Source organism: Ammospiza nelsoni, chromosome Z (assembly GCF_027579445.1).
Source record: "Ammospiza nelsoni isolate bAmmNel1 chromosome Z, bAmmNel1.pri, whole genome shotgun sequence".
Lineage (NCBI taxonomy): Eukaryota > Metazoa > Chordata > Aves > Passeriformes > Passerellidae > Ammospiza > Ammospiza nelsoni.
The window spans coordinates 77919352-78029539 of record NC_080669.1 but is presented as its reverse complement, the minus strand read 5'-3'; the positions used below and the strand labels follow the sequence as shown (position 1 = coordinate 78029539).

At 40.0% G+C, this 110188-nt stretch overlaps 2 protein-coding genes and 1 non-coding gene across 4 annotated transcripts; all 3 read right to left on the bottom strand.

Moving 5' to 3' along the window:
- Positions 1-14257: 14257 nt before the first annotated feature.
- On the bottom strand, positions 14258-47328 carry MTMR12 (myotubularin related protein 12). The gene is made up of 16 exons (XM_059492884.1): positions 47173-47328; positions 39367-39421; positions 38068-38204; positions 36250-36322; positions 34969-35099; positions 34245-34338; positions 31695-31818; positions 30469-30544; positions 27422-27528; positions 25143-25267; positions 22526-22604; positions 20856-20926; positions 19783-19955; positions 18925-19092; positions 17946-18107; positions 14258-16971 (listed from the first exon to the last, which is right to left on the bottom strand). Exons 1-16 carry the CDS (start codon positions 47326-47328, stop codon positions 16396-16398), a joined length of 2307 nt encoding a protein of 768 aa, XP_059348867.1. The 3' UTR covers positions 14258-16395.
- Positions 47329-58862: 11534 nt separating this feature from the next.
- Positions 58863-105660, bottom strand: ZFR (zinc finger RNA binding protein). Of its 2 annotated transcripts, none has more exons than XM_059492050.1 (20): positions 105563-105660; positions 105274-105358; positions 87210-87492; positions 85636-85780; positions 84605-84823; positions 83181-83431; positions 81579-81770; positions 79171-79471; positions 78056-78249; positions 76665-76784; positions 76003-76148; positions 75477-75639; positions 73717-73922; positions 73356-73506; positions 72022-72163; positions 67069-67166; positions 66153-66248; positions 62130-62241; positions 61937-62034; positions 58863-61234 (listed from the first exon to the last, which is right to left on the bottom strand). In XM_059492050.1, exons 1-20 carry the CDS (start codon positions 105597-105599, stop codon positions 61055-61057), a joined length of 3219 nt encoding a protein of 1072 aa, XP_059348033.1. In that variant the 5' UTR covers positions 105600-105660; the 3' UTR covers positions 58863-61054. The 2 variants fall into 2 exon arrangements, with proteins under 2 accessions (XP_059348033.1, XP_059348034.1); XM_059492051.1 differs by having other exon boundaries at positions 79183-79471.
- On the bottom strand, positions 90083-90220 carry LOC132087152 (small nucleolar RNA SNORA66). The gene has a single exon (XR_009420466.1). It is a non-coding gene; the product is annotated as a small nucleolar RNA SNORA66 (small nucleolar RNA).
- Positions 105661-110188: the final 4528 nt, after the last annotated feature.

The window sequence follows — 110188 nt, the reverse complement described above, 5'->3', positions numbered from 1 at the left end:
TCATGGTATTAACTTTTTCCTGTTCTTTGGAAAAACAAGGTTTATTGAGAGCCATATTTAGAGATCAAAAAGAGGTTCCAAAAAGATATTTCAAAAACCTGTATGCAAGCTATCCTGTCTGCTGATACAAATTACTTAGCTGTAGTGCTGCTGTTTAATTTTTTTTTCATGTACTGTTACTGGAAAGAATTTAATCTTTGTCAAGCCTGATAATATTTACCTATTCTCCCAGAATGTAAAGCTATCTGTTAAACATTTTCTGACAGGAATGTTAACAATTCTTACATTTCACTTTCGTGATATCATTGGTATAATTTGCCTTGTGCCTACATTCAATTCACCTTCAAGCACGACTTACATTTTCTCTAACTCCTATCTTAAAGCAATTTTATCATCTCCATTTTTATCAATAGAATGCACTGTTTGGGCTGTTACACTTATTTTCACTTTCCCACTAGATTACTGTGGCATTTAAGTACATTTTCATTTTGTCCTGATTGCATTTTAAAGGTTAACTAATGGAACGTTCATTTTCAGCTTTTTTTTTTTTTTTGTCTTTTTTTTTTTCCTTTCCTGGAGGGCCTCAAAGGACTCATCATTACTTCAGTTTTGTGAAAATCAGTATTTTAAAATAGTTGGTCTAATAGTTCTTAAAAAGTCGCTAATCGTATTATTGATTTGCCCTTTTTTCTGTATTTTGTTACAAAAGCTAACAAATTAGGATCACTAATGGGTTAATAATTTTTGGTTGATCAATTTAGTTTTTATTATGTTGATGTGTCCAGTGAAGTTCCTTATACTTAACAGTCACTTTTTTCACCTAGAAAATCAGATGTTTGCAGAAATTGAATAGTGTCATTTCAAACAAATGCAAAGGCATGAATCTGAGAGTCTTACTTTCTGCTGTGCTAGTTGCAGTTGCCACGATTTGCTTCTCCATGGGAGCAGGGATTACCTCAGTGATGTCAGCAGGAAAAGTGAGTGGAAAACTGATTCCAAGTGTGTATTGGGACAGCAGGTCCCAAAAAAGTAACTTTATTTAACACCTGAGCTCACATTCTCATAACTACAAGCAAATGTTTCACAACTTGAATGTCAGGAGCATGACACACAGCTGGTTGAAGCGAGAAATTGCAGACACCTCAGCTTAACAGATGTGCCAGGCTCTGGAGCTTCAGATGCAAAGGGTGAATCCTACTGCTCCCACCACAGTACTATCACGAGACATAGGTGGGCAGATTTTCTCCTGAAGAACAGTTAGATTAATAGGATGTGCATGTTTTGAAGCTGACAGCAAGAAAACGGGAGTTGTTTTCCAGAAGAAGGCTGCTGACTCTGTTATGGCTCTACTATCCAGCAGTTTCACCAGTCAAGCTTGTTTACATTCCTGTCTGTATCTTCCATTCCCTCCCAGTGAAAGTTTGACACTCCCACTTAGGCCAGTAAAAGCAAGTGTCAGGTGGAGCCATGGCCTGAATCCATGTGAGGATCTGACTTAAAAACAACAGCCAAGAAAAAGGCCATGTTCCCCTGTATGGTTTCAGGGATCTATTGACAGGACAGTCTCATATATAGGCACAGGATCATTGCTGAAGGAGCACTGTGCTGGAGTACAGGTATGGAAACCCAAGGACCAGGACCAAATGTGATAGGAATTCCTTAAGGCCAAAAAGTCTTCAATATCATGCTGATTACAGGCATGCTTCTTGAGTGCTAGACTAGATGTTAATGCTAGCAAATCATTGGAAACAAACTGTTGTCAGAGATTTGTTGTACCCAATATTATCAGTGTGATCTCCAAGAACAGGATTTTCACTGCCAAGAAGAATCAAGATGCTGAAAGGTACAGAGTGATGAAAGAAGGAGATCAAAGAGATAAGAGACAAGACAAGTGAGCAGGCTTGTATGTGATACTGTATGTGGGAAGAAACCAGAGTCAATGGTCAGCTGACCATAGAAGTTGTGTCTGGAACAGAGTGATCATGTAATATGTCTCTTTCAGTTTCAGCTGCACCTGTTTTACTTTTGCTCTTGTTTTCATTACTAAATAAATCCTTCAGTAGCCAGGGTGGACCACCTGGGCTTTTCTTCTTGGTTTTAGGAATGGGTTTTCCAACGCTAACAGCAAATTATTCTAAGTAAAAAACCACTTACTTACAGTTTCAAGCTGTACAACAAACTCTAATTTCACTTTAAATGCCCAACTGCCTGGAAGTTGTTTAAATTGTTAATTTATAAAGTCAAAATTTGCCAGTGTAACTTTTCCAATACCCATTTTTTATGTTTCTCCCTTAGGATGATTCAAGGACAATGTTCTAGGCTTCTCAGAAATTTGTGTATGTAATTACTACTTTCAGCAGCATAAATGCCAGTATTGAACACTGATCTCATATAAAATCAGATACAGCCACTTAGTAATAAAATTTATCTTCAAAGAACTTTGAGTCAAAAACCAGCACATGCTGCTTTTAGGTTTTTTATCTGTAATTACAATAACTTGTGGATTTTTAGAAAAAGAATGACTGGCATTTTAGGAAGACCAAGGCAGAAATGAGAACGTGCTGTGTGCATTTGCTCGTTTAAAAAGCATACTTTTATTTTGAGTATTTCCAGATACTCTAATTTTCTTATCTCTAGGAGAGTTGAAATGATTGCTAGTTCCTGAAATCTTTGTATTGTAATAGCATCTTCCTTCTTGTATCTGAGTGAAATTCTTTGGAAGCAAGGATCTGTACTGGTTATTTTACTATTACAATTACAGTAGTGAAATCATAATGACAAAATTATTAGTCAAAGTGCTGCTTTTAATTGAGAAGTCTTTTCATTTCTACACAGGGGTCGTGTTCAACCAGCATTCCTAGGAAAAATGTGCAGTTTTCTTGACATGTTCATTGTGAAAAATGAGTCCTATGAAACCTTCACCAAAACTGTCTTTGGTATTTCGGGAAAATTTAAAATGTTTAATGCAGTGAATTTTTTACAAGTTCAGCTTCAAAAAATCTTTACTTCACATCCTAATGCAACAAATGCTTTACTATCTGCTCCTTGCAATGTAGAAAAATACTCATCAACTGATTAAAAAATACATCAAGCCAGATGGCGCAAAGAAAATGTTTCCACGGAGTTGTAATTTACAAGATAAATAGTGATTAGAGCAGTATTCATGTTGTCTAAATAGAGAGTACTTGTGTGTGCGTAGAATAAATGTCGAATGCTCTTGGTAGGTTTACACCCTCTGGTTATGACCAAAGACCTATGCAGAGAGAGTCAAACAATGAGTGGTAATTTTAGAACTGTAAATATGAGGCAAACAGAGCCATGGGGTCAGTGAGGGAGAACAGTAGAGATTCCAGGAACTAGTAGTCACATTAACTCAGAAAAGGGGCGTGAGCAGCTGGGAAATAGAGAAAAAATCTAGAAGCATTTGGTTGCAGCCATCTCTGAGCCTCTATAAAAGTTGTTGTAAGGGAGATAAGGCTGCATTTCCAAGTTACCTTTCTCCTGAGAAATCAGCCAAGTGCATTGCACTCTCTGTGCTGCTCCTGGCAGAGGTAGCACACCCTGCTTGTGTGGGGTGGTTTGTACTCCTGATGGCAGACAGGAGGTTGTGATCACAGGGAATGCCAGAAGGTTTTTAAGTCTGGCACAGATGTCAGTACCTTCTGTAGTACCTTCTACCCAGGGAGCAGAAAACACTGATAAACATTTGTAGATTAAGTAACACTGGCAGCTCTGGAAGTGTGTCTAATTAGTTTGCTGAAGTTAGCTTTGAAAACGTGGGAGAATAAAATCCAAGTCAAGTCCTAGGGAGCACTCTGTCTCGCCCTCTTGCTGTGAACTGCCTCACATGGTTGACTATGAGAATGGGAGAAAATTCCAGATGTTTTTTGGAGGGGATGTACTTGCCCTTAGCTGGGGAAGTTCAGAAGTGAGGCTCAGCATCAGAGTACCCCACAGCACTGTCACCTTCCTGTGCTGACTGTAATCCAGGTGCCTCTGCTGACTGCAAGGTAGAGAGCTTCAGAGTATTATCCTGTGAACTGATACCCAAAGGATTAAAACAAGTCAAATATGGATTGATATTTTGGGGGGGTTAATTCTGCGCTGCATCATATCTATCTTCTGTACTGTAAAATGGTTTTATTGCTATATCACTGTATGGGATGGCTTTTAAAGCAATTTCACTGGCAAGCACTTAACCATCTATGCAAATACATAAATCTGCTGCAAAAGAGCTGCTATTCAAACAGAAATATTCATAGGGGATCTGCAAAGAATTTTTTAAGTGAATCTAGACTGCAGACCACATTCCTAATTAAAATTGGCCTGATAATTTGAATGGTTGGAACAAGGCTGTTTAGGACAATAACTACATAATAGAGATTCATGAGCATTTTAGCATTGTTTCTAAGGTTAGACAGTTATTAAAAATTTATTGCTGTCCAGTGGAATAAGTACATTTTCATAAGTCCTGATTGCATTTAAGAGTTTATTAATGAGCTACAAATGTGTAAGGACTCCTGCTATGTACTAATATAGCACCAAACATAAGGCTACATTTACAGAACTAAGTAAAGATCACATTATCACAGGATATTCTGTGTTGGAAGGGACCCACAAGGACCATCAAGTGAATGGCCCACATGGAGATTAAACCCACAACCTTGGCATTATTAGCACCATGCTCTAACCAACTGAGCTCATCTCAGGATTGAGAAGTACAATATTTAACTATGAGACACAGGGTGAGGCAATTCTAGAATGTCTCCTGTTTTTTTAAATTAGCGTTTGTAGCTATCACGGTGAATTCAATTAGAGCAGAAACCTGACTAGTAGTCAGAAAACTCAGAAAAAAAATGTGGTTTTACCATCAGCCTTGTACCTCCATAGAATGCTCATGTTTCTGCTTGTTAGTGTGTTTCTTCTTCTCTCCCTGAAAACTAGATTGAGAAAGAAGATAGAGAACTGGAAACTTCACTGTTGAAGGCAAAGAGAGCCAAAACAACACCAGAAATACACAACAAAGCTGGAAAGGTTACAGGACTCTTTTTCTAGGGATGCTGGTACGGGGAAGGAGGACTCTCCATCCAGAAGCCTCGCTGGCTGCAGAGTGAGCTGGCAGCTTGGTGCATTTCCCTGCATGCCAGACATGCAGCAGCACTGAGCCTGACAAAAACAGTCTTGAAAAACTTGGCAAGAGAGTGGTTCCCCAAAACTCTTTTTTGTATCTGGGGTGAAAAGGAAAGGAAGTGTGAAAAAGTGCTTGCATCACTTGTTCAGTTTGGTGCACTGGTGTCACACGGAGGGCCATTTACTTCTGGATCATTATATTTATTTTTTTCTAAAGGCACTAAGTTCTTGCAAATGTTACCTTGATCTGGCCAGAAGAAGCTTTCCTTTGCTCTTGAATCCACTTACATTAAAACTCCAAGCCAGAACAATGGTATCTGTGCCTCAGAGCCTCAGGCTTAAAGCAGCAGCAGCGTGTGGCAGGTCACCCTCAGATCACTTTCCTGTGCAGCTTCAGGGCTGGCTACACAGCACACAGCCTCCCAAAAATCTGCCTCCCGCAGCTCCTGGGGCAGTGGGATGCTCACAGCAATAAGCTACATCAGTGAAGCCAGGATTAGACCTTCAGGGCTCTAATGACTTCCCCAGGGAGGAGAGATGGAAAAGGATTGCAGCTAAATTATCGCTGGTTGCAAATTAAGATGGAAGTTGGAAACAAAATCTTAGTGGAGAAACTCAGCTGATAACTGGTAATAAAAATACATCCAGCAGCCTAAAAAGGTGGCCCTGGTGTGGTGCAGGAACCTCCAAATAACAGGAATGCATCCGTGAGGGAGGCCCTTGGCTGCAGCAGAGAAGTGAGAAGAGCTGCACAGTGTATCAGTGTTTTCACCTGCATAGACAGTAAATCAAGATCTCTGCCTGGTTTACAAGGCATCTTTGGAAGAAAAAGTTTATATATATATATACCTTTCTGCTCTTGCTGAGGTACAACAAATGACATCTGAGCTTTCCATATTTAACACAGACTATGTCACACTGATGAGTCAGCCATCTGCATCAAGGTGTCCTACTTTGGTATGTATGGCCTTTTCTCACTAAGTGCTTTCCCTAATATTTACTTAGGTACCCAGCTTAATTCTCTTTGCTAAGGGATAAAACAGTGGTTTTAATTAACATCTGTTTACTACACAGTTAAGCCCTTCAGAAAGGAAATTTTAGAAAACTGCAACCCAAGCAACAAATGCAGAAGCAGAATAAATACATGAGCAGAAGACACAAGCTTTTACTGGCCTTAATGGTCAAAACACAACTGTGGCTGAAACCCAGCAAGGTGATCTCCCACTGCTCAGAGCAAGAGAGCAGGACCAGACATTATGCCAAAGCAAAGAAGACACTCCTTATCCTGGAAGCCTGGTCCCACTCTGAAACATAGCTCTGCAAAAAAAACCCCAAAACCAAACACTCCCAAGCCCAAAATTAGAAGTTTCCCCCTTCTTTAAATCAAATATATTCTGTTTCCCTCTGTGCAAACTCAGCCTGGAACTGGAGAACCAGCTTGGCCTGTTTTGTTTATCAGTCATAAACATCCTGCAGCCAAAACCTAAGCATTACTCACATCTGCATGACCCTAAAGTTATAATTTGGCCTCAGATATGAATGTCATGTTTGGATATGTGTTTGTTCATCGTTATTAACACAAGGTTAATACAAAGTGCTAAGTGTTTCTGACATCCTGCTTTATGACTATTTCTGATGTTTGCAAGGCCATGTTGCTCTTAGCTATACTACTGCATCGGAAGTAAAACTTCAGTAAATGGTTTTTATGAAGCTGTGCTTGAAGCAGACTGTAGCAGGAACTTCATTTTGCCATTAACATGAGGAAATATAGCAGAGAATATGAAGGACCAAGACTGTTCAGGGAAGAAGATTACATTTTTACCACTTTCCTTTGGTTTGTTTTGGAAAGATGATGTTGCACAGAAATTTGAAAATACATTTTCTGATAAAACTATTTCAAAGTAGAATTTTCCTATGACTCTTTATCACAGCTGACAAAAGTTTAAAAAATCAAGATTCCTAATTCTCCTTCATCTGCCAGTTTCCCTTCTGCAGGAAGACTGGGCAGTTGGCCAGCTCAGTGTCCAATAGCTTATTTCAGTTAGGAATAAAGCTTCTTTGATGCAGTTTGGTTTATTTACAAAAATGTAAGAAGCCCTGCTGCTTTGAGCACAGGATAAATCAAACAGCTGGGTACAGCTTCTTTAACACAGCTCTTTGAGCCAGCACCTGACCCAAGCACCATTTTGCAAGGCTTCTCCTCTACCAGTTCTCCACAGAGCAGTCCTTCTCCTCATGCTCCTCACTGCCATCAGATACATCTCAAAAACCTGATGGAACTGGCCCACCAAAGTGGCCATTGAGTGGTGGCACAGCTACTGCCTGCCCCATATGAGGCAGACTGCTTAGGCTGCCACAGTCATCAGTGAGGATTGGCCCAGGGAGACCTTCAGGGAGGTGTGGGAGATCTGAATCAGTGGGTGATTCTCACTGAGCGAGCTCATCCTGCAAGTGTGGCTGCCCCTACTGCCAGACCAAAAGTTAAACAAATTGAACAAATAGTAGAGACACATGAAATACATGGTCAACACCTCTCAAATTCAGCTGTTGGAATCCAAAACACAGGGAATTCTCAGAACTTTGAGCCAGTAAGCTAAAGCTTAGAATTAAGCACAGGATTTGATTTGAGACCTTGGAAAAGGATTCCAAACTTAGGTACTAGAAGCAAGAATGTGGATTTATGGTTTGAAGCAGAGACATGTTGAATTAAGGAGAAGAAGGTTTAGAATTTTGGAGTTTAGGATATAGAAAAAATAGAAGTAGTTACAAAGGTAAACAAGAAGTTCAGAATGCAGTACTGTAGGTTTGTGTATTATACATGATTGACTAAGAATGAGTCTGTAAGACGAAATATTGAAGCATTGGGTCAAAAACATAAATATCCTTTTTAACAGCGTTTTATTGGTCAATAAAACCTTAAAATGTCTTACAACTAGGGGTCTTTTGACCTTCTGAGCCATACAGTAAGAATGTGGGCCAAACTTACCCTTCCTATGTAAAAGATAAAAAAATTAAATCACTTCATCTAAAAAACTCAGAAATCTCTAACTCATTCAAAATTCTGTCAAAAGTCTCCATACTCAGCCATACCTAAAGGGACTGAAAATCCTGCTATAATGGTTTTCAAAAAGCTCACACAGTTGAAGAGATGCTGTTAATTGAGAGATGCAGTTGTGTTTAAGTGTTTGTGGTGGGTTGGCCTTGGCTGGACACCAGGTGCCTGCCAAGGCCACTTTCTCACTCCTCTCCTCAACAGGGCAGGGGTAGAACATAAAATTAAAGGTTCATGGGTTGAGATAAGGACAGTGAGAGGTTGCTCACCAGTTACCACCACAGGTGATAGTAAATGGGTGAATACCCACAGATGTTAATTTAACTTACTGCCAATTAAATCAGAGTTGATCAACAAGAAGTAAGAATAAATCTTAAAAAGGCCTCATCCTTTTTAAGAAGTGCATGCCCCCTTCTTTTCCAAGGCTCAGCTCCATTCATGGTTTCCCTGCCTCCACTCCCCCCATGACACAAGGGGACAAGGAATTGAGGATGAAATCAGTTCATCACATTTTGTCCCTGCTGCTCCTTTATCACTGGGAGGACTCCTCAGACTCTTCCACTGCTCCAGTGTGGCATTCCTTCCAGTGAGACAGCGCTCCATAGACTTCTCCAAGGTGAGTCCTTCCCAGAGATTGCTGGAACATTCTTCATGGAATATTCCAGCAAGGGTCTTTCCACAGGGTACAGTCCCTCAGGATCAGGCTGCTCCACTGTGGGCCCACACTGGGGTAACAGCTCCTGCCAGGAGCCTGCTCCAGTGAGGGGCTGCTCTCTGCACAGGCCACAGCTCCTGCCAGGAGCCTGCTCCAGTGAGGGGCTGCTCTCTGCACAGGCCACAGCTCCTGCCAGGAGCCTGCTCCAGTGAGGGGCTGCTCTCTGCACAGGCCACAGCTCCTGCCAGGAGCCTGCTCCAGCACGGGCTTCCCATGGGGTCCCAGCCTCCTTCAGGCACACCCAGCTGCTCTGCTGTGGCTCCTCCGGGGGCTGCAGGGGAATCTCTGCTCCCCCCTGGGCCTGCAGGGGCACAGCCAGCCCAGTGTGTCTTTTCCCTCACCTATCCATGGAAAGAGTTAATACTTCTTTCCTTTCTTCAGTTCAGGTGTATAAAGAATTCCTTTTCAGTCTTATGATTACATTTATCTTTTTTCAACTCTAGTTTGGCAAGCTCAGGTGTTATTTTACTGACTAAATGTAACTTTTCAAAAGAAATTTCTTGGCAGGGAACAGCCATTTACAATGCTCCCTTAACAAATGCAAAGATGTCAGTCAACTTTTCCCTCCTCCATGTGTTGGAGATGGGGAGACATTTTCCTTCTGAGGCTGGAGCTGGAAGGCAGCAAGCTGTATATTAATAACTGAGAGGGAAAACCTCCAAGGAGGAGAAGGATGTCCATCAACCTAGACAGAATATTAACGTCAGCAACCAGCACAAGAAGGGCTATTACTACTTTAATAAGACCCAAAGATTATTTTAAAAGTTTATGTTCAGTCATTTCCTGCTACCTAAATCATTCTGGACCCCTGGTAATTGTATTTCACCTGTTTCTAGCATTCATTATTGCCTGCAGAACTCCGGACATTTGCTATATTCATGCAGCCTCTACTTAATTCCAAGTCACTGAGTAATGGTTTTACTATTACTGTATTTCTTTTCCCTAACTTGCCCTTTTCATCATAATTTCTCCCAGACAGCTATTCAGCTGCAATTTGAATCATAAAAAGGACCATTGCTTTCAGAACAACATTAGGCAGATAAATTTTCATGGAAAATTAGAGAAAGTACTAAATCCTACACCTGAGAGAGATAATGGGCAGATTATAGACAGAGCAGATCACCTCCATTAAACCTAAATACAAATGAGAAGTAAATAAGTGAAATATGCTAAAGGACTGTGGGGGAGTAACCAGTCAGCTCACCTATGTGTGGCTGTAGCTTTGAAGAGAACAGCAGGAACGCACCAGGAATCCAAAACCACCTTCTGAGCAATGGCTGTTTTTAGATTACAAGTCAGAACACAATATTTGCTTTTCAGCAGCTGCCCTCAATCACTGCTTGCTCGCAGCCCAGGCAGCAAAATGGTATTTAAGACTCTGCCAGCCCAACCAAAGCACAGCCCAAGGAACTACAGGCCTGAAGAGCATCAGAACATGTTTGATGGCCATAAGCTGAGTCCACTGGGTTTGCTCACCTTACTTAGAGGTCAGATCCAAAGCAGCTGTACTTTAAATCATCCTGTAAGGCTTCAACAGGCAACCTCAAAACACAGCTGGTTTGGATTGTGCTTCTTTCTTCCCTGTCTTTTTGTTTTCCCTCAGAAGTGTTACATAGTTGGAGTTGGCCATGCGTGCTGTTTACAGCATTTCAGCTTGCTGCACATTAGAGGGATAATTCCCAGGATTTATCTCTTTTCCAGCAGCACAGCAGCTGGAGAGTGACTTCTCCAGCACCTGTGGTTCCACCTTTCACCTCATCTGCTCTGACTGGGGGCTGCCAAACCAGAGGGGCATCCTCAAACAATCTGCTCCCTCCAATTGTTTCTCCCTGCATCCCCACGAGGTGATTTGGATCAACAAACTGATCTGATGGAAAGCTAATCCACAAAAGAAAAACACTGATTTCCATAAAATCTGCTGGCAAGCAGAAGTGTGAGGGCACTGCTGGGCAGTGATTAGCAGGACTCCCTCTGGCAGCTCCTTGCATTTGCTGCAGATCGGGTGTAACCCAATCCCAAACCTGCTGGGAGAACAGACCATTGTTCTGCTGTCACTTGTGCAGGCACCATCACAACAAAGCCCTGAATTTACAGCAGATATGCTGCACTAGAAAGCACATTTTGGGATTTTCACCCTGCTTTTTCTTTGGTGCAGTTTTTGTTTGTGAAATAGTGCTGTGCAGGAGGATTTTACTCACTCTAAATAATAACAATAATAAAATAATAATAATAAAATAAAAATACAAATTCCCAAACAACCATGTTCTGTATTGGCAGTGAAGTAAGAGACCTTGTACTTTGAGAACTGCTTAAGTCATCTGTAGCACTTCTCATCTGGCTTTCAAATATTCCCACCACCTCCTGCAAAAGGAGAAACTAAGTGCAGCTGGTGGGTATAAAACCAGTATTTTCCAAAGTTAAATGAACAACTATCAGAAAAGGAAGAAATATTTTCTAATGGTGAATCCACAGTGGAAAGTCTGGGATGGGAAATTGGAAAATAGAGGAAGTGGCTTGTAGGAAACTAACTGGGTTCATGTGTACAGTGAACTCAAAGAGGGTGGTGAGGAACATTCTGTTTTCATTTATGAATTGGGGTCAGAGTGAGAGTGGAAATATATTCTTGCATCACCAAAACATAAAGCAAGGGCACTTACACCCTCTACATGAAATTAGCATCTCTGTCATCACATTCATGCATAAACATACTTTCAATTAACGTCTCTAAAACAAAAGGAAATTAGTCCCACTGATTGCAAAGTGAGCCCATGGAGTTCTGACTTTTAAAAGTCTTAAGAAGACTTGAAGGTTTACACTCTATTAACAAAACTGTACATTATTTCTAGTAGCGTTAGCGGTTCTTAACTGGAAATTTTCTTCAAATAGCAATAAGGTTTGTAAGTTTCAGAACTTGTAGAAATATCAGCTGGTTTCCAGGCAATTCAGTGGCTCCATAGACTGAATTTTGGCTTCTACAGTACAATGAAAATTTTATTTCGGGACCCAGAAACAGACAAAATGCAAGATTTAAAAAAAGTTGCTTTAAGAGAAAACTGGGATATCTGACTAGACTGTAAATGAGCAGATTTTCCTATTTGAGAAAAGCATTGCTTTCAGCCTGAGAACTTCAGATTTGGATCAAGCCTGAGCTGCAGGTACAGAGGTTTCTGTTGCATTCTCCTACCCTGATTTCCTTACTAACAACACTAGGCATCTAATCAATGTTCCGTCCATCACCTGCTTTGAAAACCAGTAAATAATTTTGATGGCATTTAACAAAAAATTATTTTATAAGTTGGTAGATTCCAACAGGCAATCTGGAGGCTATGTGGCCAGGTCATGAGCGTTACCTGGCTGCCCAGAACCGGAGTCACAGCTTTTGAATTGTCCAGCAAGTCAGCAGTGGTGACAAACCTATAAACTGCTGGAACAGCGCATGACTTAGGAACAGGGAGGAGATGGATGGAGACCAAAGATGTTCCGGCATGCGCAAGGGCAGGAAATGTCAGAGGAAAGAACAAAATTGAGTGGTCTGGCCATTAAGTCAAGACCACAGGAAATCAGTCTTGCTAGGTCTGCAAAATTTTTCATGAGAACAATTTACAAGTGCATTTCCTAGGCATGTCTTATTCACCTACTTTAAGCATCAAGGTATAGCATTAAGGTAAGTGCCTATTTGTTTTACTGGGTTGCTACATGAAAACCAGGGAAAACAAATGCTTGCTGAAAGCAGAGAAACATGCTACGATCGAACACCAGCATTTACTGTTCTACAGGGCTCCACAGCAGCCAAACCAGGGCAGCACTGAGCATCCACTGCCCATCCAAACACTTGCCAAGATAGTAGCAGTCTCTATTACATCTTCTCAGCCTCCACAGCATTTTTAAAGCTGTGACCACCCAAGCAGAGGGAGCCCTCTGGGGCTCAGAACTGTGTGTAAATGTCTAGGCATGCCCTGCTAACACAGGCTGAAGAACCATTGCCTTTGTACTCAACATGGCGGTACCCTCCTCGTGTAACTGCCTCTCCAGCTCAAGTATCAGCTCTCCTTATCTTCTGTGTCCACTCCTCTCCAAGTTAACTCTATTATCCCACCAAGTTCTGTCATCCTGCAAATGCTGGCAAAAAGCATTTGTCACATTGACTTTATTACAAATCAAGAAAAAGGAAGCAAGATCCTAAGAAGGGTTTTGCCCCATCCACTCCTCACCCTCTCCAATTTACCCTGGAAGAGCATGTATAGTGCTGTACACAGAATGCTTTTTTCAGACTTAGATAAGCTCACTACTCAAATCTCCTTCCTATCCCAGAAAATGAAGTCCTTCACACAATTTTTAGAGATTTATGCAAAACCTAGCTCTTTGTGAAGGAGCACCCAGCCGTAAATACTGCATGAGGTCTCCAGGTAGTTTAGAATGAAGGTGACCTCTGCTGTGACAAAACTAATCCATTGTAAGAAACCATCATCAGAAAGTATTCACCTGCCTCTGGAATAAGTTAGGCTTCTGTGCTTCAGGCACAAATGGAAAAACCTTTGGCTGGAGCAAAAAATCAGGAGGGCAAGCTGGCTGTAAACACCTTAATGAAGCACAAGTTTGCATTCCTTTATGCTGCACATCAATAGCTGAGCCTTTTCAATAGTGAATGCAGCCCTAAATCAAAGCCAAGCGGTCAAAGTACAATTGCTGCTCCTCAGCAGCTGTGGGTGAGGCAGAGGCACACCTTGTGGTACAACATGACCCGCAGCTATTGCTGCGTGGGGCTTCAAGAACAAAGCTGGCACAGTCCTGTAATGTTCATGGGGTTTTAATGTGTGATTTGCACTAGTGCTGCCTTTGACCAGGGGCTAGCAATTTCTAGTGTCTTGAAAAAAGTGGAATTTTAAAATCACAAGTACAAGCTGTACTCCAGAGCTTACTGTGGCCACCTTAGTCCCCATCAAACACAGATCTGGTTTGAGAAATACCCCCCTGTGGAAACTCCAAGTGGCTTAGTGTAACAATGCAAGAACAAATTTCACCCTGGATGTGGGGGAAGTATATTGCTAAGACAATAACACTAAGCAATTATATTGCTAAGGAACAAACACTCTTTAATACCCCCCCCAATACACACACTCAGCAGCCAATTTCTAGATCACCTTTAACTTCCCACAGCCATCCTGCTTCACTGCACTGAACTGTCCTCTCTCCTGCACTGGGGGCATCAGAAGTACAGCCAGATCAAAACTGGACAACTTCCCCATAACAGTCTGTAAAAATCAGGATATAACCAGAAAAGCTTTGCAGATTGTGAAGTCTGCTGTGATTTAGTGCATCACTTGAAATGTGGACCTTAAACATACATTCTTATCTCACGATGAATAGTTCAAAGTATATTTTATTGACACTCTTCAAATAGCCTGGAGAAAAGTAACAATATTTAATCAAAAGAAGGAAAAAGAAGAAAGAAACCTGAAAAACTGCTAGCTTGCATTCAGTGTTAAAACTTGGAGGTAAAAACAAAAGCCTGGAGTAAAAATACGAAGTATATTTCCAATCCTTCAGTGCAGAAAACCAGCAACAATGGTATTTACTCTACATTAGAAGTGTTTCCATGTTCAATTCCAGATATATACGTCTCTTCTATATATATTTCTGATAACTTATGTACAAATAAGATGTCCAACATCTGTTCTTTAATACAAGTATGTAATCTTTGTAACTGAAACATTACAATAGTTTGATCAAAAGTATAGAAAATCATTTTAATTTTTTTTTTTATGGCAGTGTTTAAAAAACTCCACCCTTGAACCCAAATGACCTTAGAAGGACAAGTGTTTCTTCACTGTAATAATACACTGCTCATTCAACATGCAAAGTGTTATTGCATACATGAGTCACATGAATTACAACTAAGTCTGAAGAAAATGTGCTGTACAGCCCATCCTAGCAAGTGCTAGCTGTAAATATCACAGAAGAAAGCATAGTACTACTGTACTTTTAAATAAAACACTACGAACTCAAGTATTGTCCTCACACTAAGACTTTAAGGCAATTAAGAGCTGGAAAGCTTCAGTTTGGCATAGCTGCATCAAGCTCTCCCCCCTTTCCCAGTTATGAGAATTTGTTTTCAGAGGGCTGCTGATGAATTGTTGCTATACATTAAAACAACTCAGTATGAAGTGATAAGTCAGTAACAAAAGTTTAATATCCCCAAGTTTCACTGAGCTGATCAAATTTAAGCAACAGTTTATCCACCAGCCAAGTTTTCCAGCATGGATTTCTAAATTGTTATGAGAACAGAGAAAATATTCAATGTGTAACCTCTCAGTGTAACTGATTTTACGACTTCAATCCATTCTTGGGGTATTACAGAATTTAAGGGTTAAAAACAGATCTGACAGTCAAATAATATTCAGCTTTACAAAGGATAATTATTTGCAGTAAAAATTTGTATAAACATACACACAGTAGATCCAAGTCAACAGGCATTTCTTTATGGCTTCTTTCACTGAGGTACTGTTATTACATCCAGCAACAGGACACGAGTGTTCTATAAACACCACATTCATAAGCTGTACCAACTCATGACAAGTGGTAACAGACTGCAAATCCTGCTTCACTGCAGGACTACAGGAAAAGTGTCTTCCCTCTATGTGGAGAGTCTCAGTGCAAGCTACAGAAAGCCTTAAAGGCAACGGGCATCAGTGGGGGAAAAGTTCCAATGAAAGTCTCCCTCTACTTAAAAGGAGAAAACATACTCATGGCAAATTGAAATCTCATTCGTTAAAATTAAGAGCAAACATAAAATTCCAAGGCAGCAAGGGCATGTAGCACAGCAGCCATACATTAAGACTTGAAATGTGTCATTAAGCTCTTGCATCTGACCCTTGAGCTAAGTGCATGCACAGGCTCAGAGCAGCCAACCTGTGACCACGACACCACAAAGACCAACACTGACAAAGGGGAAGGGGCAAGCACACGACTTCTGTTGATCCAACAGCAGACAGAAAAGCCCTGGTGACCACAAGAGTATTCCTCAGCTGTCAAAAGCTGACTTGTGAGTGCACAGTTAGTTGTATCTTTCACTGTTTACATGTGGGGGGAATTTGCAAATCACAGTACTCCACTCCCAGTACGGGGAAAGAGATGTTAAGATAGCATGCTTGTTGCCATATGCATTTATCATTCTACCTTTACAGCAGAAAGTATTCTTTTGCTGTTTTTCTTTTGTTTTTCTTAATAGAGTGGCCATGTTGTTACTACGGCCAACACTCCCATTTGAATTACACCTATGCTAAAAATATGGTTCTGCAATAAATATTGTTAGAGTGAAATGCAAGTTCAAAACATGCTTAGTTAATTACAGCAACTAGGTCTTTCCAATCAAGGATTTTTAACCCCACAAACCCATTAAACAGTTTGCAGATGCTCAAGTTCCTATATGAAGATACAGCACAACATTTAAAACTCAGTGCTTAGCCACATACAATCCACACGGTAATCTATATACATGTCATAACATATCCCCACTTAGGTCAACAAATTCATCATCCCTCTTGACCAAGTCATCTTCATCTTCCAAGTCTTTCCAGGTGCTAGTGGGTAAAGCTGGTTTGACAGACTGTCTCTGCAGTAAAGCAAATGGAAACAAGGATGACAAACGGGCAGAATTCCTCAGCAAGGGAACAGAATGTACGTCTCCAGAAACAGCCTGACTGTGTTCTTCATCCATTTTTACCTGCAGGCTTTGCACTTCCTCCATCAAGTCCAAAATCCTGGCAGCTGTAGCTATTGTTCCACCACCATGGAGCTGGGCCTCAGGAATCCATCGTAGGTAACGCTGTGCCCAGACTTTGATTTCGGGGCCGTCGATGCGTGGCAGCAGAAGACCGTGGTAGTCGACAGGTTTGCTATGCCAGCTATCATAAAACTCCCTGAAGCTGTTAGGGGGCTCATCTGAAGAATTTATGAACTTGCCAATTCTTTTACCCAGAATGTTTTTAAAAAAAAGATCTGTTTCCTCCCTGAAAAATCCTCTCTTCGTGGAAGGCTTTGCCTGTGTCAGTGGCAAAGAAAGTTGCCGTTGATGCTTTGAGAGGGGAAAAAAGGCAAAATACTCAGATAAATATTAATGCAATGGGACTTCAGAAAGCAGTTTTAAGAGGAAGAAAAACAAAGTTGTATTCAGGAACCTCTCGCAAGCAATAGTCACTTGAGCTATATAGAGAAGCAGTGGTTTGTTTAAGTTGTTATTTTTCAATACATCAAATACTTTACAGAGCATACTGAGTGTTGCCACCTTCCTTCCCTGCTAACCAAAAGTAACACCAATAAAGCAATTGTCTTTGAAAAAGCCAAGCCCTTTGCTTACATTTAAGTATTGCTAGTGTCCATGTTTAGTTTAAGCTAGTTAAAAATCAGAGAGCACTTTATTTATAGGTTTTTATCCAGTGGTCCCTCACTGCATCTCAGATAAACGCTGTAGATCATACTGGCAGTGTCTCACATGAGAATGCCTTATACAGGACAGAATTTACCAATGAATTGCAATTCAAAGAGGCTACTCCAAGAATTTCTCCCTGAGTTTGAGCTACGTGCCAGTAATGAGGTGGTCCACCCATAATCCTCCATACTCCAGTCAGTTTTTTTGCTGTTGTTGATCCCCCTCCCTCTCCAAGTGCACACACACACTCCAGTTAAAATTAGGGAGGCAATCACAAACTTATGTATTTCAGTCAGGTACTCCATGGAACAACTAAATTAACTCCCTTCAAACACATCATTGCAACTCACCTGAATATTAAATCTCATGGCTTACCAATAGACTTGCATAGAAGTATGAAGGTAAAGAATCCCTAACTTCATGGCTATGAACTATAAAAGAGTTATTTACAATTCTGGTGCATGCAAACTGGGTTCTTAAATCCATGTGGGTCTGAGGTATACGTGTATTTTGTCAATTTAAAAAAGTCTGCACCGATACTTTCACTGTGAGAACATTTGAAATAAGATGGGCAAAATATTTCTAGAACTGAAAACACAGTTTAGCAGCACATATCTTACTTTGAACCGTGAAGTCTTCCGTTGACTTCTATCTGGTTTTGGTTTCTCTGCATAAAGAGGGTTGTTCAGGAAAGCCAGGGCCTTGGGGTCAAACTGCACAGACCAGTCCCATACAGTAAGGAATCTGAAAGGACCACTTTGTGTCTTGATGCTTTCCCCACTCTGCCAAAACAAACAGGTCACATTTAATACTGCCAGAAGGGAATTCTGACTAAGTCAAGGTGAAATAAAGAAACTGTCTTTTTAGAAAAAAGGCCACAGAGTTGCAACAACACTTTCGCTTTCTATGTGTTCAATAACTGAACAACAACAGTGCAATCAGACTTTCACAGATGAAAATAAAGTTAAATATTCTCAGAAAAAAAAGATATTTTGAAACTTGGACAAGAGACAGACAGTTGGATTCCTCAAACACAGGCAGCACATTACAATTCCAAACAGCAGAAGTTGGAACTGCAGTCGTGCAGTGCTACTCATCTCGATTTTGCGATCAACAATTTATTTGTATGAAAGACAGTAATCTTCACTTTTTCCTTTAGTCTCTGTGCAGCCTTGCAGAGGATACTCCTATTGCTCCCAGCTTCTTAGGCTAGAGAAGAGCATGAACCAAATATAAATCAACATTCAGGAGATGTTCATTTTGGAATACAACAGAATATACTATACAAGAATCTCATAGATAACTTATTCTGCTGACAGCTGCATATTCCTTGTAGGTTAAGGAGCTCCAATTTCACTGAAGGGCACTAAACATGAAACTGCAACTACATATTACAGGTAATGTATTCCTTCTGTCATCATAAACTCCTAAGTCCTGAACTTGCCTCCCTATTGCCAAAATTGCATTGTTCACCCTTCAAGGCAGTTCAATAAGTAAGGAAAATGGTGCTGTTGGGAATTAGCTTTTTTTGAGTGTTCCTTGTTTGTTGGTCAAATTCATTCTCCAACACACTGCATCCACAAAATACCAAACCCTTACCTTATTAGTGTCTCTTTGATGTTGAGAATTGAAGAAGAAAGTGCTAAAAATAGGCACATAGAGGCTGTCTGACAAGACAGTTAAGTAAGTTTCAGTGAACTCAAATGCTGGAGGATACTGTTGTACCAGCTGCCAAACACAATTTAGCAGGAGCAGAAAAACAGGAGCCTAAGTAAACAAAATATTTCATCAGTTTCAGAAAAAGTTAAAATTGTTCCACCATGCAAACTATGTGTTTTATAGAATTGAGTGTCTCCAAATACAAATCTTAAGGCAAGAAGCCTGATTAACTACAGAACTGCTGCATGTACATTTGGCTGAAATTTGAAGAAGCATTATCTGAGCTATCCTTGGCCAATTATTGACAGAAGAGATGAGCACCTTCTACTCTGAATTTAAAGGTTGCCACTATGCAGTCTTCTAAAGGTGGCAAAGCAAAACTAGTTTATATAAATTCTTGATCAGAATTAGTCAGTTGACACCTATTACTTCCATTTGAATAGCAATGTAATCTAGTCCCAAAGCAAGATAGTAAAAAGTTGACCTCCATATGTGACAGGAATAGGCTTGAGTTATTTCTATGGATGCTACTACCATTTAACACAGTTTCCAGGGGCACAGGATACATGACTTTCAAAAGACTCCAAGACTGGGAAATTTTTCATTTGTTCTCTTTAATAATAAAGCCATTGCTGACCTCTAAACAGCAAAAACAGTGACACTGTACAAACATCAACCCACAAAACAAAAGAGAAGATCCTCAGAGTAACTGGAACTTCTGGACTAACAGGTAAATCCCTCTTCATGCTGAGTAAGCTTATAAATAATAAGTAAGGAAAGCAATTTAAAAAAATATACCTCCTCTTTCTCACTTTTGTGTAAGTGGTTACAGCGATCCAAGAAGCTATGTCCTCCAATCACCCACTCCTTCTGAATAAGGCTCTGAAACCCTGACTTTGTTCTGCTGTATGAATCCATCATCACTTGAACCAGACTCGAGATTACACAGCACAGATCAGTAGCACTCTCTTCTACAAAGGAGAACAGAAACCACATTCTATACTAAGCCATTCCTCAAACATTATGTAAGAAAGCAAAGCATTGCCATGTTCACATAAACAAAATTGTATTTCAGGATCAGAGCAGCACAGACATTTTTGCAAGTCAGAGAGAAGTTAATCCATGATTCCAAATTTAAGGTTACTTACATGCTTATCCTGGGAAAATACTTTGACAATAAAACTGCAAGCCCCAACCCTTCCTACTGCAACTTGCCTGTGCCCTTCAGTCTCCCACAAGCACACACTGCCCCTCAGCCCAGCCATTTGTCCTTACCCTTCCTACCCTCCACACCTCTTTTCACAAGGTGTGAAACTGCCTCCTCATGCAACATACAGTCTTCACCTTTCCAAAAGGTGCCTTCAGAAAACCTCTTGCCTGTGTTAGGTTTCTCAAATGGCAATATGTGTGAAAAACTCAACTGAATTATCAATCCAGGAGTCAATTAATGGTTAACTTGAGATTTGGTTTTACATGTGATTACTCAGTCTAGGAAAATAAACTGCTCAACATGTTTACAGTAAGTATATTATTCCATGTATTTTTAATAAAGAGTCTGCAGAATATCCAACATGTATCTAGAAAATATAAAGGTTATTTTTAAAAGTTTTCATATTAGTGGTCCTTTGTGTGGATATGGTTCCCATGCCCCTTAAAGTACAGCAAAGGGCCTAAAAGACCTTAAATAAAATAAACTGGGAAACAGGAATGTTACCTCTTCTTTATGCATGACTCTCCTGCCAATTTATCAGCAGCTTTTTCATTCATACCCTGGAACTGTGCTTGCTATTTTCTTTAACTACAGGAAGCTTAATTTACTTCAAAATTAATTTAAATAAATCAATATATAGATTATCTCATTAAATTCTTACCTATAAGGAGAACATTTGTATGCTGTATTTCCAGACACTCAGCAACTTCTATGGCTTTCTTCAAGACCTTCCTGTTTTGGTACAGGAAAAGTTGAGTGAAGTTTCTTATATTAGTTTCCCCTAGACAGGGTTAGAATGCCATACTTGAAATTCCACTAGTTCCTTAAAATGCAAAACCCATGCTCAGTTTGTGTAAACTAAGAACTGCTCAGCTTCAAGAACATTTTATCTGGCCATTAACCATGCATTTTCAGTTGCTATGATACACTACTTTATTCTGGATCAACAGCAGCCATCACACACTGAAGTATTACAATTCCTAAGAACCAGATCTTTTTCCTGGAAAGAGCCAATATCGCCACATTTATGTTTTAACATACTACATTCTACATTTCTTCCAAAATCTGCTTTCAAGTGAGAGAGGAAGGATGAACAATCAGCTCTTGTAAAGACTCAGACAAAAGTAATACAGAGAACATTATTACACAAGGAAGACTGAGTGGAATTACAGATCACATAAAACGAGATATAACATCTAGATCTAAATTTTCATAAAGTTAGTTATTCTTAGCAAAAGCCCGCAAACAAATTGGGATTCTTGCAATATCTTAGGTCACTAATAGAAGCTGACAGTTTATTTCTTAAGTTTGGAACTGTCAGATTCTTCTTTGTTCTATCATCTAGAGCATGTGACAAAGTATTCCTACTAACTACAAAAGCCAAGAACAGGCTGATCCAGGAACGAACTGGATCCAAGTACAGAAATGACCAGTCTCAAAACAACCTAAGGATAGGAACCCAGCCTGGCTTTTACTTTAAACTACCTGTGATCTTCATTATGTCAATGAATTTCTCAACATGTATGATCTTCACTAGAACCTTTCAATAAACATATTTAAATTCTGGATTAACAAGTTAATAATTATCAATATTTATGGATTGTTATTAAGACCAGAGGGACTGGAGCCAACAGCAGAAGCACTCCATGGTAATTAGCTGATTACAGAATAAACTGACAGACAAAAGAGTCAGCACAAAGCAATACTGAAAACAAAACTCCTCAACATTCCACTACAACAAGCCTCAAGCTAGCCAACGCCATTCCAACACTTACTCACTGTGGACTGCTGAAAGAAGAAAAGAGAACTTAAGGAACAATCAGCACAAAATGGGGACAAAACTGAGAAGAAAAGTTCTTTTATAAATCTTTGGTGGACTAACATCTTGAACACTGCACCACATCTCATCCGAAAGGACATTACAGAAGTAGAGAGTATAGAGAAGAATGGCAAGGCCAGTCAGAGACATAGAATAGTTTCACACAAGAAACAAACAGGATTATTGAGTTTGGAAAGAAGATGATAATGCAGGATGGAAATTACTGGATCTGTATTTTTAACTGGCTCTCTGGAAGAATTGTAATTGAAATGATCTCCTACTTCTCATATCCTTTAAAGTAGAACACTTAACATAAGTCTGCACTGTTAAAAACATGTCTCGAGTTGCAGAAATAAGATATATAAATGGGACCATAAATGGGGCCATAAGCCTGTCCTAATTTCTTTTCCTACTGGCAGTAAAGAATTCCGTTTCAAGAAACTAGCTAGAAAACCCACTACAAATGCAATTACCAACAGTTTGAAACACAGAAAGCTGAAGATACAGCAAACCTGATTATTTCTAGCCAGTTTGTGCTCTCCAGTAATGAAAACCATTTCACATCAGTTGCCCAGAAGTCCGTACTGTTATCTGCAAAAAAAAAAGAAAAACAAAAATTGGCTTGCTTATACATACACAATGATAATTAACAGTTATCCATTGAATATTCCTTCAGTTATGAACAGTATAAAGTAACCAATACTAAGGAGTCAGCAAATTTCAATCACTATTAAAGCTGACACCTTATAACTAAATAAGGAAGTGAAGTAGTCCTACAAACACCCAGCAGAGTTTTACAGCACCACAGCCTTTTAGAAAAAATAAGTTGGAGGTTCATGGCACGCAAACCAGGTAAATAAATCTGCTGACAAAATGGAAAAGGAATAAAAAAGTTTAATCAGAGATGATGATCTACATAAAGCTTAACGTAAAGACACTGTATTTGAAAATCATTACCATCAGAACCAGAGATACCAATGAGTTTTAAAAGTAGGTTATAAAAATTTATGGAATGTAAGACTACCTGAAAAATGTTTTAAACAGCTTTTGCTGCAACTAAAAAAATGCATTAAAATACATAAACAGGGAGGCCAAGTTCAATACCACAAAGTCATTAAACGCCTATGACTAGGACTTTTGTAGGTTTTTTCAAATGCCACCTAAGTGTCCATTGCTTTTATTTCTATCAAAGCCAGTCAACAAATATTGGAAAGCTTTCACAAGCTGATATAATCAATTAAAACCAGAATATATTACATTTCCTGCATGAGACAAAGCTTAAAGCACAAGACCTAGAACAGTTCTACTAGTGAGAAACCAGATAGACAAAATTCCCTCCTTCCCCATCCTTTCCAGAACAGCTTCAATTCCACAAGTTTCTGTGTAACTGCCCACCTCCCAGAGTCTCTCCAAACACTTCTAGTGTTCGATTCCAGCACATTTACACACTACCGTCTCTGCTGGATCTTGTACCTACGCCTCAAATGCACAGACATACACGTGTTTTATTCCTGTAGCTGTGCTGCCTCCATGCAGCAGAGCTACACGAGCAGAACCTCATCCTGCTCATTGCCCAATTTAAACCCCTCTCCCAACTTCTTTCACCCTGGCCATAGAAACTAGTTCTCCACAAAAGCTCTGTTGCATTAGACATAGTTTTCACCAAATCCCATCACTCTCACAGTAAAGAAATTTTCCCCAATACCTGATCCAAAGCTGCCCATTTTCCCTTGTCCTGTCATTTCATGCTCTCATCTAAAGTCCCTCTCCAGTTCGCTTGTAGCCCCTATAGGAACTGGAAGGTTTCATAAGGTCTCCCTGGAGCCTTCTCTTCTCCAGGCTGAACAATCCTAATTCTGTCAGCCTTTCCTTGCAGCAGAGCTGCTCCATCCCTCTGATCACCTTGGTGGCTCCTCTGTGCTGGCTCCAGCAGGTCCCTGTGGTTCCTGTGCTGGGAGCCCAGGGCTGGATGCAGTGCTCCAGGTGGGTCTCAGCAGAGCAGAGCAGAGGGGCAGAATCCCCTCCCTGCCCTGCTGCCCACGGGGCTCTGGGTGCAGCCCAGGACACGTTTGGCTCTCTGGGCTGGGAGTGCCATGGCCAGGACAAGCTGCCTATACCATATTAACAAGGCATGTACAGGATAAAAGTAATGGTTCGTATGTTCAGACTTTAAAATATGGTAATAAGGTAATAAATTTATCTAAGATCTAAGTACTTCTGCAAAAGCTGAATGTTTCTCTCAGACTGAAAGTGCATAGTGCTATACTCAGTGAGGTCCAGTCTACTGTCAAACCTTATTTAAAAAGCTGCAAGAACACTTACTAGATGGCAGTTTCAACACATTCCCTTTTGCATTAATATAAGACAAAGATGCAATTACATCATTGAAATACACAGTATTTCATGACACAGGTTAAATGACTAAATTTAAGCTTAGGTTTTTTTTCTACAGAGGATGACTTGCCAGAAATCACATTAAAAAGTAATTATTTTTAGCTCTTAAGATTCACCGTCAATTTGACAGTGTATTCTAGACAAAACCTTCAGTGTGAAACTCAAATACCTTATATTAGAAGTCGAGTGGAGCTTTTTTCATCTCAAGAGGTGGGGTCAAAGTGTTTCATGACAGCAAAATAGTTGGAAAGTCTCAGAAGAAAGAAGTCAGAAAGCCAAGATCATACTTTCACATGGCTCCCATTTGATTGCTTTCTAAAGGACAGAATTTAAGCAGCTTCATATGTTTTGAGATGTGACTAGTGTCTAACAAAACCAAGGGCAAAAATTAATTAGCAGTATCTACTCTTGACAGAGCCCAAAGGCTAAAAGTTTGGCCACAGAAGACTGAAAATCTTCCCCACAAACTTCATTCCAGTTAGTGTAATCCAACTAACACATAAGACTTCACTCCTTCAAAAGTAATTTTCAGATACTGTGACAGCTTAGCAAGAGGTGGTTAAGTCAAAGAACTACAAACCTTCATTCACATCCCAGACATAAGCACAGTCTTCAGTTACATATTTTAAAACCTGCTTTTAACCACCCTCAAAATGAAGGCACCAATCAAGAAAATTACTGCACTCAGGAGTCACAGCACATCATTGTTATGCTTTGCTTTAAAGTCTGACTTACCTATCAAAAACAGCTGTTTGAATCTTGTGTATGCAGTCTGGATATCTTGCAGAGATGGAAGGCTGCTTGACAAGTCATCCATCCTCAGGAGCTCATAGGGAGGTTTGCTAATTGTCTTATAGATTCTAAATCAAACCATCAAGAGATTAAAGCTTTCTGCTTCACAAGTCAAATAATGCATCAACTATTATCTGAAGACAAAGTTAATAGGCATGATTTCTCAAAGAGCTGTAATACCAGAAGATAGACACTCTGGAAAGCTAGTGACCTTCCTGCATTTCTAAGTACCAATTGGAAGCTTGCCTACAGGCTTATAACACTATTTGATGCTCTTAACCATGACACCAATAAAATTAAACTTGTGCCTATTTGTGCCGTTATAAATATTACAAGCACTACTTGATTTTTACTACTGTTTCTTTAGTATTTTCTTCACTAGACACAGCAAAATCACTTTACTAGGAGGCCGCTACAGCTGTATCCTAAAAGAAGAGATGGATAGAAACACCCAAAACTCGCAACAGAAGCTGATAGTTTCTCTTGACTTTTGCCAGCTAGATTCTGATGCCAAGCTGCTAGGTCTTCTAATGAAACACACAAGCAAAGGAAATTATTTGGGTTCAAACAAGACAATGTATCTTGCATTTCCCTATATATCTACAGATTTTTTTGCCTTGAAGGAGAGGAAAAAATACCAGGGCCAGATGATGCTTTGGCTTGGACCCACAGCATTCCCTCTCATTCAGGTTCCAGAGCTCAGATGAACATCAATGTAGTAACTACATCTGCTGTCACACTGCTCTATTATCAAGACCTGGGAAAAGTTGCTCTAACTCATATTTCAGAAGTGAGGTCTTGTGGGCAGTTTTCCAGGCAGGACAGAGTGCTTTGCTTCCTGCAAGCTATAGCACAGAAAACTAGTTTAGGTGAGAACTACAGGAGTCCACATCAGAAACATGAGTTACCAGACCAACTGGAAGATGCATCAGATCAGGGAAGTGAGGGAGAGCAATTGCTGGCCAAATACAGTACTTTTTCTAAATGACACAGCAAATAACTTAGGCTGCAAGATCAGGCTCTGAACAGCTTTTTTAAAATTGCTTTTTTAAAATTGATAAATTGCTAATTGTAAACATCTGCTCTGTGCCTGAGTTAGGACTATTACTGTAATGGCACTTGAACACACCCTGATGGCCAATTTGTAGATATATTTTAGACTCCAGTGATTAAAACACCAGTACAGCACAGCAAAGAAAAACAGCAATACTGCCCCAATTTGAAGTGGCCACAGAGAAGGGATCAAAACATCAGGGGATACCTTGTTACAGCTTACTGCTAGTTTTATTTACTTTCACATCAGAAAATAGCACTAAAAGACAGTTCTAAGTCCTATAATCTTTCCCATTTCAGGGTAGAAATATTAGAGAACCTGCAGGAAGGGCCACAACTCTTTCCTATGCAAGTATAATTAATTTTATAAACAAAGTAAGTTTTTAGAGCCCAATCAAGCTGTTTTCTGTTCGTTCTGTGTGATTAACAGGTCTCCATCTATGAGGAGCAAGGAGCCAATGTTCAATGTACAGATTGTACCTATGAGTCTGATCTAACAGATGGCTGCTGAGAGAGATGTTCTGTCTCAGACAAACAACAGTTAAAAAAGCACCAAAATTAAAGGGCAAAAAGTCATTGCCATAACAGACACTGAGCTCCTTCCCTTGAGTTAGACTTGTCATTTTTTAAACTGCTGAACTAAGTCAGTTCACTACCCCATGTGAAAAAGTGCTGTCTGCCTTCACACCTGAAAGCTGCAGTGGTGAATTGCTCAGGCTGCCTCAGACATTTTAGGACACCTTATCTCAAGTTATTTAAGAACATGAACATAGCTCTCAGAAGGTGGCAGAGTCTTACAAACTCAGTTTGTAAATGCACGTTTACAGGCAGAGTCTACATTTCTCTTACTTGCAAAACAATTAAGCCATTAAACCCTACAAGCTCTGCTACTGCTTTACCTAAAAAATACACCACAGGTAGTACAGATTCCTCAGAAATATATGTGTATGCAGCTCCACAGAAAAGCCCTTCGGTGAAGTTCCAACCCTGCACAAGTGATCAATGCCATTGGGTCGAGGGCTTTAACACATTCCACTACAGCAAACTACTTTCAGATACAGAACTTGTTTCCTGATGGGTGAAAGCTTAAAAGATATAGCATATATGGAAAAAAGAGAAGCAAGGTCCATACCAAGCAAAGTGTTGTGGACAGAATAGCTATTACTGACCCATCCAAGAAGGCTTTTTGCATTTGTGAAGTGCTGTCATCCTGTTCTTTGGGAAACGAAGACATTTTGAGAAGAGCAGCACCGTTATGGCAAGACCAACACCAAATCTGCAGAAAGACATTTATCAGATGAGAATAATAAGTAAATTTTCCTATACAAGGTATGTGCTCAAGTGATTGAGTGATTTCAAAATTTCTCTGTGCTTTTGCTTCATTGAATTTTTAGTGTATTTAATAACACCATCAACAGAAGCAAACTCCTACACCTGCACCAAAATTACACACCTGAGTACACTATGTTACCACTTGCAAGTTTTAAGTTAGAGTTTACACAGGCACAGGGAAATATAAAATGACAGATTATGCCAAAACATTACTTCCACAACTTCCCTCACAGGTAAAAAAAAAATTGATGAAAAAGTCTATGGCCAAATTACGTTGGAATATATGCCACAGCAAGACAGAACTTTTAAGTAACTTACACATATATTATCCATCAGTTTCTCCACTATTGGATTTTTCTATTAGCTCAGCCTTGAGATAACTCACAATAAATGTACTGATAATTTTCCATGTGAACTATGCATAAAGAGTAATCAAGGCATATGAAATAATGTGTTAAACACTCCACAGCTAAATCAGATTGCATGGTCACAGGTATTTCTTGTGGCAAAACAAGTCCTCAAAGCTTCTTACTTCCCTTTACACCTAATTTCCTCAAAAATACTTCTTATTCCTTGAAGCTCTCAAGATGATCTGTAAACTTGCATGGAAACAGGGAGTAAGAATCATTTTCATCAGGAATGAATGAAATGAAATCAGGAAATAGAAGTTCTGCTACCAATTTACAGTGACCAAGAGGTGCACCTCAGAAGGATACAGAAACCTCACAATCATCAAGAGTGGAAAAAATTACTACACTGTCCTTCCATTACCTTCTATAACCAATTCAATATGGCCCAGTTATCTTGACACTACCCTCACAGAAACAGTTTGGAAATAATTAGAAGAGTTCTACAAGGCCTCTGAACAGTGGACAGCTACAGATGTTATCATCTATCTGCACATATGTAAGGCCTTTTACATGGTCACACACAACACCCTTCTCTCAAACCCCAGGAGAGAGAGGTTTGATGCATGGACTGTTCAGGGATGAGGAACTGGTTGAATGGTCCCATCCAGAGAGTAGTGGTCAACTACCCAATGTCCAGATGGAAATCAGTGACGAGTGGTGTCCCTCAGGGGTCTGTACTAGGGCCAGGACTATTTAATACCTTTATCAATGACAGAGTCAGTGAGATTAGGTGCACTCTCAAATTTCCATACAACACCAAGCTGAGGTGGTTTGATAGGAGGCCATCCAGAGGGACCCTGACAAGCTCAAGAAGCAGGCTCATGGGAACATCATGGGGTTTAACAAGGCCAAGTGCTGGTGCTGCCCCTGGGCTGGGACAGCCCCTGGTGCCAGCCCAGGCTGGGCATGAGCAGCCCCAGAGCAGCCGTGCCCAGAAGGACTTGGGGGTGCTGTGGGTGAGAGGCTGCACATGGCCCAGCCATGGCACTCCCAGCCCAGAGAGCCAAACGTGTCCTGGGCTGCACCCAGAGCCCCGTGGGCAGCAGGGCAGGGAGGGGATTCTGCCCCTCTGCTCTGCTCTGCTGAGACCCACCTGGAGCCCTGCATCCAGCCCTGGGCTCCCAGCACAGGAACCACAGGGACCTGCTGGAGCCAGCACAGAGCAGAGACATGAAAATGGTCACGGGGCTGGAGCACCTCTCCTGTGAGGATACACTGAAGAGCTGGAGTTGCTCAGCCTGGAGAAAGCTTTGGGGGGATCTTTTTATGGCATTTCATTACTTAAAGGGGACTTACAAGAAAGATGGGGAAAGACCTTTTAGTAGGTCTTGCTGTGATAGGACAAGGGGTAATGGTTTGAAACAAAAAGAGGGTAGATTTAGAACTACACATATGGAAGAGAGTTTTAACAAGGAGGGTGCTGGAACACTGGATGGAACAGGATGTCCACAAAGGTGGTAGAAGCCCCAGAAACATTCAAGGCCAGGTTGGAGAGGGCTCTACATAACCTGATGTAGGAGAAGATGCTTTGGGTCATTCCAGAGGGGGATTAGATGAGATCCTGTTTAAAGGTCCAAACTATTCTACAGTTCTGTGAACATAAGATGGAATAAAAAATCCCAAACACTTCTGTTTCTGTGTAAGAGCCAGTGTAATAGGTCTCTGACTCTCTGAGAAAAAGTCTGCCACACTACTTTGACTTTTAGGTAGGACAGTACAGTACCATCTCCTCCATGGACTAATTAACTTAAGAGCACAAAACGAACATGGTTTTCCTTGGCAAATTTAATGGACAAGCTTACACTAATGTAAGACCTCACAAGTGAGATTAGTTTGATCCTTGTTTCCATCTTCTCTGTCTTACTGGTTCTTGAACTAAAAGGCAGGAAGCCAAACCCAGCTTGCTCCAGGCTGCAAACCTCAGTGTATTTAACTTCATTTTCTGTTAGACTTGTAGAACTAGTTTTTCAGTTGGGTTACCTGACTTTGTAAAAATGCTGCATCATCACAGCCACAGCACTTACCAGAACCCAAGCCAGGTAACTGGAGTTGTTCAGCTACACCTTACATGCACCATCTTCACCTCAATATCCAAACAGCATTTCAAGGCCTACATCTTGCCCCAGCCAGATGCCACTCAGCACAGTCTCATGAAAAACAGGCTGATGGACAGACAGGCTAGTAATATATGTAGGCTGTAAGACATTAATAAATGGGAACTGCAAACAGTAAATACATATTTTGCTGTTATGTATATATTAAATATGTTTTGCTACATATTACACTGTTCAGTGAAATACAGAGTGTATCAAGCATCTCCTTCCAACATCTGTTTCCATTCTGTAGATAACCAGGTATACATGTAAACTGTTAAAAAAAAGTTCTGAAAACAATATGCAGTAACATCTGAAATGTTAATTGAAATTATGCCATCTCAGTGAGAGTCTTACCCTCAGCCATACACATATACTTACAGGAATGCCTCTGCCTTCATACTTCAAGATATTCTCTTCAGAAATGCATATGGGAACAACAAAATACAAAGGCAGCCTAAGACAACAAAAAAGAGTTTCTTGGTCTCAAAAACTGAACAAAGAATAATCTCAAAGTTCCTTTTAATGATGGTAAGTGCTCTAACTCAAATTCTAACTATATATTCACCTTGCTACAATAATCTTTCCTACTAGATAATTCTATTGTCCTCAAAGCTGTGCCTTTATTTTCAGCTTGAATGAGGCTTTTCTCCCAGCCTTGAGGTCTGAACTATTTTCATTGCAACACTCCCCTGCCTTCACAAAGGTGTGATTAATTGTAACCTCTAAGACCGATTTCTAAGACTACCTTGGCTCTCTCATGCTTTGCTGTTTCAAAAGATACTCTCACAGTATTAAATAACTAGCTCTGTTTCCATACTTGTTAAGCAGTTCACATCCTAATTCAAGAATGTCATTTACTTTATCAAGGATTTCCAGCATCGACCAACACTATTTATGTTCACAGTTCAGAGAAGGAATGTAAGTTGGCTTGTAAGTACTTAAACTCAGTTTGGGTCTCCCAAGACAGAGTTATAGAATAGTTAAGACTGAAAAATACTAGTTTCCAAGGTCTGTGAACTCTTTCCAGATTTGACTACGAAACAACAGGAGAAGTGTACAATGCCTTGTATACATCCTAAAGAGCTCACCACTAAATGCTACTCTGCTAAACCGGCAGCCAAGCTCAGCTAAACTTTGCTAACCTTCTCCTAAAGGCAACACAACTTAACTTCCACCAGCACATTCTGCAGATTTATTTTAAACCAGTTACTTTTTCACCATCCAGCCTGCTCCCAACAAAAGCAGTGAAAAATCTCCAGTGCCTGTAACTTGAAATTTTACCACAGTAAAAGTACAGCACTGAGAAAGTGACATCCTAATGAGTATGACAGAAGTGTAGGTCCCAGACATATATATTTTCTATTCTCCACTTCTAGATATACTCAAAGCTTGATTTAACCAAGGTCCTGAATAGTTGAAGTTAACCTTGCTTGAATCAGAGGTTGTGCAGGATCACCTCCTGAGATTACAAACAAAATTATTCCCTAAATAAAAATGGAAACCATATCCTAAAAAGACTCCCAAAAACCTGTATAATCCCCAGCATCAAGGGTAGCACTGATTTTCACACATCCAAAGCTCACTATTAACCAGGGCAATCTTACTTTTCAGAGACTCTGTAGCCTTCGTTGGTGGTCACTGCTTTGTATTTCACATTCCCTTTGGTCCGCTCCAGCTCATCACGCCAGTCCTCCAAGGTTTCAAACATCACAGTTTGGTTCCTCCCATCTGTCAGACATCAATAAAATTAACTTTGCAGACTGTCAGGAATTCTAACACAAAAGCAATCCTAAGTAAACGTGTTAGTTAAGGTAAGCAAGCAGAACCTCTTGCGTACCAAAAATCTCGAGTCAAAGACAAAATGCCTTTGTACACCACACTGCCTCAGTCTGATCGTCAACAACAGCAAATATCAGATACAGCTGTTACTAATAACTTCAGGAACAGTTTCTCCTGCAGAAATGATTAATTTGTTACAGAACTTCCACACAGCTGGAGCTGTCCTCACACCCAGCCTAAAATGCAGCAAATATCATTTTATAGTAATGCAGCTGACTGGCATCTAATCCTGTAGTTTAAATGCAGAATTAACAATCATACCAAAAACCTTTCTACAAAATTTCAGCTACTGCATTTCATTTAAGGTTCATTTTTTTCCTCATGAATAGCTTTGCACTGAATAGAACATCTCAGGCACTCAGAGCAGAAAATTAATTACAGCAATTCAGTCTCAATACTTTCAATTTGGACTCTTCCCTGTAATTCTACTTAGCCACCTCAGAAACAGTTAAGACAGCAGCTTGATTCAACCTCAAATCTTGTATAATAACCATATAATTTATGGAGTAATGTCAATTCTTTTAAGCACACATCCTAATTGACTAACATTCTACAATATCAGCTAAACCTGAAATAGCAAAGAGAGCTATAATTTCCATGGAAGACACAATGGTAACTTGAAACTTTTCACTGTAAGAAGATAAGGTAGATGAAAAATTTACAGCTCAGAACAGAACATTATTGATGAGCTCTTGGAAACAGGATTTTAGAGGTATCAGACTATGAAAGGCATAAACAACAATTTCTACAGTCTATTGGTCTCATCCTGTACTAATTTTACGAAGAATGACTCTGAGCCACTTACTACTGAACACAGCTATTAAAATAGGAAAGAATTGTGGGACAGCACTTTGATGTTGCTTTAAAGAGTAGGCTTCTCCCAGGCTCTGTCTCTACCTGGAAAAGCCTGCAGTCTTTTCCATTGTTTGTAGCTGAAACAGAACACCAGTTTCAGGTGAAGCCTGCAGGAACTACCTGAGCCAGCAATGTGCCTTCCTTGCAGCACACAGGCAGTGTGCTCCTGGGCTGCATTTAGCAAAGCCACCGTGTACCAGCTGAATGAAGCCACCACTGCTCTCAGCTGGAGGACTGTGCCCAGTGCTGGGCTCCTGTTTGAAGGCTCCTGGATCAGGTCCAGTGAAGGCCCTCTGTGATCATTAAAGGGCTCAAAACACCTGACATGAGGAGAGACAGAGCTGGGGTCACTCAGAAAAGAGGGCTCAGGAGGGGCCAATCTCCCTGTGTATACAAACACTGGGGTTGGAACACTGTTTATATACACTGTTTATATACTCAGTGTTTATATACTCAGTGACTCGACAAGAGGCAGTTATGCACAAGCTGAACTACAGCAAATCCCAAATACACATTACAGTAATGTTTTCCACTACAAGGAGGGTCAAACAATGAAACTGACTCTCCAGAAAGGCTGTGGAGTCTCAATACTTGGAGAAACTCAAAACCCAACTGGACATGACTCAGCTTGGTGCAGTTAACCCTACTCTGAAGAGGGGCATATGGACAAGAACATTACTAGATAATCTCCAGAGGCTTCTTCAAACCTCAATGATCCTGAAATTCCTTGACATATTTTGGTGTTTGACTAATACCTTGCATACATCAAAACCTTCCTCTGTGAAGGGAATTGGCGTTGCTGGTGCATTAAGGGTCAGGTTCCTAATTCGAAACAGCACTATTATTTCCACTAAAGTCTGAATTACAGAATGCCAGAAAATACACTGACAATTTTTTGTCCTGAATTTTGCAGCCTAATGTACTATTCAGCCAAGTTTGATCAAGTGGGAAGATTATGTAATAAGTCAGATATAAAAGGAAGTCAAACCTATGCTTTTCTTGCAATTGCCTGGAAGAAGCATATTGGTTGCAAATAAGAGCAAAAGGGGAAGCACTTTTTCATAGGATGCCACTGCAAATGCAGTAAGTTCAGAATTAAGAGCAGGAAGTCTAGTTCACAGCAGTTACACAGAAAAACCACACTAAAAGCAAGCGAAGTATTTTCTAGATGAACCATGTGAAAAGCATTTGCACATTTTAATCACAATAAGTTTTCAATCTAGGGATGCTACTTTTGCTTAGAAAATTTCTGTGCAATTTCCTGAAGGACACTAAAACCAAAAGGAGACAATTTAGAGTTTTTTAGCAGCATGCTTAACAATGTACAACAAAAAAAAAAAATCTTTTGAAGCTACCTACCAGCAGGACAGAGCCGTAAGTTGAGCACAAAATCAACTGTAGGCCTCCCAGACTGCTTAACAAACTAACTATGCAACAAACAGATCAAAAAAACCATTTACCTGTGTTGTTTGGAGCAGCTGATGCATAAGAGAAGAGAAACAAACGTTTAAGCAGCTTAGGAGTCTGGCTATGATGAACTATACCACTGACGATCTAAAAAAGGACCAAAAATTAACACCCAAACACACACCAAGTCTGTCAGTGTAGGAAAAAATAAAAGGTTGTTTTATTTTTTTTTTTTACCAACCCCTGCATCTAGGTTTTAAACAAAACTGATGGGTTCTATCCTCAACAGCTGAAACCTGACTTTTCAGAAAGTTTCTATGTTTTCTGCAAGACACTACCTATGTCGTCTAAGTAACATGACATTTGTTTAACCTCCAGAATTACTCGTATTTAAATAAAGTTAGTTGACTCTTAGTTTGGAGTAGAGACTAGTTTCTCAAAAAACCCAAAGTTATCAGGAAAGTAACACTATACTGAAGTCTAAAATAAAATGAAATTATATGTCACAAACAGAACAGCTTCACAGCTTGTCCGAGTTGGAGCTAAGTTCCTGTAGCCCTCCCAAGTTCCAGTTTTCTTTAAAAAGCCACTGCACCTGTCTTTTAACTGCTATGCACAATGAAATGCTTAATAAAAATCAATCTTTTACTTTCTGTCTTAGCTGGAAATTATCAGAAAACACTTCCAAGTTTCAGGGTGAATTTCATCCTTCCCTCATCCTCACAACACCCAGCACCAAGCCAAAGACAGAAAAGCAAATTAAGTTACTATACATACTCTTTTCACTTCCTCTTCTTTTGTGTATCTCAGGCAGAAATTAAATACTCTAAGGTCTTTACAGTAGATAATTAACGTCTCTGGGTATTTTCTTAGCTGTCCTGTTAGAAGTTTCTTTTTCTCATCATAAACTGCAAAATGAAAAAGAAAAGTAAACATCAAAAAGGGACTTGTAATGTTAATAAAGTTGTCCCTGACTGACTTTCCAGAATTCTCAAGAAACTAATTCAAGCCCAAGTTTTCTCAAGACAAAACAAGCATCCTACAACACAGACTGACAAGCCACAACCTTTTCTTTTAAAACCCAGCAAATTACTTCATACAAGGTAAATGGCAAATTTGCAGCAAACCAGTTGCTCAGTGGCTGTATTTATTCACATACTGATTGCACACCAAGTTTAAAATTTCAAGACCTATAAAGAACAATTAAGTAGTTTTACCCAAGGGGAAGTCCCCAGACATCTGAGATCATTCTAAGTTCCTTAATTTTTTTTTTAACCTCCAGGAAGTCCCCAAGGCAAACCTCTGCTCATTTCTCTTTGAGGATGTACCATTTCACAACTTCAAGTGCTGCCAGCTCGGCCACTGGACATAAAACTAAAGTGTCTCATAACCATCACTGGTCTGCCTCAGTTCACTCTTTCAGAAATCTACACCACCATTTATAAACACACTGAAATACTCATAATTAGTCCAGGAACAGGATTCTCAATAAAGCCTTCCCATACTTAAAATGATCCATCCCATTCTCATTTATCTTTTTTAGCAGTACTGGCACACCTCTAAGCTCCCATGCAAAGCGCTTGATTTAGCTGGCACTTAAAACCTCCTTTTGTATCTCCTGTAATATGGTGAAGATATCATGCATCTCATAAAACAAAGCTCCCTCAGACAAACAAAAGGAATTGTTTGAGAATTTGGTACCTGTACTGCTATTGTTCAAATGAAACGAATATATCCATATTTATAGAAATAGTTGATACACTGGAAGATCATTGTCTTCCAAATTTAGGGACTTTTCACAGTACACCCTCTGCTTTGAACAACTGCATTTTGAAGGAATCATTTTGTCTGTTCCAGTGGACAATTAATCAAATAAATTAAAATTAATTTGACAAGCTTGAGGGATAAGACTGGGTTCTGATAAATTTCTTATCTGTCATTTCATTATTAAAGATAACTGCAGCTGCTTTTTAATAATGTATTGGTTTTCTAAAAAGGATGCATTTGTACAAGGAGCACCAGCACTCCAAGTCTCCCAGGGGTAAAAAGCTGACTTACCTCCATATATTTGATCTATGCACTGCAGAGTTATGTCATTTTCTCCTACAATCTTATTCTTAAATTGTGGCTCCTAAAAACATGAAGGAAAAAACAGAAACATCACACTACAGGAGCACCTTCTGCCAAGTAAAGGCTTTCCATGCACTGTTTTACTATCAGCATTACTCCTTATTCCTAGAAGCTGTGTAAGGCAGGACACTGAAGAACAGTTATTAAAATGCAAGTTATACACACAATATAGCTTTATTTAAGTCTCAGCCATGCTTGAACTGTAGATTCAGCTTTTACTTTTCAAATAGCTTCAAAGCATACATTTCTACTGAGAGTCACTTTTCAAACAAGAATCACTGCAGTAAACAGGAAATACAGTAGCTTCATGTAATCCAAGCCCTTTTATGACAAGTTTCCTTGCTATGGGAACCTGGCAGGAAACACAAAGCCTCTTAAAAGAACAAGTATCCCAAGAACACACTAACATTAAAATCAGATTTATGACTGGGTAAATTGAAGACACACACACAGCCCAACTACCTAATCTACTGTGTAGCCAAACTTGAAGTGATTTGGAGCTCCCTTCACTTCTACCTTTCCATTAGTACAGTTAAAATTGGCATTTTTAGCAATGACACAATTAAACACTATTAGTTTCAATATTGTTACCAAAGAGCTGATGTACACTACATTAGCAAATTATATCTTACTGTGAAGAGAGTTAACCTTATTCAAGTTACTTCCAGGTCTGTGGTACTGTGAAGCAGGTAACTAATCCTGAACTTTTGTTCAAAGAAATATAGTTGACTTGGCATGTTATAAACCCAAGGTTTAAAGCCAGGAACAGAAATTAGCATGATTATTACCAACTTTCCCCAGATCACTTGAGATTTACGTCAAAAGATTCTGCAGCTTTGTCTTAATTAATTCCAGAAGGTCCAATAGCCTGTACTTGGCTGCAGAAGCCTTAGTTTAATATTTAAACTTCTTGAAATTTAACCCAAATAAACTTCTGACTACAATCGATATGTGTCAAATCATATTATTCTCTTTAACTGTCAAGATCACCTTGAAGGTGGGAGCCACTGGACTCCCTTTTCACTTCTAATGCACCTAATTGGACTAAACTATTTCAATGCTTAAGCTCATCAAAAGCATGATGGCACTGTGGCATTACCATTCTCCTCTGACAGCTCAATTTGAGCACCTAAACCAAAGGAAAAAAGATTGAAATAACTTTTAAGATTTGGGGAGTTTTTAGCTTTCTCAGTGTTTGCAAGCTCAACAGCACTAGGTTTTAAAATCTTTTCAGCACACATTGGACTTTGAATGAAATACTTCAGAGTTTCACTGAGCTACATAAATTTTCAGAGCATTTCCGCTGAGTATTAGCTTACTCAGTCTTGTACAGCCTGAAATGATTCTGCAGATGTAGCCCAAAGTAAAATCAGGCAGATGTTTTCCACCATCAGAAACATTCACACTTCCACAAATGCTACCAAGACAGAGAGTCAGAAATCAGCTTTAAACAAACTGTTGATTAGTTTTCAAAAAAATGGGTTCTTTTAACTTAAACTTCACCAACTCACAAAATATAAAGAGTTATAAACTATGTCTAATCCAAGTGTCCACATAAATGCTTGCACTGCTGCTGCTTAAAATAGTCATTAGAGATTGAGAAAGGATCAAGCAGATGCAGACTAATTCAAGTTATTCTGCACCCATTAGCAAATTTTACACATTTATGCTCATTCAGCATCTTTATATAAGGGAAAGATTTATGCAGAGCCTGTTTAGTCATAATTAGAAGACTTGTTTTCTTACATTATCATCTGAAGCAGAATCATCAAGGAAAGAAATCTTAAAGTTTGTGCACACAAGTTTCCCGTAAGTGCCACGATGTGACCCATCTTCTTGCACATACTTGCACACTGTGCTGGCTTCACAGAGCAGCAGTTCACCTGTGGAGAAGAAACAATGACTTGCAACATTAACTGACATTTACAATTGAATTATTTCAATTGTTATCTCAATCACAGCAATAACTTCCTGGCAGTTTCTCAGAACTCTATGCCTAAAGATAGTTCATCACTGTTACACAAACCCACTACGAGGCAGCTCCTGGAATCTGCTGTAATCTTAGTGGTAATCTTAATCTCCCAGGTTACTAATGTTATTCCAGAAGGCCTGAACTGCAGATGTTTGGGAGTTCTGTAACCACAGGTACTTGTGTCATGGCCTACTCCAAATGGCAGAAAAATAGCAATCATTCGAGTGTGTAATTGAAAAAAAACCAAAACCCAGCAAGAGCAGTTTATATAGTCAATAAACAAGTAGAAAATTATTTCAATCTTCCTTACTGTTAAACTTTAAGAATGCTGAAACTTTGAATTTGTTATTTCAAGTTCAATGTAGTTATTTTTTCATAGCTTTGACTATTTTACAGGTCCCAAGGCTATTTTGGAAGTCTCAAATACAGGTTTGCATAAATAGTAGTCAATTAAGTTCTCTTACTAGAATTCACAGGAATTGAACTTCAAATTTAAAAAGTAAAGTTTTAATAGATGTGATCAGACCCTTGGTCTTTCCTAAAAAGCGTAGGAAACCCAAGAGAAGAACACTAATTTATTGTAAACTTTTACATGTATTTGGTCTTTCCTTATCTTAGAAAATATTTTTAAACGAGGAGTAATTGTAAATTACAAAAGAAAATATTAACAGTACAAGAAACATTGGAAGGCCCATGTAACTCACAGCAGAGACAAAGCCACTAGAAGGTAAATTTCCTCTAGTTCTTGTCTTCAGTTCCAAACAAACAAAACCCACCCAACTTTAACTTCTAAGAAACAGGGCAAACTCAAGTATTGACAGCTCTCCACATGCAGCTTACCTGAGGATACTGACCTCAGTAAAAAATTTGTTTTTATAGAGTTTTTGACACCGCATGCAGATAGAGATGTTAAAAACATTTCAACCGGCATGGGTTTTTAAACCAAACCCTGTATTTACTACTTGTGACACTGATGTCACACTGAAATGTTTGCTGCAGACATGGAAATATTTAAGTATTATTCATTAATCACTAATTTTTATTACTTAAAACTAGTAATATACAACAGTTACCAGGCAGTAAGTGAGGATTTACTTCCTTTTCTATGGGTTCCTTTATGTGTATTTCCTAAAGAAAGAAAGAGTAATTATTACTTTGCAAAGATCATACCTTCAACACATACTGTAAAGAACTACACCTTCCCACTTTAATTCCTCACATCCTGGCAAATAAAAATTAAGGAAAAAAGCCTCCTAAATGAAAGGAGTTTATGTCTGCAATTTGATCTTCCCACTTAATGTTAGAAGTCTATTTGCTAAGTAATTGTTTTGACATCCACAGTGTCAGTTACATGCATTTGTGAACACACAAAAAATGCACTATTTGTGCAACAGACAGAAATAAAACATTACCAATATTTTTTAAGTTCTCTCAGCACACCTAAATGGATAAGCATAAACTTAGTATTACAGCACCATCTCCCAGCTCAATCATAAGCTGTTCCATGTATGACTTGCTACTGTTTCTAATGTACCCTTCGGTTTTTCAAGTTTCATCCACGACTCCCTGTTTCTGATTTTTACATACATTTCAACCAAAGTACAAAAGTTACCTAAACAGCACTGACATGACTATATGGAAAAGTATTTCAGGATCTCAGAGCAAAGAGGTAAAACCTGATGACAGGAGATTCTTCAGTTTGGACCCAAATTGCCCAAAACAAACATATTAATTTCTTTGTGTCACTTATTCTAGCCTTTAGGCACTGACAGTTGGGCTAAAATCTCCGGCCAAAAGACTATTAAACTAGAGGAGATGCTACACCCTTCCTGCTCAGCCTGTTCAGAACTTCCTCCTCCAAGCCCAAATCACTTTGCCTGCATTGGAGTCTTTCTGGAAAACCATTAGTTAACTGGAAACCCCCCCAGGGGCACAGCAGTAAGCAAGCTAATTTTAGTTTGTCACCAGCATCCAGTCAGCTACTCCAATTCAAGGAAAAGAATCAAAAGAAGATATAAGCAATAATAATTTTGCTGGATTAAATACAGAGAAACAAAAGCCCCTGAGAGTACAAAAATAAACAGCCTCTGCCATTCATATAAACACTTGCACTCCATACTCAGAAGACCTAGAACTAAGTTTGAAGGCTGCACAGCAAAACCACCAGGAAACCACGTCATGAGAACAGCAGAGATGTTCAAGATAGCCATAAAGAGAAGAAGGCTACAAAATGAAAGTAGTAGTGGTGTGAAAAAAGAAATCCATAACTACAGCTGACAGCTAATAGAGAAAACAAACCCCCGTTTGCTGCCTTTGCTGTCTAAGTGTGGATGCTGTAGAAGTAATATTATTCAAAGCTCAGGTTTGTCAGGTAAAAAGTTAGCTAAAATGCTACTATGACTTAGCCTGAATACTTCTGCATTCAGAGAAGGAATATATACACCTTTTCTTCCCCCAGCATGGTCTCTTCACCAATGGTAGCTTTAAACTAAATTTTGGGTTTACAAGTGCCTTTAATAGCTCTGCCTTGTACAATCACTCTTTGTGTCCAACTACATGCAACACTGCTCAGAAAACTGCATGCCAACAATCACGCCCACAGAACAGTAACAGTTATACCAGCCAGGTGCTTTTTCCAGCACCTCTGGCTTTGGGAGATGCCAGAAAGAATGTAATAACTACTGTTCTGCACACACACTGTTCATACTTACTGCCATGAGTACCACCTTATGCTAGTGTTGGAAGAACTGAAGAAAAAAAAAATCTGACCCCAAAGAAGTTCTTTGAGCTCACACCCATTTGTTAAAATGTAATGAAGCTTTTATAACGGGTTTCAACAGCAAATAATCTTGAACAAGTGGTTACAAGTTTCTGGTTGCAAGTTAAAATTGGTTATCTTCTGAATGGAGTTAGAAGTTTAATCAAATTGCATCACAGCAGATCAGAGACCACAAACACTGAAATCACCTTGTAAAATCCAGTTTCACTTTCTTGAAAAAAGCCTACAGACACTGAAGGGCTTTTAATAGGCAGAATTCCTATAACATTCAACAGACTCCAAGAGTTAAGTCTCCAGAAGAGTTATATTTGAAATTCAACACTTACATTCCCACAGTAAATCAATAAACATATTAAAGGTGGTTATGATACATGTAGATAAGAGATAGCTAGACTTCAAGCCATGAGTGCTGCTGAAGAATCCATGCTGCTGCACTCATTTTCCTAGGAAAATACATTAGATTTTACTACTGTCACATTTTGTATTTGCTCTTTTCAGTGAGAAGGTAAAGATCTGCAAGAAAAATTAACTCACTATGAGTCAGTTCAAGTTGTGTAGGAACACACATGTAAACTCAGCTGCCATCTCCGCTCTGTTTCAGTTTTATTTTTATAATGGATACAAGTTTTGGGGCAACACAGATCTTACCACTAACTGAAGAGCCCGTTTCAATTCATTATGCTCAATGCCCCTTTAATCAGTCACACCTTCACAGTCACCCACTCACTCCTTTATCCCTGGGTTTGTCTGACAACAGGGTGAGGTAATTTGATTGGTAAAATCAGCTGGGAAGAATGTACTTGTCCTACATTTGGTTTTATTGTTAGTGCCTATTGTTAGCAGAACTGGCTCATCAGCAGGTCAGATGAGCACATAACCAAAGAAAGGGAAGCAGCAGAAGTAAGCCTGCCCATTTCTGCAAGCTACTGAACACATCTGGACATCAGAAATCTTCACCCTCTGACCATTTGTTGAGCTAAGCATGCAAGTAGTCTCCTTATGTGACCACTGAAAGCCATGCAAACCTCTAGAAAGAGCCTTTCATCTGTAGCTCCCCTGTTCTGAACGCCCCAAGAAGCATTTTGCCACTTCTTACTTAAGATACAAATGGGAAGCCCTACTACCAGCCACACTTAAAAGCAGTCACCCACAGGACACCATGCAAATGAGGAAAATTAACTTTGTTTCTGACATTTCTGATACAAGAACCTCAGCCTCTAAAGGCTTTAGACACTTCTTTCTAACAGATGCTTCTCACCTGTGCACTTACCTTGTGCTGTATTCCTTATTCCAGGTTCTCAAATGGTGGTAGGAAATATGGCAATGCCCTTTAATTATCAATTTTAACAGTAGAGAGTACCAAATTATGCCAAAACTTCAAGCTGACATGTCACACCAAATTAATTCATAATACATCCCCCTTCTTGCTAACAGAAAACAAGAAAAAAAACTTCTTCCCTTAAGGAAAGTTCTCTTCTTGTTTTTTAACCAAATATAAGGAACAACTGCACAGTTTGCAATATCCAGGGACTACAGTCAACTCTCCTCTGAAAAAGTGTATTTAAAGGGGTTAAAGTATTTTCCTCAAGCCTGTCTGGGGAGACAAGTCTTTCCCAAGTGCTGACGGCACAAGTGAGGCAAGAGTTTAGGATAAGAAGGTCGAGTTAATATAACGTAACAGGGTCCTTATGGTTGGAGCAGGAAAGGAATCCCAAATTACTTCTGCTTTTTGTCCTACAGTGTCACCACAACTGAAAGCAATTCCTCTCACTCCACAGGAAGGTAAACAACTGTGTACTGGAAATAAGTAAAGAGAGAAAAACATGCCCTGCATGCCAGAATCCAGATGTTGATAAGAGAATCTCTTTGGGGTTTTTTTCATCATCACTGACATACAGATATACGTATATGTACCTACTGATACTGGATGTTGCTCATCAGCCTCAGCAGAGACACCATGCACACAGCCTGCTGCTTCAAACTAAACTCTGAACCTACCTCACCCCACAGGAATGCTTCCACTGATCCACAGCTGGACATTTGCACTACAGGTAATTCCACAAATGAAAAACAAGACTTACTAAATATGCTGAGAAAATATGTTTGAAAGATTCAAATAATGAAGGAGCAAGTGATCACTTCCAGGCTATCAAGGGTACGGTCTGAAACATCTGACAGCTTTCAAAGCTGACAGTGCTGCAAGAACACTGAACACTTTGATGCTTTTATATAGTTTTCCACAAGTAAGTTCTGTGCAGGGAAGACCTACATCCTGGTGAGGTTTGCTACGAGCCTCTGGTTTTTTTGTGTTTGCTTCACTAAAAAGATGGGTGAGATAAAGATAAATATATACTTAAGAAAGTTACCAGTTGTGAAAGTCAAACTGTGTACCAAAAGACCTGCAAATCAGTTGTGGTGGTCCAACAAGTGAATACAGTGCTCCTGACTAAAATAAACTTTGATGGAACAGCTCCACTCAAACTCCATGCAAAAGAGGAAACACCCATGCAAATGCTGAGTATCTACTTTGCATCCAGAAACAAACCACATTACATACCTGGTACCTTCTGAAGGACTCTTTGTTAGCCAAACAAGCCTAATCCCATGTTGTATGCCATACAACCCACAGCACATGCTTACTACACTTGAATAACATTGCTGAGAATAACCTCTAACTGCTTGTTTTCCTTCCTTTCACAGCTGCCTCATCCAGAAGTCTATTAGATCATAGCATATGTTTTCCCCAACTGTTTCATCTCTTGTCCTTTCCTCTTTCCTTACATTGTCCTGTCCATCTCCTCTGACATCAACACCTGGTTTCCCCCATGTCAGCCCAGCTGTCCACGCACTCTATTCCTTATTTCCCCCTTCAATTCCACCACCCCAGTTTTGAAGGAGGGACGTATGTTTTTAAGACTGATCACAATACCGTACCGGGATTTACAAGCAAGAAGTATTCACAGTGCTTATGAGCTAAGAACAGTGCAGGATCTGAGAGACATGAGGCGTGGAAGTTACCCTCAGCAGTTTGTGGTGTAGCCCAGATTTCAGAGACAAGCAGCATGAAGCAGAAGAACTTCTTCCATAGCTTAAAGGCTAACATAGGAAAAAACATCCCATAAGAATGAATATGAAGGATTTAGCTTTAAAGAATGCATGGAAAAATACCAACTTGGAGCTTGAAACGAAATTTGAAATCTAATTTTTTATGCAAATTAAGTTTTACTGGAAAATACAATCTAGCTTGTTTGACTTGTAAATAACTTCAGTTCTCAAAGTCTGAAAGAATTAGAAATCATGAAGTAATTCACTGGTCCTTGTTTCACTGTCTCCACAGACACATATTCTGAGCCTGTGATCTGAAATGTCAAAACATTGACTTTATACCCTAGTATTCACCCCACTTCCTGCAGGGTAGCCAAGTCTGTCCTGAGGGGAAGTGTGTCATTAATATCAACATCCTACGGTCTCACTCTCAACAGACCACTGATTGATTTGCAGTTCCATACAGCAGAGCCTAACTAGGTTATATTTAGTCAGATGTTAAAAACACTGTTTTTCCAGACATTTTGGGGTTTCACAGCAAAAATTACTTCTGTTTCTTTAAAAACCAGCATTTTCTTTTCACTCCTTGCTTCCATCTGGTCATATATGAACAGGAATAGAGTTCCTGATTCATTTTATATTCAAATCAGCACACACAGCAGCTTAAAGCTGACTTCATTTTCTTTTTCAGAATATTGCCTACTGTGTCCCTCAGGTATCTGAAAATGGGACTAAAACAAGGTGGGACTAAACCAAAACTCAGCTCTACCTGTTAATTTCCCTGTTGCAGGGCTCCCCTAACCTGGAAGCAGCAGTTTAAGGCCTTGAAACAGCCTCCCAAGCAAACCTGGACGAGGCCACAGGAGCACGCAAGGGAGGGCTACAGCTAACAGGACTCTACTGCTCTGAACTGCATAGTGGTTGATTGGAAATCTTGCCTCAGGCTGGAAGTGAAAAAAGATTCAAGGCAAGGCTCTGCAAATTCATGGAGAAGTCCACCATTAATTCCAATCCTACACAACTGAAATCTCAAGTTCATCAAGTCCCTGAACTGCTGTTTCCCACCTTCTGACATGGGCTGCCAGAGGAAGCACCACACCTGTTGCCAGTACTTCTTCCCTGAGCACCTGGAAGTTAAAATGCCTTGATGAACGCTCCCAGTTAACCCAACTATGCTCCAGATAGAAGGAATCAGAATTTCCACTTTCCCAAAAGGAATTAGTTCCTTTTAAAACTCAACTACATGGAAGTTAACTTGCACAGGAAACCTGAGTTCACAAAGTTGTTTTTCTCTCACACAGCACTGTGAGAGATGCTCATTTCTGCTTACTTTAGGATATTTAATAAACAGGCTTTTACTAGACACCAAAATAGCCTCACAGGTTTCATCACATACCTAAAATTTTATTTTTAATCCTCATAAAAGCCACTAAAGTCTTCAGTTTCCTGTGTAACCATTAAGGCAGTCAACAGCTGTCAACAGCAGAGTCAGACTTGCTTTACTTGCTAATCACATCAGACCTCAGTTTCACTGTGTCTTTGAAGGAACAAAATAGATATCCATCCTATGGCAGAAGTCACATCTATAACACAAACCTCCTGCTGCAAGAGTAAGTTAAATTCTTAAATTTAAGTGTAACATGTAAAAGCAGCAAGAACATGTAAAGAGTTAATGACACCAATGTCTACTGAATCAGGGTATTTCATCAAGAGCCTCACCTTCCAGTGTTACACACTTTAGTTACTCTTCCTGCAGCCATCAGGATCATATTAGAAGCATTACATCACTGCACTTAAAATCAAATTAAAGTATTCTTTATTGTTTGCCATCTTGCTGCACTATGTATATATTTACTTGTGCTCTTTTCAACCAGCCATTTTTTCTAGCAAGCTTTTGTCATACACCACACTTATTTAAATGGTGAAATGTCCTCCAGTAAACCTAACAAATAAAGTTGTTTCCTTCACAAAATCCAGTTCCCTGTATATTTGTATGAGGTACTTTCCAAAGGTGAAAAAGTGACCTCGTCAGGGATGTATTTGCTGACTCCAGAAACACTTGTACCCATCATTTCCATCTGCTTGCACTTGGAAATACAAGAACGAGATAAAACTTTCAAAGTAAACTGATGAAACTACAAGACACAGGGTGTGAAAAACATGTAAAAACTGGATTTGCTATCACCAACTAAGGACATAAGTTTTAAATGCCACAGCTGAATTTGACCATAACAACTCTTAATCTTCTTTCAGATCAAATGCAAAATAAAACCAGCAGATTCACCAAGGTCCTATCAGTGACAGACTCTGCACTTACTAACAAGATCGACAAAAATCTTTTCCTTAAGAAGTTCTCAAGAGAATTAACAATTAAGAAGAATCAGGTTGACACAGATTACAAAGAGCTATGAGGGGAAAAATCCCAACACTTATGGCTAATAGCCATCAAATGCTTTTCCTAGAAAACAGCTGTTTACCAGGAATAAAAATGCTGGAATACAGAAAAACAATACTGACCTAATACCATGCGCTAACAAGATGACCTCAGTAAACCGAGCCTAAGGTAACTTTGATCAAACTGTCAACATAAGTTTCGACAAATAAGTGAACGGACAACAGGCAGAACAATACCAAAGATACACACAGAAATATACACACTCCCAAGAATTCAACACGGAGCTGTTAAGGAAGGATATCCAGCGCTTTCCACTGGCGGAACTGAGAGCAAGGAGCTCACCGACCAGAACGTGAAGTAATGCTGTTCAGGGACAATAAGAACAACAGGTTCGGAAAGTCCCACCTTACGGGCCGAACAACCGCAGCCCCACACCTGGCCGCGGCTTACAGAAACAACTCCGCTGACCACCCAGCTCTATTTTTTAAGCTCTTCTCCTCGCCGCTCACCCTCAGGGCAGCCCAGGCAGGCTGAGCCCCGCAGTGCCCGGCGGCAGCCCCAGCCCTAACCCTGGCGCCCCGGCCCCGCTCCGCCCGCCCCGCGCCCCGAGCTCCCGGCCGGGGTGCCCGAGCTGCCCGGCCCGCCCGCCCGGCCCCGCACCTCCGGGCTGATGTACGACACGAAGGACGGCTTGGACGCCCTGGCCCCGCCGCCCAACATGGCCCCGGCCCGCGGCGGCGGCTCCCAACGCTTGCCCCGAGCGGGGAGGCAGCGGAAGGAGCGATCCCCCGGCAGCGCGGCGACGCCGAGCCGCATCACGGAACCGGCACCGCCCATGCCCGCCCCCAGCCACGGCCCCAGCCGCGGCCCCGCTCGGCGCCGGCCATTGCTGGGCACCGCCTCCCAGCCGCACCCGCCCTCACGGGGCGTGGCCCGCGCCCTCAGCGCCCGCGGGGGTCTGGGGTGTCCGGGGTGCCCGGGTAATGCCCCGCAAATGCCCTGCGAATGCTCCGCACACCTCTGCCCAGCTCTGCCCTCGGCCTGCGGGGCTGAGGACAGAGCCAACAGGGCTCTGGAGCCAACGGGGATCCCCCGCCGCTCTCTCAGTTTCGGGGAAACCACGTACCTTTCTGTGTAGCTGCAGGGACCTCCCGCTCCTGGCCTGTTCCTTGACCCAGCCGTCGCTTCCACAGAGTCATAAAATCGCAGAATGGTTTGGGTTGTAAAGGACCTTAAAGCTCATCTGGATCCACTCCCCTGCTGTGGGCAGGGGAACCTTCTGCCAGGTTGCTCCAAGCCCCATCCAGCCGGGCCTTGAGCAGTGCCAGGGATGCGGCATCCACAGCCTCTCTGGGCAACCTGTGCCACTGCCTTACCCCCCTCACAGCAGAGACTTTATTCCTAGCATCGCATATAAACTTCGTTTAACTCATCTATTGCACTGTTTCTCACTCAGCTGCCAAATGCCTGTGTTGTATCTGTACACACTCAAAGGCAACTCAGCATTAAGGAAAATCTAAACAAGGCATCGATATGCAGTGTTACTTATGGCAGGAGAAGTGCAAGAAAAATGACATAAAACACACTTTCCATTAAATAATCCTCAAACCCCTCTAAAATGTGACTGCTGATACTTCTTGATACCTCAAGAAGTCCTCTGCCCAATGCCTATTTAATGTGTTACAGCCACGGCCTCCCTGGAATGTCATCTTTGAACACTGTATAATCAGAGCTGTAAATATACACCAGGTTTAACTGGTATGTAGGTTACTTTTAAAAGCCTCATTTTTATATGGACACAGAACAATGCAAATAGTGTAAACGGCCTGTGGCAATGCAGCAAGACTACCCAGCAATTCAAATGGCAAATGGTAACCCAGGAGACAATTCGTGCAGAGTTGACTTTATGGAAATATTTTTACAAAAATAAAACATACTTTACAAACTCCAGTAGACCATAGGACGTGAATATCAACAGTTCCTTCAAACATTAGTGATAAGCACTTTCCCTATCATTTCCCCCCACTTTTTGTTTTAATACTTCACTTTATTTACCTTGCTCCAGACCCAGACCTAGGAAAACTACAGCAGGAAGAAAAAAGGTTACATATTTATAACACAGCATTTATAAAAGTTAAATAGAGGGACTGTTTCAATTCAGAAATAAAGGCTATTTCCCTGTTTTCAGAGTCAAGGAATGAGAAGTCCTTTGGATTTAATCACCTTCTCTCTGGAAAAAAAGCTCAAAACAACCCAGAGATTAGCTTTCATTAATAGTTTTACAACAAAGGCTGTCCTGCTATGGGATCCCATGCTGAAGAGCTCTCATGTTTCTCTCCACAGCTGCTTCCACATCATTCCTTATGTCGCATCTGACCTCAGCTGCAAAGGTCAAAAGTACACCCCATGGGATTCAACTGGTGCAAACCAGGGTGAGGGGAAATGTGGGACACCACCTCTGTGCTCTCCAGTGTATTAAGTACTTAAAGAAAGAGAATTACATGTTAAAAAAGTCTTTTAAAATACCTGAATTTAGAGTGGGAATAATGTGAATACCACAGCACGCCTTGAGGTTTACAGCACACTAAAGCAAAAATCAGCTACTTACTGACATAGCATTTTTCAAAGAGGAAGGGATGTTTTGACACTAGGCCAGAGTCTTAACTCTGATCGGAAGTGCAAAAGGAGCCTTAATTCCCACACAGCACATGGGAATTCATTCTTCATCTTGTCATGAAAAAAAGACATACATAAAAAAAAACTCTGAGTGAACTGCTATTCTCTATCAGCAAAATACCCACATGGTCAGCATGGGATGAACAGGGAGTGCTTCATCCTGGGGTTTGCTCTCCAGGATGCAAAATGTGTGGGAGCGAACCCATTGCAGAAGGGATTTGAAGCATTTTTGCTAGAATTTGGGGGCCAGATTTGGATCCCCCCTTAGTTCATCTTTTCTGGAATGGCAGAAATAAAACTATCGCAAGTTAACTTAATTCAGAGAAGAACATTAGCATCTGAAAGGGCCAGCTTTCTAAAATCTGGAGCATCTGTGGGGAGTACTCACAAAAGCCAACTTCAGCCCAGCTGCCTCATCTCTGTAGATTCTTCCTGCAGACACTGGAGGGAAATAGGTTCCTTCTAAAGGCAATGGGGGCAGCAAGTAAATTCCTTGTTAAGACTGTCCAGTGCTCAGAGCACCTCAGGAATTCAGCTTGGCCAGGCTGAAGTTGGCCTTTCAAAGTGCTCTCCTTCCCCTCCTTGTCTTTACACTCCCCCTATAGTCCTCTACTGCCTCTCATCTATGTATTTACATGCTTACTTTTTTGTCGTTTTAATACGGTCCCTCTTCAGCATTGTCACTCTGTGTTGTTCCCAATTGCTCCATACCAATGAGGAAATAAGACAGTTCAATGATGTTCAATCGTTTGGGATTGCTCTCTGCACTCATAAAGACTTTTAAAATAAAATTTCTGCAACAAACTGAAGTTCCTGGAATGGTGTATTAGTAGGATAGGTCTTCCCATGTTTCTTCTAAATGGGAAGTGTTGTTCCATGCTGCCAGTGAGTTCAATCCATTAAAAAGAAAAAGAGCTTATCGAATAATGTAATTTACTTTTGTTCAATTTTATATGTAAATCAATGGCAATCATGCAAATGTAGAACAGTACAACTTTTTAAAGCCAAGTTCTAGATTGTCTGTAGTGGGTGAAGAATATATGGCATTTAACTGTTGCCATTTCATATTGATACTTTTCTCTTTCTAGAAGTATAATCACAGAATTTAATGCTGCCTGCCGGAGGGAAACTCACTGACCAGCTCTACTCTTTCTATAAAGACAGATTACTTTGTTTAAAAAATTCACAGGCTATTAATTTGAAAAATTATTTGGGCTGAATTCTCAGCTGTGCCCAGGCTCGGTGGCACAACAGCTGATGGAAGAGAGACACAAGGAGCTGTTTGCAGTTTCTCTAGCAGTTTTCTTTCAGTGATCCTCTTATCTGCAAGTGGTATCTCATATTTTTCTTTGTGGCAGTCCTCCTTGTCAGCATTTCCTTGGCTATGGAAAGTATCCTGGATAAGGATATCCTAGGCAGGATCTGGAGCACAGTTGGTGAAGATCACTGAACACAGCTCTTTGTATCACATTTCAGCTTTTCTAAGCCTGGGCCTTTGTAAATCTCAGTGCCTTGGAGAGTGCAAAGGTTGCTTGGATACTCAAGGGTTGCAGGCCAGTGTGTGTTGTGGGTGCTTTGGTATAGGTAGGACAGATGTAGTGAACTTTTAAAGCCATTCATGAGTGTTGAGCAAACTTGCATGACTACGTCTAATTTCTACTCCCCATTTCCTCTTTTTGAAGAAAATAGAGGGAGTCTTTGCTGTGCTGCAGAGCTGCAAAGTCACAGGTGTGCATAACTCCCATTACAGAGTGGTAAATCAGAGGCAGGAATCTGCAGCTGTGCTCCCCTTTGAACTCTCATCATGGCTCCTTTTAGTACATGCAACTCCAGTGGTGACAGAGGTAAAGAATTTGAAGTACCATCTCAAAAGAGGATCTCAAACAATTGCCATTTGTCAAGGTTTCATGATCTTTCTATTCAGAAAATCTACCTGTGTGTACAGTTTGATTTTTTTTATTTTCACATTTTTGAGGGCCTTACCAGAGGAACTGCACTTAGGTGTGCGAATCTGGGTATTTCTGGTGTACCCATACATTACTCTGACATTTCACAGAGCCTTGCAGATGCTTGTGTGCAGCTCAGAAGGGAGGAGCTGTCCCAAAAGTGTTGGATTTACCTCGAGTCTACAGAGGTCTGCCATGCATGCTGGGTCTAATATTTGTACTGTTCAATTAAGTAACTCAGTTTAGGACTTTAGCATTTTAAGACAACACACTAAAGTGGCTGAAATCAGTATCCAAGAAATAAAGAAGACTTAAGATGAAGCTGGAAGTCAGATTACTGGGAGCTAGCAGGGAAAAAAGTCAGAAATTAGGAATGTACTGAGATGTCCTCTGGGAGAAGGTCACCAAATCAGTCTACAGAGAGCCAGCAGCTACCTCTGCTTTATACAGGCTAAGAGAATTTTCTGTGAAAAGTCATGAATGTTAGCTTTCTACAAATTAAGACAATTCTAAAAGAAGAAAACAACAACAAAAACCATAAAAGGGGTCCGCTCTCAGACACTACTTCTAATACTGTACTCACAGTGACATTTTCATTTTCCAGTACTTTCAGTGTCCTTTTGGAATTATTTTCTGAACTTGGTTCAGATTGCAGTCGGTCACCTTTGCAATGAGCCCATTTTTGAAGTATATGGTCAGAGATTGTGTAATGCTGTCCTATATAAACCTTTTATGTTTTATCTTTGTTGCAGTGGTCTTTCTCTACTGGACGTTGTGTGATTAAATTTCTTAAGCAGTTTTCTACTCCTCATTGTGAGAACCTAATCACTCTGGGTAAAGGGAAAGCAGATCTACTCTAGCTCTCCTCAGCTGAAATATCTGGCTCTGTTTCCTGTTCCATCCCACGTCTCAGTCCTGAGACACTATGTGCCCAGTTCCTGCAGAAGGTGGTTGAAGAGATGCAATTTTTTTCTTAAGTAAAACCATCTGGGATGTCCCACATGGCCACACATCGTGACTCAGATGGCAAACAGCACTTCCTTCAGGGGTAGCAATACAGACCAGTGCCATTTTGTGTCCATCCCTTAATTACTGAATGTTTTTGTTCTACCAGGGCCTTCCAGAGCTAACCTTCCTAACCATTCTAACCAGGGAGGTTCATCTGCCATTTGGGATATACAGTTCCAAAATATCCACAAAGAGTGCAAGATCAAATTAACAACTACACCTTGGAGAGCGGGACAGAGGCATTAACTGCTGAGAACACAACCTGGACCAGAGTGCTTACTTTAGCCATAGAGATGCAGCTGGGAATTACATGTTCTAAACTTGAAGATGGAAAACAAAATATTGCTGTGAGAGTTGTGAAAACTCAGGGAACAAAGCACCTCACATCGAATAACAAAATCACCTTCTCTTAATAGCTACAAGTGGGAGAAGAGGAAGTGAGTAATTTTTTAATAACTCTAACTCACCCAGGAAAGCATGGGTGTCACAAACAAGAATACAAGGGTTAGGGAAGTTCCCTACCTTTTTTAGCTATTTTGAGGCAAACACAATTACTTGTTTGTGGGCACACACACAAACTTCTTTGTCACGTGGTGAACTTTATTTTATTCTCCAAAATGCTGTGAACAGAAATTACTTCAGGCTGGGTATTTCTTATCCTTAGCAGTACACAAAGGGTGAGCCAAACCCCATCTGCATCAAGAAAAAGCCTACACCATGGCTGGATGTGAGGCAAAATTACATCAGGGCTCTCCTCTCACCCTTGTTTCTTCTAAATCTGCAGTGCAAACAGAGGTCCAAGGATCATGAGCTCGTAAATAACAAGACTGATAAATTTAAGTGTGGCCTTTCTGATATCAAAGGATGTGAATTGACCCTTCTGTCTTGGAATGAATCCCACAAAAGAAAAAAAACCAACATTCAGCTTCCAATTGATTGTCCCTAAGCTGGGCGGAGGAAAAAATCTGCCAAGGTGTCCTTGGGCAGCCCTGGTTCGTTCTTCCCAAGTAATTTCTCCAAATGCAATGCAGATGAAAAGTCCTTGGGAAAGAAGTCCAGCTGTCTGTCACTCGCTAGGAATCTGGTCCATCTAGTTAAATAGTTGCTCTTGTGCAGGACTCTTCCTGCTGGGCATGAGGAGAAGCAAAGCAAAGCTAGTGAGACCCATCCAGTGTCCGAATTACAGGGTACAGGATGGGTCAGTTCTAGCATATCCATGGGGAGAAATATTCATTATGAGGCCTACACAGTTACCTCTTCTCTTTAGGAAGGACACATACAGACTTGAAAGCTTTTACCTCTTTTCTTTTACCTTAGAAGAGCTGTGTCCTGGCTCTTCTGTTCTTTCCTTTACCAGTGAAAATTGTATCCAGTGCATGACCGCAGTGAGAAAATGTGCTGGTTTTACTTTGCCCACCAGGCCCTTGACTTACTCTTGGCTTTGATTTCCTAATGCAAAATGCGTGTGTTTCAGTAATCATGGATGTCAGGTAATGAAAGAAGCCATCCAGCTCATGCTGTCATCCCCACCTCCCATACAACTGTGGCAACTAAAAAATCCAGCCCAGATAATCTGAGAAGCAGGCACAAACCTACCCCTGCAGGAAGGCTACATGCTCTTTAGCAGAAACTCATGGCAAAACACAAACATGATTCTAGAAGCTTCCCTTTACTGTCCCTGACTTCAAAAAGGCCGTTGTCTAAGCAAGGCACACTTCTATTTGGCTAGGACAAACAAGTCTTTGAAGCAGCAAACTTTATAGAAGCAGTAAATTTTTAAAAGAAATCTCATAAATCCATGTATCCCTGTTAGCAAATGCTTCTGATTTAACAGAATATTTTTCTTTGCAATTTCTGTGGTTTTTATATTCAGGCTCTTGGAAAGTTTCTTGACCAAACTTTCTAGAATTAAAATGTATTTATGCTAGAATTAAAATATTCGTGCTGATATCCATATGGCAATGCCATGCCTGAATGTCAGAGGTGTATTTGGAAACTTTTTTTTTTTGAGGATTTCAGAAATCACCTGCCCTTCCAGAACTCCAAGTTTTTCTATGGAAATAAGTTATTTTAAATTTATTTTTTCCTAGTGTGTGGGTGAAATTTGTAGAGGGACTTTTCCTCAGGGAGAATATATAAACCAGCAGTGGACTGGCGGAATTTTATTGCATGGACTTTGTCCCAAACCATTGGGTTTAAGATCTGTGTTCTCTGAATGCATCACTGCTTCTTGGAAAACAGTTCAGCCCTGGCTACTCCTGTAACAGGAGCTCTGATCTGGTCCCATAGCTTGTAAATTGGCTCATCTTATGCCTTTGGATACACTGGAGAACTTGCTGGAGACGTTAGTTAAAGCATGCAGAATCCTGATTTATGATTTACCACTGTCATGTAAGGAATGCTTATCCTGAATCTATTGCCCTGAAATCACCCCTGACAGCAGCTGCAAGAAGTTTCTTAAGAAATGGATACAAGAAAGGAAAACCACACACTACCTCCTCACATAAGATTTTTATCTGAGGTGCTCCTCTCCTCCTGTTCTCAATAATTTGCCAGATAAAGTCTTTTGACACACATTTTATCAACTCCCCCTTAATAACCTCTTTCTCAGGTAGCCTTCCTCACTGGGAATCCTTACTTTGCAAAATTCTTCTTTGCAGCCCTCAGTGACTCAAAATCGAGTCTCTCTTCTTCCTTCTGCTATGCCTACTCTGTCTTGTGTAATTTCTTTACACCCCTAAAGTATTTACTTCTAATTTATTCAGGATATAGTCCTGGCTGTTTCTAACCACTGCTGTCTTCTAAATCACTAGCAAATTTTATTTGGGGTTTTGCTGCCACGAAGACTTTGGTGCATCGTTAAAGAATTATTTTTAAATTATTTTAAAATGCATACTTTAGCAATAGAGAGGAACGCTGTAATAGCTAAAACATCACAGTTTTCCAACCTTCGTGCTTGTCACAGGAAGGTGAGAACGAGCTCTGGCTTTCCAGCGGGAGCTGCTGCTGAGGACACAGCGCTCTCTGCTGCTGGGAGCACACAGGGACGCCTCAAACAGCCCTGAGGATTTGGCGCATAAAGCCTCACTTTTCTTTTTGGCTGTGGAGCATTCACTTAGGTTTTTGCAAGTGTGTGGAGAAGTGTCCTCAGACACTCTCGAACACTCTCCATTCACCGGCAAGGGAGCAAAGCATGGACTCCAGATGTAGTTTTGTCTGTGAAGCAGGAGAGCTGCATGGAAAGTCAGTAAAAACTCTTCAGCTTTTCCTCCACCTTTTCCCACAGCTCACTTGCTGTATATGGAATGTAACATATTTAACACCTCAGTTCCACTGGCCTAAATCACTTCAGTCTTAAACTCCTTAATCACCTGGAGCTTCTTTTCTCTTCTATGTTTTTGTGGAGTGCTGCAGTTGCTGCATGAGTGGCCAATCATGCTCTCTGATGAAACAGAGCTTTTCTCTTTGATTTCCTACACTGTTTTTGGAGCTGATTGTTGTTGAGTATTGATGTATTTTTTTTCCTTTTTTACTTTTGATTTGTAGCTCTCTAATGGCCTTCCCCATCTTATTTCTTGAGTTGGACCTATTTAATTAGTTCTGACCTTTCTGTTGCCATTTTTCTTGATTGGTTTTTTGGTTTTGTTCCCATCCTGCTTTTTCTAATGGAAGGAAATTTACCAAGTTCAGATGCTGGATTCTGCACCTGGGATGGGGTGATGCCAAGCACAAGGATGAAGTAGAAGAGGAGTGGCTGGACAGCTGCAGAGGAAGGTGGGGCTGGCTGGTGCTGGGCTCAGCGTGGGTCCACAGTGCCCGGGCAGCCCCAAGGACAAAGCCCAACCCAGGGCTCCCAGCAGGGCACAGCCAGAGCCCAACCCAGAGCTCCCAGCAGGGCACAGCCAGAGCCCATCCCAGAGCTCCCAGCAGGGCACAGCCAGAGCCCATCCCAGAGCTCCCAGCAGGGCACAGCCAGAGCCCAACCCAGAGCTCCCAGCAGGGCACAGCCAGAGCCCATCCCAGAGCTCCCAGCAGGGCACAGCCCAGCCCAGGGAGGGGATGGGCCCCTGGGCTCAGCCTCAGGGTGGCCTCATCCTGCTGGGCCCTGCAGGTGGAGAAGGAGGGGAAGGTCCTCCAGTGCATCCTGAGGAGGGAAAAGGAGCTGGTGGGAAGGCTGGAAGGAACTTCCTGTGAGGAGCAGCTGAGGAACTTGGGCTTGTCCAGTTTGGGGAAAGGGAGATGAAGGGTGACCCCACTGCTCTCTGCAGCTTCCTGAAGAGGGGAAGGGCACAGGGAGGTGCTGAGCTCTCCTCCCTGTAATCCTGGGACAGGACAGGAGGGAGCAGTTCACAGCTGCACCAGGAGAGCTTTCCTGGCCATCAGGAGGCATTTCTATAAAGTGAGGGTGGTCAAGCACTGGAACAGCTTCCTAGGGAAGTGGTTGGTGCCCAGTCTGTCAGTGTTCAAAAGCATCTGGACAGTGCCCTTAGCAACGTGCTGGAACTTGGCCTGCCCTGAATGGGCAGGCAAGTGACTGGATAATGGACTGTAGGTCCCTTCCTGACAATACAGAAAAGTCTGTTCTATTGTATTTTCTTCCCTTTCCATTTACAAATAAAAAAATTATTGAAGTTATTGGTAGAAGGTGGGATGGCATTTAATTATCACACTTTTCTTGTGACAAGCACCTTCTACTGCTGATACCACCATGATTATCCCACCTTCCTGAAGCTGCAGTTTCACATGACTATAGTGGCAACATCCTGGATTACTCTTAGGCTCCAGTTTTTGGATGTACCTGACTTTTCTCTCACGTGAAAATATGAAGTAGTTACCTAAGCAGTGACATTTACAACATCCTAAGCCATGCTGCAATATCCATGTAGGACTGGCAACTGTGGGCCTGCACCTCTGATGAAACCCACCCCCTTTTGTAGCAGCACATAGCCCAGGAGTGTCTAATATGTAGTAAACTCCTCTATTCAGGCACCTTCATCTCTTCCACGTTGTTCATTAACTTGTATAACCAGAAAATTACTGTCAAACTTAAATGTGTGCCAGAAGTAAAGTCTGTGATAAGGCTGTTTTATACAGTTTGATTATATATGCATACTATTGATACAAACACAATACAGCATGCAGAAAAGGAAACAAAGGAAGTGATATAACAAGCAAGGTTTGTGATTCTCGTGTTGGAACAAGAGGCCTTTTTGTCTCACTTTTAAAGTAACTTTTTTACTGTAGAAAAAAAAAATTTATTTTTTCTTGGTCAGTAACTCCATTCTGCAGTCTTAGATTTTTAATTACAGAAAACTTACAAAATCCACAAAGGTTTCTTGATGCCATCCTATGTTTATTGTGATGCAAGGTATCAACCTCAAACAGGACTGATGCAGAATATATATGAAAGTATTTAAGCTAGTGGCTGAGCCTCTACAAGCTGGTAGCTTTAAGCTACCCTGCAATAAATACTGGCAGCCATGGCTTTGCAAAAGTTTAAGAAAACACAGGTGTGAAAGATCTTTCCAAATGATGATCCTTACTAATACAGGTGTGTAAGGACCATGACATGTGGGAAGGTGTGCACTGTGCAGGGTCAACATCCCCAGCAAGAGCTTCCAGTCCCTGAAGAACAGTGACTTTTGCCCTTGGTAGCAGCTGGACACTTGTTGAGAATTATTAGGGCAGTGTTTCTTAAAATGCAAATTGCAAACAATCAGAAAGTTCAATAAACAACAGCAAGCTTCTCTCAGACTTTCATAATGCAAGAGAAAAAAGTGGAAGAAAATGTAAGAATACAGATATTTATAGAATGGAAGTCTGATTTTCATTTGGATATAAATCAAAACTGCTGTAGTTAATCCACAGAGAACACTCCTTTGATTTTTTTTCTTTCCCAAAAAGACCAGCTATCTCTTTATGCTATTCAAATCTGTTTGAATATTAATTTGGCACTGTGTGACTACTTCGCAGACTAACGATCAGCAGATATTCAACCAGCAATAAGAATGTTAAATATGCATGCACATTTTTGCAGGAATATTTAAAAAGTTGATTCCAACTGCTGGAAGTTTTCTAGGCAGAAAAATTTTAAGCAGTAAAAGGTCTAAAAATAGAAGCTGCAAATGAACGCATCATATTCAATAGTTCTGCAAGTTTAACTGTTCATCTAGAATTTTGTAAAAGGGCAAGAATTTGATGGACTATGGCTAACAGACTTTAATTTCTACCAGTGTCTGTATGCACAGATCCCTCTGAAACCACACTGCTCACAGACAGGACACACTTATGGACTAGGAAGACAAGTCAAAATTCAAAAAAGCTTTGAAACAGAACAGCTCACATGTTCACAAACTGTTCCTCTAAAGTGACCATCAGGGGGAATATCCTTTCTGTGTACATTTCCCTTTTGTGAATGACGACTACAGTGTTTGTAATTGTGGGATTTAACACACAGCACTGCAGAATAAAAAATGTATACACTGCTTATTAGTAAACCACCAGTATTACAAAAACACAGGGTATTTAAAATGCTCATTTAGTCAGTTTTGCCTTCCAAAGTGCACCGTGTAGTATTTAAGTCAAAGCTAGGTCTGTACTTTTGAAAACCTTGTTTTTACATTCATGGATTCGTTAACAAGTGTCAGAAGTTATCCATTAAAATGGGCACGAACACCAGAAACAAACTGCAAATTCACCTTTCACCACACAGCACAAAAATCATGGTCACAGCTTCATATTTAATGTGGAATCACTTTAAGTATACAATATTTCAAAAGATCCAGAAACTGGTTAGGAGCTAAAAGCCAGTAGAACAAAAATACAGAAAATCTAAAATACATCTTTGACCTTTTTAATCCTATATTTTAGGGTCACATTCCTGAATAGACAAGTTTGCCATATGAGGAAAGAAACTTTGGTATGGAGTTGAACTAGCCACATGAATAGCACCTGTAGCTTTCAAAATAAATAGTAATGGCTAACTAGACACGATGGCAGCAAGATATCCCCTAGAACAAGCATATGCTTGGAGCTATGCATGAAGGCTGGACAACAAAATGAGTGTAATTTTTTTAAAGTAACTTCAAAGCATTTCTGCTTTGTGTATTTCTAATTATTTAGAAAGCTTTCCTACAATGAGAAAGCTTTACTTTTATATGCTAACCCCTTATAGTCACTCCCTTGAAAATTGCACTCTGATGCTCGCAGAACACTTTTATTAAGTGTTTTTCTTTTTTAAGTCTTTAGATTCCCTCTATTTTTCTAAAATATTGTATTTTTATTCCATAGGCCCATACTGGTTAGCAGTAGATGCTGGGAACAGAAACATGCCCGCTGCTCCAATAGTTGCTTATTAAAAAGGTCAAAGATAAATTCGACCTTGAAATGGAACAGAAGTTGGGCTTTTCTTAATAAACGGTATCAGAAATAACAAATCATCTTTGTCACATGTGACACTCTCCTACAGCCATCAATAAAGTAGCTACCGGAATGTTAGTCTATGTTAATCTGTTTTATGGGTTTGCAACAAAGCATAATACACATTTAACAGAGTAAGTGAAACTTCAGTTTCCAGTGTGTAATGAATTTTAGTAGTTTAATAAATTTTAACTTTTATTTGTGTATTCCACTGTAGTGCTGTGACAACAAATCACACCTGTGTACCAGAGCATACATCAACAGTATGATGTAACTTTACTTACACCACTGCTATATTTAGATTGTTGAAAGAGACATAAGCATACACTATGGCCACAGCAAATAAATTTCTGGGATTTTTTCTTTGATAACCTTCACTTTTTAAGTAATACTTCACTTTTAAAATTTGAATTATTGAAAAAAATCACAGAAAGTTTACAGGAACAGATATAAGGAATAACCTCACAGGCACTGATATGACTAACATTTATTTTAAGGGCTGAGAGGCATTAGTACCACGTTGACAAAGCTGACTGAAAAGAATGACTAACTTTGTCTAAATGGAAAATGCCCACCTTTGCTTGTTGAGAAAAGAAATTCAGAAAGTTATTTTTGGCCTTGCTATGTCACGAAGTCAATCATACAAAGACCTAAGCATTTAACCTAAGATAATAGTTTTTAAAGCCCTTCTATTAAAAAAAAAACCCAAAACCCATCATGCAAATCTTTGATCAATTATGCAGCGGCTTTAAAACTGTTGCAAGACCATACTGTATATATTAGCTTTTATACTGCTAATGCACAACTACCAGCAAACTCGATTAGATTAACACAAATTTGTCTTAATTACACCGTTATATCACACTAAGGAGACAAATGCCACAAGATTGGCAAAAACATTTAATTCTGAGCACTCAAATGGCAGGACAATTATGTGTTGTAACCCCTTCACATTTAGAAAAAAACATGATCCTGCAGTCTCACTTTACAAAAAAAGGAAAAAAAAAGTCTGTAAAATATTAATTGGGAGGGGAACTGTTTTACTACCTAACACAAAGTAACTCATACAACTAGTGTCAAAGGAAACAAAAATACTCCTAAATAAAAAGTCAAAATACACATAGCAACAGAAGCACAAATGCTGCGTTAAATACAGTCAAGATAGGAAGACAATGCACTTGTTAATAAAAAAGACAAAAAAAAGAAGAAAAGATACTAAACTTAGCAACACATTTAAAGAAAATGCAATGAGGGAAAACTGTGTTTTCCTATGACAAGTTTCCATTTGCAGTCTTTCCATCCATAATTTGTCTGTACAGTACATCCAATTAAAATATTCAGAATCTCACAGAAGAGCTAAGTTGTTCTCTTCCAAATCTAATTCAGAAGCTGGTTTTGGATGTTTTAAACAGACATCATTATGAATGAAGTAGAAGCAAGGCAACAAATGGACTTTTCATTACCATCAATATTAGCAATGATGACCAACATTTTTAGAAGTTATCATAATCTTTTTTGTCCTTCTTTCCCTCTGCTTCAAACCCATCAACCCCATCACTGTCCCTTCTCCTTTTACGATTATTATGGATGTTGAAGCGTTGATTCATCTGTGGTAACGGATCCATTCCTAGAACTTTGTGTATCTGACGGAACGCAAGGAGTCTCAGCGCAAACTAGAAAAACAGTACAGAAAATCACTTGTGTTACAAACAAACATCCATTTTGAGCACTATATCAAACAATTAGGGAAGAACATCAGTGATGTAAGATATTACCCTTAGCTCTAATTATTCCATCTTTCCATTCTCCCAACAAAATCAATACAATAAAATGTGTATGTCACTTTTGCTGCTTTTGTAAGTGCAGCATCTTAGCTTAATGTACTTGTGTTTGGGCCTCTGGGCTTGCACGGAAGCAGCCAAGGCTTGTCACATGTCATGTTAGGTGACAAGTGATCAGGAATCATTAGTAAAAGGATCAAATGAAGAGGCAGAGGCAGTAACCTCTTAAACTGCAAGCATGAATGGTCATAACTATTGTATGAATCTTACACAGATGTATTTATAAAATTTCCAATCTAGTAACATGCTGATGTAGAGTAAAAGCCTGTTCGCAGATCGAGATCTAGATATGTAGATATAGACGAGAATGCTATAAATTGTTCAGGAAAATACATTTATTTCAGTGCAATAATGAGCACTATGAACACCCTCTCCTGTGATACATTCAATGCTTAGCTTAAGGCTGGTAAGATCCAACTACATTCTGCGAAAAAAAAAAAAATTCATGTCCAATATAAAGCTACATTAAAAAAAAACAGAACCCAAACAAAGCCATCCATCAAATTTAGTTACTTCACAACTACATTCCCTTACCTGTGCACTTGAAGTAATATCCTCGCGTTGCTGATCTGTCATTACAGCAAGTGTATCAAAAGGATCTTTTTCACAAGGGTCCAGAAGGCCAGGCCCACCTAAAATAATCAGGCTAATTAGTAACACATCTTTACCTTATTACAATCAAGATTACAGATTAGTTAAGTGTACGTATACATAAAAGGTAACTTGCCTTTCAGGATGATTCCTGAAGATATACACTCAAAAACTCTTCTCAGTGCATCTCCAGGACTCTGTGGTCCAGTCGCGCTGCTAATTGCTTTTTCCACAAGCAGCTCCATAGCCTAGACCAAAATAGGAGGATTTAGCCAAATTAGAAGACTGATTAAGACAGAATAAAGCTGTTACTGTTCCTCAGTAGAGAATTTTGAATCCTGAATTCTGAAGAACATTACACATTGTAGAACACTTTCAGTAAAAATTTAAAAAAACCCCAGTTATTTTATAAAGATGAATAAAAATAAAGGTGGTGCCAGATGAACAATGAGTGCTGATACTGGCAGCTGGTCACTGCTGGTGTCCCCAGGGCTCAGTGCTGGGTCCAGTCCTGTTTATTCATGATCTGGATGAGGGAATCAAGTGCCCCCTCAGGCAGTTTGCAGATGGCACCAAGCTGGGTGTGAGTGCTGATCTGCTGGAGGGCAGGGGGGCTCTGCAGAGGGATCTGCACAGGCTGGATCCATGGGCCAGGGCCAGTTGTGTGAGGTTCAACCAGGCCAAGTGTTGGCTCCTGTCCCTGGGTCACAGCAGCCCCTGCAGCTCCAGCTGGGACAGTGGCTGGAAAGCTGCTGAGTGGGAAAGGCCCTGGGGGTGCTGGTCAGCAGTGGCTGAACATGAGCTGGGGGTGCCCAGGGGGCCAAGGAGGCCAAGGACATCCTGAAAGTATCAGCAATGGTGTGGGCAGCAGGAGCAGGGCAGTGACTGCCCCTCTGTGCCGGGCACTGGTGAGGCCACACCTCAAATCCTGGGCTCAGTTTTGGGTGCCTCACAAGAAAGAGACTGAGGTGCTGGAACATGTCCAGAGAAGGGGAACAGAGCTGGGGAAGGATCTGGAGCACAAAGTTCTGTTACCAACTGCAGAGGGAGCTGGTGGTGTTTATCCTGGACAAAAAGATAGGAGTGACCTTATTGTTCTGTATAACCACCTAAAAGGAGGGTGTAGCCAGGTGGGGGGGTGGTTTCTTCTCCCACATAAATGACGACAGGACAAGAGGAAATGGCCTCAAGTTGTACCAGAAAAGGTTTAGATTGGATATTAGGAAAAAAAAGTTTTGACTGAAAGGGTTGTAAAGCATTGCAACAGCGTGCCCAGGGAGTTGACAAGAGTTACTATCCCAGGAAGAGTTCACAAAACATGTGGATATGGCAATTAAGGACATGGTTTAGTGGTGCTAAATTAACAATTAGACTTGATCTTCAAGATCTTTTCCAACCTGAACAATTCAGTGATCCTGTGATGGGCTTCTTCCCATCACAAGTTTTTCAGCAATTTTGTGGAAATTTATACAGTAGTATACAGGTAGACAACTTGTCCAGCCATTTTTGAGACTATGAAACACTCTGGGACACTTGATTCTGTCAGCCACATGAACACAGTACATGGTACACCTAATGAAACAGGATGCTTCAGAAAAATGGAAATAGTTTTTTCTACAAGACTACAGAAATTTATATTCTCAAACATTTAATGTCCTTAAAATGCTTAGTATCCTCACTAGTCCTTCAGTTTAGAAAAACTGAAGCTTACAGCAATTTTTCTGCTAGTTAGCAAGCAACACTAATTCATATGTTAAGCAAGTATAAAAAACCTCTATATAGCCTTATATATAAATATGTTTTCTGAATGTATACATTTCATTTTTCGGAATGTATACATTCTGAAATGTATACATTATTTGATGTTAGTTAAAATGGTTTAAATCATTAGCTGTGTTTTAAGTACTGATTTTTTTCCATGAATATTTCCATTGCTCGCTTTTATTAGACATTATTTTTTCCCAGAAGAATCTATAAAAGTATTTGTAAAAGAAAGAACTAACTTCTCCTGGAACTCTTTCCCAGAATTAGATAGATGTTTCACTGTTACCTCTGGCAAGTTTAATTCTCAAACAATAGTTTTTGATAGGTTTTTTGGAGGCACTTGTTGTTTGGACCTTGTCCTCCTCACCACATCTACAGTTGTTCAAACACTACTTTTTCTTCCTTATTTCAAGGTGTAAATATTTATTCTGATGTATACAAGTAACTACAGGCAGTGCTAATCACTAAGGCTGCCCATTTCTTTCTATTTTAGCGCCATTTAACTGACAGATTTCAATTTTTGAAATGTCTGCAAAATGTCTGATACAGCCATACTCCTGCTGTATCAGTCAGGATTTGGCAACAGTAATTAAGATGTTTTCAAGCAGGAAACAAAGTACATCAGTAAAGAGAAAAAAGCAGATCTTGGATTTGCATATATTAAAATCTAGTTCTTTTGGATCCACATATAATACACTGAGGTCTATAACTCAGTCCTAGGAAAATGTGAATTATGATGTCCTGGTGTTTATGTGCATAAAAGGCTGGATTTCAAATTTGAATAATGTGTAGGAACCTGACAAAATTCTTTTAATTTAGTTTCTTTTAGGTACTTTTAGGTACATGAAATGCTATTACTGTGAGCATTCGGGCTTCCTGTTAACTTCTATTTTTACAACTACTTATTTTTTTTTGAACTAGCTCTGTCATCTCTTTCATTTGCAAAAGGTTTCTAGTACAGAGGGTAGGAGAATATCTGTATTCAGAAAACTGTACTACTCCAATATGTGAAACTCCATCTGTACTGGCTGAAATCACCACTTTCATTTTGTCATTATTTTTATCAGTAAGACTCTTCCTATAGGCCAAAAGAACAGCTGACTACAGTTCAGTGCTGGTCCATGTCTCTGAGAATGCATCAGGAACAAATCAGGAATCACTTTTGGAGAGAACTGAGACACAGTGAGGTCTGACACACTGCTTCATATCTCTCTTCCCTTCTGGATGTTCCTTGGAACACATAATGTGAGTTAAGAAGCCACACTCCTTGTTCTTCAGCCATATCCCTCCTCTGTGTTGCAATAGTTGTAAGGATACTTTTCTGAAAGTAAGCCAAGGTTCATTCTCTGGCAACTCAGTATCACAGTGATATTAAGAGAGCACTGAGCATCTTTTAAGATGTATTTGTTTAGTGTACTTTTCATGAAATGCAGTACTGAAACTGGCACTAGTTTTTTTCCACTTAAACATTTCAAAAACAGACATTACTGCTCCACTTCCCTTCCAGAAGCAATAAATATTATTAGAAGTAATTTAATAAAACTGTCTGCAAACTTAGTGGAGTTGTAAAATATTTCTCATCTAAATAAAGTCAACTGATCAAAACACTGTTACAGCTCTTCCTGTCAAAATTGAGAAGGAAGCAGCACAGTGCAAATGGATTTGGTCTGCAAAACACAACAGTCAGGGCTAGGTTTACTTCCACATGATACATGTTTCAGGTATTTGTTTCAGAATAACTTAATCCAATCCACAGATTGTACATCTGTTAGTATTTGGAGCATTTGTAAGGTAGTCAATACAAAAAGTGCTCCAAGAACACTCAACTGAATTAAGAAAGGTGACCTGATACAACCCAGAGATTTAAGTGACACTGACTAAAATATGATGATGAACACAACCACAGGCTGTACTGAAGTACTGTGGTATTTCACCTTGTGAAAGAGACATAATAAATATAAGAACTACTGTGATTTTTTCTTTTGACTTCTTTCTGTTATCACAGAAATATCTGGGCACAGCCGGCATTACTTTAAATATGATTCAGCAAACTCCAAGCAATTCAGAGTTGGTGGTTAGGAAAAAATAGGTTCTTTCATACAGAGTAAAGGAAAAAAATGCTAAAACTTAGAATAGGGATCTAACCACAAAGAACAAGAAAATTTCTTTTGGAAAAAAAGGTAACTTCCAGCTTCAAATGAAAAGCCTTAGAAAACTGTATTTTAAGAGGGAATCTGGAGTACTTGTTAACAAAAAAAAAAACCCCAGAATCCCAAACAAAACCCTACACTATGTGTTGAAAATGTCTGAATTTAAGAACTGTACGAATATTTCCCTATAAGTTCCTTGTAGTAACATCTTTATTAAGAAGACTCATTAAGAAAACATTACTTACCCAGCTTGGAAAATCAGACCAAGTAGGAACCCGCTGACAGAGGTCACGAAGAATACGTATGATAATCACACAGGACTGCAGACCATTAGCTCTAGCCTTGAGAGCAATACAAAATCCAATTAATCAACCCCTGCACCCATAGCAAACAGGAGTTGTTGAAAGACTAAAACACCGCTGTTCAATGGAAGCTCAGATACAAGATTGAAACAAATCATTCTACAACTTTATTCCGTGAGCTGCCATTTACAGCAGTATTTTATACAGGGTTAGTAATTTAAGGTCGTAGAAGTCAAAGTGCACAGGTTATACAAGAACAACATTTCTTGATCCCCTATACACTTTGACCCATGTTCATTTGAAACAATAAATACAGTATCTTTCTATATTAGAAATAAAAAGGATAAAGTAAAGATCTAAGAAATAGGTATAGAGACTGAAAGGTCAAGGGAATCTGTTTGGTTTCTTTATTGTGCCTTTGCCAGAATGCAAAGTCACTAAACCAAACAGTTGCTTCTCACCTTTCATTCCCTACACTTAATGCACTAAAAGAAATAGAAAAAAAAGTCTTAAATCTAAACACAAAGCTTTAAACACATAATCCATTATTTAAAGCGAAGTTACTCTGCAGCCTTATGGAATATATAACAAATATACAACATATGATCACCCCAAGCGAGTCAAGCTTTCAACATCGCCTTCTCAATGACTGGAAAAAAATATGATGTCAAATGTGCAATAACTGCATAAAGCAGCTCCTCCATACTCAACCTCCTACAGTTAAATTTAGGGACCAGAGAAATATTAAGTATTATTAGCATGAACAACGCTGAGTGTTTTCACACAGTTAAACATTCATATTGCAACTGAACTAATCTCTCATAAGGCTACAAGAAGAAAGTAAAATGATGTTCCGAACCTGGAACCACTTAGCGTGGCGTAGAGCAGCCAGAGCGTCAAGGCATTTTTGCCTGTCCAAGACGTCCGGTGGGTCTTTCACCATACCCGAGGTTACATCTAAAATGGATTGAATTGGCAAAATGCAGTGAGGAATGGGTGTTTGACCAGGTGAGCAAGACACTTCCTTAAATAGCTTCAATGTCACACATGCCATTTAAAGTTTAAACCCTTGAACGAGAAATGTAAATGTTCAGCAGCAGTCGCTCAATTGGGATTAGGGCATCAACCCAGTAGAAAGATCAAGAGCATAATGCACTTCAGCTCTGAAGTTATTTTCAACTGCATTGCTGATTATGCAATGCATAGTACTTCTTTATTTCAGCTAACAGTGGAAAAACACATATCCCCTAAAATTAAATACTGAAGGAAGGATGGTTGGACACAGTGCACCAGCACAGAGAACACAAGACAGAAAGAACACAAAAATCCACTTTAACCAAGTAGAAACATTCAAACTTAGTTTCTTTTAAATTTTAATTGTCAGGTGTTATTTGGGACCTATTCTTGAAAGAAAAACTAAGTATAACAAATCTTAAAAGTGCTGAATGTTTAGTAATCATGTTATTTTTATCATGCCTTAAAATTATTTACTTTAAAAACCTGACTAAAGGAATGTGATATATTCTTCAATATTACAGAGTTCCTTGTTTTCTAGCACTTTCTCTCTTGCCCATATAAATAAAATTCCTCAGCCCATAATAGATATGTTCCAGCAACACTTAGGATGCAAGGAAGGATCTGAAAAGGGACTGCTTTATCAAAGACTCAACAAGATAAAGAAAAGCAAGGAATAGTCTAAAAAACAAAGCAAAATGTCTGAAAGATGAAGAAATCAGCAGACATTTTCTATTTGAACGTTCAGAAAATAATTTGATTACCAAGCTGCTTTCCTACCAAAAATGAAGAGACTACAGAAGTGGTTTATGAAAATGGAACCACTGAACAATACGAAATGGTATCCTTGAGTTACTTGAAAACTATATATATATATAATCAGTGATCACCATTAAAAGTTAATTTTTTACTCATTCTGAAAATGGCTATGGTGACTAGTCACAACATATGTTGCTGGCATAACTGGTGATACACCAAATAAGATGAAACAAAAAGCCCTCACTGAATGGCACATGTCTCACAGGAGCTAGCTGTTTGGAACAGTACAGTTTACTCCTTCAAGATCTAAATTTAGGTTAAGCCAGGGAATAATGAAATAAAAAATAATGAGGCTCATGAAACATGCCTGCAACGAGAATCTTTTAGATATGTTGCAGAAATTGTGCTCTGAAACCACAAATGTAAACTAGTTGGATTCTTTAGTCTATAGAGCTAAAAGGCCACAAATGAAAATGATATTATAGTTTTTCAGTACAGTAACTAAATTTAATGTGAAATACTATATACAGATTTGAGCATTTTGATAGGATAGTCCCATTTCTCTGCACCAGGATAAAAAGCTGAAGACTTCATAACAGCAAAGCTGAGAAGAACATAGGTAACTTCTCACACAGATATTTGAACTTACAACTACATATTAAGGTGTAAAAATAAAAATGTTCACTAACAATGCAATTACAGAGCAAATGAAGATGTTTGAAGTGATGTTTCTTTCAAAGCAAAAACAATAATGAAAAATCCCCTCCAAACCTATACCAGAGGGGTGCCAGCAAAAGCCAAATGACTAAAGGAGTACAACCCAGATATATGAGACAAGGGGGTCCTGAGAAGACCCACCACAGGAAAAAGTGGCAAAATAAGGTTGAGAAATTAAAAATGCAAATATGTGCTGTGGGGCCAATAGTCTAATCAGTTAATTATATACACTCTTCTAAAACTGACATGCAAATAGGTGACACTGCGCAAGCTTCTAGAAGAATAATTCATTAATAATTTGAAATTTCTACCTCTGAAAACCTTCAACTTCTAAAATAGTGTTACTGAGAAGAATTGCAATTTAAATGTACAGGAAAGAATCTTACTCAGTGCTGGAAATGTTCATCTAAAATGGGTTCCTAATAGCTGTCATAAGAATACCCTTGGAACTTAAAAGACTTTGAAAGTCATAAGTTGCTGAGGCAGGTACTACATTGAGAAAACACTGACTAAAATATGTATAAAGGGAACTCCTGTAATATTTATTCTGTGGATTTTTGCATATGTTTCACATTTCTGGATTAACCCCTTAAAGACTGTGTAACTAAAATCAGATGCCTAACCTACCACCCTACTAAACTAGGACAAAAATGGAATTAATTTACAAAACATGGGCATGAATTCTTACCCTGTATAACTTATTACTAGCCTAAACATAAGGGGTTAATCTTTAATTAGACATGCTGTGTCCACACTACCTCTTCATTAAAAGTTAACAGGTATGTCAATTTAGGTAAGTTTTATTATGTAAAATGCATTTTATCCAGTCAACTATTACAAGACTAGTGTGAACACTGCTTCATTCTAGGAGAGAGACAAAGACGAAAAGAAAAAAACAAAACAAAAACCAAACACAAAGTAACAGCAGATGCTAGGACTATGCATCCAAACCCCTCCTTTGTAAAGCATGGCAGGTGTGACACTGAGCTTTAGAAAACCTTGGTCAAAAATCCTTCCAATGTCTTGGCAGCAACCCCTGACAGGAATCAAGTCCCTCTGCTAGAAGGCTTTGGACCGGGGCTGTTAGCTAAGGATGAAAGAGACACACGCGCACACGCAGAGGTGTTGGTAGGTATGCACACTCTGTTTGCCGAAGGAAGACTCCACAGCTGGGTTAGAGCTCTTCGAATGTACCAGATTCGGTCAACTGTCAAACGCACAATACTGTAAGCAACAGTAGCTATGCGGTTAACAATTTCATTTCACCGTTTGGTTTTTTTTTTAGCCTTTTACTTAATAACACATCAAACATGATTCTACTCCACGTGCAAGACTCAAGTTGCATCTTTACTCCAACTGGTTCTTCCGGTAAAGCCTTCCTTAACACCTGAGCTAGCTCCCCAAGCGAGCTAAGGAAAATGAAAACTTCAAACCAATGTAAGACACAGAGCATGAGAAGCTGCAGTAAGAAAAACACAAACACATACTGTTACTCTGCAGCAAATAAGCAGCAGTCTTCAGAATAAGGAACTTCTTTGCTGCAATAATTGGCAATTCAGTCTTCTATTTGCTCCAGTTTCAAAAGTGAACTTTTCTGCACATCCATTTTATACTGCTCAGTGTCTTGAAGAGAAATCTAACTTGATTTTGTTTGCCTAGAGGCAGTACTGCATTCAGCAGTGAATAAACTCACAAAGATAATTTAACTCAAGTGTGGGTCAGACAAAAATACAGATTTGTTTCCTTTTGGCGGCATAACTTAGGGGACTGATGGTAGTAATTTGAAATTTGTTTTACTTTTAGTCCACATCACAGAATTTTGGGCCAGAGAAACCACTTAGTTGAATTGAGTATAGTGGCAGGAATCAATATGGCACTTCTGCACAGTACATCAAGAAATACACATGGTGTTTAAGGTTCATTTCATTAAATGGTTAGTCTAATTTAATGACAAAATGCTTTTTTTAAAAAATAAACTTGATTCAGCCCAGAGTCATGTTATACTCAGATTGTCCAAAACCAAGTAAAAATGGTTGGGTGTGACAGTACACATACAAAGCCTTTATAGCTAGGAATAAAATGAACAGCTTAAAACAAAAGCACTCTAAGACTCTTTGGAAGTCATCCAAACCACAAAATGCATGTTGAAAATTTTTCTTTCTGATTACGTAGGATGACTTTGTTAACATAGCTTGCTTATAAATGCACTAGTCACAGCTACAGGACACTTAGTAATGCAATATAAAAACCTCAAGTGTTTTAGAGGACATGTAGTGATGAGATGAAATCTAAAAAAAAACCTCAGTGGCTTATATAAATACGTATATACACAAGCACATGTATACATACACACATAAAATTTCTTTCAACCTGTATATAAGAAGTGTTAAAACAGCCTCAGATTTCCTATTTGTAGGTTCACTGTCAAACACCAGAACCCTGTTTGCTATGATCTCTTTCAACTATGAAAATACAGGATTAAAAGGAAACAAAAGTTAATTTTATCTGACCCGTAAATAAAAAGAACCAATGTACTGCAGACATTAATCATGCTTGTTGGCTTAAAAGCTTTTGGAGCTTTGAAAATGTTACAGAACAGACCCTAAAGCAACACTGCTGGCACCAGAAAAACTGTGGACTTCACAAACGTAAATTGATTCCCAAGCTCCACCTTCTGCTTCAGCTCAACGACAAAGCCATTTCTTATTGTACTAGTTGGGTTTGCCAGTTGGATAGAAGAGTGATTGTAATACCAGGAGCCTAAATATACTCAAAAAGCACTCCAGACCAAAAAAACAACCTCAGAGAGCTGGAAAAAATCGCATTATCTTTTAAAGTTAAAAGCACTGTTACTGTCAAAAGTACTGTAAAAGTGCCTTTTAAGTGGCTCTATTCAGAATGTCTAAGTGATGGTAATACTGACCCAGTTCGAACCCAAAAACCTCCGATTTGATTTTCTAAATCCATACAATCTTTCTCTTAAGGCAAGACTGCTCTAGAAAGCCAGTTTATAGCCGCTTGCTATAAAATACTTAGTTTTCCACATAATTTTAAAAGGGGGGAAAAAATCAAGCTTGTACCTTTTCCAGAAAGCTGAGGTTGGACATAAAGTTAGAAATTTTAAAAATTAAATAAAAGCATCATATACACATTTATTTTAACCAACTGTTTTCTACTGAGACTAGTTGTTGAAAAACAAAGTTTTGATCAAATATGTGTGCCAGCATGTTGCCTTCCAGGACCTTAGTGCCATCTTAAGCAGAATATATAAACATAAAAAAAACAAGTGAGAAATAAGTAACATCTTTAACAACTTCCCAACCTCCATCCCTCATGTTCTCTTCCCGAATGACTGGAGATGTCAGTGTGATTGTAACTTGCATTTTGGGTTCCACACACGAATTTAAAATTATTGATGCTTCTGGGACTGCACACTTGATATCGTATTTCTCTGGACTTATTACCTAAATATCGAGAAATAGAAATTTCTATTAGCATGTGGCCATTAAAAGTAACAGGAAGAAAAAGGATTCCAACATATTCTTTTTTCAACAGAAAGATAGAAACACAATATAATTATATGAAACAGATACCTATGTAGCCATAGAACCACACTACACAGTATAAAGATATGTGGACTTGCATATTGTTTCCAAATTATTAATGAAAATACACAACCAAGCAGTTAGAATTTAAAAAACTGCCCAGAAAGGAAATAAATAGACATTATAAAACAAGAATCTTGATGGTGTTTGAAATAAAGAAAAGCCTCAGAGCCAATTAAAATGTGTTTAACTAATAAAGTGTTTATTTTGAATTGCTTTTTGCAGCTTTATTTAATAATTCTAAATAGCCCCAAAAGAAAGCTGTAGGCCCCTCTGTGACCTTCTTCTACATACTTGGTGAACATTTCCATGAAGACAGACCAAGATGTCCATTTGTTAATTTACTTCTGTTCTGTTACTTCAAAGAAGAGCAAACTTGAGACTATTTTTTTAATAATGTGATCCTGCTAAAGCTTCTATCATGCCAGTGACTCTGTCAAGCATTTTACTAGACTGCATTGAAATACTGGTGCTGCGACAAGCACTCTACAGTGACAGGCTTTGTTCAGCAGAAGAGCAGACACTTTATACTTTCTTGTGGAAATACAAAGGGTTTGTATTTCACTGAATGGTCTAAGACTGCACGTTTACTTTTTTAAACAGTCTAAATTCTAAAAACCCCACACTAGATTTAGCTGGCTAATTTTGAACAATAAAGCACTGACACATACAATAAGGAAACAAGATATAAGTACAAAAAACTGGCATTAATGGAGAACTTTGACCTGAGGCAGCAGATGTGCTGTAATTATCTCTACTGCTAGTAACTGATTAATGGTCTTTCTTGCAGTCATTTCTATTTCCCAAATAAAAGAAATCTGTTAAATGGTGATTGATACTACACTGCTAGAGCACACGCTTGTATGGTCACAATATGGAGGAAGCAGAAGATGCAGCAGTCTGTTAATTCAGATTAAAATACTCAGGAAATGGAAAGAAGCTGAACTATGTAATGTAGCGGCACAGTGAGTCCTGCCGATATTTAACTTGAGGACAGATTTTCACAGTACTTCTACAAAAAGTCAAATCCAAAAATCTAAATTCTACTTACTGCAAGTTGCTTAGGGAGGCTTTCAGCAATACGACTGAGTAATGTCTTGGAGGGCTTCTCAGCACACAACAAAACAAGATTGACATTTCGGTCTCCACGGAGCAGCAAACCTTTAGCCAAAACGCCCACCCGTAAAACGCCTTTCAAAGCTCTGTGAATTGTAGTTGAAAGTTGCATTTAAAATAATAATGTAAAAATCGTAAAAATAATCCTGAAGATAGAAAAGTAAAATAAAATTGTACTCCACATCTTTCTGAGACTTCAAAATACTGCATAAAAGCCCAAAGAAATGAGATCCTAAAAACACTGATAACAGGGTAAGGAAAAAGAAGAAAATTCTTAAAAAGTAATTTAAAAATACCTGTCTTTACTGCCATCCTTTTTGTCATCTCCCTCTTTGTTCTTGCTTTTTTCGTGATCAGTCATGCTGTCAGAAACCAGCTTCAAAGCACGCTCAGTAATAGAAACAATTTTTTGGACTGCCTGAAGTTCCTCCTCAGTTGGATATATAGCAGCATGCTTGGTCATCACGTAGCGGTCGTCAGAGGAGTCGGGGCGGCGCAGAGGCTGAACAGACAAAAAAAGTGTTCCTCTGAAACCTGGGTACACTTCCAAGTTCACAAATGAGACAAAATACCAATACCCAAACATGTGGCTAAGGAACAGAATATTCAAACCTCACATCACTGAAATTAACAAAACATGAAGTTTCCTCACAGCCTACACTGTCACAATCATGTCTGAAAAGACACGAAGTGTATCAAAATTAAACTAAGGCCAAATCCCAAGATCAGAGGCACTCCAACTGGGAAATACTTGGATATTGCTGCAAAATGAGGTATTCATGATTTCTTTTGTACAATCACAGGATTGTACAGGACGACCTCAAAAGGTCATCTAGTCCAATCTCCTGTTCAAAACATGGTCAGCTGTAAGACCACATCATGTTGCTCAGGGCTTTAGGCAGTTAGTTTTTGAAAACCTTCAAAGATGGTGGCTGCACAACACCTGTACAAAAAAAAGGATTTCCTGTATTCACTGTAAATCTCCTTTGTGTTTGCTTAAGCTGGATGTATCTCACCCTCTCATGACGATAAAAAGCCTGTCCCCTTTATAAAGCACAGCTATTAGAAGGCTACTCTGTCCCACTGAAGCTCTCTCTTCTCCAGGCTGAACAATCTCAGATGCCTCAGTTTCTCCTCACTGGGCAAGTGCTCCAGACCCCTGAACATCTACCACTACACTGAGCCCATTATAGTTTATGTATCTTGTACTGGAAAGCCCACAATTAAATGTAGCATTGAAGTTAGGGTCTAATGAAAGCTGATCACTTCCCTTAATGTGCTCCTGTTAAAGCCCAGGTAGTTGCTGGCCCTGCTGCCATGGCACACTGCTGGCACATGCCCACTGCTGTTTGCCAGGACCCCCAGATCCCTCTCAGCAGAGCTGCTACCCAGCCTCAATCAATGCAAGGAGTTCGTCCTTTCTGAGTGCAGCATTAGGCACTTGTACTTGCAGAATTCCATAATGTTCCACTCCTACAGCCCACCTAGGTGCCTCTGGATGGTGGCCTTGCCATCCAAGGTATCAGCTATTCTCCCCATCCCAGTGTGATTCAGGTTCATGCCAGCTGCAAACCTCAGCAATATGCACTCACTCCATCACCTTTCAGATCCTTGATAAGGTGCTTTTCAGTTTAATGCCAGAATCAACCCATGTGCAGTGTGGTACTGCACTCCACACTGCTAGAATATGATGCACCACTAACCATTATTCTCAAAGTCTGAGAGCCCAGATACCTTTTATCCATACATTTGTCCACAATTAGGTATATAATATTGTATAACACAATCAAATAAAATAAAAAATAGAAAAATTCAGTATGACTTGTGTTTCATAAGAAGCAATATTTAAAGCATCCTCTTGTCATTTCATTGGACTTCTTTTGGAGGACTAGTACACCTACGCTATTTCATTAGCATATAATTTCTTCCTCTCTTTTCCAAATCCTTTATTAAGAAACACCAGACACAAGTGCAGTAGCACTGAGTAATTTTATATTTCTTAACTGTGCCTCCTGGTAAGAATGGTTAAATTTTTTTCTCAAGGTAAGAAACTCACTGCTGGTCCTTGGGGTTGAGGAGGCATTCCAGGTCTAACCCCCAGCAGACCTAGTGGTCCTGGAGGGCCATGAGGATATCCTCCATCTGGTATTCTGCGACGGTCATCCCAGTGATGCTGCTCTTCCTCCATTCTCCTCCAGTACATGTCCTCTTCATATCGCCTGAAGTGCATCAATCACAGTATTCTTTTTATACAGCAGTTAATACTTGACACTGCTCTAGACAGATTCTTCTCTGTCTTCAACAACTTCTATTAGCCATGAGCAAATACCAAAGAAGGGATGGTAACAACATGAATTATTGTTGTAAAAGTAGGTCTGCATTTACAGAAAAGTAATTCTACTAACTCTGCATTACTCAGAAGGATTGAAGAATAGCAAACAAAAACCCCAGTGAGAGAATGACAATTTAAAACACGACAGTATAGAGCTCCCTAAAGTATTTAAAATAAGTAACTATGGACCTTAGTTTCAGACAATCTGACAGCAGGTTGTCACACTCATTCATGAAACATAATGCATTACCTCATTTCCATCCTCCAGCGTTCCTCCTCTTCTCGCCTTCTCCAGTATTCTTCTTTCTGCATCTGTTTTCTCATCTTCTCTTCCTGAATTTTTCTTGCTCGAATACTGGGCTTCACTTCTACTTGTAAGTCTGGGTTTACTTTTTTCTACATCAGAAAAGTAATGAATTATGTTGCTTTCCTGTCCTCATCTCAAGGTATGGAGTAGTTCTGGCATATTTAACATACACTACTCCATCTACAATAAAATCAAAAGGAGTAAAATGCAGTTTTAGAACTGCACAAATGCACTTATCCTTAAAAAGTCTGCAACACAAAGAGTGTGTGTTGTTTATCCTACCAAAAACACTGAGCAATACTTTTTTATACTCTTTAAACTTCATGGTAAACAACATAAAGAACCTATTGCTGCTTCACTTCACTAAGCATCGCTTAGACTACAAGCAACATTCGAAACATTTAAAAAAGCCTCAACCAAAACATAATTTCACAATTTGCATTATTCTTTCAAGACTACACTGCCTATGAAATATATTTCTCTTTTTTTACATGCTGTTTACTCAGAGTGCCTACTTTTGTCTAATCTTCAAACCTAAGAGCAGGTGACCAGACCAGTTAGTTGATATCTGGTTGATTTTCAGAGAGAAGCATTAGCATTTTTACCTTGTACTGAAGTCTGTGCCGCCGCCCTTTCAAATGCATCTCCTTGGCATTAGGATCATTGAAACTGCATTCACAGAGTTTACAGTGAAAGCGGATCACCTTTCCTTCATCATTCCTTACCTGGAAAATAAAGTTATTACACATTTAGTCATTTATTTTTTATTTTATGAGGCTGATATAAAATTAAATTATCTATTAATCAAATTATCCAGTGCCACTGGATAATGTCACAGACACACCACTGTGCTTGGTATTGAGCAGGGAACAAGGTCCTTCCATTTCAAAGAGTACACAGCTCTAAATTCAGACCTGAACATAGTCAGCTAATAAATCACAGACCTGTGTATCATGCCAAATTCACATCAGAGCTGATCCACCTATGTCATACCAACCTCATGAAGAAAAAAGAAATATGCACAACACAAAAACGTAAACATATGCACAAGCCTTTGCAAGTTCAATGCATTGTCAGTCTTATCTTCAAGGAGAACCCAGAGAATTACAGTCAACCCCATCTTGATCTCTGGGAAGGCGATGGAGCAGCTAATCCTGGAAACCATTTCAAGGTACAATGAGGGCAAGAAAACCATCAGGAGCAGTCAGAATGACTTCACCAAGGTGAAGGCCTGGCAGATGAAGGCAGAGCAGTCAAGATTGTCCCTATGGACTTCAATAAAACCTTGGACACAGTCTCACCACAATATCCTCTAACACAAGCTGCTAATGGATAGGCTGGATAAGTATACAAGTGAGCTGGACTGAAAGCTGTCTGGACAACCTGGCCAAGGGTAGCGATCTGCAGAATGAAGCCCAGTTGGAGGCCAATAGCCAGCAATGAAGCCCCTGGATCAATACAGTCCTGTAACGTCTTCAGTAATGCTCTGGATGATGGGGGAGAATGTATCCTCAGCTAGTTTGCTGATGACATAAAAAACTAAGAGGAGGAAATGATGTACCAAAGGGTTGCATTGACATCCAGAGGGACCTCAACTGTCTCACCTAGTGAAGAGGAGGCTGAGGGGGATCATATCAGTGCATGTGAATACCTGGAAGAGGGGTGCAGAGGACACAGCCAGACTTTTTTCAGTGGTGCCCAGTGCCAGGACCAGAGCCAATTAGCACCAAGTGAAAAATAGCTGACTATCAGAGCACTCTGTTTTATTGTGACTGACTGTGCTCTTGCACAACTGCTCAGGGAAGTTATGGAGTCTCCATCCTTTGACATTCTCAAAAAACATCTGGACATGTTCCTGGGTGATTGGCTGTAGGTGGTCCTTCTTAAGCAGGGTGACTGAACCAGGTGATCTAAAGAAGTCCCTGCCAACCTCAATCACTCCATGATTACGTTCACTATAACAGTTAAAAAATAATACATATTTTCATATTAATACCTCCTCCACATAGTCATGGCCCACTGGTTGGACATCACTTTGCAAGGCAGCAAGAGTTGTGGGAGTCACTGGTTCAGCTGCTGTGTCAGGCTTTACTTCCTGTGTTTGCACTGTAGCAGCAGGAGGTGTTTTAACACTTTCAGCTGATTTCATTTCTTCCATTTTACTTCCTGTTGTCTGAAGCTTATTACCACCTAGAAATCACAAACAAAAGTTAAATTACTGCTCTTCATAAAATGAGAATGTGATTAAACATAATGTGCAAACTGAAGATTTTATTTGCAAATGCCTATGATTTGAGCAAAGAATTATAGGTCTTTTAAAATCTATTGGATTTTAAAATCACCCAAAACTTAAATATATTTTCAATAAAATTAAATATTTTAACAGTAAATTTAACAACATTCAGGTTACTTAAACACCGAAGTCGTTTACTCTAACAAGAAAAACTTCTGCTTTATAAAATCGCCATTTTTGTTATTTGTTTTCCTGCTTTTTCAAGGGACAGGACTGAATGGGAAACAACTCAGAAAATGTATTTTAATAATCTCTTTTGTTGTTATTTTGTACATTTATATATTAAAAAAAAAACAGTACTTCAAAACTTTATAATGTAAAGGCAGTATACTCCTAGCATTGCAGCTGTATAGTTCTTTCCTTGAAGAGCAGGGTAGCTTATGGTGGAACAGCTGCTTCCCATCTCTGTTACATTTAGTTCAAAGCTTACATGGTTAGTTTTCCACTGAAAAAGGATGTTTCAGTTGCCCATCACAAACTGCCAATCTACTGCATGTGCATTAACAGCCCAGGCTGTGAGCTGAAATTAGGACTGTAAACTGCAATACTCCAGCAGCAGCTACATAAGAAACCAAAGGTGAGAGGCTTCTTATGAAAGTGGGAAAAGTATTCAGGAGGGGCTAGGTGGAGACAACTGGGCAGAAAACACCAAAATCAATTTTGAAGCAAAACTTTTATAGAAATTCTCACTTATCAGTAATTCCCTTAAACACAGCAGAGTAACTCATGCATGGAGTTACCTAAATATATTTGTGTCTGCTGCACTAGTTCTTAAGAAAAATTTACAGAATAGGTTAGGTTTCAAAATAAAGACTGACTTCTGTACTTGCCAACAAAGTTTATTTTCGGTGTAGATATTTTCTTTACTGCTATGTTAGCAGCGGTTGAAGATGTTTTGTTGTTGGATGCAGTGTTAAGTGTGGTGTTTGCTGTGGGAGTAAGAACTTTCACTGCAGAGGATGCAACAGAGGAGTTCACTGTACTGCTGCTGGTTGCTATGTTTGAAGCAGAGGCCGTTGGTTTGGAAGCCGATGTGGATGTTGAGGAAGTGGCTTGGGTAACCACATTTGGTTCAGTCGAAGGAATGGGTTTGCCAAGTTTTGTATGCAACTTTACTACCTGTAAGTAGGAAGAGAAATTCATAACATGATCTCTCTGAGATACATTATTTTTACAGCTACCACAAGCAAAAATATCAATATCTAAAAAAAAAATCAATATAAAGAAAGAGTTAGCTTGTTTTTTTACAAAAAGTGGTCTTAGGAAAGAAAAAAAGACAGATGTGTAAAAGCTCTTGTCACCTATAACAGGGAAATAGGCACTTGCTATCTTACATTGCTTACTCACTTTAGAAATCCAGGCATTTACTCCCACAACTGTTTAGATAATAAATACAACAAGCTTACAGCTCAGGATAAGTTCAAGAATACATTTTGCTCCTAGTGTTTCAATGTATCTGTTTTGTTATCTCGTCACTTTTTAGTCTCCTTCAAATCGGCAGAACATTAAAATATTTTGGTTCCAAACAATATTTGTAACTAAGAGTCATTTAACTCAGCTTCAGCAACACTGTGTCTTTTGATTGCTACATTTCAAGAGTCTTCATCTTGAAAGACGTTACACATTATTTAGCCAAGCTGAAGAGAATCCTTAGGCAAATGCCTTCCATTTTTCCCTTTTTTTCTAATGTTTAGAAATAGTTAAGGAGGATCCAAGAGGTATTTCAGAGCTCTTCAGTATCTCATAGAAAGTAAAGAGGTACATGCTTATTAACATTAATAAGCACAGGCCTTTCTATAATATGTCTCTCATGGAATAATACTTCTTTTTGGTGTCTGCTGACAACCATCTAAAAAAGCAATGCAAGTAATCTGTATGAAAAAAATATGCAAGATCAAAACTAAAGACTGAGTGTTGAAAACAGTAGTAAAAAAATACAAACCTGTGAGACATGCCTTAAACATGAACATATACACAATCATGATATGCACACAACTATCCAAATTAATTTTTTAGGCTTTTGTTCTTATTTTTTATGCTCCCTATCAGAATACTGACATGTTAATGTCACACAGTAGTATAAATTTAAACTCAAGCAACTGTTCAAAATTACTTTTTTCCAGTAGAATGCACACAGTTCTTTAGTTACCACAGCAATGGAGTCCTTTGTGATACCATTTTCACGCTGGTGAAAGAACCTAAACCCAGCAATGGCTTGCAACTATCACAAAAGGAAACTATATCCAAATATAAAAGGATAATATATACTATACTGCATATACCTATAGAGTTATGGAGCACAACCCAAGAAAGTAATGGCTCAGTTTACTAAAGGAAGAACACTGGGCAAGTTCTGTAAAGTCTCTCTATATTTTGATTTTTGCTCTTAGAGGAAGATAATTTTAAACATGTTATGAGATTTATTTATTTTAATAGGCAAAATGTTACTGATGCCTGTGTCCTGAGATGTAAAGAGCTATAAAACCAGGGTATTAATACTGTTATTTGTTAGCGGCATTAATCTTTCCAGAGTTATAAGGAAGATCTGTAATTTCTAAACACATATCCTACCTATCATTGCACTTAGTGTTGTATGGCCAAGTTTAAAACACAGGTCACACATTTCTCAGCGCAGCCCACAGTTTTTATTCCAGGATGCCCACAAAAGAGCACCCAAACACTAAGAAAAACACATGTACCATAAGTTTTCTAAACATAGTCATTATAAAGTCTACTACAGGACATTGTTCCTTGCTTCCAGAGGACAGTTTTCTTTGCAGGAACCATCAAAGAATGATGCCTGTTCTTTGCACTGGCTTAGCTTACAGTGTTTCCAAGTGCACTGGAAGATTTACTGTCTGAGCTAGACAAGTAAGATTAATCTCAAGAACAGTCTTGAGAAGAATTAGGGGGCATAAGCATACACATCCTCAACGGTACCTTTCCCTCATCTTACTCCACACCTTCTTCCTATGATTTGGGTGATATCCTAATATATCCTCTTTTCATTTATGCCATAGCAATATTTTCCCCTTTTTTTTCAACAATGCCTTTCTAACAGTGAGCCTAAAGACAAATTTGAAAGGAAAAGAAGAACTAAAATTTTTAAATAAAATAATTTAGATTATACTTGTTTTGCATATTTTCTCCTTCCTTAAAATGATAAAAATGATGAGGAGAAATGTATATACTGACTTGCATGGCAAGAACAAGAGAAATCTCTTACTTTCTGATGTTTGGCTCCACGGATATGGGCAGCATAAGCATCTGCCCCGGTACAAGACACATCACAGAGCTCACAGCGCAACTGATTCTGAGTTCCACGAGAAGAAGTACTGTTGTTGGTGGTGTTCTGGGAAGCTTTTAATGCCGCTTCTTTCTTTTTGTGTTTCTGGCCTTCTAAGTGTTCTTTATAAGTCTGTTTAAATAAACAAAACACACAGTAAGCTGCCTTTGTTCTGCTGGTTCATCATTCCCGTGAAGACATGTAATGCAGAACATGGCAGAAAACACATTTTACCTAGGAAGTGCCTCTTACATTGAACATTTCTGTGGTATGGCATGCATTAACAGGCCATGTCTAAGACCAGAACATTTTCTTCTCCAGCATTAGGATCCTACACTTAGGTAAAACAATACAGGTTTTTCTCCTCTAACTTCTCAACTTCCCAATCAAGTAGTGGTCAACAGTCTCACATCACTGAAAAGTTGACAGGATGAGAAACTGCAGTTTCCTGCATTGCATTAAATTATTCTTGATTTCCAGCTTCCCTCAAACTTTAAGTGTATCCAGATAAACAGAAAAATCAATTTAAAAGAAGGTGGGACACAAGTAAAGCTGTACTGAAAATGAAATGCAGAAGTTGGTATTAGTTCCTATATTAACATTGGCAATCTAGAGCAGACAGGGTAGGAAATAATGACATGTTTCGATAAAGTAAAAGAACTGTTTAGCCAGACTCAGATATAAAGATTCTGCATGATTTTTTATCCACTTTCTAGGCACTTTTACCCACCATGACACTAAACTGGGAAACTGGAATATAATGAAGAATAAATTTTCAGGTTTCCCATTCACTAAACTTGTGTAATTCCAAAGCTTTCAAAACAATATTTTCTAAGAAGTTTCCTATGCTAAAAAAACAAATCACATTCAAAGTTTCAAATAATTCTGAAGTCAGGTGAAGCTCCTCTGTACAAGCTCAGGGGATGTACCTTTATGTCTTCCAACAGGAGCTCTTTCTATAATAGTATGCCTTCTTATTTCATTATTCCTTTAGTACAAGTATAGAATCAGGTCTAAAAATTAACAAATACTCTTAATTAGAGGGATGAAGCACCTCTCCTATGAGGAAAGGCTAAGACAATTTGGTTTGTTCAGCCTGGAAAAGGCTTTGTGGTGACTTAACTGGGACCCGCCAGTACATAAAGGAAGTTTGTAAGAAAGATGGAGAGAGACTTTTTACAAAAGCATGGAGTGACAGGAAAAGAGGCAATAGCTTCAAACTGAAAGTAAGTTTAGGTATTAAGAAGAAATTCTTTATGGTGAGGATGATGATGCACTGGCACAGCTGCCCAGAAAAGCTGTGGGTGCCCCATTCCTGGAAGTGCTCAAGGCCAGGCTGGATGGGGCTCTGAGCAACCTGCTCTGGTGAAGGTGTCTCTGCCTACAGAATAGAGCTTGGACCAGATGGTCTTCAAGGTCCTTTCCAACCCAGGCCATTCTGCAATTCTATGACTCTTAAGAGGGTAAGGTTTTTTAGCTCAAGAAGTTATGAATAAAGTATAGTAGAATAAAGCACAGTAGAATAATACATAATACAGATACCTGTGGTCCAGCACAGCTGATCTTGCAAACGTCACAGTAGTGGATCTGGGGTGGTTTGGGAGGCTGTTTTGGTTTCAGTTGCTTATTTTGGAATGGTGCCTTTTTAGTAAAGGTGGTCCCTGTCCAAGCAGCTGTCGCAGCAGCAGCTGCAGCTGCCGCTGCCGCCTGTTTCTGTTGTTGCTGCTGCTGCTGCTGGTAATAGGACGATGCAGCTGAATACACTGCAGCTTCATAGCCAGAATAGGAGGTACCTGAAAAGTTAAAATAAAAACAAATGTTACATCACCATATTTAATGTATCAATTACATAATGCACTAATTCAAATCATGTTGCATAACAGTTGAGGGGCAAGGCAAGATGTAAGTAATTCACTGAGATCTTGTCAGGCAGTCTTGAATTTGGTTTCGTGTTTCACAGCAGACAAATATACAGCCAACAATTGTGTGGGAATATATTAAATTCTAGACACATCTTTGCAGACACACAGTTAAGTTAGATATAACAAAGCATCCCTAGAGAACATACGAAATTTCCTGGTACATCTGGTAAGATTGGGTATGATGGAACAAGAATTTTAATGAAAGATTTAGCAAAGGCCACATGAAGCAAGCAATCTTCTAGAATCTGATTTGCTGTTCATGTTTCTAAATGGCAAGGACTGATAATATGGAGAGGAAGGGAAAAAAAATGAAGATAAAAGACAGAACACCTAGTGCTATTACATCCTATTTCAGTGATTTAAGTTGTTTTGGTATAGAGAAGATGTTTCACTCACTAAACCCTGGCTATACAGTCCCTGACTTCTAGCTGAGTAAATCAAGGAAACTAGGCTCTGTCTCAAGGAAGTACTAAAATCCCTTTTTAAGCAAGAAACAAAAGAAAACAAAAAGTTCAGGGTAGGTATAACATGCCAGTTAATTACCATCTATGGCCATGAAGTTACCATATTTTCATCTTTAACTATGTTTTGGATTCCTAATGGTTGAATAAAGTCTTTCCAGCACACATTTCTCATTCCATTTTGGGTCAGGACAGCCCAAACTTACAAGATTTATACTGAACTGTTCCTCCCTGTCTCTGTAACTGCACGCACCCTTCCCATTTCCTGGGAGTAACTTCTGTGTGGATGCATTTTGTTACATTTTGTATTCCCTGTTTTTTCCTTTTCCGCTTACAATGAGTCACTGCTTGGTAGCTATGTAAGCACTCTGTATATTCTCATATCTAACAAAATAGGTACGTAAGACATCAAAACTACTTTGAAGATGCCACAAAACATTCTGGCATAGCAATGACTGAACTGGTTGCTACCCCTCAGCAGACTACAATGTAATTGAGCATGAAGTGCTAAACTTCTGAGCGTTGAAAGCCTCTTCTGCAGCAACTTCAAAGATCCTAGCAAGAAAATATGCAAAATTCTTACCAGAGTAAGTTACTGCTGTTGTGCTGTACGTTGCACTCTGAGTATAGGATGGAACAACAGTGGCTGCAGCTGCCACTGGCTGCACAGTCGAGGACACCGGATATATGGAAAATGTCGTTGTTGCTGGACTTGGGGTTGCAGGTTTTATAGCTGTCACTTGCCGTGTTTGCTGGGCTTGGGTGTACTGAGTTGCCCCTTGGCTATATCCTGCTTTTGGAGCTAATGAAGAGAGAAAATACAAGTGTAGAAATATTGACATGTTTTAGTTGAGTGAAATGGAAACCATAGTAAGGGAAAATTAACAACATGTTTGTGAAAAAATGTGTAAGAAGTGGGAGCTTGTTTTGGGAGTTTTGTTTCATTTGTTTTGCTTTTTAGCATTGTACATTTGATTGCTTTACTGTCATAGTTATGCATTTCATACCATATATCTCAATCAAGTCACAGCTCACAGAAGTAAGCTTTAAATTTATTTATTTGTTTTTAACTGTGCCATCATGTTTTTAACACGGTTTTAGACAGGTTTTAAATAACCTTCCTATGTAACAGTTTTACTAGAATACTCCAAACCAAAGCACACTTAAACTTTCCTTTTAATTCTACATAAAAAATACTAAGCAGGATTCAGCTTTGTAGCAATCATGATACAAATAATTAAGAGAATTATATAAATGAAGAACCTAGAGAATCAAACAAGTATTTCTAACTGAGTAATCATCTGAACACAACATTGATTATCTCAACTAGATAAAACTTCTGCAAGGTTTCTAGACAAATCAGTAGGAACTTTGCCTAGATGTATGTTTCGAGTGTATTTAGGGGCAGTCCAAAATTCAGAGGCAGCTACTTATGGCAATGTCAGAAGTGTTGAAGTTCTAGGCACAGAAAAACTTTCCACGCAGTGACAGAGATTACACGGCAAAACTTAAAACAGAAAAAGATAATGTGAAGCAGTCAAACAACTATTTTTAAGGCTTAAAGTAGTCAACAAGACTGTGAGTAACGAGAGCAGCTTGAATCGTGCCACCCACCTGTCTGGTAGTAGGACTCAGCCACCGAGGGCTGTGGCTGGGCAGCAGCAGCCACGGCTGCAGCGGTCGCGGTTGGCTGCTGATAATATTGTTTGCTGTCGTACGCCACTGCTGGGGCGGTGGATCGAACGTAAGAGTAGGAATCCTAAGGATTCAAAACAGAGAAACCACCTGTAAGTATATGGCTAGAGTAATAGAAATTATCAGCAGAGTGGAATTAACAGTGTACCATCTTCTGGCCTACTCAAGTAGAATAAAAACTCCCCATCTACATGTACAGTATATACAAATAAATGCATTAGAGAAAATTTAATTTACTTTCATAGATACTTCAGGCCTGAAACAGCCCTAGCTGCCCTTTACATACTGGAATTATCCTCATGCTATTAATCCCTTTCTCTACCAAATTATTTTTGAAAAGCATCTACTCACAATAATTTTTAATGACAGTATCAGATTCTATTTCTGTAAAATATTAAGAAAAAATCTACCACAGATTTCTACAAAACATGAATTTCTACAAGGGCCAATAAAATCTCAGGGGTAGAAACAAAAGCCTGTATTGGCTTTAAAAATGTTACCATTAACAACATTTTTCTTAGTTAAATTTTTTGGAGAATGAAAGTGGTATTTTTAAAGCCTTTTTTACTTTTTGGTGTATCAACTAGTTCATTAGGGAAACGCAACTGGTCTTCAAAGGTAAGGCAAGTAGCTCATTTGATACCTTTACAACTCAGGAGATCTCTAATAAGCTTAGAAGGGGATGCCTGGAAGCCACTACATGCATGTACATACATTCTCCCATCCTCTCCATGTTTATGGCAAAACACAAAGAGTTGATCAACTGAGGGGGAACAAGGCATGACCTACTGGAGCTGAAATACACTAATGTATTAAAATCCTTTTTAATTCCAAGAAATACAACAACAAAATCTTTTTTTGTCCAACCTGTGTAAACAGAAATTATTTTATTTAGTTTAGAGGGACTATCTTTTTTTCCAAAGGTATCTAATAACTGATCTCATAATATATAATGAGTTGCAGAAGCTATACAAAAGAACTGAGAACATGCAGCAATAATATAGTCCTTTTAAACAAACCAAAATGCTAATTAGAATCTAGATAATGGCCTGGTAAGTTCAGAGTTAGAAAGGTGAAAAGCTATTGCAAGAAACATAGTATTTCAAGATGAAAGGGGACAGAGAGCAAAAGCCCTTTCGCAAGAGCCTGTATCCACAGATGGTTAGGCAGGGATCTCAGAAGAGGATATCCAAAAAACTACCCACGGATTAGTTTATCTCCTAGAGCAATCTTCTGACCTCATAGGCTTGGTATTAGACTCCAGTGGCACCCAGGAATCTGACAAAGGAACCATTTCTACCTCTACTGAAATTTTTTACTGGAACAGTCTTTTCAGCTCCATGACCCAGTTTACTGCACACCAAGCCAACATCTATGCTAACAGACAACAGCGCTTTTCTTTACAGCAGCAGTTGTGGAAAATGACATTTTCTTTTCCAAACAGGCTTCCACCTCTCAAAGCACCTCTTAAAAATCACGCAGCAGGAACCTACCTGGTAGTTCTGTGTGGTGACAGGAGGTGGTGGCGGCGGAGCCTCTTGCTGGCGCTGCGTGTAGCCGTAGTCTGTAGCAGTGTGTGCCGTGGGATAGCCCCCGTAGGCAGCAGCTGTGGCAGCAGCTGCCACGGCCACCGGGGCAGGCCTGGCCACCGCCACCGTGGCTGCGGCCGGGGCATAGGCTGCAGTGACCGTGTGTGCCGCCACCGGCGCCTGGTGGACAGTGTAGCTGGCAACTGTGGTTGGATGGGAATAGGCTACACCCGACGCTGGCTGCTGGCTGTATTGGCAGAAGACAGAAAGTAATTAATCCAATGCACAAAGCCAATGCCTATACATTTCAAAATCCCAGATTTGATTAATACTTTTCCTGTTCTACAGGCAGATCTCGAGCAGCCTTCTATCTGTGTATACTCTTACTTAATGCCTTTTATTAACCATCTTCCATCCCCGTGAAAAAGGCTGTATCATTCTCTGATTTCTGTGGATGGACACATAGACCACAATCACAGAATGTTAACAGACAGGAAGGTACATTAAAGACTATCTAGTCCCAACCTCCATGCCAACTCCTATTCGACCAGATCACTCAAGCCCAATGCTGCCAGGGTTGGGACACCCACAACCCCCCTGGGCAACCTGTTCCAGCTGTTTTGCGACTTTCAGAGTAAGGAACATCTTCCCAGCACCTAACCTAAATGTCCCCTCTTTCAATTTGTACCCATTACTCTGTGCTCCATCTCTACAGTTCCTCATATTTCATGTAGATGATTATTTACTTCATAAAGGGGAGGTGTTTGTGTTGAGTTTTCTCCAAGCAGCGGAACACAAGTCTTTCATTCAAAATAATGCAGCAGTCCCAAGCTGATAGCTTTTCCAGACTAGCAAGTTTTAAATACTTTAGCAGTTGTTCAGTAAAGTGACATACCTGTCAAATTAAGAAGAACGCTACTTTTCTGTGAGAGCTCATTACTAACCCGTACTAACACGAAGTTTTTCATTACACCATATTCAAGCAATTAAATTTTAAAGACAGCCATGAAAATAAGCTCAGAACTGCTGTATTTACTTAGACACACACAGATGATAGGGGACTTCTCCAACAGATGGTTGGAATTTTAGGAGCTGGTCCCACTTGCCCGAGCAGAAGTCCACTGACGCAACACAAAGCATCACAAGTGCAGACAATCACACTGAGCAAGAAAACCACTCTGGCAATCTCCCAGGCACCTGCTGAGACTAATCTGCCTCTCTAGAATTTGCAGGTAGGAAGCTAATATTTATCAATTTACTAAAAATCCACAGATACTAACAGCAGAAATAAAAACTGATTGCTTCAAAGGTTTAATTACTTGAACAGAAACAAGAATTACTATCCTGTACTGATATGTAACTGTGCATGATGTTGTCCTATTATGATGTATAACTGTGGATTATGATTAGAAGGTTGGAATACTTATTTTGATTTTTAAGCAAATAAAGTGAAGCAGGCAAAATATAGGTAAAATATTGCTATCTGGAATAATGACATCAAGTGGGGATTCAGTAATAATTCTGATTATTTTTGTACATTTCCCACACTGCTGTTCAATAATAGCTATATCCATACACTTTTAATTTCACAAAAGTAATTTCCACAACTCCCTTGTGTTCAGTAATTTTTTCTTACTTATTTTTAGAAAACCAGATTTTGTCATTTCAATTACAGCAGAAGCCACTTACGTTAATAAATTTAAAAAACACATACATGCAGCCTCTTCCCCCTCCCATCCATTCTCACAGCAGAAACAGAGAAAATTTAACTACTGAATGACTTACAAGCCTGGACTCCACCTTCTTCCCATCACATGTCCCTCACTGCTTAAAGGCTACTTGCATTCTATCCAATTTTACTACAGTTGTGAATTGCACATACAATAATGCTTTATGTTATTTTCAATTATTAGCCTAAGAGCAAAATGCAAAGACCTAAATCACTTGGATGTACCTCACATCGCTGCTTGCAACTCCTCCTCCCTGGTGTTCACAGGAAAATTCTGCTTACTTAACATGAGAAACTGGACTCCATCACAAAATTCAGGAAGACCGTTTTATGATGGTAGAAATTAAAGATAGTCTATAAAATTAGATCTCATTATCTGCATAACTAACAGTACAGAAGTGTAAAATAGTCACCAAATCTGAGATAATTATCATGGCCATATATATCTACTAAAATCACATTAAAGTGAATAAACAGACAGCAGACTGCTTAACTGACTGCAGTTGAACACATCAAGAGTCTAATACTGCCAACAAGGTAAGTCTTGCTTCACACTTTTCCCACTCTTAGTCTTCCCTTCTCCCAAACACCAATCCCAGCTAAGCCATTTTATTCCATCCCTGGTGCTAATTCTGCTACTTGTCAAGCCATTCAGTGCACTGATTTAACTCATTAATCAAGCAGAAAACAATGTAAGGGTTTCTTGCTGGGGTCATATTCTAGCGTGGCAGATATGTGAAGAAACACAGCAGCTTACAAAATAGGTCTGCTGAGAGTCAGAACAATATTAATTACATATATACAGGGAAACAGAGCAAAAAGGGAGCAGAAGACTTGGGCAGAAGCACTAGCGTGGTTTTCCCATGCTTCATGAAACTATTTGTTACTGTTACAAAACAAGATACAGTGCTCACAACACCCTACAAAGTAACAGTACCAGTCAGTTAAGCAAAGAAAATGCTTTAGTTCTCAGAATATGTATGATTAAAGATACCCAATAGTTTTTAGTATTTAAAATCGTAAAGAGATTATGAACATTACCAGCAGAACTATTAACAAGATTATGGCACAGACAACTTCATTTCTTGTGCAACTAAGCAGCAAAATTCCTTGTCACAGCACAGAATTAACAGCCCAAATAATTAGATTTCTAAGGCTAATACAGGTTCCATGACCATGTTTATTTTAGCAAACCTGTTCCCCTTGCTTCTGCAACATCATGCAGAGCTAGTGATCGAGTTTGCAAGACTGCAGGAAAAGTATCCTCACTGACTGCTTCTTCCTTTCCAAAAGTTGTGTTACATTATGTAACAGAAATTAATGGTGACATCTCCTCTAAATTTGCGACATTCTTCTCTTCCGTGGTCTTACTGAAAGCCTTTAAGACAAGCAGACATTTCAATGTAATTAATTTACATAAAAATATCCTTGTGCCAACTTCTTTAATTAACTGACAAGAGTTCTTATCCTGATTTGGTGATTGGTGCCTCACCACGTTTTCTGAGATGAACTTAGCTCCTCCTAGATTATTCTGCCAAACTCCCTATTCCACTCTTCCTTCATCTGTGCACCTATCTTAATATTATCTGTTTTTCTTTGACTACAGATGGCAAGAACCTCATGCGTCATTTCAGTTTCAGCTGTGCCACCCACTCTACTCCAGACAACTGCTTTCTCCTTTCTCTCCCGGCAGTCTAGCTTCTTGTAAAGATTCTTGTCAAGTTACCTGTGTACTGACTCAATTTTCCTCACTTCAAATAGCACCATATGCCACACTAGTAGAAATACTAAAGCCATAACGAATCCCTAGTGAACTCCACTGCAATTACTGCTATTTGATAATAGTTCTTCTAATTCTACTAATGACCTCTACCAGCTCCTTCTCTACAATTATTTTACTAATCTCTATCTTAAGCAGTCATTTTTCATACTCCACCACATCAAGAATTTCTTCTTAGTCTTGATAAGTAAGGCTCCAAAAGATCTAGGCATGTTATCAAGTTATTAGAACAGCAAGGAAATACAGTATGTCAGCGTGCATTTTCTTCACCACATCTCTCAACACCATGGGGAAAAGCTGAATTTATACTAATTACTCTGTAGGTTCTATGAGTTAAGAATAGACCAACAGGTATGGCAGGACTGCAGAGAAAGCAGCTAACTCATTGATGCAGCCACTTCTCTTTGTAGATCAATTCTTCTCTTCCCCAAAATAAATTCTAATATCCCTTTCTAGCATTTTTGAGTCCAGGCTCTCTTCCAAATACACTTGATTCAGTTTGCTTTGTTAACTTGGAGGAGTTTAAAATTCACAGAATAACTTAGGTTTAAACAAGGATTTGGAAGTCACCTGTTCTTATCCAATGCTCAAAAAACAGTTTATTTCAAACCTAGAAGTTTCTCAGGGCATTGTCTGCTCAGGGGCTGATCACCTCCAAGAATGGAGACTCCAAGGCTGCTCCAGACAACCCGTTCCAGTGTGTCATGGTTTAACCTCAGCTGGCAACTCAGCCCCACACAGCCACTTGCTCACTCCCCCACACTGGAAGCAGGGAGAGAACTGGAAGTGTAAAACTGAGAAAGCTTGTGGGTTGAGATAGACAGTTTGATATGAAAGACAAAGGCCACACACACAAGCAAAACAAAACAAGGATTCGGACAGGATGGATTAATGGGCCAGAACAAATTATATGAGGCACAACAAGGCCAAGTGCTGGGTCCTGCCCTTAGGTCACAACAACCCCAGGCTACATTACAGACTTGGGGAAGAATGGCTGGAAAGCTGCCCAGTGGGAAAGGACCTGGGGGTGCTGGTCAACAGTGGCTGAACATGAGCCAGTGTGTGCCCAGGTGGCCAAGAAGACAAATGGAATCCTGGCCTGTATCAGGAATGTGGCCAGCAGGACAAGGGCTCTGATTTCTCCCCTGTACTCGGGCACTGGTGAGGCTACACCCTGAATTCAGCACCCAGTTCTGGGCCCCACACAAAACACTGAGGTGTGACACTATGCCCAGAAAAGAGGAAGGCGTTCAGCCATCTCAGGAAAGCCAGAAAAAGTTACTTGGGAAGACAAATACCATCACTCTGAACATCACCTCCTTCCTCCTTCTCTCCCTAGTTTTATCATTGAGCATGATGCTATATAGTATGGAATGCCCCTTTGGTCAGTTGGGGTCACTGTCCTGGCTGTGACCCCTTCCACCTTCTTGTGCACCACCAGGTCCCTCACTGGTGGGTGGGGTGAGGAGCAGAAAAGGCTTGACTCTTTGTGAGTACTGCTCAACAATAAAGAACACATCTCTGTATTAACAACACTGTTTTCAGCACAAATCCAAAGCACAGCCTAATATCAACTGCTCACCCCAGCCAAAACCAGCACATGATGTTTGAGCATCCTGTCAAAAATTTTTTCCTTCATTTATTAAAGCTCCAATTTCAAAAGCAAATGAGCTCTAAACCAACACCTACAAAGGCATAACCAGTTTCTGACCACTCAATTCAGTGCAGCCTCATGTAACAATTCTTGGAGTGTTTAAATTCACTTTCAGAATAAATTATTCTTTAATTTAGGAAGTTACAAGTAGCTTCCAATTGTACTCTGCTGTACTACTGTTATACCAGATCTTCCACAAGAAATTTTCATTCAAAAAGAATGTATTTTACTGATACCAGACCTATGTCTTCAGGTGTTTCTGACTGTAACAGAAATAGTGCTTCCCTACAAGGCTGACTTAATTCCTGTTTCCTGGGAACAATATACTCTTCCATGCTCATCTTCCTGTTCAGGTGCATGCGTTACTGCATTTCCCTATCCCATCCAGAGCCAGTTTGAAGTGCACATGATGTTCCAAATTTTTCTGCTCCAGATTCTGTAGGTATATACTTCAGTCAACTACTGAAGGTCATTTGCCGGACCTTATCTAAAGTGTTTTGTCTCTCCTTACCTGTTTTTAAACTTCCACATCTATGGTACTATTTCCTCATTCTCTTTATTTCCTCTTCTCAAACAAGGTCACCACTATTAAATAGTTTTACCACAGTATATAACTTGTCCTCATTTTTCACATTCTAACTGAATAATAACTCCGAGAAAACAAGAGGTTAACTCTTTATTAGCAATACTGTATTACTGTGTAAAAGTATTTTTTCTGAAACACCTTTGACTCAAATCTTTGAATAACATCTATTATAATTCCTTCTGACACCAACGATGGGAAATACCAATCTTTCTGTTGCATTAGTATCAGCACAAGTGCCACATATTGTAAAAGACCACTATGATATTAAATCTGCTAGATAAGACTGACTGCAAAGAGTTGTGACCATGTATGTTTCTCTAATTCCATGCTAATCTGATTTTCTAGGGGTGGGGATGAGGGGGCCACCCTGTCTCTCAATCTTGCATAATTTATCCCAGAGCAAAGGGCAAAGCAAAAACTGGCCTTCTCCACACTGCTATCTTGTGCACAAATCTCCTTTCATCAAATGCAAGTATCTTTTCTCAGAGCAGGTACACATTTTGCCCTGATACTTTTAAAGTTGGATATACTAGTAATACAGTGGCTGTTTGCATGGTATTGACATTGGACCCAGTCGTGTAAACCCAGAACTGTCATTCTGAAATAAAACAGTATTTTAAAATACTTTTCCTGTTTGCAAAGTCTCCATTGCAATCACTGAGGCACCAAATAATTACCAAGATCTCCTTGCCCAATTCTACACCACAAAATCAAATGAGCTACAGCACAGATTTACAAAAACTGGTGTAATGCTAGGTAGATATTTAGCCTGGAAAACTCTACCCTTTGGCCAACTTGTATTAAAACATCAGCAGCAAAAAGTCTACACCTTGAGAACAAGGTCTCAAAACAGAAGGTGTTAGTAATCACTACTCTGTATTTCTTATTAAAATAACTAGATTAATGTCATAATTCTCTTGCTAACTTCTATTTCTCTTGTCAAAAAAGCACAATATTCAAGCAGAAATTAATAACCTTTTCTGAACTGCCTAAGGACTTTCAGCAAGAACATTGTAGCAGTGCTTTTGATACAAAAAAGCAACACCGACTTTCAAAGCAAAAAAAAAAGCTGGCAGCACACTTAGAAGTAGTAGAAAGCAGAAACTGCTGGTCAACAGCAATTAATGAGGTACAGGTGTCCATTTGGCAAAACAATGTTCTTCAGCTCCACAACCATGTGTTTGTCTCCCTTAAACAGCCATATAAGGTAGGTTTACAAATAAGCAGCATTATTCCCCAAAAAAGCTTAGATAAGAGCTTGCTAGATGGAATACAGGAGAACTTTTGTTAGTTACTTCCCAACAGCAACACTGAAAGAAGATCTGGATTTCCAAAGAATTACACAGTATTCAGAGCAAATCTGAAACAAATATTGAATTCTTTTCTGCAAAACACTTATGTCATGTCTTTTTTAATTTCCAGCTATTGCCCTTTTCTAGAAAAAAAATTGTGGAGGCTTTTTTGTTTAAAACTAAATGGGAAGTAGAAAACTTCATGTATTTTTTCATGTTAGCCATGTAAAGAAAATAGAAGATTTTGATATAATGCTATCTAGTTTGCATTATGATGAATGAACATTGTAAGACACTTTATTTTCCACATTAAGGTATTTGCTGAGTAAGTCATGCATTAAGAAATGGGATAATTCATCTGTGGCAGTTACCGTCAGAGGAATAACACATTTTCAGGAAAAGGCAGCCTACTTCCAAGTAAGATATATAGCACATAAAAGTGTGTATATAGGAAGCACAGAAAACATTCCCTATAAGCCCTGCTTTTTATCACACTTGATTCATTTATTTCAATAAAAAAGAAGAAATTAATTGTTACTCATGCACATAACATGCTTATCTTCAGCACACTGCTGTATTAACAAGCAACACATGCACACAAACACTGCCCATATGCTCCTATAAGATCTGTTTATCTTGCTGAACACTGAAAACTCTCCTCCAAGAGGCAAAGAACATCTCTGATTTTTCATTTTCAGTTTTCTGACAAATGCTGTTTTGATAGACAGTTAGCATCTGGCCTAAAACCAAGTATGTCTCTACCCAAAAGACAGTATTCCTCAGAAATTACAACTTTTAAAATATATTCCTTCCAGGGGTTTATTTTTTTAAATTTCCATGCACAACATTTAAGATAAGTTCTAAAATAGTTTTTAAAATATGAGTATCTTGAATGAAACCTTCCACTAATTAGGATGTATTTTTTGATTTGTACCTTTTATGAACATTGGAACACATTAGCATTAAGGAACCATATTTGGTGAAATCTAAGTGCCAGGTTTCTCGAAGTTTCACAGATAAGTCTATTAATAGCAGAATAGCAAAAACACAGTTCTGCAGTTCTTTCAGGAACATGATGATTGAAACAAGTATGTTCTAGTTCTGTAAAAACTGCTAGAAGCAGTGCAATCTGCTATAGCTTCAGATCCTAACCTAGGAAGAGGCACTCCTTAATAACTGGTCAGATGAAGTTTCAGATGTGCTAATGGAATATGGACAGAGCAAAACAAAACCAAAATTAAAATTAACAAGAAAAAAAAGGTGAGCTTTATTCTCCTAAACACACTTGACAATAAACAGCATAAAATGGTGAAATGAAATATCACACTACAGTAGGTTGCACTTTAGGAGTGACTTTGCCCCTGTATTTCTGGAGCCTGTCACTCACTACAGGCATAAAATTTTCAATATTTGAATATCTTAGAACTTTAGGGAAAATTACTTTTTTCCTATTCTAACGCACTAGGAATCCAGAAAGGCCTGAAGGCATTCAAATGTGCTATACCCTCATGAATTCTGCTAAATTTCAGCAGTAATACATTCTACAGTTTACCTACATAAAGCCTCAAAAAGACAGGGATTTGTAGCCATTTTGAGTTCTCCCCTCCCCTTCCTTGTTCTAAAAACTTGATTGCATCATGCCATTACAAATTACTGACTGCCACTAGATAGCTAAACCATATACTTATCAATAACTCACCCCAAAGATGAACAGCTACATGTTTTCAAAACATCCTTTCTTCTTTGATAATCTCTACATTTACTCTCACAACTTGATTTCAATCTTATCAAATTCTGCCATGTTTTGTTCCCCATGTACACTGCAGGTGTCTGTAACAGTGATGTAATAAATGCTCTATATCAACCTCTCCTTGCTTGGCTACACACAACAGACAGCCCACTGTCCATATTGGTTTCTTTAAAAAGTTCATTTTTTCATGAAATGGTAATATGCAAAACAAAAAGAACTGAGCTTCAGAGATTACATCTATTTAAAAAAGGAGCAAATACTAACATCATCCCAGTCAAAATCACAAAATGGCTGAGATTGGAAGGGACCTCTGGAGGCCATCAGGGTCCAATCCCACTTAGGCAGCATCACCTACAGCCAAACACCCAGAACTATATCCAGACAACTTCTGAGCATCTCTGAGGATGGAGACTCCAACTTACCTAGGACTCATGCATGAGGACTCAGTCATTCTTGTATTCACAGAGTGCTTTTTCATGTTCAGAGGGAACCTCCTGTGCTCCAGTTTACGCCCATTACCTCTGGTCCTAGCATTGTGCATCACTGAGAAGAAGCCTGACTCTGCCCTCTCTGCAGCCTTCCTTCAGGTATTTATACTTATTAAGATCCTCCTCACCCTCCTCCCAGCTCTCCCAGCCTTTTCTCATTAGAGAAATGCTGCAGACTCCTCAGCAGCTTTGGTGGGCCTCTTGGGCTCTCTCCAGTATATCCATATCTCTCCTGTACTGAAGCCCAAAAACAGACACAGGATTTCAGGTGTGGCCTCACTGGTACTGTATAAGAGGGGAATGATCACGCCCCTCACCCACCTGGTAACACTTTATCTAATGCATCCCAGGATGCCATTCTCCTCCTTTGCTGCAAGGAACCACTGCTGGCTCACCCTCAAGTCTGGCATCCACCAGGACCCCCAGGTCCTCTTCCTTTCCAGCTGGGTGGCCCACAGCATATACTAGTGCATGGGGTTGTTCTTTCATACTGAACTTTGCACTTCCCCTTGTTGAACTTCCCGAGATTCTTGGCAGCCCTTTTCTCCAGATTTTTGAAGTCCCTCTGGATGTCACTGTAACCCTCTGGCATGTAAGTCACTCCTCATCATTTTCTGTCATGAGCAAGCTTGCTGAGAGTACACTCTGCCCTAACATCTGGACCATTAATGAAGATGCTAAACAGAAAAAATGCTGAAATTGGCAAGTTCTCCAAAAAAGGAAGGAAACTTCACTAGTATGGAAAATTGTACTAAATTGTTAAGACATTCTGTATTTCCTGCCTTAAGCCACTACTTTGCTTTTCTAGCATCAATAATGTAACTATGCTCTAAGCTACCATTGTTGTATTTTAGTAGCATACAAAATTTCACACATAATTTAACACCCCACAGTTAAGCCTATAACCACCAACCCATTCTGAGGATACAAAGGACACAGCTATACAATTAACAGAAAATCTTCCCAAAGTGGTCAGTTCCTAAAGACAAGCACCTGCTGCAAATTTCAAATAGTTGGCAGGTTTGCCCTCCTTAAAATGACAAAGCCTTCTTTAACTCAAGGCACCTTTCCCCCGATTTACCACCTTCTGTCTCCCTGTTACGGCCTATTACAATACTGCCATACAACCCATGTTAACAAACCCAGAGCCACTTATTGCCTTTCTCTTGTTGAAATATCTCCTTTGAGGGTGGGACTTCACTGATTTGAAAAGAAGTGCATCAAAATCCTTTCACAAACAAAAGTACTGGAGGCTTCTTGTGTACACTGAGCTACAACAGCATGTTTAACTACAGCACTAAACACTAGCATCCATTGACCAAAAGAGAATCAGCTTCACAGAGCCCTACCATATTCAGTGAAGTCTCTTCTGCTAAGAATTATGTATGTGTCAAGATGTGATGGAACTCAAGAGAGCATGGGCATTAAGTACACAATGAGCAAGCATTCTGAGTTTTTGGCTTCATCCTGTGGTAAAATTGAATTACTTTCACTGCTCAAGTCTAGTAGTACATCCTGTCTGCAGCAGAAGTCCTACCCACCGTTGTCCTCACCATCCCATTTTCACCAACACAAGACTGAATTATGTTTAGTGATACCTTAAGCTTAGTCTGGTATGCCTGTGTGAACCACAGCCCTAATATCTCTGAAAGACTCAATCCTTTTAAAACCAGCATCTAGATGAAGAAGAGTTAACTAGGACAGGATATTGAAGACAAAAGTAATTACAAATACTAGCAATTGTGAAAGCACACTCCACCCCCAATCAATTCTCAACAGCCAACTCATCCATGTGTAGCAATTCACTTTCTTTTGTTGTTTTGCACCACTTGAATATGCTGTAATATGGTGCACTACATTTGAATTCCAAACCAGCTGTAATTGCAAGAGCTCACTTCCATACTGCTGCCCGGAAGATTGCATCTTAACCTGGACTCACAGGCATTGTGGTCTGCTCTGAACCTGCCCTGCTAAAATTGCCTTTATCTGTGACAGCTCACCACACTCAGTAATATTCAAGCTGCTTGAAGGCAATTCAAAGTTAACAAATCATTCCTAACCACCCAAGCATCTCCCATCAGTGTTCTGTCTCATCAGAGCAAAACACAGTATGAATACCACCAAGATGAAACTCACAACACTTAAGAGATTCTTCACCTTTTTAACAGAAACCAAAACCATAACACAAGATTAATTAAATGAAACATTCACATTTGCCCGCTTCTCTGACCAAACGTTACTCAATGCCCCTATCTCTCCATCAGCATTTTAACCAGTCAATTTGAGATTAGAAGCATAATTATACCTCTTCTCCAGCACTGAACCAAGAATGTTAATATTATTTTACATTGGAAAGACAAGCCAATATTAGGCTGTTAATTTCAAATTCAGTAGTCACACAGGGGTTCTGGTAAGGTACACAGCATGCACACACACACAAAGAAGTCTAGTACTACCAAATTCCACATTTATTTTAGGCTCCTAAACAGATGGATTAGTACAGTCACTGCAATAAGTAACAAATGAGGTTTGCATTGCATGCAGGTTTATAACCTGAGGCCCTAATGCCACCACTAGCAGAAAGCACAAACTGTAAAGGTCCTGTAATGTTCAGAGAAATTTCCTGCATTACTATTTGCATAATCTAATGTTTTCCTCAGTAAATCACAATATTATTACTGGGTAGAGCACACAAAGAATTTTAAATGAGTAGGGTAGCAGGAAATTTCACGCAGCAACAACACTGAAAGGAACAAGAATGCTTCTAATACATTATTTACATGTTTAAAGGGCACTTAGCTCTTTTGCTGTCTTTGATTAAATATGAAACAAGTTTTCAAGTATGTTTTATGAAAATTAGTATTTATGAACTAATAAATACAGTAATCTATTCCTCTTCTTTGAATGAACTTTACTGATTATACTGCCACAACAGTAAATATTATCAAGTTCTGCATGCCCATCCTGATTTTGGCCAGGGTAAAGTTAATTTTCTTCTTAGTAGCTGGTTCAGTTCTGTGTTTTGGACTTAGTAAGAGAATTATGCTGGTAACACAGAGATGGTTTAGTTGTTCCTAGCAGGGCTCACTCCCAGTCAAGAACTTTTCAATTGCTTGTGTTCTGCCAGTGAGCAGGTGCACAAGAAGCAGGGTGGGAGCACGGCCAGGAGAGCTGACCCAGACTGGCCAAGGGCTATTCCATGCCATAGAACACCATGCATGCAAGTATAAACCAGGGCGACTTGGCCAGGAGCTGCTGATTGTTTCTGGAGAACAGGCTGAACATTAGTCAGCAGGGGATAAGCAACTGCGTTGTGCATTACCTTCTCCTCTAGGATTTTAGTCCCCCTAATCCCTTCATTACTACTATTACTTTTATTAGTACTACTGCTATAATTCATATTATTATACTTTATTTTCTTTCAACTATGAACTGTTCCTGTCTCAATCCAGGAGTTTTACTTCTCTGATTCTCCTCCCCACCAGGGTGGGTAGGAAGTGAGCAAGAGGCTGTGCAGTACTTAGTTGCTGGCTGGGGCTAAACAGCAATAACCCAGTACTCCTGAATTTTCCAAATCCAAAGTCTACCACCTAAGCATCTATCAACCTGGCCTTTATAACCACTTCAAATATCAGTGTTTAATGTCAGGACTTAGACAAATTTTAATTTCTTCTTCATGTGAAGGATGACAGAGTATTTAAATGATCCATCATGGCCATGGATAAGTTGGAATTCTAGGAAGACAAGTGACTTCTATGTTCCACTGTCTTCTTAGTTTAAATTCTGCATCTGGGACAGGGCACCCTTGGATGTGTGGATAGACTGGGGAAGGAGAGGCTGGAAAGCTGTGTCACAGAAAGGGACCTAGGGCTCCAGGGCGATGGCAAGTTGAGTCGAAGTGCCCTGGCAGCCAGGAGGGCCAACCCTGTCCTGGGGGCATCAGGCACAGCATCACCAGCTGGGCAAGGGAGGGGATTGTCCTGCTCTGCTCTGGCCTCAATATAAAAAAGTTTTGGGTGCCACAATATAAAAAAGGTATTAACCTGTAAGACAGTGTCCAAAGGAGGGCCATAAGGATAGTGAAGGACCTGGAGGGGAAGCCATGTGAGGAGTGGCTGAGGTCATTTGGTCTGTTCAGCCAGGAGGAGACTGAGGGAGGCGTCACTGTAGCCCTCAACACCCTCACAAGTGGAAGCAAAGGGGCAGGCACTGATCTCTGCTCTGTGGGGACAGTGACAGTGACCGAGGGAATGGCCTGAAGTTGTGCCAGGGGAGGTTTAGGTTTGATATCAGCAAGAGGTATTTCCACCCAGAGGGTGGCTGGGCACTGCTCCCTAGGGAAGTGGTCATAGTACCAGCCTGGCAGAGTTACAGAAATGTTTAGACAACATTCTCAGGCATGTGGTGTGATTCTTGGGGATGTCCTGTGTAGGGCCAGGAGTTGGACTTTGATGTTCCCTGCGGGTCCTTTCTAATTCAGGATATTCTATGATCCTATGATTCAGTACTAATAACACAGATTAGAATACTGTCATTTTGAGGAACTGCAATTCAGAAAGAGTTTATATCAGTCTGCAATAAGTCTAGAATTAAATACAGAAACTTTCTTTAAAAGCACCTTTCAGCAATCACTTAATAGAGCAGATTTTTTCCTTTGAGTCTTTTGAGTGGGAGATCCACAACTGTGAATACTCAAATTCTGAGGGACCAGCTTATAAAGTGAATGTTCCCACATCTCTGTGGGCCCTGATGGGATTCACCCCACAGTACTGAATGGGCCTGCAGCTGTTACAGCAAGACCTCTCAATCATCTACTGGAGGCCTTAGGAGTCTGGGCAGGTCAGTGCTGACTGGAAGCTTGCCAGTGTAATTCCGGTTTACAAAGGCGTGAGGCAAGAAACGGAACTGCAGACTTACTAGTGTAACCTCAGCTCCTGGAAAAACTATGGAGATACTAAGTGATACTGGCAGGTGAAAGAACTGTTAAAGAACAATGCAGTCATCTCCCACAGTCAACAGTTTCACAAAGCAAAGTCCTCTTTAACCAACCTTCTATCATAAGATCACCTGCCTCCTGGATGAAGGGATGGCAGTGGATGCAGTTCCAGTTTGACTAAAGTTGCTAACACTGTCCCTCAGAGCATCCTTTTCCAACAAGTTGCCCAGCTGTGGGATGAGCAGGTTCACAGAGCTCTGGCTGGATGGCAGCACTCAAAGGGCTGTATTGAATGGGGCTTCATCCGGCAAGCAAGAGTTGGGTGCACCATTAGCAATTTGGCTAATGATTCAAACTGGGAGGTGCTGTGGATGCTCTTTAGGGACAAGAGGCCTTGATGAGAGACCTAGTTAGATTGGAGCATTGGGCACTCATAAATGGAGTGAAATTTACCAAGTTCAGATGCTGGATTCTGCACCTGGGATGGGGTGATGCCAAGCACAAGGATGAAGTAGAAGAGGAGTGGCTGGACAGCTGCAGAGGAAGGTGGGGCTGGCTGGTGCTGGGCTCAGCGTGGGTCCACAGTGCCCGGGCAGCCCCAAGGACAAAGCCCATCCCAGAGCTCCCAGCAGGGCACAGCCAGAGCCCATCCCAGAGCTCCCAGCAGGGCACAGCCAGAGCCCATCCCAGAGCTCCCAGCAGGGCACAGCCAGAGCCCATCCCAGAGCTCCCAGTAGGGCACAGCCAGAGCCCATCCCAGAGCTCCCAGCAGGGCACAGCCAGAGCCCATCCCAGAGCTCCCAGCAGGGCACAGCCAGAGCCCATCCCAGAGCTCCCAGCAGGGCACAGCCCAGCCCAGGGAGGGGATGGGCCCCTGGGCTCAGCCTCAGGGTGGCCTCATCCTGCTGGGCCCTGCAGGTGGAGAAGGAGGGGAAGGTCCTCCAGTGCATCCTGAGGAGGGAAACAGAGCTGGTGGGAAGGCTGGAAGGAACTTCCTGTGAGGAGCAGCTGAGGAACTTGGGCTTGTCCAGTTTGGGGAAAGGGAGATGAAGGGTGACCCCACTGCTCTCTGCAGCTTCCTGAAGAGGGGAAGGGCACAGGGAGGTGCTGAGCTCTCCTCCCTGTAATCCTGGGACAGGACAGGAGGGAGCAGTTCACAGCTGCACCAGGAGAGCTTTCCTGGCCATCAGGAGGCATTTCTATAAAGTGAGGGTGGTCAAGCACTGGAACAGCTTCCTAGGGAAGTGGTTGGTGCCCAGTCTGTCAGTGTTCAAAAGCATCTGGACAGTGCCCTTAGCAACGTGCTGGAACTTGGCCTGCCCTGAGTGGGCAGGCAAACTGGACAGTGACTGTAGGTCCAACTGGAAGAGTCTCTTCTATTCCTTGAAACTGAACAGAATCTACTTAGACTCTCTTCTTTCTGATGCAAAGTTTAGGCTTTTTATTTTCTCTGCATGTTTCCAGATGAAGGCCTGATATATTTTGAGATATTCATACTTTAAGGTATTAGAAGAAAGGGGTGTATGCTAAAAATTTTTGAACTAAGTGCTGAAATCAATAAAATTCTGATTATGATCATTAGGGAGCATTGAGTCATCTAAAATTGCAGACTAATATTCTTCCAACATACCAGAATTTTTCACAGCCATTTTGGCAGGAGAAAACCTTTAAAAATGTGACCAATATTGTGTTTATTATGAAAATTTCTATTTGTTGCTATAAAAACTACAGTGTCGGAACTTTCAAATGGTGTATGTATAAAGAACTAAAGACTTCAACTGCAATGTGATTTTTTTTCTTATAAAACAATTTGTTACTTTGAGCAACTTTTTAAGAATCCATAGGTCAGTTCAGCATCCAGAAACATCTTTTATTTTTCAAGATTTATGGGGCTCACCTGTGCATTCAGTAGGTAAAAAAACATTTGTTTGTTTATTTATTGCCCTGGTTTCCAAGAAGATGATTTTTTTATTCTGTGAACTGTCTTTTTGAATACTGGAAAAAAACTTAAAGGCTTGTTGTAAAATCAAATCTCACCACCTTCCTCTGCCACCATAATCTTTTTCTCAAATATACTGGAGTGGAATACATGATTTGTAGCACTCTGTAAACACACCAGTAAGGACCTAACAAGCCCACTTGGTAAAAGTAAGCTCCCTCAGACATTCGAAGTGACTCTTGTGTTTTCAGCTCAAAATATTAAATTCCTTCTTACAAAAGGACTACTCAAACACTGATCGCTGTGTGTCTTCACCTTCAGATGTGGTAAACACACAAATCATTTATAGGATGTAGAGTCTTTAACCAATAGCAAATTAAACAGTATCTTAAACTTGTGATAGCAAAAGAAAAAGGTTCTTTTGATCTGTTTTCCATTTTCTCAAAAACACACTTAGGATCAGCTATTAAACTTGAATGTTATTCCAATTATATAACTTCAAAGGAACTGTTCAGGATCTTTAGTCTAAAGATCACCTCAGCCCTGCAATAAAAGATGATTTTAAAAATTTGTCTGCACTTCAAAACTGCAGACATACAGATCTTGGTTTATGATTCACTAAACCTTTATACTTAAAAGGAAATTCTATATCTGTGTCCTAAATATTCACTATAAACGTCATGTAAAATGTAAACACATACATGCACTGTGAACACCCAATGGAACTAGAAGATTATCTAAATTTAATCCTCTAATTAACACCAGAGTAAATTAAATTCAGTGTGCTTCACATTCATTTTCAGGAAAAAAACCAATGGAAAAAACTGAGTTATTCCAACACCTCCACAAAAGTGTACATTCCTAAAACTACATTAAGAATGCAATTTTTATTAGCTACTAGCACAGCTCTGCATTCATTTGTTAATAATCCCTGATATATTTGCTTTAATCTTTTGGGTTTTATCTTATTCCCCACAACTTAGGCATTGAGGAAGGTCCTTATTACAGATTTACGGAATGAGCAACATAAGATTCAAATGTGGACTTTAAGATGTCACTCCAATACAAGCCAAAGTTGAAAAGATGTTCCCGACTGTATTTAGCAAATTAAGTATTATATTGTCAGAAACTGTGATATAATAGATGCTACCAATTACTTTTTAACACTCTGGCCACAATTTAGATGAACAAAAACTACAAAGATACAAAGACTTGTGGCAGTGTGTCTGTATGAGATCTGTATTGATAGATTTATCCAGACACATAAGACACAGGTATGTATACTAACACAGTCACGGGTCCTCAAGTTCCACGACAACAGTGCTCCTGGTCTTAGAAATCAGAGTAGGACATTTTTGTAAAAAGGTACCTGTCCATGAAAGGACCTCCTCTACTTTCTTAGACACATTACTTCAATTGGATTAAGTCCCCTGCTATTTTCCGGTGCTCCTCCCTGATCTATCCAGCCTCCCTTAGGTTGGTTTTCAACCCACGTTAGAAGGGATTCTGGGCTCCCACAGCGACAGCAAAGCCTTGGGGAGCAAGGCCGGTGCTCCCCGAAGCTGAGGCAGGAGACGGGCCTGGGGGCGGCACACGGTGACTCGCCGCTGATGCTGGCTGACTGACTGCAAGTGGCCATTTTAATCTAAGGGCCTGGGGACCCGATGCTGTCGCTGATCATCCGCCTCCCGCTCGGCGGTGCCCAGCCCCACCTCCCAGCCCCGGCACACGGGGAGATAAGAACGCACACCCGCGGGCGCGGCGGGAGGGTCCGAGCACGGCCCACGGCGCGGGGCCAGGGGCGGGAGTTGCCCGGGGTCCCGGCCGGGGAGAGGGGCCCTGGGCGGGTCCCGGGGGGTCGCGGCGGCGCTCACCTGTACTGGGCAGCAGCCCCGCTGTGGGTGAATCCAAAGTAGTTGCCGGTGGCCATTTTGGCATCTTCCCCCAGCCGGCTGGGCACTGCGGCGGCGGCGACCGAGGGGCGGCGGCGGCGGGGGCCATGACAGGAGGCCCGGCGAGAGAAGGCGGTGGGGAAAGAACGGGACACACAGAGGGACAAGGGAGAGAGAGCGCGGGAGCGCCGGGTCAGACTCGGCGCCTCAGGACCGACCCTCGCCCGCCGCCCTCTCCCCACGCACGGACACGCCGAGCACCGCTACTCACCATAGGTGAACGAAACTACCGGGCATATGGGAATCATGAGTCCGGCCTGGCAGCGACGGCGGCGAGTGAACTCTCAACTCTCCCCCCCCTCCCTCCACCTCCTCCTCCCGCTCGCTCCCTTCCCCCACCCACCCACCGACGGCGACAACGGCGGAGTGCGGCCGGGCCGGCTCCGCCTGCGCAGGCGCGGGATGTGCGCGGAGGCCGCTGGGAGATGTAGTCCAACCGCAGCCGGGTTCCCGCTTAAAGAACGGGGAGCAGCCTCCGCCTCGGGGATCGTGTGCGCAGGCGCGGGATGTGCGCGGGAGCCGCTGGGAGCTGTAGTCCCGCAGGCCGGCCATGGGGAGGCGCGCTGGCGGCGCCCATTGGACACGCTCGCACACGCAGACGCGCACATGGATGGATATACGGCGTGAAGGGTCCCGCCATGGCTCCCGAGTGCTTACTGCAACCCTGCTACATCCTCACCCACACAGCGCCCGTTCCCGTGGCTGTTCCAGAAGCCAACAATCCGTCAGATCACTCCTGAAACGCGCTGGTCGGCACATTGCGGCCAGTGCAGCGCCCTCCCGATCAAAGGCACTGAATGAACGGCCGTTCCCCACGGCTCTGCCGCTCCTTCCGGCAAATCCTTCCCTCTGAGCATCAGCTGTCCCCCAAAACTCTGAACAAAGCAAAACTTGAATGCTTAAATGCTTTCCTCCCATTTACGTATTTTGCATGTGCTCCAGTGTGCATTATTCATAAACTAATCAAGGCTTATAAAAAGGCTTATAAAACTATTAATAAACACTGGATTGTATAATAATATATAATTTCGGATATAATTTTTTGTGGACTATAAACTAAGCCTCCCAAAACACACGTGTTTGGGATGCCCTACTGCAGTCCTAACAAAAGCAGGGATTCCCACATCCCACAGTGGCTGTGGTCATAGGCAGTAGGACTGCAAGGATATTATTGTTCATAAAATGGGAAGAGGAAAGTACTTTCTCATCTTATAGCTAACATTATTGCAGCTGCATATGAAGTACAGCCATTCCCAATGCCAAACATCCTTCCCAATTCACTGAACATAATTTGTTGGTCTTTATTACTAATTTTGCATAGGAACTGAATATTATTGTACCTCCTGTACAATAATTCTTATCCTAATCAAGCACAACAGTAAAAGAAATCTCCTTGGTTCTGCCCAAAGTACTGTTCTGAGAAGAAAGTGGCTACTGAGTGAATATTTAATTGCTATAGATTAGGAAAGAAAAGCCTTAATCCACAGTTCCATGGGAGAGTACTCAAGGAGAAGGGTCTACAGAAACCTTCTGTAGAAGAACTTAGAGAATATGACCTCTGTCATGAAAATATCAATTGACTCAGGAGATACAAATCATAAATAGATTAATGATTTATATAGATGTTTATATCTATCCTTCTATTAAAAATTGTTCATAATCAGACCACTGGATCATGCTGCTTGGACAAGAAGAGAACACAAGTTTTTTTTCTTTCCACTGTCTTTCAAGGTTTTTCAGTTATAATCCTTCAAATATTCTGATAAATAGACAATATTCAATACACATTTCATTAAAAATATAAGCATCTATACATACACACAGACATTCACATACCTTTTATCACTGCATCATTAAAGCTATTTTTTGCAAAGTAGGTAGGCTGCCATTGCTATTCATTTACAAGATGAACTTCATAGAATGATGGAATCAGACTGGCTGTGGTTGGAAGGGACTTTAAAGATCATCTGATTCCGACTCCCCTGCCATAGACAGGAACGCTTTTCACTAGTCCTGGTTTCTCAGAGCCCCATCCCACCTGCCCTGAGCTTTGTCACGGATGAGGCACCTAGACCTTCTCTGGGCAACCTTTGCGAGTTCATCATCGCCATCACAGTAAAGATGTTCTTCCCAATATCTGAGCTAAACCTACTCCCTTTTCAGTTTGAAGCCATTCCCCCTTGTCCTGTCACTCCAGGCTCTTGTAAACAGCCTCTCTCCATTGTTTCTGTAGCCTCCCTTTGGGTACTGGAAGGCCCCATTCAGGTCAACCCAAAGCCTTCCCTTCTCCATGCTGAACAAACCCAATTCACTCAACCTTTCCTCAGAGGAGTGGTGCTCCAATTTCTCTCATCAATTCTGTGATGCTCCTGTGGATTCTCTCCACAGATGTATATCAAAATTATTAATATATACTTCTATTGATATGTACACTATATTATAATGTTCCAAATAAACTTGGAATATTTATGCTTCTTTAAACTTCGTCTCCATGAAAAACAAACAGAAAAAAAAAAAAAACAAACCAACAAAAACCCCAAGGCTTTCTTACTCACAGCTGAGATTTTTGACTTAGGTTTCATAACTTTTTTTCATCCAAGTAGTTTCTAGTAGTTAAAATTCAAATACTACACCCTTTATGTTGTGATTTCAGCCCTGCATATTTCTGAGCATAAGCTCCCATCTGGTAGCCCAATTCAGCTGCAGTTTCAGAAGTTTCAAATCACTTTCCTGTGTAAATTTTGCATTTTGAGTGCATACATAACTTTAAAAAGACTATAACATAGTTTATGAGAAGTCATACTTTTTAAATGTGACAAAAAAAAAATTTAAAACCAAAAGTTTCCTTTCTCCTTGGGAAAAAAGCTCCAAACCACTAGTATTATACAGGTCTTTCCCTGAGCAGCTTCCTAATAAGAACCTGATGCTTCCTGGTGACTTTGTGAACCATTACATAACATCTATTTATGCTACTACTAACTTGCAGGATCAGATTCGTGGTCTATACTTAAAAACCTCAGTGAATTATAAAACAAGATTCTATCTCCTTAAGACATCTATCAGATTGCTTCAAAATAAAACAGTAATAAATTCAGATTAGATCCTTAAGGGCATTTTGACCTTTACTGATTTCTATGTCTTTAACTGGAAGGATAATCCATGGAGTGATAAAGTGCTAGTTGTGGCACAGGGAGAAAGACAGAAAAGCTTTAGTGAAACATGGAAAAGGTATTTTTTAAATAGGAAAAAGAAACTTCTCTATCCCCAGTCCTAATAAGATTACAGAAGAACAGACAAGAAGTTCCAGAATGAAAACATATGCTGGAACACGAATCTTTAATTTGGAATTATATACAGCAGATACTCTATCTGTGTAAAGTTCAAAGTGTCTAAAAATACCACAGACAAAAATGGCAAGCAAGCTGGCATTCAGGAAAACACATTTTTGACCTTCAACCGTTTGAGGAGAGATTGCCACAATACAGTGAGAAGAAGAAAGCAATACAATAACAAGCGAGTGTCATCAATCCTACTATTTTACTTTAATATCCCAACATGCATGTGATAATGTTTCTGCTGCTGCCATAGGACTGCAAAACTGCGACTGAAACACAGTGGGGAAAACTAAATAACTAAATGTTTTTAATTCTCAAGATTTGCAAGATTAGGTAAGATTTCTTGGAGGCAACCTTCCAGTTTATATAAAAGCAGGCTCTCAGCCAGCCTTTGCGTGCCCACCAGAGGGCAGGGCCACGCAGCAGAAGGTGAAAGCTTTCCAACACAGCGCAGACCATGTTAACAAAAGCTGCTTTTATTTCCTGAAAAGGTAATTTAATACTTAGTGCTCTCTTTGTAAATGCTCTAGATAGAAAGAGATTTACAATCAGCATACGGAGACCAGTGCTATCTTCTCACCTGGAAATTATTTCAGATAGCCAGAAAGACAAGACATTCACCAGCTTATCAACCTTCTTATTGTACAGTGAAATTACATTTTTTAAAGTAGTAAAGGCCCCACATTTTTCAATTATTAAAACAAAAAAGTGTTACTTTTAACAACAGGGTTTAGACATTGTACAGTGACCATAACAACAGACTTATTAAACTATTGATGGAAGTTATTACTGTTTAGTTTACTAAACTGCAACATAAAAAAATCCCGACTTCCCAAGCATAACAGAAAGTTATGCAAGTATTGATGCAAACTCAAATTACACGATACAAATGCGAAATTAACTAGTTCCAGTTCTACAAACATAAACCACTGTGTGGTAGCATCCCTTACTCTTTCCTTCTTGACACTTTAATAAAACTACTGCCCATATTATAAACTAACCTTATAATCTGCCTTTCACGGCAGATTTCTTCTTCCACCCTTTAAACTAGTAAGCAGAAACACCAAAGCTTTAAAAGCTGTCCCACTTAAGGTTTGCCCCAAAATGCTTTTCCTGCTAGCTCTACTATTTCTAACTAGAGGAGTCATCCTTTGCAGTTAGTAATTGCTATGTGATCAGAAGCACTAATGTGTATTTTTCAGCATTCCCATTCAAATCTGCATGCTGAAATCTGTTACTGAAGAAAAAACAAATGCTTCAACATTCTTCTCTGCCGAAGACATGTGGGATATGAAATGAGGCAATCAGGCAGTGACTAGAAGAATTTAAGCCCTTTTAAGGCAGCTACAGAAGGAAAGTGTCTGATGAAGGAACAAACCCATTACAAAAGTCTATTTTAAGAGCTCAGAAAGTGAACTATACCCCTTGGGGGGATAGATGACTCACTCAGAAGGTAACAGCAGAGATTTACCTTGGAAAAATTATGGCTCCTTTCCCACTGT

Bases quoted from the DNA above. Each gene is read 5' to 3' on its own strand.
- MTMR12 (XM_059492884.1), bottom strand. From the start codon at position 47,328: ATGCGGCTCGGCGTCGCCGCGCTGCCGGGGGATCGCTCCTTCCGCTGC. The intron at 22,605-25,142 runs GTAAGTCAGACT...TTTTTTTTGCAG, and splicing joins CAAACAGCTGTTTTTGATAG to ATAACAGTACGGACTTCTGG. The intron at 19,956-20,855 runs GTAAGAATTTAA...TCTCCTTTGTAG, and splicing joins TACAAATGTTCTCCTTATAG to AAGAGAGTGCTACTGATCTG.
- ZFR (XM_059492050.1), bottom strand. From the start codon at position 105,599: ATGATTCCCATATGCCCGGTAGTTTCGTTCACCTATG. The intron at 105,359-105,562 runs GTGAGTAGCGGT...CCGCCGCCGCAG, and splicing joins GGTAGTTTCGTTCACCTATG to TGCCCAGCCGGCTGGGGGAA. The intron at 78,250-79,170 runs GTCAGTCTTTAT...TGTGATTTCTAG, and splicing joins CTTTGTTGGCAAGTACAGAA to GTGGTAATAAGCTTCAGACA.